This window comes from Lygodium microphyllum, chromosome 2 (assembly GCF_053477565.2).
Source record: "Lygodium microphyllum isolate KBCC chromosome 2, Lygodium_microphyllum_v1.1.10, whole genome shotgun sequence".
In the NCBI taxonomy this organism is placed as follows: domain Eukaryota; kingdom Viridiplantae; phylum Streptophyta; class Polypodiopsida; order Schizaeales; family Lygodiaceae; genus Lygodium; species Lygodium microphyllum.
This window is the reverse complement of record NC_141136.1, coordinates 156,022,487-156,166,665: the sequence shown is the minus strand read 5'-3', so window position 1 is coordinate 156,166,665 and position 144,179 is coordinate 156,022,487. Positions and strand designations below refer to the sequence as shown.

Genomic DNA, 144,179 nt, shown 5'->3' with positions numbered 1-144,179 from the left:
AATAACCCCCTATCAACACCGACAGCTCTGGCAAAGGGAGGGGGAGACAGCGTGAGGCTGACGGGGAAGTAGCTAACGACGTGGTGGAGCTACAAATGGAAACTGCAAGCTCAATCTCATAGATGACGTGAACAACAATGGGGGGGAGGGCACACGTGTGGCACCTCTCTCCCCCCTACTATCTCTTCTTTTCCCCGGATGCATGGCGGCAGCCTAAGTTGGCCACCTAGATAGGTGGTAAGAGGACGGGCCCCATGTCATGTCCCCCCCATCATAAAGGGGTAGAGGAAGTACCACCTTCTTTCCCCCCCTTGCTGCCGGCCTGAGTATAAGAGAGAGAGAGAGAGAGAGAGAGAGAGAGAGAGAGAGAGAGAGAGAGAGAGAGAGAGAGAGAGAGAGAGAGAGAGAGAGAGAGAGAGAGAGAGAGAGAGAGGAGAAGAAGAAGAGAAAGAAGACGAAGAAGAAAGAGAAGAAGAAGAAGAAGAAGAAGAAGAGAGAGAGAGAGAGGGAGAGGGAGGGAGAGAAAGAGAGAGGGAGAGAGAGAAGAAGAAGAAGAAGAGGGAGAGAGAGAGAGAGAGAGAGACTCTGTAGGATCTCATTCTTTTTCCCTCCTTAGAGGGTGTCCACACGCGTCCTTTCTTCCCCCCCGTTGGCCACGAACTTATACCATGTCTCACAAGATTATCCTCCACTCGCAAGCTCAATTCCCTCCCCAATTGGCCCTGCTAATCAAGGAAAAGGTGTGGAAGTCTTGTGCAATTCGCATTTATGGAAGACAAAGATCGAGAATGGCCCATGCAGAAAAAGGTCACATGCAGATGGAAATCCTGCAACGAAAGCCTCAAGCAAGAACTTCACTGCCCATCCAATTGCGATACCTGTCATAAGTAATGTATTTCCAAATTGATGAATGCTTTCTTTGATTCCCACATGAGATGCATTAGACCCGTATTTTTCCACATGAGAATAGGACATTAGAAAGGATAAACTACATCACAAGTATTCGAAGGATTGAATTCCCCAAATGCGTGTATCAAGAGAAGTTAATTGTATTTAGATGCTATACAATGAATTCATAAACAACATATAAGGCTTCAAGCATTGTCAACTTTCCGTCCTCGCAATAGTAGGTGTGTTTCTACCACACCAAAACTATGACATAGCTTGCACGCTTGACGAATGGCATGGTAAGAAATCTAGCCTAAAGGAAATTCATCCTAGAAACTCTAGGCTTTGTCCAAGTTCTTCTAATATCACGAATTGTTAGTTCATTGGGATCTTGAAGTTGTGCATAGCTAGTACAAACAACAATCGTTAAGATTAATAACACCTTGAGATCCATCTGATAGTGACCATGTTTATCAATCCTATTCATGTTTGGGCTAGATGCAAACAACATCTCTAAGCCTCAAAGGCAAGGGAAGAACTCAAGGGATTGGGAAACCCTAGGATCAAGTACAAACCAATACTTCTAAACTTGTAGGAAAAAAGGTCAGGTTTTTTATCAGTGTAAAAGTTCAATAGAATTTACACTCTTGCATAATTGTATGAGACCTTGGCATGTGTCTTAGCTGAAAGAGGGGAGTGTTAAGTAAATTCTACACAGAATCGCTCTTTGATCCCAAGGGGGAGAGCAAATAAGCAATGGAAAGGTTATTGCAACTATTCTTGCAATGTTTGGAAAAGGATACCATTGTTTTTGTTGATTGATCAAATAATGTCCTAAAGGCTTTTTCATTAAATTGATTATTGAGATGTGATTTAGATTATTATTTCAAGTGCTTGTGTTTGATGGTAAATGCATGGCAAAGGTCAATGATGACAAGTTGCCATGGGGAATAAAGGAATGTTTTCTTGGAAATTTGATATTAGGCTGATTGCCTTGATTGTGCTTGATTCTTAATGGGATTAATTAAGGAAGGATATTTTGTGTAGGTGGATCTTCTCCGAGGTCACGTTGTGTTTCAACCCAAGAGGGCACTGCTCAATTCACGGGACGAAGGTCAAGTGGTGAAAAGGCCAATCACAGAAATTGTGTCTCACTCCTAGGCCACTTGGGGTTAATGGAGCTCTGGACACCCCTTGTCAAGTCCGAAATGGAGTTGGAAGACTGTTGTGAGGCCAACGTCTATGGCATTGGAAGATCCTATTCTAGATCATGGATGGAAATTATGGTGCCATGTGATTTGGACCGGGAACTTCTACAAGGTAGAAGGCAAATATAATTTCTCATATATGGGTAGGAGACAAATATTAAATTGAAGATAAGTTAAGGAACTTGCTTGATAAAAGGACTGCTTGCTCTGTTTTCGTATCAATGCTGTAAATTACGCAAACAAGCCCTGTTCCCTAGAAGGCTTAATTAATGAAGCTGATTTTGAATGTCACACATAAATGTGATAGGAACTAATTAGAAAACTAAAGTTATCAAGGGAAGCGGGTGGGCAGATGTCCCAACAGATCTGTCCTATGGTAGGGTGGTCCCAGAGAACTGGGAGGCTTCTCACAAGGGTTTTATCGACGTTTGACCCTTAAGAATTGTTAGGCTAGAACCCCGATTCGTACCATTTTAAGGGAACGGAATGGGACTATGCCCTAAGAGTAGAGAGGTTGAGCGACACATCCCTCTCGTTTCCCATTCTCTTTGACCCAAGTGCGGCATGGGTTTGCTTTGGCTTGGGTATCTCTGCATAAAGTAGGATGTCCAAAACCCAATGCTAGAATGCTGTCGGGAGACCTTGGCCACTAGGAACCCAGATTTCAAGACGATCCTAGTGGGTTCGGCCATGAACGTTCTGTTGCGAGGCAGACTCAGGAAACCCTAGGTGACAAACCCTAGAATATTCCATGAGAGTACCGGGCAACGACACTTAGATTAGTTTCTCGATGGACCACTAAAATGTGCTTGGACAGGCACGTTACAGGTAAGTAGATAACTAAAACCGCCCAACCAAGAGAAGTAGGAGGGTGTGATTCCTAATGGATTTTCCCTAAGACAGGGTAGTCTTGGTAAGCTGAGAGCTTCTCACAATTTTGTTGCGTTAAGAGTATAGGAAAAATTGACCCGTAAATCAACAAGGTCCCTTGACTCTATGTCGTTTTCGAGGAACAAAGTGAGACTGTACATTATGGGAGAGGGGTTGATGTTTTCATACTCCCCCTCGTTTCTCACTCTCCTTGAACTAAGTGCAATACGAGTCAGCTTTGACTCGAGCAACCTAGTGCAAGCAGTTGCTCAAAGATCGATGCTAGTTAATCCCAATAAGAGACCTTAGCATACTTAGAAATCAAAATTTAGGTTGATTGTTGTGGGAATGGCCAGGACCTTTCGCTACAAAGTGGACTCAAGAGAGACTAGATAGCATACCTCATGTTATTCAAAAGAGTATCAGGTGGCGTTTTTAGGAAAAAATCATATCGATGAATTACTAAATCGTACCACCAAGGATGTCTAGAGTAGGAACCTCACAAAATCAAACTTAATAAGATTGAGAAAGGAAAAAAAGCTGAAGAAGAACTATGTTGGTTAAAGAAGTATGTAGATGTATTCCCAGAAGATCTGACAGAACTTCCCCCACCAAGATAAGTTGATCATCACATTAAGCTAACACCAAGAGCTACTCCGGTAGCAAAGCAACCCTATCGTATGTCTATTCCAGAAGCCATGGAGTTAAAGGAAAAACTCAAGCAATTCTTGGACCAAGGATACATCAAGCCAAGTATATTATTCACCATGGGGAGCCTCGGTGCTATTGCAAAAGAAGAAGGATAGAACCCTCTATCTCTACATTGACTATCATGGATCAAACCAGGTGATGATCAAGAATAAGTATCCAATTACAAGGATAGACGAACTACTTGACCATCTTCAAGGTGCAAAGATCTTCTTAAAAATTAACTTAAGATCACGTTATTATCAAATAAGAATCAAAGAAGAAGACATTCCAAAAACCACATTCAACACAAGTACGGCCATTACGAATTCATCAGGATATGTTTTGGATTAACCAATGCACTTGTAGCCTTTAACAAGTTAAGACAATACATTTTTTGGCCCTAGCTTAATGACTTTGTCGTAGTCTTTCTTGATGATATCCTCACCTACTCAAAGAAAGCTAAGGATCATGAACCATAACTCTGAGTTGTCCTTGAAACAATGAGGATGCACAAGCTTTATGCTAATAATAAGAAATGTGTCTTCTTCAAGAAGCAAATTGAGTATCTTGGATTTCTAGTCTCTGATTAAGGGATTGAGGTAGATCTTGCCAAGGTTAAAGATGTGCAAGAATGGCCACCCCCAACACGTTGTTAAGGAAGTCTAAAGTTTTTTGGGCTTAACAAGATGATACAAGATTTTTATCAAGGACTATGCCTTGATTTCCATACTCTTAACTGCTTTACTCAAGAAGCAAGTTGCTATTGTGTGGACTCCCACTCAAGAGTCTAGCTTTGAAAAGCTTAAACAAAGCTTGATCATAGCTTCTAGCTTAAGACTACCTGACTTGAGCCAAGAATTTGAAGTTATCACTAATACAATGTCTCTTACATTAGGTTATGTACTCATACAAAAAGGCCATCCAATAGCCTATTCTTCCAGGAAGCTAAAGACTCATGAGAATAATTATGCTTCCCATGATCTGGAGCTACTTGTTTTAATTCATGCTCTCAAATTATGGAGACACTATTTTCTTGGTAACAAGTTTACTTTGGTTTCACTAACCATAAAAGTCTCAAATGGATCTTCACTTAGCCATCCCTAAACATGAGGCAACAACAATGGATAGAAGTCTTGCAAGAGTATGACTTTGAGATCAAGTACAAACCACATAAGGAGAATGCCATTGTGGATGTGCTAAGCTACAAAGCATTTCTCAATGTCCTTATCTCATAGAAACCCTCTAAGGAAAGATCTTTAGCAGCAATGGTGTCAATACCTAGTAATCTAATCATAGAAATGGCCAAAGAAGAAGCAGGTAAAGATCCAAGGTGCTAACATATGATAAAAGAGATCCTATCTAAGGAGATAATCCCCAAGCAGAAACTCAACTATTTAAACTTCTCTACATAGGGAGGACTGTCTACTTCAAGACAAGATCGTGCATCCCAAGGAGTCAAGATCTCAAGAAAAATATACTTTGGGAGGCCCATGATTCCCCTTTCTCACGATATCCAAGCTATGCAAAGATTCTCAACACTATAAGAAGAAGCTTTCATTGGAAAAACCTCAAAGGAGATGTGCTTAAATATGTCATTGAATTCCTGAGCTACCGACGGGTAAAGGCTAAGCACATTAAGATACCATGTGAAAGCTCCAACCACTTGATATCCCGCAAATGAAGTGCAAATTTATCAGCATGGATTTTATAGTTGGATTACCCTATGTCCAAGTAGGATACAATTTAATCCTAGTGATTGTGGATATGCTAACTAAGGTTGCTCACCTTATGCTAGTTAAAATCAACTACAAATATTGCAAGGATCTTTATGAAGGAGATATTTAGGTTGCATGGATTGCCTTAAAGGATCATCAATGATCGTGATTGTCTTCTCACTTCTCACTTCTGGAAGAGCTTAGTTAAGGCCATTGGTAACTAACTTTGTTTCAACACTACCTATCATCCACAAATTGATGGGAAAATTGGGTGGGTTGACTAAGTCATTGAAGTATACTTAGAGCATACTACTACACGGATCCTAAGCGATGGATACAATTCCTACCTTTGGTGGAGTTTGCCGACAATGCATCCTATTATCAAAGCATTTAGATGGCACCATTCCAAGCTTTGTATGGACAAGGATTCCTAGCCCCATTGAACTTCTCTAACCTTACTCTAAAATTAGAAGCTTCCAAGAAGATGTTGGAAGAAATGGATGAACAGGTTAAGGCTATTAGACAAGATATTCAGGCTGCCAAGGATCGATAAAAAGCATATGCCGATCTAGAAAGACAAGAATGGATCTTCAAGGAGATATGGTTTATACATCCTAAAAATATTTCTTTGTCCTTTGGGCAATACAAGAAGCTAAGCCCAAGATAATGTTGACTATATAAGATTCTCGAATGTTTGGGACTCAATGCTTATAAGTTACAATTTCCTAAACACTTGAAAGTTCACAATGTATTTCATGTTAACCTACTAAAAGGTTATGTAGCCAACCCCGATCATGTTCTTGATTATCAATAAGTTGTAATGCCAAGCCAAGGAGTGAGCTTCAACCTAACAGAATACTTGATGTAAAAGAACACACCCTCTGAGACAAGCCTTAGAGAATATCTCATCCAATGAAAAGACTATCCTGCAGAGGATGCCACTTGGATGAATGAAGATACCCTATGTAAGAAACATCCCCGGTTTCTTTCGAGATGGGGATATCTCGATTCCTCTAAAGGGAAGAGGATGTAATGTCCTTGCCCTTTCAAAAGTCCCCATATGTGAAGGGAGATTGAAGGGAAATTTAATGAACATATTTAAAACCTTAATTTTTTTAAAAGATGATGTCAGACTATCATACTAATCAACTATCAAAAATATTCATCATCATCAATCAAAGTCCTTGATTTATGCGACTGGCATTTTCCTTCGAAATCATCACTGCTACACTCAATGATAATATCAAAAGTCCCCAAGCCCCACACGACAAACCCCATAAGTGACAAGAAGGAGACAAGTTCATATCGAAGCCTTAGTAACTAAGGCTATAAAGAGCCTTAGGAAAGGCTTAAACAAAGTCAATTTTCTTCCTTACCCCCTAAACACTAGGAGAGAGAGAGAGAGAGAGAGAGAGAGAGAGAGAGAGAGAGCGGAGAAGAAGATAGAAGAAATGAGAGGGAGAGAAAAAGAAGAAAGAGGTAGAAGAAGATAGGAGGAGCGAGAGGAAAAGAAAAAGAAGGAGAAGGTAGGAGAAAAGAAGAAGAGTAAGAGAGGAGAATAGTAGGAAGAGAGGAGAAGAAGGAGGGGATATGAAGAAGCAATAAAGAAGAGATAAGAGGGAGGAGGAATGGAAGGATAATAGAGGAAGGGGAGTAGGAGAAGAAGAAAGATAGAAGAGGAAGAGAGAGAGTAGTAAGGGAAGAGAAGAGCAAGCGAAGTCCATCATCACCAACAACCATTGCATAAGAGAGCATCACTCCAACTTTCAAAAACTTTGTCCACCCTCTTGGCTTTAGCATTCATGGAACAGGTCCTTCTTCTCTCTACAAAGTCTCCATCTCGCAAGGGATCCACCAAGCCACTCGAGGAATATTCTTCTTAGCATTTATGAATCATGTAAAATTAAAAAAAGTGAGATAAAGATAGTTAAAAGTAGGTCATTAAATTCATTCAATAGAAGTACCCTCTTTAATAGAGAAAATTCCACCATTATTAATTAATTTGAAATTATTGAATTGCACATGTAATGCTTTGAAATTATTGAATTATGTATGTAGCCATTAGAAATCTAGGATATTCCAATCAACTCGCTTTACCAACTTAAGAAATTAAAGTACAAACCCTAGCTCATGAAGTAATCAAAAAGCATATATGATCCTCCTTTTTAAAAAATAGAAGCCTAAATTTCCTAGGAAAAATACTCATCTTGTAAAATTTACGTAGCTTCCAAGGTATAAATCAAGATTCCAAGGTTGCAAGCTTAGTTTCCACAAGTTAAGGTGGATCTTAACCATATCCTATCACATAAAGTCTAGAAAAATATTCAAGACTTGTAATAAGGTCAATTGATCAACATTTAACAAAGGTTTAGTCGAAAAAGATTGCGAGCAAACGTCAAAACAAGTTGGAAAAGAAATTAATAATAACCAAGAAAATATCCAAAAAAAAGACATTAGAATCAAGACTACAAAGAGAACCTAGAAAAAATCCAAAAAAGAACAAGACCAAGTTGGAAAGAATTACCACTAGGTTAAAGCCTTACTCTAATTGCCTCCCTATTGTGTAGAAATATGTAGAAATATTGTTTGAAAAAGAATTACTTGTCCTTGCAAATGGTGCAAAGAAGTTTACTTAATGCACTTTGGAAGTTTGTCCTAATGTATCAAATTTACAATAAGATAAAAGGAAAGTACGTTAGACCTCCCCCAAGGCTAGCTATACAGATCCCTTCACCAAGGGGAATAGGTCTTTGCTGCCTCAAAGAGTTCAGATTGATCCCAATGGCAAGCAGTCGCTCCATAGGAGTTCAAATTGATCCCAATGGCAAGTGGTCGCTCCATAGGGGATCCTTGGGCAAGAGGAGTTGAAGTTGTCATATGGAGGCCTCTGGCCAATAAAATATTAGGCTCCTATGAACCCTTCAAACCCTTGCGTGACTCAAGATGGACTTCCTAAGGGCCCTTGTACTAGGGGCAAAAATATTGGAAAATCTTGGTAAAATAAAAGCATTCTTGTCGTTCTTCTGTATGGATGGAAGGTAAACACTTGTATAAGATTCTCTATAAATAAAGAAGTATTTCAAAGGATTATTTTCATTGTTTGTGTGTTGTGACTTGAGTTATGTAAATGAATGTTGTGACTAAAAGGACTAATTAAAAAATCAGATTTTATTTGTACAACTTAAATGTGTTAAGTAAGTAGATAATTAAAACTATCCAACCAAGGGAAGCAAGAGACTGTCCAACCAAGGGAAGCAAGAGGGCAAGATTCCTGACGAATCCACCCTAAGGTAGGATGGTCTTGGTAAGTCAAGAGTTTCTCTACATTTTGATGCATTTATAGTATAGAGGATATTGACCACATAAAATTAGTTAGAACCTTGTCTCCATATCATTTTAGGGGAACGGAGTGAGACTTTGCCCTATGGGCAAAGAGGCCAACATACCCATACTCCCCCTCATTTCTCACTCTCCTTGAACTAAGTTCAATTCAAGCTATCTAGCACAAGCAGATGCTAGAAGACCAATGCTAGTCAATCTAGATAGGTGACTTTAGTTTACTTAAAATCCCAAATTCAGGTCAATTCTCATGGGAACAACCAAGATCTTCCATTGCAAAGTGGACCTGAGAGAGTCTAGGCAGCAAATCTTATGTTATTCAAAAGAGTACTGAGCAGCGTCACCTAGAAAATCATCTTGATGGACCACTAAATCGTGCCACTGAGGATGTCTCAAAGTAGGCATATCTCACCTATGCAAGTTTCCCATGATAACATAGATGAGCCTATTTTTGATACAGATGTGAATGATGCAGTTCTTGATGAGAGAGTAGAGATTAAGCAATTTAGAATTATGCCAAAAGTGCAAGTGCAAACATTGCATGATAGTAAGTTGGATGCATTATTGGCTAGTCATACTCATTTAGACTCTCATATTGCCTTTTATGCATTGAATTGTTATGCATTGCCTATTTCTAGTCTGTATGATGTGGATGAACTTGTGTCTTTTGAAGAAACACAAGATGGCTGTTATGCAATTTGAGAATGATGCTATTATCAGAAATGGTACTTGGTTCCTATTTAACCCCTAGCAAGAAGGCCATTGGCACCAAGTGGGTTTATAATTCAAAGTGCAAACCAAATGGTAATATTGATCTATATAAATCTAGACTTGTAGCGAAAGGTTATGCTCAGCAAAAGGGCATTTATTTGATGAGACCTTTGCTCCCACTTGTTGTATGATAACTATTTTTAACATTTTTGCATTCACAACTCATAATGGTTTGAATGCACATTAGTAGGACATCAAATTGCATTTCTAAGTGGCAATTTACATGAGAAAGTGTATGTTTTTTAGCCTCGTGGTTTTGTGCAAAAAGGGAAAGGAAACAAAGTGTGTAATTGAAAAAGAGATTGTATGGTCTAAATCAAGCATCTCAAGCTTGGTATAAGAAGATTGTAACGTGCCCGCCTATCAGCTGTCCAAGCACGTTTTACCAGTTCATCAAGAAATGAATCTAAGCGTCATTGCGCAGCATTCCCAAGGAATGTTCTGGGGTTTGTCACCTAGGGTTTCTCGAGTCCGCCCTGCAATAGAATGTTCACGATCAAACCCACTAGGATCAACCTGAAATCTGGAGTCCTAGGGCCAAGGTCTCCTAACAACATTCTAGCATCGGGTTTTTGACATCCTACTTTACACAGAGATGCCCAATTTGAAGCAAATCCATACCGCACTTGGTTCAAAGAGAATGGAAAATGAGAGGGATGCGTTGCTCAACCTCTCTGCCCATAGGGCATAGTCCCATTCCAGTGCCCTAAAATGGCATGAATCATGTTCTAACTTAACAATACCTAAAGTCAAACAGTGATAAATCCTTGTGAAAAGCCTCCCAGTTCTCTGGGACCACCCTACCATAGGACGGCGGACCTGTCAGGGATTCCGCTCACCCACTTCCCTTGATAGCTTTAGTTTTCTAATTAGGTCCTACCACATTTATGTGCAACATTTAAAATCAAATTTATTAATTAATCCTTTTAGGGAACATGGTTCGTTCGCATAATTTACAGCACAAGCACGAAAACAAAACAAGCAATCCTTTTGACAAATAAGTTTCTTAACTTATCTTCAAGTTAATATTTGTTTCCTGCCCATACAGGAGAATTATGTATCCCTTCTGTCCAATAGAAGTACCCGGTCCAAATCACATGGCACCAAAATTTCCATCCTTTATCTAGAATAGGATCTTCCAACGTCTCCAGACATTGGGCTCACGGCAGTCTACAACTCCATTCCGGACTCAGCAAGGGGTGTCCAGAGCTCCACTAACCCCAAGCGACCTAGGAGTGAGACACACTTTCCATGGTTGGCCTTTTCACCACTTGACCTTCAACCCGTGAATCGAGCAGTACCCTCTTAGGGTAATCCGTGGTGCCATCTTGGAGATGATCCACCTGTGCAAATATCCTTCCTTAATTAACTAATTAAGAATCAAGCATAATCAAGACAATCAGGCCTAATATCATCTTCTAGAAAAACATTCCTTTATTCCCATGGCAACTTGTCATTACAAACCCCTGCCATGCATTTGCCATCAACACAAGCCTTGGAATATTTATCCAAATTACAATACAACAATAAGTTGATTGAAAGAAAAACATTTAGGGTGTTGTTCAATCAACCAATAAAACTAATTGTATTTTTCCCAAACAATACAAGAATAGATGTGATAATAATTCCATCGCATATTCACTCTCCCCCATGGGATCAAAGAGCAATTCTATGCAAAATTTACTTAATACTTGCATGCACAATTCCTAATGTTATTCTTTTTATGATTATGCTATTCATAACCACTAACCAATTGCTCTATCAACGAATAAGCCATACACAACTAAGTGCAATTAACTTCCCTTAATACATACACTTTGCAAACTCCATCTTTCGAATATGTGAGAAGAGGCCTATCCCTTCCCATGACCTATTCTCGTACATCATAGTATGGAGCCTAATTTATCTCATGCGAGAATCAAAGCAAGCATCTATCAATTTAGAAATACATTACTCACAACCGAAACTGCTGTTGGATTGACAGTGATGCATTCGCCCGAAGCCTCGTTTGCTAGTTGTAGGATTGCCATCCGCACGCGACATTCTTCGCTTGGATGCCATCCTCCACAAGTAGACTCAAGAGATTAAGAAGGCGGAATAGATTCGAGATGGGACAGGGTAGGAGAAGATGGCTAAGTCAAGGATCAAGATAGAGGGAATTGTTTAGTAACTATTCTCTCTCTCTCTCTCTCTCTCTCTCTCTCTCTCTCTCTCTCTCTCTCTCTCTCTCTCTCTCTCTCTCTCTCTCTCTCTCTCTCTCTCTCTCTCTCTCTCTCTCTCTCTCTCAATCTCAATCTCTTGGAGGGGTATCCTTCTCTCTATCTCTCTCTCGTAGCCTCTCGGGCTCTCCTTATGCTCTCTTCTTGTGCCTCCTCATGCCTCATAATTATAATGAATTAGAGAGCAGGGGATGAGACTGAGAACAAGAGTGGAGGGGCTCTTAGAAGAATCACTGATTTGATGCTCAGATCATAAATCTGATGGTTGCATTGGCTCCAAAAGGGGGGTAAAACCCCAAGACACTTGATTAGAAAGCTCTCAGCTCACTCCTTTTTTTTGTTCGAAGTGATGTCTACTGCTTGTAGACTCAACGCACATAATTTCGCCAATCACTTTCTTTATTTTTTCTTTTTATAAAATCTCCAAAACTTAACTAAAAATTTACTTGTCTTTTCTTTTAAATGACATCCAGTTCTATCTTTTTAGGATAATATCTAAAATATGCTAGTTTTGCCCAAAATCTAATATTTTTTTGACCATCCAAACTATACACATTAATACTAGTGATTAATATAGCTAATAAGTCTCGTTCACATTGTAACTTCTGTGAAGGGTGGCTACGGTCCTTGTCAATCCAAGAAAAATATCGGATTTACGAATCTCAATTTTTTAACACATATTTTTAATTAAATAAGTATCCTTAATATTAGTTAATTTTTTACTTTAGTTAGTCTTTAGTCAATGATCTTTCTTACTTATTAATTGACTAACTAACTTTCGAACTAACCAACTTTTATTGCATGGAAATATTACAAAGATACACGCATACTCAATTGCATGCGGTTTTTATAATAGTCCACAAATGAGAGCACCTTACATGTCAATCATGAGGGTGATGTGCCTTTGATCATTGAAGTTTATGTTAGTAACATGCTACTCGTTAGTCCAACTGAGACGTGTATTGTTGATTTTAAGGCTAACTTAAATTCAACTTTTGACATGTCAAATTTGAGCCTCTTGCATCATTATTTGGGCATCCACTTCAAGCAATGTGATGGAGGTATTGTTTTGTGTCAAAAAAGATAGAATGCATTAGTAGTTGCATGGAATCTAGTGTTGTGTGCACATACTAAGCACATTGAGATGCATTATCATTATATCAAGGAGACATTCTCTGCAACAAGAGAGCTCCAAGAGAGATCAGCTTGGCCTATGTGCCAACACATGACATCCTTGCAAATCTTTTCACAAAGGCTTTGCCTCATGAGAAGTTCAAAGCTTTCCACAAATATTTGGGCTTACTGCCCTTTGTGAATTAATCCAAACCATTGGGTTTGGCACTTCCCTATACATGAGTGCCTGATCTTGTTCACCGCATCACTCCCAAGGGGCATTTGTTACCATATTTTGGTAGTATGTGAATATACGTAGGACCATCAAGGCACTTTTTTCCCTATTTAGGAGGTTTTTTCCCCTAACCTTATGTATGTACCTACTGACTTTGGGGCATACTTAGTCTTGTAGACCTTCTTCTTCTATACTTTTGAATAGTTGTGCTTTCATTCCTCTTCTCCTAGTTGTGTACTTGCATTCTTGCAACCCTAAATCCAATGTTTGGGATTTAATCTTATTTCTCTTTTTTAAGAACACATCAATTGACTCTTATGGCCTCTTTGAAAACTACACTAATGTCTATGCACTCAAGTCTCTAGTTAGGCTTGGTACAAGTCCTCATCCTTAATGCTATTAATAAAGAACATTGTGGTGGCCTTCTAAGTTGGCCTTTGTATAGTTGGGATTCTCTTGTAGAGGCCTTGACACTCACTATTCTCATTCTCTCTTTGGCTTACATCATCAATTTGACTATGAGACCATCTATATAGCCAACCTTAAAGAGCTTCCTCTGATTACAAGTCTTTTAGGATTGAAAAGCTAGAATTTCCAACCATATCTAGACTTGTGAGCCAATTCTATTCTTTCTCACCTAAGTGTAACCCTAAATCTTAGGTGTTCTCCTTGCACATTATGAGGTTGTTAGCCTCACAAACTTGTTTAATTTGCTCAACAAAGTTATAGAATCATCACATGCACTATGTTGCTTTTGTACTTATTATGTTTCTAGATTGCTTTTTGATTGTTAAACCTATTATTAGGCCACTCATTAAGTTTTTCACAAGCAACTTACATATTTGTGTGACTAAGGAGTAACCAAGAAACCTTCATTTTGCAAAAGGCTAGTCAAATAATACATTGAAGTTTTTTGTTTCTTGCTGCTCTATAGTCTATTGCATATTCAACCATAACTACCTAGTTAATAGTCTCTAAATGTATGCTATGTGTGGACTTGAGGCCATCCTAGCAATGCTTTGAGAGAAGTTGAAGCAAGGTGCATGTGATCTATTCTTGGAAATGGGAAGGCAATAGTATCTACTCCTACGTCTTGGTACCACTTTGCCTCAATATTATCAAAATCTAAAAGTTCAATGGATCAAGAAAGGTCTTGAGATGTTCGCATAACAATATCTTGAGAGGGTTGATGTTCCCTCTTAGGCAATTGGTCCTCCAACATGGCCTTATAATTTGACATAAGGCTCAAGTTAATTTCAAGTTTAGTCCTTGCTAAAAGGATCTAGCTATGTGTCTTACCTACCCTCAATGTTCTTCTAGCAATACCTTAAGGGGTCTCTATGTTACGAGATTGTAGTGTTTTGGAGGTAATGTTCAAGGTTTCACAATCTTTACATAAGGTGTCCTTACTTCATGCAAGGCTAAGCCTAAGAATATTCTTGTAAAGTGATGGCCAGAAGGCTCCACAAGGTTGATTGCAATTCTCAAGGTATTATTTGGGACCATGTATCCAAACAATGGTTTCACAAGGATGATGGTTTTCTTTTCAAATAAGAAGATAGCTCAAAGGCTCTCAAGCAATATGAATGCATTCAAAGGTGCCAATGTAAGGATTAGGATTGTATTGGATTCAAGAAAATATTTAACTTGGTCCCAAGTATCTTTAAGGTATTCTTGAATAATAACCTTGAGAGGTTTTTGTTCGAAGTGCAAGGGGTTCTCTACAAGCCACATTGGGTTAAGGCTCTCCACACAAGGTCTTTGAGCTATGATTCCTTGTTGTGCACAAGTCTACAATGAAAGTCCTCGAGACGATTTTGGTTATGGGATCAAGGATCTTAGGATACACAATCTTAACATATCATTTAGACAATAGCTTGAGAGTCTCCTTTCAGTGCATACCATGGGGGATTCACTAGTAGTAATAAGGAGACATCACCTGCGTGCAAGAAATATATGAAAATACCCCTTATCTACCCCCTATTTATGGGACCTTACCTTATAAAATGTACCTTCCTTCCCTTAAATAACCCCCTCCCTTACACTCACGTGGTACCATATGGTAAACCCTAGTGGACCCCCCGAGGTGCATACAATCATATATTTCCAATCAACATTATTAATTATTTCCAATGCAAATATAAAGACCTTCTAGGGGATGAAGCAAGTGCAATGGATGGTTAGTAGAGCTCAATGGGAGTGCATGGTGTGAACCACAAACCCTTAAGGTATTCTTGCAAGAATACCCTGAGATTACTAAGTTAACTGAAGGTGGGTTCTCTCCAAGTGATAGTTGAGGTAGTATGCTTTTATGTCCCATTAAAACACTTAAAGGATCTTGATGTCCAAAGGACCCTAGAAAGGTGCAAGACAAGGTTGAGATGTTCTCAACATAATAGATGCTCGAGTATGTTGGGTCTTTTGTAACGGTTTACTCACGAGTTAAGTGCATACCTTCTAGGCCAAGGTTGTACAAGACTCCAAATGGGCAATGGTTTTACTCACTAGGTCTAAGCAGCTACTAGGTTGAGAATCCATGCCCTCAATGTATTATTTGGGAAATACCTTATGAGGGTGTTGCATATTAGCTAGTGGCTCGAGTCCAAAAAGACAGAGATTGCTGGAGATAAAATCTTCCAAGATAAGGGCTCAACTAGTTGCTAGATCTACAAATCAAGCCTTAGGGTATTTATTTCAATAATACCACTATTTTTGGCTTGTTTTAAGTGCCTTTAGGGTCTTTCAAGGCTCTTATAAGTGCAAAATCCAAGCAGTGGTAGTGGCCTTAAAAGCAAAGTATCACATGTTGGAGCAATAGGGTCATGTAGTGCTAGAGTCAAAGAAGCATAGGCAAGTTATCCTTCTCTTAAGGTGTTCCTGCTAAGTATACCTCAAGGGTATCATGGATGGGGTTTCACCAATATTAGCAGGGCATTGACTAGTCCTTGTATCTATATCCACTAGTTTGAAGGCTCAAAAAAAAACATTGAGTGGGATTGAAGGGTTATTTGAGATCAAGTTGGTCTTCAACCAACAAACAAACTACTCAAGTATTGTTATTTGAGATCAAGGTGGTCTTCAACCAACATGCAAACTACTTGAGCACTAAAATACCTCTAGGGTGTATAATGTAAGGCTCTAATAAAGTGGATGGCCACAACCGAGTATAGAGCACTCTAGGGATCGTAGTGTCAAATAGTGGAGTAGTGCATTGCTAGGGCTACAGTTGCTATATTGGATATCCTCAAAGTATGTTTCTCAAGAGAGCTAGCCCCTTACTTCAAGGTATGAGTTGATTACTAGGTAGCCTTGACTTTGGGTGATAGTGGGTTAGAGCATCAAGTAGCCTAAAGGTAAGATATGCTTGCCTAATGGGAATTAGTTTTACTTGTTTGTCAAGGTTTCTTGAGTGTATTCCAACATCTCAGTGTCCAACTAGTTGGCTACATAATGTAAAAAACTTTAGGATCAACAAAAATGAAGCAAGAAATGTAGGATTTGTCAAGAAATACCAAAAGGTTGAGAACTTTTTCCCTTAAGATATTCAGCCAAAATGCATCAAGAGCATTATTAGCCTATATATTTGGCAAAAATGGGAAGCTCTAATAACTATTGCCACTTCAAGATGTTTTAAAGTAGCTAGTTATGTTTTGTAGAACCTACGCAAACAATGGAAGATTGAATGGAATTTGTATAAGTAATGAAATGTGAGTGTGAAGCATGCTAAAATCAATCCAAGAGCTTAAAATACTATGGGAGTGTGCTCATGAAATGCAAGTTAAAAAATACTACTCCACTCCCTACCTGCTATTGGAATATGAGAAAGTTTAAGAATTAAGTGCTAGCAATGCTCTTGAAGCACATTGATAAATCTTTCGATGCCAAATCTCAACAATGAATAGCATCATAATTATATTCATTTCTTGATGTTGTTAGGAAGTATACTCGAGCAAGAATTCCGTGAATGTCACGCAATCAACACATAATATTTGTATGAATAGAATCTCTACCAATGCTCTACATTGGATTGTAGATTTTACTTTTGGTTTTTCCCATTTAGTTCAACCAAAAATAACATGAATGTATAAAATCTACTCAATCCTTTCTCTAATGTCCACGCTACCTATTGCATCGAATCAGTCTCTCTCGATTTAGCATTCCTCTTCTGACAACATGTGTATTTCAAAGTGACTATTCCACTCTAAGGAGAACATTTGATCACTCAATCCCCTTTAAGTAATCATGGCTTCCTATTCCTACACAATGGTGAGAATATGAACACTAAAAACATTAGATTTTGTATTGGTTCAAAAAATGACACCAAAATTTTTACCTCAACTCAACGCATGAAGAAAATAGACACAATGTTTGTTCCTTTAAACACTCTACTCTCAAAGATGAAAGCTGACTCTCACCTAGTCAATTTGTACTCTACGCTCCAAACCAAGTACAATTCCCACTATCACTTAAACTATGGAAGCACACAAGAAAGATCAATGAGCATGTTGTAGTAGACTCGCTCTTCTTTTCTCTTTCATTGTAGTTGTGGCCACCAACACCTCTAGGAATGGTCTCATAATTCTTGGATAAGCTCCTCAAATGTTGTGGCCTCCTTTTCAATCTTGTAGCTATTGTCCTCACAAGAAAAGATGCTAAGAGACTAAGAAGAAAGAAAGCAAGAAGAAGAGAAGGGAAGCTTCTCCCAAGCTCTCTCACACTCTCTCCCATTCTCACACATGCACACACCCACACCACACACACTCTTCCTTTCTCAATGTCATCATTTAGTACTCTTAGAGCCCTTCTTTGGCCCTTTTTCTATAAGATTTTGGCAAATGATACTTTTATTGTGTCTATTTTAGTTTCAAGCCCCTCTATCCATCACTTGAAAGTATTTCATAATGATGGGCTATACTTGTGCAAGGTTCTAATGGGAAAGGAGATAGTAATTGTGAAGCTATGGCTATAACCAAGGATAGGTTGGCATTCATGTATTACTCAATTGGTTTTCATAAGGGGCCTACCTCCCCCCTTACTACAAGTTGTTTTCATTCTTTTTTTAAGAGATATTTGAATACATCTATGTACTCAACAGTGTCATATGATGCCTCCATTTCCCTTCTAGTTTGCACAACCCAGTCCTTGATTTGTTGGGTGAGTCTTGTCTATTCCTTAGGATTGGGGTTTTTTCCTAATCCATATCATGTCTACTTGGAGTTGGGGAGATTACTTCATGTTGCTCCTATTGAGTGAGCTTTTCACTATTGAGTTGGTCAATTCCATTTACAACTCTAGTCTTCCTAACCTTTCTACCCCTTTACTTTTTTGTGTTCTTTCTCATGTGTGTATGCATTATATTTCAAAAAAATGGTGTATAAAGTGCAAAAATACATATGTGATCTATTAGCTAATTCTGCAGGGAAGGTGCATTCTTTCCTCCCCATTAATGGGCATTGGTGCATATTCTTCTTATCTCAATTTAAAAATGCACGTGTATATGTTCAAAAAATACAAAGTTAGTGGAGGTATCTCTTCTTTCTTGATTGACGTTTGGGTGCATGCATCTTTGTGTAAAAATAAGAATATACATAAACATGTTCAGATAACTCCAAATAATATACATGAGTATATGACAAGTTGGAAAATAACAAATATTTTGAAGATTGCAAGCATTAAGAACGAGGTAAAATAACCACCTCAAGAGGAAAAATTTGCACACCAATCCTAAGTGTGTTCACACACATCACTACCAAAATATGGTAACAAATTCCCCCTTTGTGTGATACGATAACACATTAATCCACAATGAGGAGTAGGCCCAAAGCTTTGTGGAAAGCTTCAAACTTCTCATGAGGCAAAGCCTTTGTGAAAAGATATGCAAGGTTGTCTTGTGTTGGCGCATAGGCCAAGCTAATCTCTCCTACAAAGAGTCCCTCTCCCTAACATAATGATAGGCCAAGCTAATCTCTCCTATAAAGAGTCCCTCTCCCTAACATAATGATAGTGCATCTAAAAGTGCTTACTATATGCATAGAACAATGGATTTGTTACAACTACCAATGCACTTTGATTATCAATGAAGATGATAGTGGCAGACGATTATCCGACACCCAAATCAATCAAAAGGCATATGAGCCAAACACATTCAACCATAGCTATGAAAGGTACCCTATACTCAACTTCGTAACTAGAAGTGGCCACAATGGCTGCTTCTTGCTCAACCACAATATGCATGAACTACCAAGCACAAAGCAAAAACCACTTTGAATACATGAGTGTCATAAAATAACTAGCCCAACCAAAATCTCAAAAAGCATGTAAATTTGGTGGTAATGATCCCCCCTTGGGATAAAATAGCCCAAGGTGCCAAATACCACTCAAGTAGCAAAAGATCCCCTTCACTCCATGCCAATGCTTAGCTCCCATTTGTAGGACTGCAAACCAAATATCAAGCCTCATGATGAAAAGATTGTTTTAACATACTTTGTTTGACACAAAGCAACACCTCCATCAAATTTCCTAAATCAAATGCCCAAATAATGATGCAATAGGCCTAAATCTAACATGTCAAAAGTTGAATTCAACTCAACTTTAAAATAAAAAATATGTATCTCATTGGAACCAATGAGTAGCATGTCATCAACATAAACCATAATGATGAGAGGCACATCACCCTCATGTCTATCATATAAGATGGTCTTGGTGGGATTATTCTAAAAACCTAATGTAGTCAAGTATGCATATATTTTCTCATACCAAGGCCAAGGTGCTTGGTTTAGACCATATAAAACCTTTTTCAATTTGCACATGTTGTTTTCTTGCCCTTTTTATGCAAAACCAGAAAGCTAAAAAACATGCACTTCCTCATGTAAATCACCATTCAAAAATGCATTTCTCATGTCTAGTTGATATACATTCCAATCATTATAAGCTGCTAATGCACAAATTCTACAAAACATTGTCATACAGTAAGTGGTAGTAAAGGTCTCATCAAAATCAATACCCTTTTGAGCATAACCCTTTGCCATGAGTCTAGCTTTGTAGTGACAACACTACCATTTGGCTTGCGCTTTAACTTGTAAACCCACTTGGTACCAATAGCCTTCTTACCAAGAGGAAAATTGTATAAAAACCAAAAATTATTTTTGATTAATAGCATCATACTCATATTGCACAACAACCATTCAATTTTTTGAATTTTGTGCCTCTTCAAAAGATACATGCTCATCCTCATCACACACACTAGAAACAACCAATGCATAACAATTTGATGCATACGAGGCATTATGAGCTCAAATGAGTATGATTGGCCAATAGTACATCCAACTTACTATCACATAATATTTGCATTAGCCACTTTGACATAGTCTTATACTAAATCTCTACTCTCTCATATCCAAGAACTATATCACTTACATTTGCATTAAAAAATTTTGATATGAGTTATCATGAAAAACCTACATAGACTAAAAAACAACCTCATTTGGTAGTCCATGTGATTGCACACCACTCAAAAGAGGAAACAAATTGTCATATATATATCCGATGAGAGTACATCTATCTCTTTTGTACATACAACATCTTCCATAAAGACACATCATGCTTGACCAGAACACATTTTTTATATGGATAATATAACTTATAACCATTGCTTTCATTATTGTACCCAAGAATGAATTTTACATCCTTGTCATCCAACTTCTTATGTTGTTGCACTAGTATCAAAGCATAAGCCAAGCAACCATAAACTACGTGAGTCAAATATGGATTTTTACCATGTTAAGCCTCATACGGAGTGATAAAATTCAAAGCCTTAGTGAAACACGTGTTAAGTACATATGCTACACATGAAACAATTTCAAGCCAAAAAGTATGTGGCAAAGCTTGACTCTTAATCATGCATCATGCCATCTCCATGAGCAATAGTACAAAGAAGGGCCAAAATGAGCCAAAATAAAAAGTCTATCAAAACCAACTCCTTAAAGGCTATTCCATAGTATATATTCGTGTGCATATGCTCATCAAATCTTGTCCCAAAGTAAGGAAATCAAGTGGAGGGTGTTGATGACTTTTCCCAAGAGATCGAAGCCCACCTTAATACCAATTGTTGGATTTAGAGTTGCAAAAAGGCAAGTACACAACTTGGAGAATAAGATGCTTGAGAGAGCACAACTCAAAGTCCATTAAGAAGTATCAATAGAGAATATCTACAAGACTATGCCTTAATAGGTGCACACACACACACACACACACACACACACACACACACACACACACACACACACACACACACACACACACACACACACACACACACACACACACACACACACACACACACACACACACACACACACACACACACACACACACACACACACACACACACACACACACACACACACACACACACACACATGTGCCTCCTAAAGAGGGAAAAATGTCCTAGTAGTCTTAAGTGTGAACACACAACACACATCACTATCGAAATATGGTAGCAAAGCAACTTGATTTCTCCCATTAACTCCTAGAATCTATTTTCCATCTAGTCTTTTAGACCTCCTTAACTCTATCATCTTGCCCTTGTCCTTTTGAACAAGTATTGAGATCCACCATTTTAGGTATCTATAGTCTAAATAAGGATTGCCTACCATTATGAAGGAGACAAATTCACCCTTGATTCCTCAAATGAATGATTTAGGTTGGGACCTTGTTGTCAATGATTCTTTTAATATGCTCTACAATCTCCTTGCATGGTATGTAAGGAGTTATATTAATCTCTAGTTGATATTCATTGACTTTATAAATAACAAAGTTTAGCTTTGTAGCCTCAAAGGATGAATATTCTAGTGAAAATTAGCTTTAGATAATTATAGTTTGATGTCATTGTACAATCAAAGGTGTTGAATGAAACTCAAGTTATGCTTGAGAGACATGGGCCTAGGGCCTTAGGCATGTGGAGACTTGATAGCACCCTTATGGTATCACAAGCTTGCTTGAATTGATCTATGAAATCATACAAGTCCTCAATCCCAAAAACCTTGTCAATTTTCTTTACTTCAAATAGGGATTTCTATTGAAATCTTATGTGGGTGGAATGTCAAACAATTGTGGATGGAGCTGCTGTGGTTTGAATCCATTCCCTTGGTTTTTGCTTGAACATTCTACTATTTTTTTGACTAATAGTGCATTAAGAGAGAAGATAGGGGCATTAGTATCTTCTTCCACTCCTACATTACATAGGGTTGTGCAAAACTCATCTTATTCTCCCTCATGGTTCTATTTTTCAATCACTCATTCATAGTCATACTTTGTAATAAGTAAATTTCCTTAGTTTCATTTTCAACCATGGCCTTGATCTCACTATAGCTTGCAAGCTCAAAAATAATATTTTGAAAAAAACAAAGATATCACCTTGAAGATGAGAATGGGTTTTGCATAAGACACTACTAGCCTTACAAATTTGTTGGGCTTAAGATGGAGATCCAATGATTAGGCATTGGCATGATGAAATGGTTATCTTAAAGGCAGCTCGGATAGGATTTCCAATGCAAGGTAACTAAAGGAGTGGTAAGTGGTGTTATGACCTTTCCAAAGTGAAGTTTCATATACAATTGGACCTCAAGGGGAACACTCATAAATATATATGTATCACCTATGTTCAAAAGAATGAAATTTTGAAATATCTTTTTTACAAATTTTTACATGAAGAAGGATGCCACACAAAGGGGTTACTCACAAATTGAATACAAAAGGGGGGGTATTTTAATTAGGAAAAATTTGCCAATAAATTATATTTTTATATAGGCCTTGAATTCATGTGATATAAAGGTTTATCTATAGTGAATCCCCTAAGAATTAGACTCCTTATTTAAATTAACTGCTTGGTGTAACTACCAAGAATTTTAAAATTTACTCAAATAGTAACTTTGAATTGAAATGGAATTTAGTTCAAATTCACATGATGTGATTAAGATTCTTGCAAAACAATGCAATTCACTAGGATATGATGCAATCTAGAGTGCAATGCAATTTAGATTTACATGATAGAAATTTGCACCATTTGCATGTGCAATTATCCCAACTATGCAACCATATTGTGCAATGGGACTAAAGAGGACAATCACACTTGTGATGTGTGTGAGAAAGTCCATCTTACAAGGGTGTGATCCCACCAAATCATGGATGTGATTCACTCGAGAATGTGATGCAACTAATTACATTAATAGTTGTGTGATATTATAACAGTGATAATTTAATTACACATAAAATACATTATGCAATTGGTAGCTTATGATTTCACAATGGCATAAGTGATACTTTTCCCTAGTATTCTTTGAGCATGTACTTAGTGTAGTTAGGTGGGATTGTATCCACTCCTACTTTCTATTAGGAATTGAATATCCTGCAATCTCAATGCAACTCTTGTGATAGCTTGTGATGCAATTGTTAGGACTTGCACGATAGTGTTGTATATGCATAGAGTGTAGAAGATACATGTTTTTCAAGCTATTTGATTTCTAGACCTTTCCATAATCAAGCAACGTGTTCTTGAAGCATTATGCAACAAAATCACACTTAGTAAGCATGGAATGTATTAAAATAAAGAAAGTTAAGAGAAGAATTATTTTTGCTACTTTTCACTCTACCATCCCTTTTACCATAGCAATTTGGAGGTTTCAATGTCCTTGTTCTCCACAAGCTCTACATATTCCACTCAACAATTGCCAATACAAATTGTTAGCACACTCTCCTTTCAAACACTATTGTCTCAGCAATAGAACCAAATGGAGGCAAGCTCAAGGCTCTTGCAATCATTATGCCCTTTGTGGGTGTTGTGACCTATGTTTTATGAGGTTAGGATAGTGACAATGAGACTAAGCTAAGCTCATACTTTCACTACAAGATCACCCTTGTACAACCTCACAAGATTCTTGCTTACAAAAACACCACAAAAAGAGAGGAAAACTCTTAGAACTTAATGTACCTCATTATCAAGATCCACACCTCTAACCACTCCTTTAATGCTACTTTAGGCATTGGTCTCAAAGGAGAAGGGAAGAGAATAGGACAAAGGAGAATAGCAATGGAAGTCTCGCACTCTCACTCCCTCTCTGACTCTTAAACAATAGAGCATGCATTACAAAAGGGTAGCAAGGGAGTTAAAGCTAATATTACTCGATGCTTCTAAAAGTGATGCACATGGTAGGATTAGTGGCTTTATTGCTTATATTAGTGATTTTCAAGGCCATTGAGCCTGATATTAGTAGCTTACAAGACCATTAATGGCCAATAATTAATTTGTTGAGGTGAGACTATTGTTAATTTTAAAAAAGCTCATGAAGTTTGATGTGTGGAGTGACATTGAGAATGTAAAGGAGTTTCCATTTGAGGGCTCGATTTTTTTATAGAAGTCTTGGTAGCAAGCTATATGGATCTCCATCCCATTAGGTAGGAAAAGCCATGTAGTTGTTATGCATGAAAGGCAAAAGAACAATGGATGAGGTTGTTATATTGTATGGTGAAGTGTACCCATGCTACAAAAATTGATGGATAAGACTTTAATGGAACTTGAATCCTATGCAACACATCTCAATGCTAAACATTTTGATTCATATGTTGTGTTGTAGGTGCCAACAACAACTATGTAAGAGCTCAATACTGCCAAAAAATATACATGACTAAGGCTTAAAAAGAAGGTGCATATGGAGTCTGTTAATCTTCATGGGACTCACTTTGTGCAAGTATTTTGATTTTGCTATTGTTGGTCTCTTTTTGACGTTATGGGCCAATTCCCCTTTGAGAAGGAGTTTCCAAAGTGGTTCTTAGTCACCTTTTAGGCTAACTGCAACCTATTGCATTATCCACAAGCCCTACTTATTCCACTCTTTGATTGCCAATGCAAATGGCTAGCTTACTCTCCTTTCACAACACCCTTGTCACAAAAATAGAACCAAAAGGAGGCATTTTGAGTTCAAGACTCTTGAACTCACTATGCCATTTGTGGTGGGTGTCACGATCTATGGCCTATGCAATCACTAAATGATGGTGAGAAGGAGGCTATACAAAGCTTGCACTCTCATTGCAAGTTCAACCACATACATCCGACACAAACACAAGAGACTTTCTTACCTAAATCGCCATTAAAAGAAAGTAAAACTCTTGAACCTCAATAAACCTTGTGATCATGGAAATTTATGTATAGAATGGCATAAAGTATCTACAAGATTTTTTTCTCATGGGCCGGAGTTTCGTGTGGAAGCTGTATGGATCCCTATCCCATCAAGTAGGCAAAGCCACGTGACCCTTGTGCATGCAAGGCAAAAGAATGGTGTATAAGGTTGCTATCTTGTAGGGGGTGTCTATCCATGGTGCGAAAACTAATAGATGAGAGTTTGATGTAACATGGTGCCTATGCATCACATCTCCATGGTAAGCAATCATATTCACATACTATGTCTATCCATGGTGCAAAAATTGATAGATGAGAGTTTGATGGAGCATGTTGCCTATGCATCACATCTCCATGGTAAGCAATTGAATTCACATGCCATGTTGTAGGAACTGGCAACACTATGCAAAATCTCAATGATGCCAAAATAGATACATTACTAGAGCTTCAAAAGAAGGTGCATAGGGCAAACTTTAATCTTTCTAAGAGTCACTTTGTGTGAGATATTTTGATTTTGCTATCATTGGCCTCTTTTTTTTGTTTATGGGCTTGAGCCATCTCCCCTTGGAGGAGGAGTTTCCAAACTAGTTCCTCAAAACCTTAGGCTATTTGCAATCTATTGCATTGTCTACTCATGGGCATTTACTATAGAAAATGTCGGATCTAGAGCATGGCTATGGAGGTTGAAAGAGGAAGAGTGAGCTCATGAGGTAAGAGACATCAAGACCAAATGTCACACAAGTGAATTAGGTTCCAAGATGGAAGCTTTGACTCATAAACACAATCTTGTGTAGTGGAGTGACAATGACACAAACACTTTGCTAGAAGTACAAAAGTACTATGAAATTGCATTCAAAATGAGAGCAAGTACAATGCTTTATAGGAATAGATTAGGCTACACTTTCCACCATTGTGCATATGGGATTCTACATCTTGAGCCCACACTGCTCCATAAAAAGAGGCTAAGCTAAGTGTGATTGCCAATATCTCAACACCCCTCCTCAATCACAACCAGAGAAGTGTGTAGAGACTTTAGTGAGCAACAAACATGGTAAACACCAAAGGCTATCGATTGCAGAAAAGGCTAAGTGTGGGTAATAAAGATGTGGTGGACATCCAAAGGCTGTAATAAGGGCCTCACAAAGTGTATAGAGGCTGTAGTACAAGGTTACATGAGGAGTTTACAAGCTTATGTCAGAAGCATTAGGGCTAGGCAATACAAGGCTAAAAAAGTCTATCATAATAGAAGGATTGATGAGGTTTGTCATTCTCCTGGTGGTCTTCTTCTTCTTCTTCTTCTTTTGATCCATGGTCTTCTTCTTCTCTAGATAGGCCTTTTGGGACCTCTTCCATGGCATGACAGAATTTCTCTGTATGCCCAATCCTTTTGCATAAGTCACATACCAGTTGATCTTTCTTCCCCTTGTACTCGGTACCTACATATAACATTTGTTCATATTTAGAGGTGCTTGGTTCTTCTTTGGATTTTATCTTCTTTTCTTCTTCTAGCAGGGAGGCCTTAATGTCAACCAGTTTAGGATTAGGCATGTTGATCAATGTAGTTGGCACATTATTATAATCAAGAGGTAGGCTTTTTAACAACACACCAATACAAATATATTTATCCATCTTGAGATCAATTCCTGCAAGCTGAGTTAAGAGAATTTCCTTTTAATTTAAGTGAGTTGCAAGAGATGTGTTTGATTTTATATCTAGCCTAAAAAATTCAATCACTAATCCATACTTAGATGACTTTGATTGTGCACCAAACAAAGTATCTAATCTCTTCAATATATCATTAGAGGTCTCACAGGTATCCACATGGTGGATGTGGCTATCATCCAATTCCATCTTAATGATGGCATGTGCTTTGTCATCATTCTTTTGCCAAGTAACTGCAAGTTCCGTATCCCAAGGCTTCTTCTCCTTGCCATTGGTAATGGCCCAAAGACCCTTCTTCATCATAATAAGCTTGATGCAGGTTTTCCAGATGTGAAACCCAATCCCTTTGAACCGAACAGTTGGAGTGTCTTTGCCCATGCTAGAACAGCAAATCAACACCAAAACACTCAGATTTGAGTAGCAGAAAATCTAATTATGTCAAGAGATACAAGGAATGTAGTGTCAAATAACACTTGATAAGTATCAATAGATACTATGCTTTCAGGCACTTGAGTTTGATGCTTTGATGCTTGGATTTCTCCCCTCCTTGAGCTGATTTGATGGGAAATGCTTGCTAGAAATAGCTTCAAAATGGCTTCACTTGATTCAGGTTGATCAGTAACCAAGTTGACTTGCATTGTGTTGAAAGACACAAGCAATGGTAGCATTAAATTTCACTATGCTTGATGCTTTTACTTCAATGAAAGCTTCAAATCTTCAAAAGCTTTCCAAGGCTTGCTTGTTGGATACTGAAATCTTACTAGAAAATTCAATTCTCAGTGGATCAAAGTGCCAAAGGTTTGGTTTAAGTGGCAAGATAGGAAATTTACTCCAGATTTGTGTTTTTAAACAATATCGGGTTGTATGTTGCACAATGTCACGTAATTTTGGGCTCGAAAGATGTGTCTTGATCTAAGGAACAGCTCTCAAGAAGAAAGCTTGAAAAGATGCGGGCTGATTGAAGAGATATGGCTGCTCAAAGAGAGGTAGGTAAGTGCTATCTATGGCAGCCAAGAGAGATAGAGTGAAGATGGAGGTGGAAGATGAAGGGTTTATGTCAAGCTAAGCTAACCAAAGATTGAGAGGAGTTGAAGGAGTGAGTTATAGAGCTAAGCCATGCCCAATTGGGCTCTGATACCATGTAGAAAATGTGGGATCTAATCCATGGCTATGGAGGTTAAAAGAGGAAGAGTGAGCTCATGAGGTAACAGACATGCAGACCAAATGTCACACAAGTGAATAAGGTTCCAAGATGGAAGCTTGGACTCATAAACACAATCTTGTGTAGTGGACCGACCATGACACAGACACTTTGCTAGAAGCACAAAAGTACTATTACATTGCATTCAAAATGAGAGCAGATGCAATGCTTTATAGGAATAGACTAGGCTGCACTTTCCACCACTGTGCATAAGGGATTCTACATCCTGAGCCCACACTACTCCATACAAAGAGGTTAAGCTGAGTGTGATTGCCAATATCTCAACATTTACTAGGTGTGATGGTTAGCTCACAAAGGGAGAAAGATGGGATCCTAGCATGTGCAGTTGGCTTTCTTGGCAATCTAGTGTTTACATTTTATTATGGGCATTAGGGTCCTCTCACTAGAAGCCAGTTTATTCTATCTATGGGGTGCCCTTCACCAAGATCCATTATATCTTCAATTTTGAAATGAAGATACTTGTTTGGTGCTCTTGAAAAGTGATTTATGCTCCTCCTTCCAAATAACCCAAAAGGTGGTAAGAATGCATGCATCTTGTGGGATACATGGATAGAACAAGCATACATCCTCCAAATTCAAGAAGTATGAGACTTTGACCTACAATGTGAAGTACTTTTCTCCTCTTTTTCTAATGCTTGCTACATCTCTTGGGACTCAAGGCAATATCTCAAGAAAGGCCTCAAGTATGATCAAGGGAAGAAAGTGGACTCTTGTTCTACCAATAGGTCTCCAACATGGACTTATGAATCAACCAAATAAGATATCATTTTAAAGCAAAATTATCACACTCAAAGGGCTACACCAACAAACCTTGAGAAAAAGGATACACATGGTAAAACCTCGTGGGTTCCACTGCAATCATGAAGGGACAATATAAATACTTGGAGAGAGCACATTCAAACAAAGATAACACCCCCAAATTATCACAAGGGGAAGGGGAAATAGAAGGAGAAAAGGAAATAATGAGCTAATAAGTAATCTCTTAAATAATTGGCTAGTTATAATTGTGTATGCAATCCTAAAGGGGATGGCTCAAGATAATTAACCTCTTCTTTGAGATCTCTAATTCATTAGTGTATCAATGTGACATTGTATATCTATAGCTGAAAGCAAAGTGTGGATCCAATTTTTACATGCATACCCTTGCTTTTTTTTTTCTCTTGCATTGATGCACCATTTAGAGGCAATGAGGATAACTTTAATCTTTCACAAAAATTGCTAAATCCCAACTTTTCATTGTGAGTCAAAAAGTCACCATAGCCTAAATGCACTTCTCAATCCTCTCAAAGAGATTGATGTGGCCTTTGCTCACCACCTTCCATTGCTCTTGGAGCTTCTTCTTATACTCATTGTCTTCCAATAATAAAACTTAAAGTTTGAATGGTGGTAGTTTGTGGTCAAATTGGTGATTGCCCATAATCATACCAATAATCTACATTGGTACATGATCCAAGCCACAAAAATATGCTAGTACCCTTACCTTGGAACCCATAGCTAGCCACCAAGAAGAATGATCGGTGTAACTATCGATCCTAACCTTACATCATACTAGTTGGAGCCTTTCTATTGATTGTGCTAGGCGAAGGACTTCTTTAGTTTATTTCCTAGTATGTGGCACATGTCTACTAAATCATGTGTTAGACATAGGGAATCTCATGTTGGCCTTTCATTAGAAGTGATGTGATCTATCACCTTTGCTAGTCATCGCTGCTCCTCTAGTTGAGTTGTTAGGGGCATACACTAACTACATCTTCTCTTTCTCAACTTGGTTGAATCCTATTATGTTGTAACCCTCATGGTCTTTTTTTCAACCATTATTGGCCTTCATGCCTCCTTCACAAGAATGGGAGTGCCCCCTTTCCCTCTTCTACATGCAATTATAATGCATGCATTGCTTGGAAATTCATCCCCTCTCAGTTTCACCTCCTCCACCTTGATTTATTGCAATGCCAGCATGTCCAAACTCCTCTTCCTTATAGTATCCACTTAGATTCCTTCCGCTTGGCTTCCAAGCATAGAGTGGCAATATTTTGTTTCCGATTGTGTGCTCCAAATTGAGTGACGAAGTAGGAGTTCGTCTCCGAATTGACACTTGGTCTAGGTAGGAAGTGAGTGAATCAGAGGATGTTCAATCTCTCTTGTGAATTACTTTAAGTTTAAAATTCTTTATGTGAATTGATTAAAGTAGGAGAAGTGTGTTTTGATTAGATTTGAGACATTAAGGTTTGGAAAATAAGGAAAAAGAAGGAAAAGATAAGTCTCTGTATAATTAGGAAACATGGGAACAAAGAAAGAAATGAAAAATACTTTTTATGTCTGGGAAGAAAAGTAGAGAGTAAGGGAAGAAAGAGAAAACACAAAAGGTTAAAAGGGGGGAGAGAGAGCTCATTTGCACATTGTGAGATTGAGAAAGAAACAAAGAGCTACATTGTTAACCTTAGCACAAGAAAAAGTGAAAAAAGTGGAAAAGCACAAGTCGGGAGCTGAAAGAGGCAGCCCAAAAGGAAATCGGACTTGGAAGAGCCCAAAAGCGTAGGCATGGCCACAAGAAGTCCAAGGCACAGGTAGCAGAGCCCAAAAAGTGCTAAAAAAATGAAGCCCACCTTTGAATGCAAAGTCGCAGCCAAAATCCTTGTAAAAGAGCGCCAGAGACTCCCTCCTGTGCAAATAGTAAGGGTAGACAGGCGGTAGAAAGGAAGCTAGGAAGATAGGAGGACAATACGAAAGAGGGCCTAGGCCACATGGCCCGCCTATAAAAAAAGGGGACCACCCAAAGGGATAAGGGTTTTGTATATAAAGTCAAAAAGTGAATAAAAAGCTCATTGGTGTGTGGCAAAAGTTCTTCTTCTTCTTCTTCTTGCATTCTTGCTTGCGCTTGAGGGAGTGAGGGAGTGTGAGTGAGTGTGTGAGGGCGAGGCATCTTGGAGAAGAGGCTCTCCATCATCTCCTCTCTTCTTCGTCTCTTCTCTTGTCTCATGCAGCTATGGAGGATGGAGCTTGAAGAAGAAGGATTGAGGTTACTCGAGCTCACATCACGAATCGTAAAGCTCCCAGTGTGCATGAGGAAGAAGGGTACTCAATTCGGCATCAAGGTAAGCTCACTACACTTGTAGAGAGGGATAGTGCATCGGCTATATGAGAGGTAGCCATTAGTGCACTCAGCTTGAAACACTTGAAGCAATAAGTCATATGCGGGTCTTGGCAATCGAGCGTGAGCTCCCACTACATTTTGGTTATGTTACCGGGACAACAGATTGGAGCCTTGAGTGCTTGCACACTTCAAATCGAGCATTGAAGTAGGGTTTCACCCCCAAACCAGCGCTTGATATAAGTAGGAGATTTAGACACTTTGATCTTCGAAACAAGTGTTTGGAGTTTTTTTATGACTAGACAAGTAGATTACTTCAGCCCAGGGATTACTTTGTGATTTTGGATTGCATTTAGGTAGATTAAGACCAAGAAGTTATTTCCACATGGAAAAAATAGGGTTTTGCTACTGTGAAACATGCAAAACATAAAGAAGAAAAGAGAAAAAATGAGTTTTTGGATTTAATGCATGCAAGACATGGAGTAGGAAGGTTAAGGATGGCTAGAAAGAACCCTAAAAGCCTAAAACCAATAGGGGAGATCTCATTTCTGCACTTTAGTGTGTGAGAGAGAGCTTGAGAGAGAGAGAGAGAGAGAGCTGCAGGTACAAAATGAATCGACTGTGTTGATTTCGAGTCCATCTTCCATTCCAAGTACCTCTAGGCCTTCCTTCTGCTCTATTTGCTTATTTTGGAAGGTTACAGGTTATGCCATAAACCCTAGGGGCCCCTGGCATTGATCGCGCTAGCATCTGCATTTGTGCTTGTCATCGTAATCGAACCACCTCGTCGATGTTTGACTCCTAGAGTTGGACCAGTTGGACAATCAAACAAATAGAATTGAACCAAGCCTAATCAGACTAGTCAGCAATCCAATCAGACCGGTGCTATTTAGATAACTTTTTGTTCAATCGGACACACCCAATTGGAATCAAACCATCTAACTCCTAGAGTCAGAGCATTTCCAAAATTGGACCATCCGATTCTAGGAATCGGACCAGCGGGGCAGAACATAAAAATAGTGACAAATCACCCAGCCTCTCTGAACAGGACCAGTTGAACCAGACCCCAAAACCCCCTTAGATAAACGACCTAGCTTACAAAAGCTGAGAACATGGAAAATTGTGACCTACGGCCTAGAGGCAACCTCTAGTAGCCTAGTCGAGAGTCCAACCCCACTTAGAGCCAAAACCAACTCATAGGCCCCAATTTCACCCTGACCCAATAGAGAAGAGTAGTAAAGACCTTAGACAATTCTTACGAATAGCCAAAGAACATGCTTAGAGCCACATTAGACTACGAATGAAAAGGGGAATAGTGCGAGCTACATCTTGCATTCTGCATTCGCACCCCACATTGATTTTATCACTTGAAGTGCACTGAAAAGCCCAAAGTCCGATTTTGCACAGTGCACGAAAAAGAGCGCCGCACACACTGGGTGAACTTAAATTGAGAATTTTCTGTAAATAACAAGGAAATCACTCAGACTTAAGAAACTCAACGAACCCACTAGTAGAAGAAGACCTTGAAACTTAGACGCGTAATCAAGAATCCCAAGTGGTAGGACCAAGAGGAAGACACGACACAGAAGCTAGACAAATCGAAGGTCTGACATCATTGTAGGCATGAATCTACCCGATTTAATCAACCTCATCGACACCCTTGTGGAACAAGAGACCACAAATATGGCAGAGACCAATAGGAACCACAAACGCAACAAAGAGCTTGATCTGGGGGATTTCTCAGATGAAATCCAATAGATGGTGACCAAATATGACTTGCAAACCCAGATGGACCACAATGGTAGGCCATTCAAGGATATCATAGCGGATCTCAAAGAGGAGAGGAAACTAGCACAGGAAGCTTTGCAAGGCATAGTGGCATACAATCAGGAACCACAAGCTAGAAGCTTGCGATAGGATGTAGAAATATGGGAGATCCAGAAGTGGTGTTAGCCTTAGCAAACAGAAATCAATCAAGTCTTGACGCAAAGAGAGAGAGAGAGAGAGAGAGAGAGAGAGAGAGAGAGAGAGAGAGAGAGAGAGAGAGAGAGAGAGAGAGAATGCTAGAAGGAGACCTTATGCTGAGTGAGCTTCTCATGAAGCAACTATTAGACAACACATACGCGCAGAACAGAGTGCATCAGCATTAGCGACCTCATTGCTTGCAGGACTAGGAGTTAGTTAGGGCTCCAAGAGCCAATCCAAGATCCATGTGGTAGCCAAGCAATTGGACAAGTACCAACCTACCAATGACCCGTATAGTTTTTTAGAGTAGTTCAAGCAGGTTTGCGAGGCCAATGGTCTCACGAACCTTGCCTAATACTCCCAAGCATTCGAGCCTTGATTAGGCGACAAGGGTAGAACCTAGTACACGAGCTTAGACGCCACAGAGCGCAACAATTTCAACCACCTCAAGGATCTCTTTATCAAGAGATTCTCTGAGGCAAGGTACTTGGACAACCTCATAGTCCGACTAATGAATGTCAATCAAAAGGAAAAAAAGGACATAAGGTACATGTTACCCATGTGCGGAGTCTCTTTAAGAGAATCCCATCTAATGAACGACCCAACAAATGAGCAATCTCCACGGTGTTCATCAATGGGATCCACAGCAAAAAGCTTTATAAGGCCTTAGCGAGCTAGTTCGACCTACAGAGAGACGTCCTAGCTAGGTTTTCGATGAAGCCATAAGAGTGGATAACCATCTCAAGGAGAGGAGCTCCAAGGGCTTAACTTGAGATAGCACTAGTTCTAGATGCTCGGAGAGAGCTACTACATCTAGTGAGTGATCAGCTCCTAGCACCCAAGGCAAGGGGAAGAGTGTAGACCAAAGCCAAGAGCTAACTGAGATGAAGATGGAGATAGCAAGGCTACAAGAAATGGTGAGGAGACCGATATGCCCACACATCCAATGTGTGTATTGTGGTGGAAACCACCTACCAGGTAAGTTTTAGGATCCTAGGTCCCGACCTTATGCCAATTGTGGTATATTCGGTCACGATGCCATGCATTGCAAACTACCGAGATGACTCCCATACTTGCAACCTTACAATCAGCCTTAGTTAGGGAATAGGCTGCCAAATTTCTTTGGGAGGGGAGCCCCATTAGCTCTCCTAGCACCTAATGATGTGAAACCAACCATTCCTTTGATGGAGATAAATCCCACAGGCATATCCCAGCCACCTAGACCTTTTGTAACCCATCCACCACGAGCGACACTCCAGTCCACTATGTGGAGAAGCTGAATGATGACAAGCCCTATGTGAACCTTTACATCTTGTACAACGAAGAGGGCAATCCAATCCTCATGGATTATCAACTAGTACTGGTGATGGCACTAGGTAGGGGTAGAGGAAGAGGCTTAGGAGGGCAGACCCAAGATCTCATGTTGGACTTGCGGTCACCTAGGACATATCTCCTCATGCTGCCCCAAACGGGAGCAAGTTAATTGGGGCTATTTAGATTTGGGACATATAATGAAGAGGACACACATATCCCGTTACACATCATGACTCATCCACAGACGAAGTAGGTTAGCATATCACTGCCTGAACCCAGCAATCTAGACGTAGCCTTAATAGGGAAAAAGAGCCGTATATAAAGGAAGAAGAGGACAGAGGACAGAGGCCAAGGTCATGCTTAAAACGAAGAGTGCTACAACCACCACCCCCACAGGAAAGAAGGTCACAAATGTAGAGGTAGAGACATCTGTTCCAAAGACTGTTGAGAAAGGGAGTGCTAAGGTAGGGGAGTACCCTAATCCAAAGCACCAACTAGAAGCCATAGAAAAAGTCAAGGAGTGGGTGAAGTATTAACCCTCAAACCAACAAAGGTGGAAAATCTGGAAAATCTGAAGCAGAAGAAAAGGCCAAGACAAAAGGGAAACGGAAGGTGAAGGCGCACCAAGAAGAATCCGAAAATGCAAGAAGTGCAAAAAAGTCCTAAATCAAGGAGAAAGGCGCACAAGAGAAGTGCAAGTTAATACTCGTGTAAAATAGCGCAAGGCACACCAGGATTTATTTTAAAGAGTGCTGTGCAAATTGTAAAGGTAGATGAGTGGTAGGGAGGAAGCTAGGAAGATAGGAGGACAATGGAAAAAAGGGCCTCCGACCATGTAAAAAAGGGGATAAGGGGATGGCCACCCAAAAGAGATTCGAGGTTTTGTATATAAAGTTGAAAAGTGAATGAGAAGCTCATTCTTGTGTATGGCCAAAAATGGCTCTCCTCTTCTTCTTCTTCTTCTTCTTCTTGCTGGCTTGAGCTTGTGCTTGAGAGAGGGAGTGTGAGAGTGTGAGGGAGTGAGTGTGTGAGGGAGTGAGTATGTGAGGCAGTGAGTGTGTGAGGGTGAGGGATAGGGGAGGAGAAGCTTTCCATCTTCTCCTCTCTTCTTCTCTTCTCTTCTCTTATCTTGCTCGCGGCAATGGAGCTTGGAGCGTGGAGCTTGAGGATGGAACTTGCTTGAAGCTTGCACTTGGATTGTGGAGCTATCGGAGTGCTTGGGAGAGGAGGTAACTCCATCGGGCATGAAGGTAAGCTCACTACACCCGTAGGTAGATAGCGTGTCGGCTATGTGAAAGGTAGCCATTAGTGCTCGGCTTGGAACGCTTGAAACAATAAGCGGTCTGTGGGTCTTGGCGATTGAGCAAGAGCTCCCACATTTTGGTTCCATTGCCAGGACCAATGGATACAAGCCTTGAGTGCTTGCGCACTTTGAATCGAGCATTGAAGTAGGGTTTTCCCCGAACCGGTGCTTGAGGTAGATAGGTAGGAAGCGAGGGAGTTTGAAGAGGTATTCGATCTCCTTAGCAAGTAGGTTTTTGGTTTTTTGGATTTGGAAAAGCATGTTGGAGTAGTGTGTATTTACTTTGTGATTTGGATGCATTAGGGTAGGAGAAAACAAAGAAAAATGAAGAAAAATGAGCATTTTGGAGTAACCTACCCATAGTGCCCCGATGCATGATGGCTAGGAGTTCCATCAACTGACCAACACCAATCACCTATCACATCCCAACTAACAAATTCAAACTCCATAATATCATCAAGTACCTATCAAGTGAGCTAGTTGGCAGCCCAACTACAAACCTAAAGCCCCTCAAGGATCTCATGGAAAGCAAGAAGTGGCGATGGGCTAAGGTGCATGACTTAAACCTGCCATATAATTGGACTCTCATGACAAGTGAGAAAAAGATTGGGAACAAGAGCCCTAAAAAAGGCGTACATTTTGAATATAAGGATTCTGAGGATGAGTATGAAGATTGTAGTTCCATCATAGAGGAAGCAAAGAGGAAGTGAAAACTATATAATATGACACGGATGAGAGTGATTAAGCAAATCAGGGCAGACACTAAACACTGAGAGGTCAACACATTTAGAGTGAACAAAGGAGTTGCTAAGGTAGATTGTGATTAAGCTTGGCTTGAATACTTAGAGGTAGTAGATTATGAGCAAGCAAGATTAGTTCAGTCTTGTACCACATCATTATTTAGAGCGGAGTCAACCTCAAAGTTGCAACCACCAAGGGAGATAGCCTCTTCCAGTGAGGATGGTGAGTCCAACTCCGAGTCAGAGGTGAGCTCTGATAGTGATCCCAAAATGCCTTGACCACTTGGGACCAAATGCACCAAGGGGGACCTCATAGTCCACCTAAGGTGCAAGAGGCTAAAGGAGGTGAGAGGGAAACAGTCGAAGTCTTTAGAAGCTGAACAACAAAAGAATCCCTAAGACCTACCCAAGCACTTCATGAAGTTCAAGAAGGGTGATTGAATAGTGGTGTCAGTAGGAGTCAAGTGAAAAGGGTAGACGAGTGAACCCCATAGCAAAACCAACCAAAGTTAAGGAAATCAATTTGGCAAGGAAAGGGGACAAACCTCGACTCATGTACATAGCAAACGACCTAACTAAGGAGGAGGAGAATTATCTCATTAATCTCTTAAGAGAATTCTTTGATGTGTTTGCATGGTCCTTAGATGAGTTGAAAGGAATAGATCTGTGTATCGCAACTCATAACATTCCTATGACCCCTGATGTAGTACCATTAAGCAATGAATCCTAAGCATGTGCATGCAGTGAAGGAAGAGATTGATAAGCTATTAAAGAGGTAGGATTCATTTATGAGATAGAGGACACAGGGACTGGGTATCACCCATAGTAATAGTCATGAAAAATAATGGGAAGATTGGAGTGTGCGTGAGCTATAAGAAGGTCAATGTAGGTGCAAAAAGAGACAACTACCCATTACCATACACTGAGCACATGCTAGAGAGAGTGGCAAGAGAGGAAGCCTACAATTTTCTAGATGGCTTCTCATACTATAACCAAGTGCAAGTCCATCCAAATGACAAGTACAAGATGGCATTTGCCACTGAATGGGGGGTTTGTCTACATAGTCATGCCATTTGGACGTATTTATGCCCCTATTACCTTCCAGCACCTCATGTGTGATATCTTCAAGGACATGCTCAAAAAATGATTGGAAATATTTATCGATGACTTGTGCATCCACACTACCTACAAAATGCACTTGGAAAATCTATAAATAGTCTTTGAATGTGTCGATAATACGATCTCTCACTGAACCCCTTAAAGTGCCAGTTTTCGGTGAAGCACTGGTGTATTTTAGGGCACATTGTGTTGAGAAATGGGATAGCTACACAAACTCCTCAAAAGTCAAAGTAATTGTAGACCTTTCCCCTCTAACCAACTTCAAGGGAGTTCAATGCTTATTAGGCCATACAAGATACTACTAGCAATTTGTGCTGAACTATGCATTGATTGCAAGACCTTTGTACAAGCTGTTGATAGTACTCGAGTGGACCGAAGAATGTCAACAAGCCTATGAAAGGCCTAAATAGACTCTAACTTCAGTCCACATCTTAAGAGTCCCAGATTGGTCCATTACCTTCCATGTGCACATTGACACATCAAAATTTGCCATGGGGATGTTGGGGTAAAAGGCCCTTGGACCTACCCATGTACAGTGACCACCCATATTCTTTATTCGTATATATATGAAAGTGTAATAAGGCAGTCATAACATTGTTGACAGCACCTACATTGTGTGTGCTCTTCTCTCCTGCGTCTCCTACATCCCTTTCAATTGATATCAAAGCAGGTCCTTCCTGAGTGCTTCCCAGCCTTCCCCGGCATCTACATGAGGTATGAGAGCTTGCTTCTCACTCAGTTCTCAGCCATTCTTTGACATGAACAGCAGGGTTTCATGAAGAGGCAGCCATAGCTTCCATCATTGAAGCTTGTTCTCTTCACCTTGCTTGGACTTGTCCTAGGCTTGTGTAGGCCTATTGTAGGACTTCATTGGGCTCTTGCTTATCCCCTACCCACTTTGATTTGGCCCCTCAAGTACAGCAGCATGCTCATGTTTTATTTGCGCATGTTTGCAAAAATGACTCAAAAATCACTCTTTTTGTCATATCTCGGGCATTCGGAACACGATTCAGGCAAGGTAAGAGTCTAAGTTGGGGTTTTGGCACATCCGTATGCGATGGTGATGTTGGATTTGCCAAGTTCTCATGACAGAATATTTTGCAACAAATTTCAGGTCTGAGACAACATGTATTTGTATGTCTATGGCTTATGTGATGCTTCTACTGATGTCTATTGATACCGAATCACTTGTGGATGTTATGCCTCTTATGTGAGACACATTTGGAGCTGATTTAGCTCAGCCATTGACTGTTTTGAACAGTCCCAAATTTGTCCAAAACAGGGCAGCCACCTATTACTTCAATTTTATGCTTACAAGTTTTGGCATTTGATGCCCAATTATGCCCGGTTGGTGCCTATACATACGGGAATGTATGCCTATGGTTTTCCTATGGATTTGAGCTTGGATTAAGCATTGATTTGCTCAGTTTATAGAGGTTATATGTTGCTGGAAACTTCAAGGCTGAAGCTATTTATGCTACAATTGGGTTATGCCTATTGGTTGGGGTGCTCCCGGCTACGTGGTATGATATCATGATGTATTTGGCCTATGCCGCATGTCTTATTTATGCTCCAGAATGCTTTTGAGTTGAGATTAGAGCTCAATTTGGGTTTTATTATCACTTCTTTGCAGCTTGCATTTTATCTATGACATGGTTTATGCCTAGGCTACCTAGTACGGGTTAGTCTTGGTGAATTCTTTATGCTTTGGCTGTGGATGACAGTTGTTTGAGCTCATCTCGACATTCATTTGAGTATTCCCTTGAGCAATTGGACATTGACTTGACTTTTTCCATTATGACTTGGTTTTTTCCATTACGACCTTGGATGCTATATGGGATTTGATGCTCTAATTATGGATCTTGGCTATTACTTGGATGCACTTACAGGTATTGAGCAGTGAACTGCTCCCTTATTTTGGCAGTTGTCTATTGAGCTGTGATTGCTCGTTTGCATTTGATATGTGGAATACTTACTGATTAGTGGACTTGGATAGTGCTTGGGATTTACAGTTATGGCAGTCCTGCTTCTCTATTTATGGCATCTATGCTATTTGGGCTACTATTGCCCGTGTATGTCAGGGAGCAGTTGATCTTTATAGCCACCCGTGTATACACATGGTCTGCTGCTATGTATTTTACAGAGCCTCTTACCTGGATGCTTTTACACAGATATTTGGGCTTTTATTGGAGCTTGATTCTTGTAGGTTTATTTGCCCCCTGTCGTTCTTGGCTGGACATGTATGTTAGTACATGGTATGAGACATTGCAAAGTTATGTATACTCCTATGTTTCGGGGATGCTTATGCATTTATGGCTTCGAGGCATGCTTATGATTTTATGGCTGCGAGCTACAATGGTTGGATATGTCATGCTTTTTTCTGCTAGGCTTATCCGTGTGGGAGCTTTTGCATTCATGGTTGATGCCTTTGTGTTCTCCCCTTCTGGTTCGGATGAGTCCCCTTTGCAGTATGCTATGACGACTTCCAGCTCTTCTAGCCATGCAGAGAGTCCTCTTGATGAGCATGTTCTCTCTTATGAGAGTTCGCCTAATTATTTGAGCTCCTTGGATGTATTGGACAACCCTACTCATGCTATACAAAGCAATTGTTCTCTTCTATAGGTTTTACAGGTTCTGTTTGCTTTCATTGTGGAAAGACATGGCATATGAAGCGTAAATGCTTCAAGTGGATTAGAGAGCAGAAAAGATTGCACTGCACTAGACATGAGAGCAGAGTCAGTGATACAATAGGTGAGACCACTATTGATAGTTTATGGTGCATGTAGTTACCCATGATGATGCAGCTGAGCCTAGACTCCTAGCATCGTGTTACCCTGCAGATTACTTGCTCAGTGATACGGTCTATACCTTTGATTGGCTTTTAGATAGTATGGCGTCTTGTCATGTTACTCCGCATAGAGCTTGGTTCTCTTCTTACAGGGAGGTTGATGGATGTATTTCTTTGGGCCTTGAGCAGGATTGTCATGTTATTGGTACAGGGGATATACACTTGGCTTTGCCAAATAGATTTTCTCTTATGCTCCGTGATGTCTTGCATATACCTACGCTTAGTAAGAGCCTGATCTTTGTCAATCAGTTGCATGGTACAAGATATTATGTCTCTCTTAGGGATACTTCATGGAAAATCCATCATGGTTGCTTGGTATTGGCCAGAGGTGCTAGATATGATAGTGATTATGTAGTGCATGTCTCTCATGTGGGAGATTCTATGGTTGCAGTTATGCAGATACCACATGCATTGTTATGGAATTGTCACCTAGGCCATGTACGACACATTGAGATGGATGCTTTATGTGATATGGGCTTATTGCATGCTCTTCCCCATGGTACTTGCCCTCATTGTACTTGTTAACCCCAAGTCGAGATGGCGGAAAAATGAAGGAAAAAGCAAAAGGAAGATGGAAAAAGAGCAAAGACACGCAGGCGGCCTCTAAATATGAACTGGGGCAAAAAGCTCAACTTTAAATGAAAATATGCCTCAAAAAACTCGGGAAACTGTTGTAAAAGAGCATCAGGCTCCCTCCCGTGCCAATTGTAAAATATTAGATGGGTGTAGGCTAGAGGCATAAGGCTAGAAGAGGGAAATGGAAAAAGGACCTTGCCACAATGGCCGGTCATGTAAAAAAGAGATGGGTGCCCATGGGATTTTAGGGTTTGTATATATAAAGTTCAAAAAGTGAATAAGAGCTCATTCTTTTGATGTGTGGCAACAAGAGTCTTCTTCTTCTCTCCTTCTCATCTTCTTGCTTGTGTGTGCTCTTGAGAGAGGGAGTGTGAGAGTGTGAGGGAGTGAGTGTGTGAGAGTGAGGGATCAAGAGGGTGAAGCTCTTCACCATCTCCTCTTCTCTTCTTCTCTTCTCTTCTCTCTTCTTGCGCACACGGCTATGGAGGATGGAGCTTGGAGGTGGAGGAGGCTTGAGGATGCTTGAGCTTGCATCTAGGATCGTGGAGCTACCAGCGTGTGTGAGAGAGGAGGCAACTCATATCGACATTAAGATAAGCTCACTACACTTGTAGGATCGACAGCGCGTCGACTAGGTGAGAGATAGCCATTAGAGCTCGCTTGGAACACTTGAAACAATAAGCGGTCCGTGGGTCTTGGCAGTTGAGCGAAAGCTCCCACATTTTGGTTCTGTTGTCGGGACCAACGGATTCAAGCTTGAGCACTTGCGCGCCTCATATCGAGCATCAAAGTAAGGGATTCATCCCCAAAATAGAGCTTGAGATAGGTAGGAAGTTTGGGTGTTTTTGATCTTCAAAACAAGTAAGTATTTTGGGTTGTTTTGTTTGTTTGATGATTGGGAAACATGGAGAAACCATTTCAGTGTTTTGCTTTCAATTCTTGTTGCATTTATAGTAGGTTAGGATTAGGAAATCGCACCGGAGAAGGGTAGGGTTTATTATTGCAAAACAGGGCAAACCGGACAAAAATCGTGCAAAAAATGGCAAAAAGCTTGCTTGTGATGCCTAAGATCGGCAAGTGAGTGATTGGGGGCACCAACACCATACCCGGGAAGGGTATAAGAGCCAAGAGGCCAAGGGAGAGCTCATTTGTAACCATTTCTGTGTGTGTGTGTGTGTGTGTGTGAGAGAGAGAGAGAGAGCTATTGCCTGATTCAATCCGATCGCACCAACGACGAGCCCACCACTCTATCCAGGTATATGAATCCATTTCCTTACCCCCTTAGGTAGGATCTGGAGGTTTTTGCCTGATACGATTGAGTAAATCACAAGGAACAATTGAAATCAAACTCGTGCTATTGACGTGCGCCACGCTCAACCCGTCCGAACGGTCACTTTTGGGCCGAGTCCCAGAATCGGCCTTCGGCCCTATTTCGCTTGGCCCACTCGGCCCAAACCCTAATCGGCCCACTCGGCCCAAACCTACTCAGCCCGTTCGAGTCTACCATTCAAACTGTGGACCAATTCGGCCCTCTACCACGTGTCAAACTCGAACCTCGGCCCACTTCCCTCGGCCAATTGCCTCGGCCCGTCCGAGAGACCTTGTTCGAATTGACCACTCGACCCATCCGAGCCAATCTGTCCGAGTGACTTCGTCCGAGTCTGCCCCTCAGCCCGTCCGAGCCCACCCTGTCCAAGTCCCAAATTCGGCCCTCGGCCCATGCACCTCGGCTCGTCCAAGCGACCCACTCGGACCCTACAATTCGGACCAGTTGGGCCAAGTGTAGATTTTTATCAAATTTTCAGAAATTTGACATGACCCGGCTAGAACTCAGCATCTCAAACTGTCGAAAGCCCTTAGGACTCTCAGAACTTGATTCTAGCACACGGAATAGGCAAAATTGTAGGGCGCAGCGGTGTAGCAGCTAGAAGTAGGTAGTTGCTAGACCCAGAGACCTAGATGAAAACCGCTAAGTTGTAAAACCTGATTGGAACAAGGCAACATATTAGGAAAACCCTAAACCCTGCCAAGACGGCCAGAAAATTAACCAACAATCCTATTAGGCCCGAAACAACGCAAGAGTGCGTAAGATGCCTAGAAATTGGTTGCTGCACTCACCCTGAATTTCCGCACTTGAAGTACACTTAAGGAAACTGAAAGCCTGATTGAGCACAAGTGCACAGGAAAAGACACACACATTGAGTGGCCATAAATTGAGGATTGTATTCAATAACTGAAGGAACTCACCCAGATAAACCACTCAAGGAACCCACCAGTAGGAGAGGACCCAAGACATAGACAAACCACCAACGCGCAAAAGTAGGACCAAGCAAGGGGCGCCAATGAAGTGGATTTGACAAGTCTACTGAACCTGATCGATAGCTTGGTGGAGCACGATAACTCGACAATGGTAGAAGAAAGTTCAGACCGCAGATCTAACGAGGAATTCGACTTAGGAGTCTTTCCAGATGCTATTCAATAGAGCTGGTCGGCAGTTACGATGCTCATGCCCGGTATGAGCACCGCAGTAGGACAACAGACGCTATCATCACAGATCTAGAAGAGGAGAGAAAGCTGGCCCGCAAAGCATTGCAAAGCATGGCTGAATACAATAGGGATCAGCAGGCTGGGAGCCAAAGGCAAAGCATGGAGTTGCGAGAGGTGCAGCGGGTGCTGAACCTGGCTGGCAAAAATCAAACGGAACATGAGAGAGCACTAGAAGGAGACTTAACGCTAAGTGAGCTTCTCATGAAGCGGCTGCTCGATAACACGGCTGCAAAGCAAAGTGCCACGGCTCTAGCGACATCGCTGTTCGCAGGATTAGGAGCAAACCAAGGCTCAAAGAGCTAGTCTAAAATCCCTATTATTGCCAAACAACTCGATAAGTACCAACCCCATGATGATCCATACAACTTTGTTGAGCAATTCGAGCAAGTCTGTGAAGCCAACGGCCTAACTCAACGCTCACAAGCGTTCGGGCTTTGCTTGGGCAACAAGGGTAGGATGTGGTATACGAGCTTAGATACCGCAGAGCGAGCCAACTTCAATGGCCTCAAGGATCTCTTCATTAAGAGGTTTGCCAAGCCTAGATACTCCGACAATCTGCTAGTGCGCTTGATGAACGTCAAGCAGAAAGAGAAGGAGGACATTCGCGACTACATAACCCATGTGAGGGGTCTCTTCACAAGAGAATCCCTATAGGCGAGCGACCAACTAAAAGAGTAGTTTTGACTGTATTCATCAGCGAAATTCGCAATGAGGAGTTATATAAGGCTTTAGCAGGCAATTCGGGCTTGCAGCGAGATGCACTAGCTAAAGTGTTTGAGGAAGCCATCAGAGTCGATGATCAGTTGAAGGAGCGGAGCTCCAGAAGCGCTAACCTAGAAGAGACCAACTCATGAAGCTCAGAGAGAGCGTCAACCTCGAGTGAGCGATCAGTCCCATCATCCCAGGATAAGGGGAAAACCACCGAGAGACGAACCAAGACTTGGCTAACGTTAAGATGGAACTAGCCAAGTTGCAAGACATGTTGAGACGACCAGCACGCCCACATGTCCAATGCGTGTACTGTGACGGAAACCACTTGCCAGCCGAGTGTCAAGACCCTAGGTCAAGACCTTGCGCTAATTGCGGTAGGTTTGGTCATGACGTCGCGCATTGTAGATTGCCAAGAAGACTTCCATACTCACAACCATATGGCCAGCCTTACCTAGTGAACAGGCCGCAGCCATTTTTCGAAAGGGGAGCCCCATTGGCCCTCCCTGCACCTAATGATGTTAAGCCGGCTGTTCCTAGGATGGAAATAAATCCTACAGGCATTCCTAGACCGCCTGGTCCTTACGTAACCCATCCACCGAGTGACACTCTTGTCCACTATGTGGAAGAACCAAACGAGGAAGAAGCTTACGTGTGCCTTTACGTCTCGCATGACGATGAGGGCAACGCTGTCCTCATGGATTATCGCTCCATACCAGTGATGGCGTTAGGAAGAGGATGAGGTAAAGGCCTAGGAGGGCAGACGCAGGATCCAATCACCCATTGGACTTGTGGTCACCCAGGTCATGTCTCGTCACGCTGCCCTGAAAGGGAGCAGCAAAACAGAGACAAGGCAAAAGCTGTCTTCTAGCTCAGCCAACGTGCTATCTATCCCATTGGGACTATTTGGTGTCGAGAACCTTGATGGGGAGGCCACGCCTATCCCATTGCGGGTCATGACCCGTGCCCAAACGAAGCAGATCGGCATCTCTCTGCCAAGACCTAGCAATCTCGATATAGCCTCGATAGGAAAGAAGAGCCGTAGACGGAGGAGGAAGAGGTCGGAAGCTAAAATCGCACTAAAGACGGAGAGTGCTACAACTCTGCTTGCTGGAAAGAAGGTCTTTGATGCAGAGGCAGAGACTTCAATCCCTAAGACGGCCGCAAAGGGAAGTGCTAAGGTAGGAAAATACCCGCATCCGAAGCGACAGTTAGAGGCCATAGAAAAGGTGAAGGAATGGGTGAAGGAAGCCTAAGAGCATCTAAAAGATGCTGAGCCCATCATAGAGGACGAGATTGATGACCTCTCCAGCATAAGTACGCCAACCTCACCTCCACAACCAAAGTCTGGAGAAGCAACTGCACCACAAGCAGTGCCGCTAAGGCCAAGCCTCGGTGCTACAGGGCCGCGGTCCAGTCACGACCACTAGTCAGGACGATCCAGGTTAGGAGAGAGACGAGCACCCAACGATCTCCTGACCACGTTGGTGACTACTCCCATAACACTTAGCCTGGGAGATCTGCTTAGGCAGCACCCCACCCTATGGCAAGATCTTAAGCAGTGGGTTGAAGGGTCACAAGAGCAGGTCACGGCAGACCCTCATGACCATGATGCAAAGACGCAAATACCGAGTTTGACGCTGCACTCTATGCCTAAATCCTTGCACGTCAATGCCTTTTGGGAAGGTTCTGAGATGCATGCGGTCTTACCGATTTTAGCCCTAAGCGATACAACAAGAAAGGGAATCGTGGACACGGGAGCTGGGGTTAGTGTGCTTAGCCACGCAGTGCTTCAGACTTGGGGAAACCCACCTGTTGAGACTGCTAGGTTTAATGTCACACTAGCAAACGGTATGAGAGTTAAGCCATTCGGGGTGCTTAAGAATTGGCCAATGAAGATCGCAGGTGTCCAGTTCTCCATTGACTTTATAGTCATGAAAGGAGTGGACTACGACATCCTATTAGACCAACCTTGGATGCGCAACGCTAGAGTCATCGAAGATTGGGGTAATGGCTTGATCTTCCTTGGCAATAGGACGGATGCCGTGAGAGTAGAGATGGACACCTCGAAGACCTCACCAATCGACTTAGATGCCATCTCTGCTATGCTCAAGGATAATGCTCAGGTCAATAAGTCCTATGGGCCCTTGACCAAGTATATCCCATGCCCAAAGGATGAGCAGGATTGGATGCATGTCCTTACTACAATCGACCTGTCGTTCTCTGATCACGAGGCGTATGAGCAAGCCATCAAAATAATCGACAAGGCTAACGACACACCCTCCATACCAGTCTACATGATGGCAGGAAGCCTTCGTGAGAAACCGAAGCCCGTCAATTTTCAAGTCCCAACCAACAAAAGGGAACTCCAGGAGATACTGGAATACCTAACAGACAAGCTAGCTGGCAACCCAGCTGCAAATTTCAAACCATTCCAGGATCTCTTAGATGAATCCAAGTGGCAATGGACCAAAGTGCATGACTTAAACCTCATGTATAACTGGGCCCTAGTTCTTGACCAACGACCAGAGATATACCAAGCCCTAGGAGACGACGGGCAGTCTGATGAAGAGAATTCTAACGACGAATACGAAGACTGCCAATCCTTCAGTGTGATGAAAGTAAGGGTGAGGTAGATACCGTGGAATACGACACTGAAGGACAAGAAATAGAGCAAATACGAGCAAACTCCAAGCCGCAGAAAAAGAGTATCTTCAAGATGGAGCGAGGAGTCATGCGCATGGAGTGTGATCGTACCAGGTTGGAGCACGTAGGAGCCATAGACCTTGAGCAAACATGCCTAGCCCAGCCAGGAATGACATCAGTACTTAGGACTAAATCACCATCTGAACTGCGCCCACCAAGGGAGACCACCTCTTCTAGCGCAGACGGAGGGTTCGACTCTGAATCGGAGGTTAGTTCGGATAGTGATCCAGAAATCCCTAGGTCGCCCACAACCAGACGCACCAAGGGGGACCTACCTGTCCGCCTGAGGCGTAGACGATTAAGGTAGGAAAAGGCAAAACAACCTAGGGATACACTAACAAAAGAATAGCGAAAACCGCAGGACCTCCCTAAACGATTTACGAAATTCAAAAAAGGGATAGGGTAGTAGTTTTGTTAGGTGCCAAACGTCAAGCAGAACCAATCGAGGGACCAACCAAGGTCAAGGAGGTGGACCTAGCCCAAGAAGGGGAAACACCCCGACCAGTCTTCATTGCCGACGACTTGACTGATGAAGAAGAAACAAGTCTTGTCACTCTCTTGCGAGAACACATAGACGCATTCGTCTGGTCCTTAGAAGAGTTTAAGGGGGTAGATCCGAGTGTCGTGACTCACGACATACCCATGATGCGAGACGCAACACCGATCAAGCAGCAACCGTACCCTATGAATCCAAAACATGCTCATGCTGTCAAAGAAGAGATTGATAAGCTGATGAGAGCGGAATTCATTTACGAAATTGAGCACATAGACTGGGTATCGCCCATAGTCATCGTAATGAAGAAGAATGAAAAAATCCGAGTGTGCGTCAATTACAAAAAGGTAAATGCTGCTACCAAGAGGGACAACTATCCGTTGCCGTACACCGAGCACATGCTTAAGAGAGTGGCAGGCAAGGAAGCCTACTGTTTTCTGGACAGCTTCTCAGGGTACAACTAGGTGCAAGTGCATCCAGCGAATAGCAGGCATAAGACGGCCTTCGCCACTGAGTGGGGCGTCTTTGCTTACATAGTCATGCCCTTCGGGTTAACTAATGCCCCTGCCACTTTTCAACGCCTCATGTGCACCATCTTTAAGGACATGCTTCGCAAGGAGTTAGAAGTCTTTGTCGATGACCTCTGTGTCCACTCGACCTGGATCGAACACCTAGACAAACTCCGATCAGTCTTCGAGCAGTGTCGCTTATATCATCTCTCCTTGAACCCCTTAAAGTGCCAATTTTGGGTGAAGTATGGATGCATCCTAGGGCATGTGATGTCGAAGAACGGCATTGCCACTGACTTCTCGAAGGTCAGGGTTATTGTTGACCTTCCACCCCCAAACAACTACAAGGGAGTTCAATGCTTCCTAAGCCATACTGGATACTATCGACAATTTATACTGAATTATGCGTTGATCGCCAGACCCTTATATAAGCCGCTTATTGTCTTCGAATGGACCGAAGCATGCCAACGGGCATACGAAGAGTTGAAGAAGGCTCTAACCATAGCACCAATCCTACGAGCCCCAGATTGGACCATTACTTTCCACGTGCATATCGATGCTTCTAAGTTTGCCGTGGGGGCAGTGTTGTGCCAACCCGGTGAACACAATTTAGACTATCCAGTGAGCTTTGCTAGCAAACAACTCACTAAGATAGAAATGAACTTCTCAACGATGGAAAGAGAGGGATTAGCCATGGTATTCGCTGTGAAGAAATTCCGGCATTATCTTTTGGCCACGCCCTTTACCTTCTTTATGGACCATCAAGCCTTGCTCTATCTAGTAAACAAACCTTGCACTACAGGACGCATAGCTCGATTGCTCCTTCTACCTTTAGAGTTCGACTTTTTCGTGGTGGTACGGAAGGGAAAACAACATTACATGGCTGATCACATGTCACGCATTCCCACCGGAGAAGCCGTTGGACAAGGTGTCGTTGATGAATTACCCGACGCCCATCTGTTTAACCTTTCCAGTGAAAGAGATCTATTTAAGGATGATCTAATGCCATATTGGGTAGATGACATAGTCCAAGTGCTTGAGCATGGACTGCCTGACCGACCGATAGAAAAAGCCCGACTTAGGTGATTAATCCTTAAGATCCAACCCTATCAGCTGATTGAGGCCAACTCTATAGGCTAGGGCAAGATGGATTGTTGCGTATATGTGTTTGCGAGCATGAGATGCACAATGTGCTCTCAGAGGCACATTGCGGCATTGCTGGAGGGCACTTTAGCAAGGATACGATAGCATGAAAGGTGCTGCAGTCTCAACTGTGGTGGCCCACGCTTTTCTACAACGCAGCATAATTTGTCAAGCACTGTGATAAGTGCCAGCAGAAGAAGGTTCCGATTCGCAAGAATCAAATGGAATTAACCCCAGTTATTGCTCGACGACCCTTTGAAAAATGGAAAATTGACTTCAATGGACCCATCAGTCCTACGACACAATATTCGCAGGCCAAGTACATCATTGTAGCCACGGACTACCTCACGAAATGGGCAGAAGCGAGAGCAATACGAAAAAATGACGCTAGAACGACTACTAAGTTTTTTTTTACCAGCACATCAAGCAGCGCGAGTTCGAACAGGGTGACTTGGTGCTCCTCTACTCAGTTAAGGGGCATAAGCAAAAAATGAAATTTAGAGGTCTTGGACCCTTCAAAGTTCATGCGATCAGCCGAACAGGCAATGTCGAACTTGAGACCCTAGACGGTGAAGGAATAGGCTTCTTCAATGGCAGTCATGTCAAGAAGTACTACCCTCCTACGCATCCCTTGCATGAGCCACCGATGTTAGAGCTGCCTATCAAAGTACGAGTAGCCACAATCACTGAAATTGACGATGAGGATGAGGAAGCCATAGAGCCCACATACCTCCATATCACGGTCACTGCCAACCAAACATGGGCTTTTAATGCCCTGATCGATGAGGGAGCAGACTGCAATGTCTTAACTCACGATCATTGGACCCAACTTAGCAAACCATGACTTCAACCCACCACTGCCAAATTAAGCCCATATGGGGCCCACTCATACGTACTTCTGGGCAATTGCAAAGCTGCCGTCTCTATCGAGTCTGCGACTATACCACTGATTTTTTACGTGTTGCCAGACACTAAAGACGCGGGCACGGAGTCAACTCTGCTGGGGTGAACTTTCAAAAAGCAGACTCACTGCAATGTTGATTATGTGTCGCAACGCATCCACCTCGCAATAGGCAACGTTCGCATTGTTATAGCTTTCAGCAAGGGCTGCGTGACCTCATCTCGAGCCACAAAGCCACCGATAGAAATATATGTAGTCAAGTCTAAGGAGGGGGGTAGTGTGTGGCCGCCACTCCCCGAATTTTATAGATCGCAACCCATAGCAGCCAAAGCTAAGGCCCCACAGCCTCTCCTTCAATGGATGCCTAAACAGCCGCAACAGCCGCCTAGGAGTCGACGCTCCTACCCTCATAAGACCAGAAACTCTACACCTAGGAGGCCCAGACGCAGTTACAGGAATAGACGCGTAATCAGTCAAAGATGGGTCCCCAAAGCCCTTTTGCACGCACAAGGCTACTATGAGGGCAATGCTTGGATATGGATACCTAAGGCCCACACGACCAAAGGCACCACTTGTATGCCAGCCTCAAGCTTGGTCATCCCAAAAACTGTAAAACTTCAAAACCATAAGCCGTAAAGCATCCCTAACCCACAACCATCAAGTTCATCCACGCGTGAACCCAAGAGAGTTGCTCAAGCCTATTGACCCAAGCAACAGCCATCATCACAAGAGTCATCACCCGCCAAAGTCGATCCAACTTCCCAAATCCATCCTGAAAGCAGCAGGCCGTCACTCAAGGCTGTTGCTAACCCAACCATAGTCCCAACGACCCAATGGCAAGCTCAAGAACACTCACAAGCGCAACTTTTCGTTGCCAAAAGGCTCAAGTCCTACCAAACCCCAACCACCTGTAGGCCTTAGACCCTCTTACGAGAGGAAATCCTTTCTCACACTAGCAGTTGATTTAGCTGAAGAAACAGAGAATGACGTGGTGGATTGCATTAAGCGACTGGACGCCACTTTTGTGTCGCTAGCTCTGAGCTACAATCGACTAGACTTAGGCCTATTGGACGAATCCTTCGCAACCGAAGTTCAAACGATGCCATGTTCTTAGGAAACGTTTGAATTTGCGTTCGCAAAAGCCACTACCTCCGCTGTTGAATTGCTCAGCAATGAGATCTCCAAAGAGCAAGCAATCAAACGAGGCCTCATCACATCGTATGATCAACGAACCACTTCTACCATCATTGACCAAGAAGTTACAGAGCTGTCAAGACTTGCTGAGACGGAATCCCAATTCTTAAAGCATTGGTACACTCTTAGGTTGCAATGGGAAGTTGAAGGATGCTGAATAATGACCAACGTTGAGCATCGCCGCACTATCAAAATAGCAAAGTACAACCCCACATATGTCACGCCAACCTCATATCGAGTGTTAACCACTCTTTGGGGCCGTCCTATAGAAGACCACATCAAAGGACACCCCTACCTCGATCGCTTGTTAATCGAGGAAGAGTTACACATTGCTAGCCGAGTCAACTCTGGTGACTTCCTAACAAATGTTCTCACATACATCACCCAGGTGGGGATTAAACCCTTTGATCTAGACCGCGAAGCTCATTTGGAATATAATCCCAATTTCTATACTTGGCTCCTTCACAAGTAACCCCTACACCTCCATGCCGAAAGCCCTTAACCTTCTGACCCTAAATCCTAGGAAGGATTCTTCTTAAGCTGGAAGGGGAGGGGGTAAGGTGAATCAAATCAGAATCAGTAAATCAAATCAAAGTCAGTGAAGCACATAGACATATATTATGGAAAACGGATGGGGTAGGAAAAGGGCATGAAAATTTTGAAGTAAAGGGCAAAAAGTCAAAGTCTGAAAAGGAGAATCTACATTGGATCTTAATGAATTCATTCAAAGGCATAAAGTTTTTCTTTTTCAGCAAATTATTATGTCACAAGCACTAATGAAATTTAGGGTTTATGACAGGAACAAAAGATGTCGCAGCAAGACCGCGCCCACCGACTCCCGTTCACAGACGAGAAAAGAGAGCAATATCGCATCTACCTAGAAAACTGCACCTTCAGCCAGCTTAAGTTTCGAACCATCCGCAACATAGAAGTTGTGGTGGCTATGGAGGAAGCAGCTAGGAGGGTGGTCAAGCAATGTAACCTCAGCAAGTACCTTGAAAAATTCTCACAAGAGCCGGACCACCTGAAGTGTGTAGAGTTCCTCAGATCATATGACCCAGACCAAGAATGCAGCACAGTGACAGTGGGTAGAGGAGAAAGTGCCAAGAAGGTGTAGGTCCGTCTAGACCTAGCCTTGGTGGAGAAGGCGTTGGGATTGGAGCCAAAGACGAAGAGAAAACAGAAGAGGGATGTCTATGCTATGCTGAAAATGAAAAAGGAGGAGGTGCTCACCAATGACGATATCAACATCCTAGACATCCTTGATGCAGAAGCTAGACTGCAAGCAAAGCTAGTACATGTGCTCTTCTCCAGTCAGCGCTACAACTCCCTGATGCATTGAATCAGTGTGCATGTGCTGGAGAACATAACGGCCCACACTCTGGACGAAGTTGACTGGAACAGGTATGTACAAAAAACTATCGACCAGGCAGCTGAAGCATTGGCTTTAGGAAGTGTGCAAGCAGGTGGAGGGTCTCCAGCCTCCAAAGCTACACAAAGGAAGAAAGCTTCATCCAAAGCCTCTTACATCGGGTATGGAGGTGTCTTGACTACGCTCATCCAAGAGGCAGTAAGAGAGACGCAGAATGCAGAGGAGGGAGAAGGAGAAACGCCCAATAGGACACCCCCTCACCAGAACAGAGAAGAATCTACCGATAGAACTGAAATAGATGAAGAAGGGAAAGAACAGGAAAGCAAGAAGGCAACCAAGAAACCCAAAAAGAAGACCACTCAAAGGAAGAAAAAGGATGACGAGGGCCGCAGAAAAGAGAAAGAGGACTTAGAGAAGGCCAAGAGAGAGTCCCTTAGGGAGGCCAAGGAGAGGGAGAAGAAGAAAAAATAGGAAGAAGAAAAGAAAAAGGAGCAATTACAGAAGGCTAAGAAGGCATCAAAGCAGGAGGTAGAGGAGAGAAAAAGAAAGGAAAAGGAAGAAAAAGAGAAAAAGAAGGAAGAGCAGAGGAAAGAAGAAGAAAGGCTGATGAAGAAGAGGAAGAACTAAGAAGGAAGGAGAAAGAGGACCTGGCTGAAGCTACACGCCGGTCCATAGAACAACAAAGCAGAGCATATGAACTGGGGAGTTTGAGCCCACATAGAGAAGAAAGGCATGGGTCAAGCACACAAGTGCCGGAGATTGTGCCACCCGCCGTCACTGAGGGCAAGGGCAAAGCCCCAATGCACCCAATTCCTACTCTATTGGTGCCTCCCATCGAGCCAACCACCATCACCCCCAGCATCCCCACCAGTACAGATGTATCAAATCTTGTGGTATGGATGCAGTACTTCATTAACAAGGAGATAGCCCAGGGGACGAGCACTAAAACTACGGCTACAGGGCAAAAGCGGCAGACCACAGACACAGAGTCTAGGCAAGATCCTAAACGACAAAAGGTGGAGGCCTCAACAACACCCATCCAAACAACGATGACGCCACCAGCTAATTACGATGAATACGTCGCCGAGCTACTCTCGCACTTGGAGAGAGCTAAGGAGGAATGAAAGATAGCTATGGCTGAGTTGGCAGAGCTGAGAAGGAATCAATAGCCACCTTCCAGCTTGACAAAACAAGGATGATAGCCATGCAGCAAAGGGAGATCGCGGATCTCAAGCAGGAAATAAAGGCTAAGGATAACAGAGAAGAGCACTAGAGGCAGCAGCTCGAGAATGAAACATAGGAGCTGGTGAAGATGCAAAGAGAACATAAGCTCCTGATAATGCAATATTAGGAGCTCATTGCAAAAATTGCTAAAGTTGAAGAGCTCATGGCTGAGCTCAACGCTAGGGATGAGAAAAGAAAGTAGGACATGGAGGAGCAGCAAAACGAGATTGAGCGCCTAACTGATCAATTGAACTCTGAGAAAGAAGAACAAGAGAAGCTGATCAGGGAATTGGAGGACCAAGAGCAAAGACTCATGATACTGACCCTAAAGCAAGGGGAGAGCATGGAGGAAATGAACAAGAAAGCAGAGGAGTGGGCGGTGCATAATGAAAAGAGGGTGAAGACACTAGCACGGCGCCTTGCTCTGGTAGAAAAGGAAAAGATCATTACAGAGAGCAAGGCAGAAGCTGCCCAAGTGACATTTAGTGCCCAACAAAAAGCCTTCCTCGACATCATCATGGACACTACCCGCCCAGAGAAGGGAGAGTTGTTGGAGGCGGCACAAAGGAAGCTCAGCATTGCACGCAGAGCCCTACATGTAGGACTTCAAATGCCACCCCAACCTACGGAGGTTAGGCTGAGCTTGGACGAGCAACGCAAATACCTATTACTGGCCGGCCTAACCCCCTAGGAAGTGGATGCCCTAGGATTTGAAGAGTGAGCACCACAGGAAAATCGGCAGGGGGAGGAAGACGAACTCGAATGACATGGGTAGATTCCGAGAAGATGTGATCCCACAACCCCCCTCGCCGCACATTTAGGAACAACAACCACTTGACCCACCCCTGGACAGACAAGCCACGCTCAAGGAGTGATGGAAAAATTTGGTGGAAGAAGCCAGAAAAAGATTGCAGACCAAGCCAGTCGTGTGGCCATCCGCATCCCTTCCACCATGCCCCGATGACCTCCCAACGCAATTCCATGCGGAGTTGGTGGTCTGGGAACGACAGGAAATCGAAAAGGACCCTTTCTCTTTCAGCTTCCTTATGCCTAACAACCTGAGAAGAGTCCTGTCAATCAAAGTAATGGAGGAGGTGATCACGACTGGCAGCAGACTGGGCCAAAAATGGTTGGACGACGAGGCAAAGACCCCCACTCTGTGGGGCACGGAGGAAGTAGAATTTTGGCAAGACAAAGTGTTCGAAGTGCCACACACCGTAAGGGGCTACAACCGCCAACCCCTCTGGAGAAGGCGAATATGCAATATTAACATGCTCGCCTGGATGGCATTTTGCAACACCCTACCCTACAAGAGGAACGACTCCACATTCATGGCGTATCCTCGTAGGGTAGGCGTAGATTTTGTCGCCACCCTCCATGGGAGGCATGACTTCCGCATCATCTACAATTCCAATGCCACCTCCTTCGAGGATGCCCTCCTTTTTTATTTAGGAAGCCTAACCGACTCCATGATGCGCTTCCTCGTGGAATTCTCCTCCTGTCCCGATCCCGCTTTCATAACTACGTGTAATTACCTTAGGCTTCTTAAGCTCCTACTCAATCAAGATCCGACACCGCAGGAGAATGGCTTACCTCCCCTCTTTTTTGATCCCAATGCTATTGATAGCTGCGCTATGGCACGCTTAATGATGAGAGCTAGCCTACTACCTTCCTTTTGCCTAGCTCTCCTAGAGGACATGAGTGACAGCCAATTCACTAGGTGTAATCACCCCTTCCTTTCCACCACCTCTCTCCACGTCTGCATAAACCTAAAAGGGTACATGCAAAGCCAACAAATTTTCCACAAATCCATCCGCCCTCCTTCCCCCCTCGTTCAGACGAAGAGGATTAGGCCTAGCTGTCATTCATTCCACCAAAAAAAAAAAAACTGACTGGTCAACATCACCCACTTGTAGAAGCACTTATCACCACAAAAAGCACAATCAGTGCACCTAGGGGTTCTTAAGTTAGGCGTGTCCGGTGGCTTCGGTCGACCGACTGGCTCCACTCCCAACCCCCTAGCCCTTTTTGCTCCCCCACTTCGCGCTTAGGGCCCATCAAGGGCAGGACACACCTAGGAAGGTAACACTCACCTCTCGTTAGACTTGTCACCCTAAGCCACTGGCACCGCACCCCCCTTGGCACAAATGGGGTCCTGAAGTGTGGGACATCACCCAGGCTCAAACCCACCTCCCCATTCCACTAGCACGAGCACAATGCACCAACACGCTGAGGAAAGCATCCCCCTTAGGTAGAGCACCGCACCTTCTCCTTCAGGCACCCCAAAAGCGCCAAACCACCAACTTCGGCGGCTCTCGTCAACCCATGACATCCAGTTAGCTGCTCCGACAAACATCATTCTTAAGCTTCCACAAGCACCTGAGTTTACATGTGGCCCTCACCCTTACACCAACCCAACGCCGAAGTGCCATGGGACTGGCAACCGTCTAGGAGGGGGGTAATGTTAACCCCAAGTCGAGATGGTGGAAAAATGAAGGAAAAAGCAAAAGGAAGGTAGAAAAAGAGCAAAGACATGCAAGCGGCCTCTAAAGATGAACCGGGGTAAAAAGCGCAACTTTAAATGAAAAGGTGCCTCAAAAAACTCGAAAAACTCTTGTAAAAGAGCGCCAAGCTCCCTCCCGTGCCAATTGTAAAATATTAGATGGATGTAGGCTAGAGGCATAAGGCTAGAAGAGGAAAATGGAAAAAGGACCTTGCCACAATGGCGGGTCATGTAAAAAAGGGATGGGTGCCCATGGGATTTTAGGGTTTGTATATATAAAGTTCAAAAAGTGAATAAGAGCTCATTCTTTTGATGTGTGGCAACAAGAGTCGTCTTCTTCTTCTCTCCTTCTCATCTTCTTGATTGTGTGTGCTCTTAAGAGAGGGAGTGTGAGAGTGTGAGGAAATGAGTATGTGAGAGTAAGGGATCAAGAGGGTGAAGCTCTTCACCATCTCCTCTTCTCTTCTTCTCTTCTCTTCTCTCTGCTTACGCACACGGCTATGGAGGATGGATCTTGGAGGTGGAGGAGGCTTGAGGATGCTTGAGCTTGCATCTAGGATCATGGAGCTACCGGCGTGTGTGAGAGAGGAGGCAACTCATATCGACATTAAGGTAAGCTCACTACACTCGTAGGATCGATGGTGCGTCGGCTAGGTGAGAGATAGCCATTAGAGCTCGCTTGGAACGCTTGAAATAATAAGTAGTCCATGGGTCTTAGCGGTTGAGCGAAAGCTCACACAGTACTCATGGTCCGTGCAGAGCCTCTTTGGCTTATGGCGATCATGTGAGGCATGCTCCTCTAGATCTAGTCCATGTTGTAGTATATGGACCTATGCCTTCCCTATCACTTGGTGGAGCATCGTATTTTGTGACCTTCATGGATCATGCTACCCACCGTGTTTGGGCTTATCCTTTGGTATGGATTGAGCATGTTGTTACTATGCTTGACAGGCTTATGGATTCTGTTGGTAGCAGGCCTAGATGCTTACAAATGGATTATGAGAGTCATGCTCTCTCTCCCAACTTAGGGATCTCTTATCAGCAATATGGCATTGATTTCTTATGCCCACGGTATTATGGGATTGCTCATGGCATGTGCCTAACTTTACAGGCAAAGGTTGGCTTCTATGCTTACCACAGTTAGGTTGTCTTATGGCTTTTGGGCTGAGGCCCTTATGACGGTAGTCTACTTGGTTAATCGAACGTCGTGTTTCTCTTTGGATGTTATTACTCTGCATGAGGCATGGAGTGGCATGAGACCCTCCTATGATCACTTGAGGATGTTTGGCTGCCAGGCATCTGTCAGTATGCCACATGAGCCTATGCCACGCAGATGCATACTCCTTGGCTATGGAGATGGTGACTTTACGGCTTACAGGTTTTGGGATTTAGATGCCCAGTAGGTTCTACGCAGCCATCATGCTATCTTTTATGAGACGCAGACACCTCTCAAGCCTCTTGATGCGCATTCAGTGCGCTTTATGGCTGATTCTACAGCCGTATGTCAGTCTTTCGCTTTGTTGAGGCTGCACATTGTCTTGAGACCCCGTCTGACTTGTATCCAGGATGCTGGCCCTCTTTCAGTGATTGACTCTAGAGAGTTTGGATACTCTCCATTTTCTTTTATGCACTGCGATGATGCTTTATAGTCGTGCACTTATGAGTTGTGTTGCTTGCTTCATGGGAAGCAATCATGGATTGCTCTATTGTCTAGAGCTATGGGATCGCTTGTCTCCTAGATGTCATGGACTCAGGGATGCTTGACTCTTCTTGTGAGGAGGTTCCCGCCACTTATTGCGCAGCTCGCTTTTCAATTGGGCGTTGGGTGAGATGTCATGATTCCTCACCCTATCTCTTTTCTTTTGTTTTGTTTTTTCACTCCCTAGCCCATTGGCCTTTTAGTGGGAGGTTGTTGGGGTAAAAGGCCCTTGGGCCTGCCCGTGTACAGTGACCGCCCATATTCTTTATTCATATATATATAATATATATGAAAGTGCAATAAGGCTGTCATAACATTGTTGACAGCACCTACATTGTGTGTGCTCTTCTCTCCCACATCTCCTGCATCCCTTTCAAGGGACAATGTTGTGCCAACGTGGTGAGCATAACCTTGACTATCCAATGAGCTTTGCTAGCAAACAACTCACTGATATGGAAATGAACTATTACACAATAGAGAGGGAAGGGTTAGCTATGGTGTTCGTCATCAAGAAGTTTAGACACTATCTTCTAGTGACACCCTTTACATTCTTTGTGGATCATCAATCATTTCTTTATCTTCTAAACAAACCCTGCGTAACAAGACACATTGCTTGATGGTTACTTTTGGAATTTGACGTCTCTATGGTAGTATGCAAAGACATAGCGACACTATACGGTAGATCACATGTCCTGCATAACCATAGGTGAAGTGGCTGATAGGGCATCAATGATGACCTACCAGATGCACACATTTTTAGAATGTCTAGCGAAAATGAGAATTATTTAGAGCAAACCTCATGCCATATTGGATGAATTATAAAGTCCACATGCTAGAGAATGGATTGCCTGAATGACCCATAGAATAAGTTGGGTTAAGGAGGCTAATCTTGAAGATCCAACCTATCAGTTGATCGTTGGTCAATTGTATCAGTTAGGACAGGATGGACTCTTAAGGAGATGTGTCTGCGAACATGAAATGCATGATGTGCTCACGGAAGCACATGGTGGGATTATTAGAGGACATTTTAGTAGAGACACCACATCATGCAAGGTGCTCTACTCTCAATTGTGGTGGCCAATATCTATTCTACAATGCAGCTAAGTTTGTGAAGCACTATGATAAGTGCCAATAGACCAAAGTCCCTATTCGTAGTAAGGACAAAATGGAGTTGACCCCAGTGATGATCGCATGATACCAACCATTTGAGAAGTGGAGAATGACTTCATTGATCAAATCAACCTTGCGGCATAGTACTCACAAGCCAAGTATATCATTGTTGCCATAGACTATCTCACCAAGTGGGTGGAAGATTGAGCATCTCATAAACATGATGCTAGGACCATGGCCAAGTTCCTTTGGGAGCAAATTATCTCACAGTTCAATTGTCCCATAGAGTTTGTCAATGAGACCTAGGCACACAATTCATCAATGAAGTGATTGCTCACTTGTTGTCCACCTTCTTGATAATCCACATGAAGTCCTCACCATATTATTCTCAAGCCAACATTCAAGTCGAATCCATGAACAAAATCTTAGTGAATGTCCTAACAAAGCTAGTCTCTGCTTCATGCAAGCACCGACTGAGACAACAAGCTCATGGCAGCTTTATGGGCATATAGGACGGCCTACAAAACAACCATAGGACAAAATCCATTCAAATTGACCTACAAAATCAAAGCGATTCTACCAATAGAGTTCTTTGTTCCAGGCTTGAGAATAGAAACCCAACAGAGATGGGAGGGCAAATAAGCATGGACAAATCAGTTGGTAGAGCTAGAATGCCTATTTGAGACTCGACTCATTGCAACTCGTTTCCTAATCTATGAGAAGGTGCGATGCAAGAGTTGGTTGTTTGACAAACACATCCAACAACGGGACTTCGACAAGGAGACCTAGTCTTACTATACTCTATTAAGGGACACAAGTAGAAGATGAAATTTAGGAGATTGGGACCTTTCAAGGTTCACAATATCAGTAGAATAGGCAATGTGAAACTTGAAACCCTAAAGAGGGAGGGCATAGGCTTTTTCAATGGAAGTTGCATAAAAAAGTATTATCCTTCGTCACATCCACTTCATGAACCTCCAATGATAAAACCACTAATGAATGTGAGGGTTGCAACCATCATTGTGTTGAGAAATAGACAAATGATGTATGCTCCAAGAATAGCTATCTGGAATCCCATATGCACAGCGAGGAGAGTGGAACAACTCAAAGTCTATAAAGCATTGTACTTGACTATGAAATGAATAAAATGTCATGATGCTTTATACTTTCAGTTAAGTGTCTTATCATTGTCAATTCTACACAAGATTGTGTCTATGAGTCCAAGCTAATCTATCTTGGAACCTAATTCACTTGTGTAACAGTTTGTCTCTACTTGTCCATGTCATTATGAGTTTGGTCTTCATCTTTCATCCACCATAGCTTGTGTCATGCTCTAGATCTGAATATTCTAACATGGTATCAGAGCTCAGTTGAGCATGGCTTAGATCATCTCCATCTCTTCCCAGCTCAAGTTGAGTGTTGGATCTCATCCCCAACTTCATTTGCAATTCTACCTTCAATAAAGCTTCCATGGTAGCCATAGCCAACAGTACCCTATTAGCTTGAAGCTTTTATATCTCTCTCCACATGCCAAATTTCTCTAGACTTCCTTTTAGAGAAGTGTTTTCCTACTTCCAGAGCTTCTCCCTTGCACCTCATTCATTGACATTGGGTCACTATTGCCTCAGCATTGCATGTTTTTGAAGTTGCTGCCATATCTGTGTATGTGGACAGCAGCACCCACCTGACTTGGAGGAGTTGCATCTCCACATAGAGGCCATATCTCTCCAAGGTCTCTTCTAGGAAAACCTTCGTGAACTCTAGGCGCTTCTACTTGGCACATGACAGTCAGAGATTGGCCCCCCAACCACTCAGCATTGCAAAAATTGGACGATGTTGTCTGATCTGGGCCTGGTTTCGTTCGAGCCATCTATTCTCCTTCCACGCAGCGCGATTTCCTCCGAGATCATAGGGCTTCTGTAGACTTGAAGAGAGCTACATTTCCATTAAAAAACTTTTGGAAATGATCCACTGTAGCTCATGAAATCAGTAAAAAAACCAGACCTGTGTCTAAACCCTAATCCAGGAAGCCATAGCCAAAGCTTCAAAATTTGGCATTCTTCACAGGTTCTTCTCACTGAAGTCATCAACAGCGATTTTAATCACTAAGCAATACTCTCTGAAGTTCATTACTATTTTGGAAGTGCCCAAGCAAGCTAAGAAGCCATCCAAGAAGTTTGTGAGAGAAAGCAGATCAATTACCGACTAGTATCCATTAACACTGAACTAGTGTTAATTTGACACCGATTCTCTTATGTCTCTTGACACATTAAAATACAAAAATTTGCTAGTTAACTGAAGTTTAGCAACATGACAGAGCTTTAGTAAATAGCTAAATTCAATGGTGAAGGATTTCATGCATGGAAGGAGAAGACCATGTATCACCTGATGTGAAAGGACTTGTGGGACATGTTTGAAGATGATGCAAATAGCAAGAGGGAAGATGATGAAGACGGGTTTATTGAAGAAGACCAGCTCAAAACCAAAGAATGGAAGAAAATGAATAACAAGGCACTAGGCATCATTGCCTGGGGACCAAGTGATGATGTACTACATCATATATTTGGCATTAAAAATGCTAGAACCACTTGGGAGGAACTTGACAGAATGTTTGGTACCCAAGCAAAGAATTCAAAGGTAAAACTCCTCATGCAGTTTTATAAACTAGATATCAAAGACAGTGCTTCTATGACCACGCACATTAACAAGTTCAAGAGCCTAAAAACCCAACTTGCAACTCTTAAGAAGAATATTGATGAAGATGAAGCAATATTCATACTGCTTGCAAGTGTAAACAAGGATCCATATTAGAACCTTGTGTCCACTCTAAGTAATGTTCCGAGTCTCTCACTCAAAGATATTGAGCACCCACTGCTTGATGGAGAAAGCAAATTTAAAAGCAAAGATGTAAAAGAGACCAGCTCAAGGGAAAACCTCTTATACACTAGAGGAGCTACTGGACCCAAGGGAAGAGGTCGAGGATTCAACATCGACAATAGGAGTCGGATGGCATGTCAGTATTGTGGTAAAATTGGCCATATTGTCAGTGAATGCTTCCACAAGAAAAGAGCACAACAGATGCAGAATGACCATCACCAAAGTCAATTTATGAATGAAGAAGAAGAAAAAGATACTTCCGCTACCATCAACAACTCTGACAGGTTGTTCTAAGGAATTTGTTACCTTAGTGGATTTGATTGTAAAACCCTTGCCAAAGATGTAAAGTCTCAAGATTTAACTTGACTAGGCTGCCTTTGAGCTAGTCTTCCGGGCCATGTTATCATGTAGGGGGCAAAAGCCAGCAAGTGTAGGGACTCATCATTTGAGGGGGGGTGTTGAGAAATAGACAAATGATGTATGCTCCAAGAATAGCTATCTGGAATCCCATATGCACACTGAGGAGAGTGAAACAACTCAAAGTCTATAAAGCATTGTACTTGACTATGAAATGAATACAATGTCATGATGCTTTGTACTTTCAGTTAAGTGTCTTGTCATTGTCAATTCTACACAAGATTGTGTTTATGAGTCCAAGCTAATCTACCTTAGAACCTAATTCACTTGTGTAACAGTTTGTCTCTACTTGTCCATGTCATTATGAGTTTGGTCTTTATCTTTCATCCACCATAGCTTGTGTCATGCTCTAGATCCGCACCTTCTAACACATTGCATTAGAGAAGAAGGATGAGGAAGGAGTAGCACCAACCTACCTACTTTGAACAACCGTGACCGCTCAAAAGGCATACACTTTTGATGTACTTATCAATGAGGAAGCTGACTCAAATATCTTAATGTATGATCAGTAGACCGCCATGGGTCAACCCCAATTGCAACCAACCAATGCAACACTCAGCCCATTCGGGGGGTAGTCCTATCCACTCTTGGGAAAATGCAAACTAATTGTTTCTATTGAGACCAAGAGCCTACCCAACATCTTTTATGTACTACCTAACAAGCAAATTATTGGGAATCACTGTTGGGTCGCATATTCAAAAAACAAGTTCACTGTAATATTGATTAGGACTTGCAACGCATCCACCTTGCCATCAGCAATGTTAGAATAGTAGCGACTTTCAGAAAAGGGCACCACAACCACCCATAGGCTTGGAGTGCCACCGATAGTTAAACCTAGTGTCAACCCTAAAGCTACAATCCAAACACTCAAATGGGTCCCCAAGCATAAACCACAGTCTCACAAACACCAATCATTTGGAACTCATAGTTTCCATGCCTCTCACTCTAGACCTAAACGGAGGAGTTAATTGGTGCTCCAATAGTTCACATGTGATTAGGCCATGCTAGGTTCCAAAAGCCCTATTGCAAGTCCAAGGCTACTATGAAGGTAACACATTAATGTGGCTGCCTAAAGTCACAAGTGGCATGTATGATCCTCAATCTTAAGCTCCAAAAACTAAGGCCCAAAAATGTAAATCAAAAGAGGGGAAGAGAGAAATCAAAAGGAAGGGTGCTCAATCCATGAGTGCTCCAATGGTCAATCGACCCAAAGCTCAACCAAGTGTCAATGAGCGACCACTCATGAATGAGCTCTCTCCTAATGACTTTGATGCGATCACCACTGCAAAAACTAACGATAAAGCGTCAAACCAAATTGCAAACTTCTCAAACTAATCTCACTAAACCCAATGAGAATCCCAAGGTGAAACTACCATGAGATGACTTAGCAACGTGCATTCGGCAATTGGATTCAACTTTCATATTGTTTGCTAGAAGTTACAAACATTTGGACCTAGGCCTACTTGACAAACCCATAGCAAACGAGGTATGTTCCTTGCCGTGTTCTTGGAAAGAATATGAATTCATCTTCATTGATGATTGGCTCTTGAAAAAGTAAGGCACACCACACAGACACACTGAAGACACTTACACATTTACTTCCACAATATTAGAAAGGATTTTCATCATTTTTAAGGGGAAGGGGCTAAAGTGGAAGAGGAGTAAAGTGAAAGGTGAAAGAAAAAAATCAAAAATAGGAGTTGAACTTCAAAGAAAAGGATGAATGGAATTTTCTTATTCGTTTAGTAAAAATGCTCCATGAAGTTCTTGTGTGAAATGTATGGATTGATTGATGTGAAAAAATTCTCATTTTGTGAGTTATACATTTCATCATCTGATAGTGTTTTTTCTAATCACTTTACCTTCCGTGCAAGAAATGTCCTTTAAGTAGAACTAATTGTGGGCTGTCATGTGGTGGAAAGAACCCAAATGGCAGGGCAATAGGATAAAACCAACATGCTCCCATTCTCTAAGGAGGAACATAGAAAATATGGCTTAGCTATGGAGATACACGCGTTCAACCAATTGAAATACCGCAGCATCCACAACCTGGGGGGTTGATGCCATCTGATGAGGTAGCTAGGTGGATAATAGAACAATGTAATCTTGCCAAGTACCTAGAGAAGGTGGTGTAGGATATCAACCATAGCAAATGTAGTGAGTTCCTAAAGACCTTTGATGCCCAAAACAATAGTGGCACAGTAACAATCAGACAAAGAGATGCCACTAGAAGGGTAGAAGTTGAACTTAGCCTAGAAATTATGGAAAAGGCCTTGGGACTAGTGGACAAGATGGAGAAGAGGCCTAAGAGAGATGTCTATGAGATGTTGGGAATGGACAAGAAGAAAGTCTACATGAACTATGAAATTAGCTTGCTTGATATCCCTGATCCTACCATCAAACTGCAAGCAAAGATGGTCCATACCCTTTTCTCAAGTCAAATGTATAACACCGTCATGAACGGAATAGGAGTGCCATTGCTTGAAAACCTTGTAGCAAATGCATTGGATGAGATCAACTGGAATGCCTATGTCCAAAAAACAATCCAGGCATCAGCACAAAGATGCCAAGAACAATGCTAAGGACAACATGGGGAGAGTCTATGGCTACTATAATAGTAGAGTCAGAAAGGAAAAAGCTAGCGTCCAAGGCATCAATCATAGGGTTTGGAGGGGTACTAACATCTATAATCCAAGAAGCCCTAGGGGAGGTGAAAAGAGAAGAAGTAGTAGAGGAAACCTCAGAACCATCACCAATCCAAGAGGAGCATCACTCCCCCACTTGAGTGATCCCTCCCACTTTGTTCTTAGCAGCAGAAGAGTAGGGGGAGGAAGAAGTCAACATAGATCATTAAGAGAAAGCAGAACAAGTTGCTAAGGAGAAAGAAGCCAATTGCACACTCAACAGTAATAGCAAGAAGCCTTAGGTGAAATAACAGTTAGTGAATAGCAGGGCTTAGAACCATCAAGCTAAGGAGGAATAAGAAAGATCACATTGAAAATCCCTATCAAGAGAACCCAGTCCACCACAAAGGAAAACAAAGAACCACAGAGTGTGGAAGAGAAATCTAGGAGACTTGAAGAGGAGCGTAGGAAGAAACAAGAGGAAGAGGGAGAAAGACTAAGATAAGAGGAGAAGGAGCACATAGTGTTGGCCATTAGAAGATCAATAGAGCAACCCTCTCGATCTCAAGAATTGGCTATGATGAGCCCCACATGGGAGAACGTGCCAAGCACAAGTCCAGTAGCAACAGAAGGGACGGAACAAAGACCCTCTACGTGCATTAATATCACATAGGTGGAATACTACTAAAATAAAAGCCTATTGTAGAGAAAGAGCGGTTATCACCCCTCTTTTTTTATATTAATGTAGGAATAGATAGCTGTGCAATGATCCACCTCATGATGAGATCCACCCTCTTGCTAGCATTTGTATAAGCCTATTAGAGGATATGAATGACAATAGGTTTACTAAGTGCAACCACTCGTTTTTGTCATCTACGCCCCTCAATGTAAGGGTTAACTTGAAGGGCTATATGCAAAGTAGGGTCTTCCTAAGCAAATCCCTGCAGCTTGGCCCTTGCCCATGAACGAAATGCCACTTAATGTGCTCCCTTTGTAATAAAATAAACAAAAAATGAGAAAAAGAAGAAGACAAAAAGAAAAGGAAAAGGAAAAGAAAAAGAAGAGAAAAAGAGAAGGAAAAAGAAAAAGAAAAAGAAAAAGAAAAGAAAAGAAGAGAAAGAAGCAAAAAAGGAAAGGAATACAAAAACAAAGTCCGCCGTCCATCTGTATTCTATGAGAATCACAATCACTCCACCTAGGGACCACACTAGCCCTCCCCCACTTCACAACTTAGGGCATATCAAGGGTAGGACATTTTGATATACCTATCTCCCTAAGTTACTCACATGGCCTAGGTATTGTGAGTGACTTAGGGGGGTTGTTTCTACCTTACCATGCAGTGCATTGTATAAGTGATGGTAGACACAACCCCTTAGGAAGTGCACTCTTTTTCTTTTCAAGCACATTATACGACTGCACGGCAAGCTAATAACTACAAAGGTCTTCTTCAACCAACCATCTATCTCCAACATCGGCAACCTTTAAAATACGCTTCACAGAGTGTCCCCATCATGACCTATCTCTCTAAAGGCATCATGAACCCTTCCACACTGACCCTTATTTTTATCCCATACCATCATGTGCCATAGGATTGACACATAACTAGGAGGGCGGTAATGTTAACCCTTAGAAGACCAAGACAAGAAATTCAAAAAATCGAAAATGAAAGACAGTCCCAAGGCAAGAGGAAGATGGAGAACAAAGGCATAATAAGAAAAATTTGAAGACACAAAGTGTATGAAAAGTCTAAATGTATAGAGGAAGGTGCACAACACAAATAAGTGCACTTTAATACTTTTGTAAAAAGAGCACCAGGCGCCTTGTAATTCATTTTGTAAAACAGCATCGGGCTCTCTCGCATGCAAGTTTTAAAGAATGAGAGGCACGGGTTAAGGCCAATGTTAATAGGAAGGAGGAGGAAAGAGAGTAGAGGAATGGAAAAAAGACAAAAAAGGGGATGGTTGCCCAAGGAGGGGATAGGGCATGTATAAAAGTCAAAAAGTGAATGAAGAAACTCATTCTTGGTGTGTGGCCAAACTTGTTCTCTTCTTGCTTCTTGCTCTTGCTTCCTTCTTATGCATGAGGGAGAGTGTGTGAGAGAGAGTGAGGGACCGTGGAGAAGCTTTTCTTCTTCTCTCTTCATATTCATCTTCTTCTCTTCTCCTTTCTCGCAATGGCTATGGAGGTTGAAGCTTGGAGCTTGGAGATGGAGCTTGCTTGTGAGCGCATCTTGAATCGTGGAGCTACCAGCGGATTTGTGGTGGGAGGAGGAAACTCAATCTGATGCAAAGGTAAGTTTACAACATCTATGTGGAAAAGTGTGCACAGCTATGTGAGAGGTAGTCATAGCTCTCGCTTGAAATGCTTGAAGCAATAAGCGGTCCATGGGTCTTGGTAGTTTGCTAGCAAGAGCAGCAACACATGTTATAATACTTATCTTAGTCAAGTTGCTCATAATATAAGTACTTATCATCCTCCATATCCTCATCATCATCTAGCAAAGGATATACATTGTGATCCACCAAAGGTCATCTTACCATTTGCTTTAGGGAGATATTATTCTTATTCTTACGATGTCCTTGATTCTTGCAATTGCCTGGTGGGATGTCCTCCTTTCCTTGATTTGATTCCTGCTGCTTTGGGGTAGGGTAGTCCTTCCCCTTCAATCACTTCTTTTCCCCTCCTTGAGGCAGTGATGCAGGTGTTTTGCTTATGCCCACTTGCACCTCCTACGCCTTCTTCTTGTCGCCCTCCTTTTGCATTTTATTAGTCTCTTCTTTACCTTTTTCTCCAACTTGTCCTTAAGTTTGATGCTATTGGGGTTGCAATTACATTGGATGTTTTTTCAACTATATTATGGTATTTGTGCCAAGGACTTGATTGCTCTGGTGATAAAGTTTGCAAATAAAGTCAACTTTTAGCTTGGGTTAATGCTTGTGTCACAAATCTTATATCCAAGAATTCATGGAGGTATTTTTGCAAAGATTGGAGACCGATTACATTACTCAACATCTCCCTGACAACATGATTCGAAGCTTTTTCTTTGTGTATTAAACTTTTGTTTGGGAAAGTAAATTATACCATGTAATTTGGTTCTTGTACACAATAGACAATTTCTTGGTGCTATCTTGAATTGGATTCTCTTTCTTGATTGTGCATTACTTCTGCTAGATCAAAAGTGTCTAGATTATTATGGATTTGGATAAGGACTATGGTTTTATAAGATACGATTTCATGTTTCTTATCATGACAAAAAAGAGATTTGGTTGTGTTTTTTGCAACACGATGAATGCCCTCTTCACTAGTGCATTGGCTACGGTGTAGATTACTAGGTATTTTCAAGAACCATTTATACTAAAGTAGCAAATTATGCAAGGTTGTCCACTTGCCCCCTCTACTATTTGTTTGGTCACAAATCCTTTATTCAAGCTACTTTATCACCTAGCAGTGCACAAGGTAATTACAGTGTTGTTGCTCTTGAATGGTCCAACCTTTAGTAGCTTGATGTTTGTGGATGATAATGCAAACATAATTCAAGAGGATGAGAGGAGCATTAGACCACTTCCAAGGGTCCATGAGCCATTTTGTGATGTTCTAGGATCTAAAGTGAGCATGGAAAAGTTAGAAATTCTAAAGTTACATCTTATGAAAGGCAAGAAGAATTGGATTTTCAATTTAAACATACTGGGCCAAATAGGACATTCAAGTACCAAGTTCATCTTATAATGAGGTAGATGTTTATTTGGTTGCAATATAAGATGAGGTTGAAGATGTCCCAATAGAAAGAAACCCAACTCAACTTCTTAGATAAATTGGTCGTTTCCAAAAATATCCTTAAATCAATATCTATTTTTAGTAGTGACATTTAGTGAGTTCATAGGACATGACTTCTCTAAAGAGGTTGGAGGTTTGGTATCAACCTTTGTGAGAAGGCTTTGGTGTTTAACTTTAAGTGGATTGACAATTTGTAGAAGCATCAACCTTGACCGTCTTGCTAAGACATTGATTACTACATGTTCTGTCTTAACATCTCATGTAACTAGATAGCACTCGATGTGATTGATTGCATGCTCACCCATTCACAATTATAAGGATAAAATCAAAAGTGGCTAATGCTACAATTAATGCTTGGAGAAGATTTTTGCCTAAGGCCATATGGACATTGAGCCTTGTGAAGGGGATGCTTCTCTTCTCGTTTCAATTTGTCTTAATTCCTCAGTGGATACTGAAGGTAGCTCTATGGTGCCATTGAGCAATAAACTTTTTCTTCCTCTTTGGAATAAGTGAATTCCTTTCTAGGCCAACATATGCAACCAAGCTAAGATGGACTAGATGGCTATAGATGACATCAAGCAGCACGATGGGTTTTCTTTCGAGGAGGCCCAATGGATTCAATGGGCTTTAGTTTGAACCAAAACTAAGTGACCATTTTCTTCTAGAGTCATTAGTGCTTTTAAAATTAGTCATCTTGCTATTGAAAGAACAAGCCCCTCAAAGTTCTTCATACAAGGGGTTGTGAATCAATATTGTTGGTTGTCCAGAACTATGAGCTTCTAGAGGAAAGTTGATACCAATATGTCAACAAAAGCTTTGTAGACTCTAGTCTTGAAGTTATGGAAGGCCACTCCTTTGAATTGGATAAACTTCATGCTATGGATGGTGGCTATGTGCAAGTTGCCAATAAGGGACTGAATTTGTAAATTGGTGTGGTTCCTCTTGTTTGTTCTCTTTGCCATTTAGAAGATGGATCATCTTTTCATTTTTAAGGGTTGCAAAAGAAATCAAAGAGATTTTGAAGAACCTTCAAGCTTGGTTATCAGGGTTGCTCCACATGATGAAATCACTTGGGGGAACAAGCTTTGCCAAGAGTTAAGGGAAAAAATGAGGGGCATTGTGCTATATGTAACTTGGGATGCCAGTAATCTATTACTTTTTAGATCAAGGCCTTGGATGTTGGTCAACCTTATTAATCAATTTCCAAAGATCTCTTAATGGATTCTACAAGTATGGAATTTTGTTTGTAAAGAGGATTTTACTAATGCGATAATCTACAAGTTGTCGAGCTTGGTTTGAGATGTATCTACCAATTCGAACGCTTTGAATATTATTACCTTAGTTTATCTCGATTAAAATATTTGATACGTGGGGAAACACTCAATAAACCTTTTTGGTGATACGTGGGGACCTTGCAAGATGCATAGACTGTAGGCTTTGAACCAACAAGTAGTTGCTATGTATTCAATGCACTTTCCAACTTGCTAGCCTAAAAACATGGCATGTGGATATATTGGCCATAGTTAAACAATTGGGCTAACAAGTTGGAAAGTGCACTGAATACATAATGTTTGCTCGTTGGTTCAAAGCCTATAGTTTGCACATCTTGCAATGCCCCATCTTGGCTAGAGGGTAAGGGTGGTTAAGTTTTTGTTTGGGTGGACACTTTTGAAATACTTGAGTGCATGCCAAATCAGCTGTATGCCCCTATATTCCTTCGGTATGTGGACAAATGTGAACTCTCCCTAATTGTCCTGAAATGTGTGTGAAAGCCCCACGGCCACTTACCATGGGTAGAGAGGGGCTGTGTGTCCGGACAATTAAGAATCCACCCTAAGGTCTTTTTGTTGTGCACGCCCTCAAGGGCCAAGTGGCAAGGCCGGTGTGCAAATTGCAATCAGGCAGTATAAGGGAGCATCCTCTTGCTTCCTTACCAAACGGTGTTGAGACGATAATTGGTAGCGTGTTGCGCCATCTTCGAATTGCGCGTTCCTTTGTAAATCTTTCTCAATCTAAAACATCTTCTCACTTTCATTCTCAAAACTCTCTCTCTCTTTTCTTGAAATCGTGTTGTGTCGTGCCATGACGTGTCGTGCCGTGTCGTGCCGCGCCGTGCCGTGCCGTTTCGTGCTGTGACGTGTTATGTTGTGCCAAAGTCAACTTGGGGATATTTACCTTACGCACTCTTAGTGTGTAACACTTGGTATCAGAGCCTCTCCTCACGTGAAGGCAGGACCTTCAACGGGCGTGGGAGTGATCATAGTGGAAATCTGGTTGTGTTTCATAAAAAATGGGTGGACGCAACAAAAATAAAAGTGCGGCTAGAGAGGAACGAGATGAAATCTCGGTAGCCCTCGGCATTGGGGCTAGTAAACCTCAAATGGAGGTTGGGGAAGAGTACCCAACAGAACATGAGGATGATTTGGATGTAGCACTGAAGGAAAGAGTGGCGCTTCATAGGGAGCCCAACTCTATTGACGCCATGCGGGGTATGATGCAAGATCTTTTGGCCACAATGTTGCCCAAAGCTATGGGAAAAATTCAGGCTGAAACAGATAATGAAGTGGAACCACATAGAAGACGCAGAAAGAAAGACAGAAGGGATCGGGATGATTCGTCTTCGGATGAGATGGGAAAATTTAAACCGCAACCACCGAACAAATACAAAGGAGAAAGAGACTCCGTCAGCTTAAATAGATGGATCCGTGAGGTGGACGGGTACCTGAAATCAATGCGGATTTCAAGCTGCCGCAAAGGTCTCGCAGTAGCTCAGTTATTAGATGGGGACGCGGCTAAATGGCTTATGTTTGAGGAGGAACAGCAGGGGGGCAAACTTTCTTGGGAGGATCTACAGAAAGCGATGATAGATTATTTTGTTCCCAAGAATGAGCCCTTCAAAGTCAGGGATGAATGGCGGTTCCTCAAGCAGTATACTGGAAGAATGAGGGACTACATTCAAAAATACCGATCTCTTATGCTTCAGCTTCACGACATGGATCCGACGACAAAACTACATGGTTTTCTCTATGGTTTGCAACGTTGGGCTCGTCAAGAAATAGAAAAACAGGAGCCAGCGACAGTTGCAGATGCTATGAATATGGCCGAAAGGCTCATGGATTTTGAAGGTAAGCAAGCCGGATCCATGCATAATGCGTTTTCGGGTGGCACATCATGGACTCCAAGAACAACTCAAGGGTTCAATCAAACCAATGCTAGTGCAAAAACTGGATGGTCAAGTCAACAACCCCTTCGAATTGAGTATACCGAAGGCACAAGGACCGACTCAAGCCCTGCCAGTACATCTACAACCTTTAGATCTACAGGTGCAGGAGCCGGTCGAAGTAATTTTTCGTCGCGGGGGGGTTATGCTAGTGGATATAGAGGAAGGGGAGGCCCCATAGCATGTAATTTATGTGGAGGGCCTCACTTCGCTTGAGATTGTTCCAAAGGGGCAACGGCATCAACAAGTGGATCTAGGGCAGCTTATGTTCAAGCTGGTACCGCGTTGCCCCCATCCTCAGTTCACATTACAGAAATTGAAGAAGATAGTAAGGATTGGGATCATCAAGCTAAAGTAGGCGCTGTCGGGGCTAACACCCCTCCTACTATGCCTGCTTTTATTCCTCGCATCAACAATATGTATGTGCAGGCAGCAGTGGAAGACGTTTCGCAAAATTTAATGGTGGACACAGGTGCCACATATAATTTTCTTTCACCGCAGGTAGCAGCGCGCCTGGGCATCAAGCCCTCGAAGGTAGCAGGTGTCGAAGTTTCATTCGTGCAAGGAAACTACAAAGCTTGTGAAATGGCAAAGGATGTTCTAGTGCAAATAGGGCAGTGGCGAGCAAAGTTAAACTTCATTGTTGTGCCCATGGATGGGTTTGAGGGCATTTTAGGAATGGATTGGGTAGATCATCATGTGGTGCAAATTTTGGGGATGAAAAGAAACAAGATTTATCTTCAAACCCCAACCACAGTGGTGTGGGTTCCATACTTTCACACTAGGTCTCAGGATCATGCTGTATCTTCATTGCCAATTCCAGTGACTACTTATCTCGACAATAAGCAGGTGAGTCACCCGATTTCCACTATTCATACTAACTACACACAGAAATGGGTTCCCAAACAGTCACCTCAAAAGCACACACCAGTTAAGCAAGTTCCATAAAGAGTTCTTCACACAATAGTGCAGCTAACAGATCTTAAAGTGAACACAGTTTCTCAACAACATCAGGAATCGACCTCTCCACCCCAACCCCTTCCCATCCCACTCTTCACAGGGGATGCATGTGCTCACCATCAGCATCATCAGGATCAAAATCAAGTCTCACCTATTTCAGAAATTACGGCTAAGCAGCTAGAAAAAGAATTGAAACATGGGGGGCAGTTACGTCTTTGCATTACATGCGTAATTGAAGAAGAGCCAGTGATTCAGCAGATCATCTGGACCATAGGTAACGACAAGGTGCAAGAGCTCCTTAATCAGTTTCAAGACGTCATGCCTGACCATTTGCCCGATGGGTTGCCGCCTCGCAGAAGTGTCGATCATAAGATTAATCTTGTGCCAGGAGTTCAACCCCCAGCTGGGCCGATTTACAGGATGACATGCACGGAACTGGTGGAGCTCAAGAAGCAGATCGGTCAAATGGAAGCCTCTGGGCACATGCGGCCAAGTAGATCCCCCTATGGAGCTCCAGTACTCTTTGTTAAGAAGAAGGACGGCTCACTCCGGTTATGTACAGATTACCGGGCTCTCAACAAATTCACAGTCAGAAATCGATATCCCGTGCCTGTCGTTGATGATTTATTGGATTGGGTTCAAGGTGCCAGGTTCTTCACGCGTCTCGACTTGAGGTCGGGATATCATCAGATCCGAATAGCAGAAGGGGACAAAGAAAAGACAGCTTTTAGGAGTCGTTATGGCAGTTATGAATGGCTGGTGATGCCTGAGGGACTCACTAATGCACCAGCAACCTTTTGTGAACTAATGGATAAAGTTTTTATTGATTTCCTAGATGATTTTGTAATCATCTATATTGATAATGTGTTGATTTACAGCAAAACTCTAGAGGAGCATTTGGAGCACTTGCACAAAGTCTTCTCCCGACTCCGCCACCATCAGCTATATGTTAAGCCGGAGAAGTGCAAGTTTGTAGTTGAGCAGATAGACTTTCTGGGCTTCTTGATCAAGCCGGATGGTATTGCAATTGACCCTAAGAAGGTGCAGGCGGTCACGAAGTGGCAACCCCCTACTAAGCTTGGACAACTCTGAGAATTTTTGGGGTTTACAGTGTTCTGTCGCCGTTTTATTCAAGACTACAGCAAGCTTACAGCACCATTAACAGATTTGACATCCCCCACAACTACTTTTCAGTGGACAGATAAGCAACAACAGGCCTTTGACCAACTCAAGCAAATGATGATACAGGCACCAGTACTTAAGATGGCAGATTTTTTCCGCCCATTCAGAGTCCATACCGATGCCTCAGCATACGCCATTGGGGGCGTCCTTATGCAAGATGGACACCCAGTTTGTTATGAATCTAAGAAATTAGATGCTACAGAAAGGATGTGGGCAACGCATGAGCAAGAGATGTTCGCAGTGGTTTATTGCTTAAGGAAGTGACGACACTATGTTCAAGACAAGCCCACAAAGGTCTATACAGATAATATCTCTCTTAAATATTTCCAAACCCAACCGAAGCTCTCTCCCAAGCAAGCTAGATGGCAGGATTTCCTAGCAGAGTTTGATATATAAATTTTACACAAGCCTGGGTCTTTGAACAAAATGCCAGATGCCCTGAGCAGTTAATCAAAGATATAGAGTTGGGCAAAACACCATGGGGTATGTATGAAATCAAAGATGGGCTCATTTATTATCAGTCAGCACTATATGTTCCAAAGGTGGTAGCTCTCCGCAACCAAATACTCTGGGAGTGTCACGACAGTCCTATTGGTGGCCATTCGGGTCAGATCCGAACCTTTGATCGGCTTAAAAGATTTTTCTACTGGCCAAAGATGCGCGATGATGTTACACAATATGTTCACACATGTCCTACCTGTCAGATGGTCAAAGCACAGTGCATGAAGCCACAAGGAGAGCTGCAAGAGATGCCCGTACCTTCCCGTCCTTGGGATGTGGTCAGTATGGACTTCATCACAGAGCTTCCAAAGTCTCATGGCTGTACAACGATTTTTGTGGTAGTTGATTATTTTTCAAAGCAAGCCCATTTCATTCCAATAGAACCTCCCATTATAGCTCCCAAGGTGGCAAAATTGTTCTTTTCAAGGGTTTTTAAATATCATGGTCTACCTTTGGCTATCATCTCAGATCGGGATCCCCGATTTCTAAGTAACATGTGGAGGGAGTTATTCAAGTTATTGGATACTCAATTAAGGTTTTCTTCAGCATATCATCCGCAAACAGATGGGCAGATAGAGAGGCTCAATTAGGGCATTCAAGACTACATTCGAAGTTATGTTCGAGCAGATCAGAAGGATTGGGCTCAATTTCTTGATATCCTTGAATTTCATTACAACGCCACACTCCACAGTTCTATCGGGTTTACTCCTTTTGAGGTGGCGACTGGGAAAGAAGTCATAACTCCCATGGCCTTAGCAGCAGGAAAGCAAATTATATCAGATCCAGATGCTGAAGAGTTTATGCTCAATTGGAAACAACGCATGCAAGTCGCTCAAGATACTCTTCGTCAAAACAAGATTCTGGTAGCCAAGAGATACAACATCAATCGCCGCAAACGTGTACAGTTCTTTCCAGGTGATTTGGTGTTGGTCAGTTCCAAAAACATAGATTTGCCCAAAAACCTAACTCTGAAGTTCAACAACAGATATTATGGCCCTTACAAGGTGGTGACCAGTATTAATAATGTGACCTACAAACTACAGTTGCCACCCAATGTTTTAATTCATGATGCCTTTCATGTACAACTACTTCGGAGGTTCCATGCCGATACCCGATTCGGTCACCAACGTCCTTTGCCAGATCAACTTCAACATCTACCCTTCGAACCTGAAATCATTTTGGCAACTCGCTTCACCGGCAAACATCCCGAATTCCACATCAAATGGAAGAATCGCCCAATCAAAGAAGCTTCATGGGTGATTGAACCCTTAGTCATCGAGCATGCCCGTGACTTACTCCTTCAGTTCTACAATGAAAGAGAAAATCCCGATCTGTATCATCCATCTTTACCTCCTGAGTGATTTTCTGTCTCACAAATTGTACAGTGAGAAGTGGGCAGACCCAAACTACTTCATCTTTTTGGCAAAGTCCTTTGTTCCACAAGTGTAATTGAGTCAGTGGGCAAGGCATACTACTTCCATCCTTCAACTATCTGTCTTATCTCACACTTGTATATTTCCGTGGATAAGACGTGGTTTGTACATACACCTATTGTAAATAGCGGGCTAAGACACTGATCTGCTCTCTAGGAGTGGATTAAGACCCCCGATCTTTTGAGTCAAAGATCCAGTCCCTCTCTCGCCCAATGAGGACATTGAGCTTTCTCGTGGGGGGGGAGTGTATAAGGGAGCATCCTCTTGCTTCCTTACCAAACGGTGTTGAGACGATAATTGGTAGCGTGTTGCGCCATCTTCGAATTGCCCGTTCCTTTGTAAATCTTTCTCAATCTAAAACATCTTCTCACTTTCATTCTCAAAACTCTCTCACTCTCTTTTCTTGCAATCGTGTTGTGTCATGCCGTGCCGTGTCGTGCTGTGACGTGACATGTTATGTTGTGCCAAAGTCAACTTGGGAATATTTACCTTACGCACTCTTAGTGTGTAACAGGCAGCCTTTTGGACAATTAAGAATCCACCCTAAGGTCTTTTTGTTGTGCACGCCCTCAAGGGCCAAGTGGCAAGGCCGGTGTGCAAATTGCAATCAGGCAGCCTTTTGGAGTGGCGTGTAACATACGGCTTTGGACGTGTGTTCTAGTAAAAATGGATGATCAATCAACTTTAATTGTTCGATTGTTTATTCTTTGTCGTTCCTCTCTCCTCTCCTCTCTCTACTCAATGGTGTTCACAGTCATGGCTTCTTCCTGCTATTTCGAGGTGCTTAATCTGGCGCATGTTTATAATGAACCATACCAGAGAAGTCAGAAGAGAAGGGCAATCTGCAACCACCACTTGCCGCCATCATCCATTCGTGGCTATTCGACTCTGAGGAGTCGGCGACGTGACCCAAGTAGCCGAGTCATGGCGATCGCTGCCCCCCCGACGAGGCCCGACGGGAGAGGGGCAGAAGACAGCACGGCGGAGAAGCAGGCACAGGAGGAAGAGGAGGAGGAGGATGTGGGAAAGAAGAAGTTCGTGTGGAAGGAGCATTGGTATCCCGTGTCTCTTGTCGAAGATCTTGATCCTCAAGTTGCGACACCTCTTCAGCTGTTGGGAATCGAGCTTGTGTTATGGAGGGACCGTGATGGGAATTGGAAGGCCTTCCTTGACAAATGCCCCCATAGACTTGCTCCTCTTTCGGTAAATCAATCGGTCTTCTCGTGTACTCCATGATAGTGGTATTCTTTGTTCTTTGAACGTTGTACGGCGCCTTTTGCTTGAACTTGAGAGGCTGAACCCGAGTCATTCTGAAGGGAGTAAATTTGTATCGGGGCATTAAAGCACGCTTCCTTAAATTAAAGCTTGGCAATTCTTTCGTTCTGTCATCTTCGCATGCAGTGCTCACTTCAGCGCCTACTACTTGTCGAAGGCGTATGAGAATAGTACTCAGTTTATATTATGTTAACGAGCCTAACTGAAAAGCACAAATTAGGGACCTGGAATGGTTTTTGCTTTCCTTATATCGCTTAATCCTTCTGGTTTTGTTGATTTCCCAGCTTGATTGACACTGCCTCTGGCTACTTGACAGGGCTCAGGCCTTGGTAGATGGTAGAAAAAGCATGAACTGCCTTGATACTTAGCTATCTCAAACCTTCATGTTCAGAGCAGCATGGTCCAGTACAAGCACACTGATTGGCCTTCTAACTCAAAGTCTATTTTATATGCTCCGTACACTCTATTCTGTGAGGCTTGCTGTTTGCATCCATTGAGAGAACCATATCTAGTAGGAACCAATAGAGGAAAGCAGTAATTCAATGAAAGGAATGGAATTGAACATATTCACTTTAGCCTCTTACGAGAGGCTCTGATCATTTAATAACAACAATATATGCTGTGATAAGTGGTGAAGGTAGGATGAGGATTATGTAAATACATGCCAGCCGCATGTTGTCTTTGTGTCAGATAGGTGGTGAGGATTATGTAAATGCGTTCCAACCACACATTTTGTTTGTGTCAGAGCATAATCAATATACACGCGGTGGACACATTGGATATCAAAAGGATGAGATACCCCTGTTTGCTTTTCGTGCACAATTACTTGCATGCCTGCATATAATGTTTTGTAGCTTGCAGTTTGCAGTTTGCTTTAATGACCTTGATGGTTGATTTCTGGTTACGTAACACTTGGTGAATAGAAGAGCTTATGAATTTTCAACAATATGCGCCTGTTGTTTCAGCCTAATGGGCACTTATGTGGCAATATCAAGTTGATATCCCTGGTATACCAATGAATTATTGTGTGGACATTCTATAATCCCCATTTAGGGAAGATAACACTTTGACCGTTTCCCATATTATACTCGGTGAAATGTGATGCATCATTGCCAGCTGTTGGTTCCTGGATACTATCACCTTCAGACAAGAGATTATGGACATTTTACCATAATGGTCAAACAATGTCCAGATCTAAACTTAGATTGATGGTATCTTGTTGAGCCTAATGCACAACCATCTTCTCCTTGTGTTTGGGTGGATTATGATGTGCATTAATAGATCATGCTTGAGTGGCTCATGCAGTGTGTGAGGGTAGATCATGTTTTGATAAGGCTTGGTCTTGTTCTAAACATGTGATTGGATCAGGGTCCCTTGTTGCCAATGTGGTTGCTGAGTACATGATAGTTGTCTTCAGTAAGGAATAGTAATTCACTTGCATTTAGGTAGAATTAAGTAGTGCTATTACAAATGTGTCAGAAAATTTTATGTTTGTTGAGATGAGCTGATGATATAGCAATCCTGGTCTGAAAATGTAGCAATGGAAGGCCTTTGGAGGGCAGCAACAATAGCATGGGAGGTGTGGTGGGTGGTGGGCAGCACAAGTTTATAACCATGAAAAGCAAGGTAGGATGTCATGAGATCACAATCGAGATTGATGTGTTGGGTTCAAACTCTTGCCATAGAGGGGTCGATGAGATGACTCCAACAAGGATATGCCAGGGGGGAAGCTGTAATTGAAAGTGAAAGGCCTTGCCTGAACTTGTCATTAGTTGTAGCATTTTGAGCTTTCCATTGACGGACAAGATTAGGTTGGGCAAATCGAGGATTGGGCATAGCCTTTAGACAAAATGACAAGTTGTGAGAGACAATGGGGCTCAAGCATTTGTTGCATGAGGTTTGACCAAGTCGTGAAGTTCGACTATCAAAACTAGTCGTATCACCAAATGCATCCCTGGTTGTCCTGACTAAAGAGTGAGTGCTGAGTGTAGGATAGGGAGGGTAGGGATAGGGTGTGGAGTACACTCGAGGACTTCCCCCAAAGTGGCCATCATGCATGGATGAAGTGTGCACAATGGATCGAATAGTGTAAATAGGTTAGACATAGGCATGGTCATTGTTTGAGTAGCCCAAGGAGGAGAAGTAGGTGGACCATAAGCATGGGATGGATATCATTGTATTCTAAGAGGTGCAAAGTGCATGAGGAAAATGTCCAACACAATAGCACCAAGAAGAACAAAGGTGCTCAATTGTGAGTATTGCATGTATGCCTTACGATGTTCTACTTGCATCTGTGTGAGATCATGATCCAGGTACATGGGTTCCCTTTCTTTTAAACCCCGTAGAATCACCCTTTTTTTCATAAAGGATGTCCTCACTATGCCATTCTGAATTGAAGCATAAGGGCCCTTTTTTTGCTCACCTTTTTTCCCACTCTCCATGCCTTGTTAAATGGAAGGGGTTCCTCCTTCTTGTATCCCAACAGCATACAAAGTTTTTTACCATCATCCTCAGGGGAGGTCTCATTTGTTTCTCCATACCTGTGATATGTACATTGAGGTGTGGAGCTTGCCTGAGCTTCTGCTCCCCAATGGTACTATTTATTATCAGACAATCTTCCTTTCATTTGTCTTCTTTTTCCTCCTTTTTCACATGTTTTTGAACCACCTCCACCTATTCTTGTCGCTTGGCTTCAAGCTGACCTTCCAAATTCTTGGTCATTTCTTCCTTCAATGCCACGATGACCCCCCCTGATATTCCCATCTCTTTGGGGCAGTTCTTAAGCATGGAGACTTCTTCTTTGAGTTCCTGAACATCTGCTGTGATTGCAGCCCCCATACTGTCCGTAATCTCCCCCTCCTCCTTTCTAAGGAGGTCAAGTTGATTTTTGTAGTTGGTGACCTCATTTTGAAACTCTTCAATTATCCTATTCCTTTCTTGGAAGCTAGACTCGATGTCCTCTTTCCAAGATATGAATTGTGCTCTTACCTCCTCATATATCTCATTTTTCCACTCTTGCACCTTGGTGATCGTCTCCTCTCTGATTTGCTGAATAGCTTCATCATACACGACTGTCATCATTTCTCTGACATTCTCCATGTTGTGGTCCTGAATTTTACATACATCTGGGAGTGCTTCCATACCCTTCTACGTGTGGGAGTCTTTAATCTTATCAATGCTGCTCCAAATGGTGGAATATTTCCTGCTCTTCTCCCCTCGCATGTGGCTTCTGGATGGTGGGGATATCTTGTTTCTTTTGGGTGATCCCATCATGTCCAATTCCAATATATTCTGGTCATACAGAGATCACAGGTCGTAGGGGCAGGGGCGGGGGTGGGTCAGCAGGGAGGGTGGGGGCAGTGTCTGCAGGTGGGGCAGGGCTGTGCGGAGAGAGAGAGAGAGAGAGAGAGAGAGAGAGAGAGAGAGAGAGAGAGTGTGGATTGATTGCCCAAGAGCCTAACATGATTGCAGAGGCGATGGATATCTTCTTTTGAGTAGCCCAAGTTAATGGGTCTTATGTTTTAAAAAAAGGTAAAAGGCAATAAATACACAATAGAAAAGTCACAATAAAGAGGGTGAGTTGCTAGTGGGACTATTCAATGTGGTTGTTGTGCCTGATATCCAAGTCACCTGTGCTTTGATGACGTAAAAGGGAGTATGCTTACATTACACAATGCAAGGGTTTTCATTTGAAGGGAGGCTACTCTCATTTGATATCCAAGTCACCTGTGCTTTGATGACGTAAAAGGGAGTATGCTTACATTACACAATACAAGGGTTTTCATTTGAAGGGAGCCTACTCTCATAAGGTTTCATTCCTTCCAAACACCCTATTTACACCTAAACAAATGCAATGCATGGGAGATGCAAGGGCCCTACGAAGCAAATGTGTAGAAATTTGGTAGGTATGCCTCTCAATAATGAGTACCTCGATGCTTGTAATCTATATGCTTATTACTAAATAATCATTATTAGAGAAAATTGTATTCCAAGGAGCATTATTGCCATACATGCAATGTGGTTTCCCAGTCCGAAATCTAAAGGGATGAACTGTATCTAGGGCTTGTGCAGATGAATCATCCATCCTTTGCCACAAAGGCTTATTGTGTCTCTCAATTACTATGTATGCTACCATCTTTGTAGATCATGAGACAATATGGAAAATCATTTTTTTGCTTTCTTTGTAAGCATTAGGATTTGGTTGTCCATTGTTTTTGATCTTTCAATCCTTTGTGATGTTTCTTCTTTCTCTTCCTTGCTTTGCAGGAAGGAAGAATTGATGAAAAGGGCTGGTTACAGTGTTCATATCATGGATGGTCTTTCAAACCTGACGGAACATGTGGGTGCATACCACAAGCTGCCTCTGAAGGGCCAGAAGCAAAGGCTGTTTTGTCTTCTCGAGCTTGCGTTACTAGTTTTCCAACATTAGTTAGCCAGGGGTTGCTTTTTGTTTGGCCGGATGCAAAAGCATGGAAGAAAGCATACGAGACTGATCCACCAAGGTATGCAGGCCCTGCAAATTTTGTCACAGTTTTAAACATATGATGACTTCAGCCAGCTAACACAGATGCAAGAATTTACCTTTGTTCGTGTCAGATTACCATCAGTTTTTGACGATCCCAACTACTCAACTGTTACAATTCAAAGAGATCTCTTCTATGGCTATGATACTCTGATGGAGAATGTTTCTGATCCTTCTCATATTGATTTTGCTCATCACAAGGTAGATCACTATTTCACATGTGTGCTTTACCCATCCACTTAAAGGTCTGCCCTATTAACTCCTGTGTCAATATAAGCAAATCTTCTTTTTGTTAAGATTTGTTATGGATATTGAGTTCACACATTGATTTCCGTCAATTGTTTATGAATTAGACATCAATTTATGCGTATTCGTACCCATTTGATGCGATCTATTGACTGTTAGGTTTTGTAGTGAGTTTTTTTGTGGTGCATTATGAAATATTCCTTGTCATCATGACTTTTGGAACTTGAAGGAGGCTGATCTGGGTACCCTTTCTTCTTTCATTTTCATAACAGGAGAGTTTGAGCTTTGCACTGACTATATGAAATGTCGCGCACTCTAATACATCCAATATCTGTGGATGACGTGGAGGCTTTAAGTCCTTACGAGGCGGAAGTCCTCTTGGAGACCACCACATTGCGTGGCAGTTTCCCCTACCCATTTTTGGGTCTAGTGGCTACCACGGCCCACCTCTCCTCCACAGTCCACTCCATTGAGAGCTTGTGACTGTTCCCCACCCTTGGTTCATACTGAGCCTTCTCCTTCTACCCCACCCTCTTCTCCTTAGGTTCGAGAAGACAATGGGTGCTCACCGGTTTCTACTCCTTCTGAGCCCCAAATACCTTCTTCAGCACGATCAATGATAATTCTTTCGTCCTCAGACACCTTAGAGTTTGTGATTCATGAGTTGGAGTCCTTATCTATCTTGGAGGGGGATCTTTTTCCTTTGCCCTCAGAGGGGGCATCTTCTTTTTCTTTGGCTTCAAAGAGGGCTCCTACTCCTCCAATTTCAAAGGGGGACCCTACTACTCTTGAAGTTCCTCATTCAATCTTTAGAGGATCTATCTTCGATTGGGGCCCTTGGATTTTTAGCTGCGACTTTGTGACTAGGCCTTCGTATTCCTTCTAGCATGGTGTAATGGAGCTTGCGGCTTCTCACCCAAGGTTGTGTTTCAGGTTCTACTACTCGTTTGGTTTCTTGACTATCTTCCAGGTCTCCTTTCAAGTGGCATCCTCGGATTATAGGATGGATCTTCTTCTCTTTACCTCACTCCTCTTTTGTGCTTCTTTTTGGGCCTGAGAGGGGGTGTTGAGAAACCACATTATTTCTACAATTTCCCTTCTTCATTTCCATTTTGGTTTCAGCTTCCAGTCTCAAAAAGGCTTTTTAGGGCCTTCTGAGAGAGTTGGAGCGTTGCTCGAGAAACTTTAGTGGGCGAGACTCGAGACAGGTTGTGCCTAGTATGGCACCTCTCATTCATTCTTCACCCACTTCATCACATTCACTTCTTCTGAGACTTTCGTCTCTCCTCTCTCCTTCCATCATCTTCTTTAGGCGCCCTGTCCACTTTGCATCAAGTTTCCGTTTGGAGTGGCATCGGCTTCTCCACCTTGGCGACATCACATCCTTAGTTGGCGACATCCCTACACAATGGGTGACAGCTCTTCTCCTCCTAGTCTTGGCTTTTGATAGTTGGTGATAGCTTCCTCCTTCTCTAGGCATCATCTCCACCTTGCGTTAGACTGTTTGGGCAGTTTTTCTCCATTAGGTGTCTTCATCCGCTAGCAGGTGTCATCACCAGGGCTAGTTGGATCGTGCATTCCGCAACTTGGCTGCTCCCTTCATCAGTAGTCACAATTCCTAGTTGGCATCATCAATCATCAGAGGCTGTTGACATTTGCGTTTTTAGTTTCTAACTCTTCTTTCACCTCCAACATCACATCTCAGCAATGGGCATCAATCCTTAGGTGGCCTATGTTTGTAGACTCAAAGGCTCCTCATCCTCTGATGGTAGTCTCTTTGCTCTATGCATCACCTCATCATCCTTGTGTTTGTAGACTCAGAGGCTTCTTTAGCAGTCTCCTTGCTCCAGGGCATCCTTTGTGCTACGACACCCTTGTATCATATTCAATTCATTATTTTATTTCATTCATCTGAGTTTCTCTTCTGTTCTCTTCTCAGTGTTTGCCATACACACACTATGTTTCTCCTTGCAAACCGTACTCTCTCTTTGGTTACTTAGTCATTTCTTGACATGCCCCTACTCGTAGCCAAAGTATTATCGAAATTCTTTGCATATTTGTAGACATCCTCCAACAAGTAAAACGGATTGCAGAACATCTTGTTTGGTAGTTTGGGCAGCAGTTCGAAGTGGCATCCCCTATAGGGCAATGCTTGGGGATCATCCAAGGCATTTGTTATGTGTAACAGGTCTTTGAACTCCTATGAATATGCATTTAAGCTCTTCTTCCTCATATCTAGCTTAAATAATTTTCGAAAAATTTCAATCTCATCATCGGCTATCATGAAATATTTTCGAAAAATGGATTGAAAATCAGCCTATGTCACTAGCTTGGGGCGTAGCCTTGCCCACCAAGCATATGCTTTCCCCTTATAACATAATTTGTATTTGCTCGATGCGCTAAGTGTCATCAAACTGATATAAATCGAAATACACCGTCCATTTGGCCAGCCATGAATCGATGTTTGTCTCACATCCTTTTTCTCCCTTTTAAAGGGATGGGGTTGGAACTGAAGAGGCAACGTCCTCATGGCTGCAAGCACAAAAAGAAAATGGAGAGTGCATAGTTTGGCCAATTGTTGTTGCATTTCCTTGACTTGAGCTTGGAGAAGCGCCACAAATAGAGAATCTCCTTCGAATTTGAAAGAAGCAGGAGCTTCGGGATGCTACTAGTGTGTGTTGGGTTCAGGAGTTGGACGGTGGGCATCCTCCATGTGTTGAAGTCCGGTAGGAGCGAGTGTATCAAAGGGAGATACTTTATGAGAAGCCATGGTAGTAAGAGAGAATAAATAAAGCGAGAGAGTAGGAAGATTGAGAGAAATTACTAAGTGTGTTGACTGGAGTCGAGAGAGAGATAGGGTGTTGTGAGAAATATGATAGTAAATGGAGTGCATTTAATGCAACTATGTTTAGTTGTCCCTTTTTGGGGAGTGTTGAGCTAATATAAGCATTACATGCTGAATTAGCCACTTAAATATCTCCAAAAATGCTTAATTAATCAAAACCCTAAAATGATGTGTAGTTTGAGAGAGTTTTAAAATGATGTGTAGTATGAGGTCCCAAAACTTAATATAAATAGGCATGTTGCCCTCCATTTAGGTTAATCTCGTTTTTGCAGGTTTCAAGCTCTCTAGCTTCATTGCTCACACCCTATTCGCGTTAGATTTGTTTATCCTCATGTGTGAACATATATTATTGTGTGTAAAAGTGCATGTTTAGGTGTGAACACCTTTTACACCACTTAGCATTAAATAAGGATCAAAGGTGTAGGTGGATACTTTAGCTTATATATTCAAGCCCTATCACTTGTACTATCATCTCTCATGTGTCACTTATTATTATCAATCTATCTTTTACTTTGTATGTATTTGCAAGAGCTCTCTCTCTCTCTCTCTCTCTCACACCCCCCCCCCCTCCCCCCCCCCCCATGGAGTTCCATCCACCATAGTCTGCTGGCCACACATGAATGCCATACCCAACAATGATATCAGAGCGGGTTCTACTTGTCATCTCAGCTTGTGTGCTTCAATCAACTCACATCAATGTTGTTGTAGCAACTTTGTTCTGTTCACTTGTTGAAGAAGAAGAAGAAGAAGAAAGAGGTATACACCCTGTCCTGCATAGTCGCTGCTTCTCCAGGCCTTTTGCCACATTTCCAATGTTGCCTGTCATTGTGCTGTGAGCCTTGCTTTGGAAGGCTGATGCTGTCTAAGCCCTAGTGCTATTGTTATGCCACGTGCGAGCTTGACTTGCACACAACTGTCTTGTTTAGGGTCCTGCCACGTGTCTTGGATTTGTCATCACTGCTCTTGCCCACACAGTTGTGCGCCAAATTGTGCGTGCTTTACGTCGGCTTCCCATTGTGGGTCTCGTCTATTGGTGCCTCATTAACTATGCGTATCATCATTGTCCACCATGGCTTGCATGTGCCGCTTCTATCTCTGCAGTTGTTGTAACCAGCCTTCCTTTTGTGGATGGGTGGTAATTCCCTAATTATAACTTGGTTACAGCAGCAACATTTAATACAAAACTGAGAAATGTAATTTAACTTACAATCTTGGACAATGGACACCTTGTTGGCCTCAAAATTGGCTCCCCTTTCGGTATTTCTTTAACTTAATTGAAGAAGAAGTTGATGTACAATGGGTTTCTCCCAATTCTTGTCGGTATTCCAACACCCCTTGTTGTCCAAAATGACCAGCAAGTCTTCAATTTGATTTGCCCCTTGATTCAGGCAGTCAATTGGCCTTCACCCGCTTTGATGAAGATGGAAAATGCCCCAAATTCATTGATTTGCTAGTCTCTCTGCTCGAATTTGACTAAAAAAGGCTTCAGCCCTGTTAAATTCAAGTCTTGGAGCTTCCAATTTCTGGCACACTTCTTAAGGCTGCTGCTAAGCCCTAATTTCTATTGTAGATTAGGGTTTACGATAGAGAAATCTGAAATTTCTCAGCCTTTGGTGATCTCAATACTGTAATCTTCAGAGCAAGGCTATAGAAATATTGTACAAAGGTTGGGATATGAGAGAGAATGTTGAGGAGAGAGAAAATTCAAACTTTCTTCATGAACTGCGGAAAATTTGTCATTTGCTGTTATTACTCTATCTCAATAGCTTGTAGATGCAAAGAATTGAATTAGTCATTTATTGCTCCTGCCCTGTCTCAACAGGCTGTAAATGCTGTCACCTGCTATTGACTGGTCTTTTCTTGCCCCTGGCTACCTCAGAAGGTCCTCCCTCCAATGGCTGCAAATTAGACTAGCAGCATCTCCTTCCTCTCTCTTGGAGGCTGAATACACTAAAATGTCTCTCTCCAGTCTCTAAAGACGTTTTTCAGTCTTGCATGGGTATTTTTGACAAGTGATAGTCTATCTAAAGGGTTTTTTCAACATTATCTATAATTAAATATTAAATTTTAATATTTAAATACTAAAAATAATCTAATAATTATTTCGGTACTATGAAAAATAATTTGACTGGGCAATAATTAAATTGGCTAGGCAGTGTCTTTGCGCCATCTTTGACCATCAGATTGGTGTTAGGTACCATTAAATGCCACTTCACTAGTGTCACAAACTGACACTTTTGACCAAATGAATGACCTAGGCCAACAATTGGCACCAAATACCACTAAGTACGTGTGCGGCATAACTTATAGTAACTTTTGCCTTTGATATCCTGTGATTTCCTTGGGTCCTGGGCTCATAAATTTACTTGAACTCCTAGTTACACCTCACATGTGCAACATTTACTTAACCATGTGATTAAAATTTAATCCACATGTTAAGTAAGGTTTTAAAAATACATGTCCTCATGACAATCGTCATGACCGTCACGTTTTAGCCGTCGTCCCACTAGAACCCAATAATACAAGAGGGATCAGGTTTACATTAAACCTTAATTAATTTAAGTCTAAAACCTTTGTCAGGCATTGTTCACATGAAAATTGGGGTGTTGCAATTTCACTCGAAATTTCTTCAAATTTCATGAACAAAATTTGGACCTTTTTTAATTTAAGCCCAAATCCTCAAAATTTCTTCTCTAAACTTTGGGGCTTTTCATGTTCGAGTCCTTATCCATTAAATTAGAGCTTCCATCAATATGTCAAAGACCACCGGAGTGCTCCTGTAACAGCCTTCCTTCCGCGGATGGGTGGTAAATCCGTGATTACAACTTAATTACAGCAGCAAATAATTAATGCAAATCTGAAAATACAAATTTATCTACTGATCTTGGACAATGCACACCCGATTGGCCCTAAAATTGGTGCCCCTTTCGGTATCTTTCGGTATTTCTTTAGCTTTATTGAAGAAGAAGTTGATTTACAATCGGATTCTCTCGATCCCCTTCGCAATCCAAACTCCCCTTGCTGTTCAAAGTGACCAGCAAGTCTTCAATCTATTTTACCCCTTGATTCGAGCACTTAATTGGCCTTCACCCGCTTTGATGGAGATGGAAAATGCCCCAAATTCAATGGCTGGTTAGTCCTTCAGAATTTAGCTGAAATTTACATTTAGCCTTGTTGAATCCAAGTTTTGGAGCTTCCAATTTTTGGCACGCTTCCCAAGGCTGTTGCCAAATCCTAATTTTTGCTGTAAATTAGGGTTTACAGCAGAGAAATTTGCAATTGCTTAGCCTCCAAGGGTCCAAATGCTGAGATCTTCGGAGCAAGGCTATCAAATGGCTGGGAGATGAGAGAGAAAGCTGTAGAGAGAGAAAATTCAGAGTTTTGTTGCGAAGAATGACTGAAAATCAGTCAAATGCAGTTGCTACCTTGCCACAACAGCTTGTAGATGCAAATAACTGAAGAAAATCAGTCATTTACAGCTGTTGCCATGTCTCAACAGCTTGTAGATGCTGTCACCTGTTGTTGATTGGTCTTCTCGTGCCCTTGGCTGCCTCAGAAGGTCCTCCAATGGTTGCAAATCAGACCAGCAGCATCTCCTCCCTCTCTCTTGCAGGATGAATACACTCAAAACGTCTCACTCCAGCCTCTAAAGACGTTTTTCAGTCTTGCATGGGCATTTTTGACAAGTGGTAGCCTTCCCAAATGGTTTTTCCAGCATTATCCATAATTAAATATTAATTTTCAATTTTTAAATACTGAAAAGTAATCTAATAATTATTTCAATGCCCAAAAAAATAATCTGACGGGCCAATAATTAAGTTGGATAGGCAACTTCCATTCGTGTCTTTGTGCCATCTTTGACTATCAGATTGGTGTTAGGTACCATTAAACACTACTTCTCTAGTGTCACCAACTGATACTTATGGCCAAATGAATGACCTAGGCCAATAACTGGCACTGGATACCACCAAGTACCCGTGCAGCATAACCTATAGTAACTTTGCCTTTGACATCCCGTGATTTTCTTGGGTCCCGGGCTCGTAAATTTACTCTTACCCCAGTTGTACCTCACATGTGCAACATTTATTTAATCATGTGATTAAAAATTAATCCATATGTTAAGTGAGGTTTTAAAAATACATGTCCTCATGACAACCTTTCCCCCCGGTTGAAATCCTTGCGATTGCACTGCCAAATGCATCAAAAGCAAAGTACTACATTGAAATTTCCATAGGGCATCATAGTCAACACAACATTGCACATTGCTGTTTAACCATTCTTTATGCCCAACATATGCTGAAAATTACCAGCCAACATAGCATAACATAAGACTCACAAAGAATCTCAAAAACATTGCCAGATTATCATGTGACATGTCCATTTCTCATGAGCTCAACTCATCTGGCAAAATCAAACCATAGTATAGCGAAAATTAAGCATAAATCATGGCATCATAACATATGCTATTGTCCATGGAACTAGATGTAAACCGTTGAAAATTGAGCATAAACTGATCATAAACTGAGCACTTACTGATCTTAGAACTGATCACAAACTGCTGCAAATGTGACCCCAAACTGATCACAAACTCATTGCAAAAATTGACCAGCAATCAGTGCAAAAGCTAATGCACAACTGATCCAAAAAGTGACCATAAACGGTTCTCAAGCTGATAAAAAACTAAGCTGAAACTGATAAGAATTTTTATCTCAAAATTGAGGCAAAATTCATGCTAAAGTGATCATAAGCTGATGCAAAAGTATAGTTCTAGTGCCCGGGTGAAACTCATACTCATCTGCATACATCTCACAGTGACTAGTACACTAAGTAGTGATCTCATGGAAAACATACTGTCAGCGCAGTACCTTGGATGCATACTGAATACATCCGAGATTCACTACATACGAGAGCTATCCATAATTGGAGGAGGGGAAGTGCTATCTCCCCCTTGAGCATCAGGCAATACTCCGGACCCTTGCTTTGCTGAAACCGACGGAGCCCGAACTAAAGTCGGCTCTAACTGAAAGGCATCTAGGTAAAGCTGCAACAACTGAGGATGATCTGCCAAGTCATTCTTTTCCATCCATTTGTCATCCATTGGTAATAATTCTGAAATTTCAGCAAGTATCTCTTGGAAACTTTACCTTTGACCTTTCTTTCCTTATGTGTCAAAATCTGCTCAGGTACCAAAATCTCATCTAGCTCCTCAACCTCAGGCTGAATTTCAGCAGACATATCCTCTGGCACATCACCATGAAAAGGCCTCAATAAACTGACATGAAAGGCATTGTGTATCCGCCAATGTGGAGGTAATTTCAGCCGACATGCCACATCGCTAATATTCTCCAACACCTGGAAGGGCCCATAGTATCTCATTCTTAACTTCGGATACAATCTTTCTCTTCCTTTTATCTTTTTCAGCCTTGCCTTCTCAAAATGCAGCAATACATAATCACCCTGTGCAAACTGCAAAGCACGTTTGTGACGATCAGCTGCCCTCTTTTTCTTTTCTTGTGATCTTTGAAGAGCATATTTTATCTTTGTATAGGCTACATCCAAGTTTTCCACATAACGATCAGCCTTAAAGATCTTATCCTTAGTTTGAGAATAGGTGATACCTTCTTGCCACCCTCAACCACCTCAAATGGAGCTTTGTCCGTAGAACTATGCACTATGTTGTTGTAAGCAAACTCAACCAAGGGCAAATAGTGCTCCCACTGTGTCTTGTGGTCTGAAACATTGCACCTCAAAAGATCCAACACTGTGGAATTTGCTTCCTCAAACTGACCATCTGTGTGCGGATGGAAGGATGATGAGAATTTCAACGTGGTACCTATATTCTCAAACAAGCCCTTAAAATAAATTGGTCATCCGGGGGTCTCGATTACTAATGATCGACTCTGGCATACCATGATACTAAAATATGTGCTACAAAAACAATCGTGCCATATGATCAACTTTTATTTTCTTCCTTATCGGAATGAAATGGACTTGTTTGCTACACCTGCAAATGATAGTCCATATCTCATCATTCCCTATAGGTGTCTTAGGAAGCTCAAAAATAAAGTCCATTGCAATGCTTTGCCAAGGCCTATTTGGAATAGGTAAGGGCTGTAACAAACCCGGCATCTTTTGCCTATCATGCTTTAACTTTTGGTATACGATGCATGTCTTAACAAACTGTTCTACATCATGCCTTAAAGCCGGCCAATAAAAGAAATGCTCCACTGCCTTGACCGTGGCATTAATACCTCTGTGTCCTGCATATGGAGGAGCATGACTTTTAGTGATAACTCTAGGCCTTAACTGCTTTGTGACACATAGTCGTCTATGCATCATCAGAAATCCATCTCTTAGCACAAAGTGTCTTTGACTTTGTCCATTGTAAAGCTGATCATAAACATTAGCAAAGTCCGAATCAGCAACATATTGCTCTTTCATGGCATCCAACTCAGTGTGATAAAACATGTCGAGAGCTGAAATTTGTGGCTTACGTGACAGTGCATCAGCCACAACATTCTTTTTACCATCAATATGTACAATCTGAAAATGAAACATAGAGAGAAAATTTGCCAATCTCATATGCTTCTCTGACAACTTTGCCTGCGTCATAAAGTACATCAAAGTTTGATGGTCTGTTTGCATTGTAAAATCAACCCCCAACAAATAATATTTCCACGTAGATAGTGCATGAATTACAGCTAAGAGCTCTTTCTCATAGATTTGCAAATTCTTTTCTGCACCGTGGAGAATTCGGCTCTCATAAGCCACAACTCGACTGTCTTGCATAAGAACAGCCCCAATGCTGTTACCACATGCATCACATTGAACTATGAATGACTTCCTTAGATCGGGCAACACAAGCACAAAATCTGAAGTCATATTTTTCTTTAACTTTTCAAATGTTGAAATTTCCATTGTTGTCCATCTAAATGGCATATCCTTCTTTTGCAAGGCATGCAATGGAGATGCAATTTCAGCAAACCTGCATACATACTTTCTGTAGTAAGAACATAAATCCAAGAAGTTGTGGATCTCATGCACATTCCTCAAAGGTGGCCATGATCGTATTGCTTCAACCTTTGTAGAGTCTATGCAAATACCATTAGCCGATACAATATTCCCCAAAAAGTGGATTTCATGCAAGAAGATTTCACTTTTCTTGTTATTGATAACCAGCCTATGGTCACGCAGTTCGTTGAACACAATGTCCAAGTGTTTTCTATGCTCTGCCTCGTACTTTGAATAGACAATCACGTCATTAAACAAAATGCCCACAAATCCTCTATGTGGCTTGAAGATACGATCCATCATCTGATTAAAAGTGGTAGGGGCATTCGTAAGTCCAAAAGGCATAACAAGAAACTCATACAATCCAAAAGATGTCCTAAAAGTTGTCTTAGGCACATCTTCTGGTCTAATGCGTATTTATGATACCCACTTTTCAAATCTATACGGCTAAATATGGCTGCCCCTTGCAATCTATCCATAACATCATCGATCCGAGGAATCAAAAAGCGATTCTTGTCGAATCTTGTTCAGAGCACGATAATCAATGTACATATGCCATGAACCATCCTTTTTCTACACCAAAAGCACTGGAGAACAAAAAGGAGACGAGCTGGGCTGAATCAACCCTTTTTCTAACAGCTCATTTACCTGACTCATAATCTCCTCCTGTTGGGCTGCACTCTCTGTAGGGTGGCTTATTAGGTGGGCTACTTCTAGGGATAAGATCTATGCCATGATCTTCTAGCCTTTCAGGCGGTAGCTTGAGAGAAGCAATGAGCATACATTTTCAGAAATGACATGCGATCCTTCTCTAACTTAGACATGTTCCCAACATTCTCACTATCATCTTTATCCTTAGTAAAAACCAAGTATGCTGAAAGATGATTTTTCATTACTTTGGAAATGGCAGTTGTAGATACAACAGGGACATATTCACCTTTTAACTTTACATCAAGTGTGAGTACCTTTCCCTTATGTTGAATAGTGATCTTTTTTGCACGAGAATCAATCATTGCATGCATACGGTGACACCATGGCATACCAAGCAATACATCACAACCCTCAAGTGGAGCAATGAAGATCAATTGTCTTGTACTTCATTTCAACAAGTTAGCCCAAGCTTGCTGCCATTTACATTTATTTTGAGAAAATTCTTCTATGGTTTTATACATATCCAAGGTGTATACCTATAAGACATAACCATATGTTTTGCATTAATGACTGCTGTAATTTTAGCCATAGCAAGAGCAACAATCAACCCATCAAATAGCTATGAAATGTAGTCAGTTGCAATCAAAACCACATTTTTTCTAAGCTCTTTTCTAAATTTATGTATATACGACATTTCAATCGCAGCATGTCTCAACCCTCTTGAATCTTCTCAAACTATTTATTGTCCATACATGAAAACTAGCAAAAAAAAAACCCCTTTAGTTCGCTGTCCACATATTGTTATATATGCAATCGGAAGTTTTCCAATGAGCAGTGTGACAGGCTCTGCATGGCCTTTACATGCCATTCCAACTTTCCCCATGGGTCGCATCTCATACTCTCTGATGCCTAGACGGGCGGCCATGTCAACAGAGATGAAGTTGGCTCGTGCACCATTATCAAAGAAAATCAATGCATGCTGATCCCTAATTTTTCCCCATGCTCTGCACAACTCAGTAGCATCATCATTGGGCTGATCACTAACAACATTGAGCACCAATCCCATTGATATTTTGGGCTTCTTTCCTTTAGAATCTCTTTGATTTTTTGATTTTCCAGCTTGCTGCCTATTGGGACAGTCCCTTGCAATGTGACTCTCCTGTTCACAAATAAAACATTTATTTGCAGCCATCAATTCGCTACGTCGTGCCAATGTTTTCAAGCTCTTTCTTTGTTGTTTTGGCCTCTTTTCAGGCTGATTTTCAGATCTGCCCCGTTTCTCAGCCTTAAACAACTTTTTATTCAGCTTCTCCCCACTCTCTAGGAAGTCCGATTCCTTCCCACACAGCAAAGCATCGGTTGTAGCAGCAGTCTCTATAAGCTGAGACATGCTAGACACGGTGGATTTAATGCAAAAATCCCTGATTTCTTTGGGCAGCCCACAAACATATTTTTCCACTTGCTCATGAAGGGATATGGGGGCGATAAGAAGTAATAGGCAGCAATGCATTCCAAGACTTCTTATTATATTGCTCCAAATTCTTACATTCCTTAGCATCCAGCTTATTCCAAGCTGTCATGATGTCCACCTCAAAGGTACTTGTCAACCAATTCGATGCAAACATTTGCTTGAATTGTACCCACGTTGACGATGAAACCAGCCTTCCTTCTTGGAATGGGTGGTGATAACCTGATTTAAGAGTTAATTACAACAATAAATAAATGCACATAGAATGAAATACACACTTTACCATAACATTCTTGGACAGTAGACTCCCTGTTGGCCCCAAAACTGGCGCCCCTTGTGGTATTTCTTTAGCTTCATTCAATTGGAAGGAGTACAACTTGAGATTCTTCAATCTCCTCTTGCTAACCAATTGCTCTTGTTGTCATAAATGACCAGCAAGCCTTTAGGGTCATTTGCCCCTTGATTCACCCAAGACTTCTTTTCCAATTTGACCCTTGGCTGGCCAAATGCTGCCCCAAATCAATTCGGGATGGGTTGGCTCCTGAAATCCCTTGATAAATTATCAGCTGCTGATTTCAGTCCTTTGAGCCTTCAATCTCTGGCACGGATCCCAAGGTGGTTGCTAAACCCTAATTTTTGCCCTAAATTAGGGTTTACTGCAGAAATTACAGATAAGCCCACCAAAAATGGCTGAGATCTCCTCCAAACGGCTAAGAATTGCTGAGAATGGCTGAGGATAGGTTGAAGGAGATGAGAGAATGCTGTAGAGAGAAAATTCTGAGATTTGTCACAAAGAACTGGTCAAAATCAGCTTCTGCCCTGCTGTACCAGCCCCAAACGGATGCACCAACAACAATAGGAGCATCAGAGACTGATCTTCAGGAGAAGGTGCATCAGCAGCAATTGCCAGCTTCCCAAGGTCAAGAATATGCAATGTCCATCACCAAAATGGTCTCCAATGGCTGGAAAATGGCCCCAAAAGCTGGCAGCAACAGTTCAACACCTCTTTCCAACAGTTCCAAAGTGAATAAACGAGGTTTCCCTCTCCCTTCAGCCCTATTTCGCCTTTCCCTCACTTGCACGGGAAAGTTTTGCCAAGTGGCAGCTTTCTTAATCCATTTTTAGCAATTTCCAGCCATTTAATTAATTTTCAGAATTAATTAATTCTGAAAAGTAATTCAGCCCTTAATCCATGCCCAAAAAATTGACCGTGCCCATCCAAAAATTAATTGGCTAGGCCATTTGTGTGAGAGTGGAGGTAGGATTGATGCTCAGCACAGAAAACAGTAGACAGTAGAGAGTGAAGCACGACGCCCAATGCAATAGATTGAAAGAGTGTAAACTGAAAGTACAAGGTACAACCCTTAAACCTTAGGGTTATAGGGGGGTATTCGCACCCGAACACGGTAAGTGCCCGTGAGTGTGTGTCATAAGCACATACGAAATAATACCATAAGTTTGGGGGAAAACCTCTCCTACCGAGAGTAAAAAGTGCCCCAGTGTCCTACTGATCACCGACACTCCGATGTGAGCGTAGGCGTAAGTGAGGCGTGAGCGAAATACCCAACAAGCCCCCCTGGAGTGAAAAGTGATCAAGTGTACAAGGATCATCCGCCACCAAAGGAGATCAAATTTAAAGCATGGCGAAATGCTTGAAATTTCTCACGAGGAAGAGCTTTGGTGAAGATGTCTGCCACATTATTGGTGGTAGGACAATAGACAAGATTGATTTCACCTGCATGTAGCCTCTCTCTGACAAAGTGATAATGTATCTCAATGTGTTTCGTGCGTGTATGAAACACTGGGCTCCGTGCCACTGCAATGGCACTCTGACTGTCAGTGAACAAAGGAGTAGGCTCTGTAACAGATACATCTAGATCAGCAAGCAACCGTCTAATCCATACGCATTCAATTGTGGTAGTGAAAGCTACCTTGTATTCAGCTTCACATGACGATGTGGCAACAGTGGACTGTTTCTTGCTAAGCCAAGATATGCAAGACGAGCCAAGAAAGAAACAATTGCCACTAGTGGAGTGACGTGAATCATAATCACCAGCCCAATCAGAATCACTGTAAGCATGTAACTGCAGTGGTCCTCCCTTGGCATAAAGCAATCCAAGAGATCTAGTACCTTGCAAGTAACGGAAGACATACTTAACAGCTTGCCAATGTGACATGTGTGGCTGATGCATATATTTGCTCAGGGCTGAAACTGCAAACTGTATGTCTGGCCTAGTGTTGCATAAGCAAATAAGACATCCAACTGCCAGAGCATGTGTGTATATCAAACAAATCACTGCCATCGTGTAATGACAGTTTAAGTCCAGGTTCCATTGGTGTACAAACTGGCTTGCAATCCTGTAAGCCAAACTTCTCAAGAAGTTTACGAATGTATCTTGACTGTGATAACCCAATACCTGTAGCATCATGTATGAACTGAATGCCCAAGTAATAATGCAAAGACCCCAAGTTTGACATGTCAAAAGTTTGCTGCAAATTTTGTTTAAATGCTGAAATCTGATCAGCATGTGTCCCTGTAAGAAAAAGATCATCAACGTAAAGATAAATGATCAGCATGGATCCCCCCTCTTTACATACGTAAAGGGTAGACTCAGATGAGCTGTTTATGAACCCTTGGTTAAGCAAGAAAGCATCTATCTTTGCATACCAAGCTCTAGGAGCTTGTTTCAAACCATACAAAGCTTTTTTCAGCTTGCATACCAAGTGTTCCAAGCCCTCAACTGCAAAACCAATGGGCTATTGTACATATACTTCCTCATGAAGTTCCCCATGTAAAAATGCAGTTTTAATATCCAACTGATGCACAGTCCATCCATAAAGCCAAAGCAACCATAGACCTGATGGTCGTCATACGGGAGGTAGGAGCAAATGTCTCCTCATAGTCAATGCCTTTTTTCTGTGCATAGCCTTTAGCTACAAGCCTTGCCTTGTATTTGTCAATGGATCCATTTGCATTCCGTTTCAGCTTGTAGACCCATTTTGTTCCAATGGCTTTCTTCCCAAATGGCAAAGACACCAAATTCCATGTTTGATTCTTAGTGATAGAATCCAATTCAGCTTTCATTGCTGCCATCCAGTGCACACTCTGTTGTGCATTCTCAAAACATTCAGGCTCCTCATCATCGAAGGTGCTTCCTGCCATAACAAACTCCATGGTATGTGCAGTATCATGCATACGAGTGCCTTCGAGTACGACCAGCCATGGGTGCATCCAAATGACTATCTTTCATAGTCTGTAAATACCATCTAGGCATTTGTCTTGCCTCCTGACTGTGCATAAGCTCTTGCTGAATTTCAGTTTCAGCACTTTGCTGAATATTCAGATCAGCCAATGGCTGATTTTCTGCATTTTCCAAAGGAGTAGCTGGCTGAACATTGAGTTCACTTACTAAAACTCCAGCTGAATCACCAAATATAATGGGCAGCAGCCCTTCAAATACATCACGGGCAGCCTGATATGTATCTAAACCAGCCAGGGACAATTCTGATTTTTCATCAAATAGTATATCCCTATTGACAAACACCTTTTTAGAAACAGGATCATAGAGTCTGTAGCCTTTGCTCTCACTGCTATATCCCATAAAAATGCATTTGACAGCCTTGTTATTCAACTTTTTCTTGAGTACCTTTGGAATATGTTCATATGCAAGGCACCCAAAGGTACGAAAGTGTCCAATAGAAGGTTTCTGGCTGTTCCAAGCCTCAAAAGGTGTAATTTTCTTCAATGCTTTGGTGGGGCATCTGTTCAAAACATGGCAAGCACACGTGACAGCTTCCATCCAGAAACTGTGAGGCAAGCTCTTTGCCTTCAGCATACATCTGGCCATCTCCATGAGTGACCGATTCTTTCTCTCTGCAACCCCATTTTGCTGTGGAGTATAAGCAATAGTGTACTGATGGACAATGCTCTTCTGCTTCAAAAAAGAATTCAGCATAGAGGATATGTATTCCCCCCCTCGGTCCGAATGGAGAGTCTTAATTTTACAACCAGACTGGTTTTCAACAAGTGCAAGAAAAGCCAAGAATGCATCATACACTTTTGACTTTTTGACCAAAGAGTAGACCCAGCAAAATCGAGTGAAGTCATCAATAAAAGTCACAAAATAGTAACATCCTCCCAATGACTTTGTCTGCATAGGTTCACATATACCTGAATGCACTAACTGCAACCTGGCTGTTGCTCTAAAAGCAACATCACGGGGAAACGAAAAACGATGCATTTTTCCCAAAATACATCCTTCGCATAAGTGCTCAGGAGGTCTCTCTAGTAGAGGTAATCCATCTAGCATTTGCGTACACTATAAGAGCATCAAGCTGCCAAAGTTCACATGCCCCATCCTAGCATAGCAGGAGTAAGAGTGGATGCCAAGTATGCTGACTGATCAATTGAAAGAGCATCCAACTCGTATAACCCATGACATAAAGTGCCTGCCAAGACCAAAGTCATGTGTTCTTTGTCTCTAACCATGCATCGGTCATCATCAAATGTGACATGCAATCCGCAACGTGCCAAAGAAGAGATAGAGAGCAAATTCTTCTTTATGCTTAGCACAAATAAAGCATCTTGTAGCGGAGGATAGAGCCATCAATGGCTGTGAGCACAATCTTCCCAATACCTCTAACAGGGTATGATGCATTGTTGGCACACTGTACAGACTTGCCAACTGGAGCTGCATGAACAGATGCAAATAAATCTCTGTGAGATGTAGTATGCCTAAAAGCACCACTGTTAAAAAACCAAGTGTCTGCATCCTCAGTAGAGCTAAATGCTCGGTCTGCCCAAGAGGTGTCATAAGTGCATGTGTAAAAACAATAGTCCCTGTCTGCAACAAAGGACGCGGACTCAGTAGCAGTGGAAGGAGCATCAGAAACAACCATTCCTGACTCCTTTTTCTTCTCTTTGGCGACGTGCTTTCTGCACTTAATGATGTAGTGGCTGGGCTTTTTGCAATAATGGCATTTTTCCTTTTTGGCTTGTGTCCCCCCTTGTTTTTTGTTTGCCTGGGATGTGCCAGAAGTCCCAGAACTCTGCGGAGCATTCTTCGCTTGGTTGCCTTTGCCCTTCCGTCTAGCTATAAAAGCCTGCTTAGAGGCTATAGCATCCACACCACTATTCCTCCGTGTTTGCTCCTCCTCTAGAAGCAAACTGACTAACTGAAGAAAAGTGATCGGCTGTGCGGCAATCCTCATTGTGAGGTTTAAGGCCGTATGAAAAGCCAAGTACGAAGGAGGTAATGAGTTCAAAGTGGTGGATATTATCTGTGCATCTGAATAGCACTCATCAACATTCACGAGTTGCTTTCGCAAGTCCTGAATTTTGTTCAAGTGATCCTGAATAGAATCACCTTCATCCATTTTCAATGTCTCTAGCTCTTTCTTTAGGAAAGAGATGCGAGTCTTGTTCTTGCCTGTAAACATCTGCTTCAAAGTTAGCCAAGCTTCTCGTGAAGAAGTTGCTGAATGAATGTGGGGGATAATTGACCGTTGAATTGCCAATGCAATCAGCGACAAAGCCTGTGCATCCCGTGTATCCCATGCTTTTTGAGCTACTGTTCTTTGGGAAAGTGGCTGAAGTGGAGTAGGCTAAGGTACTCGTGGTGCACGTCCTCCTGGAGGAGGAGTAGCTGGAGCCACAACTCTAGGTCGAGCTTCTTCTCCACTGACATAATCCCAAAGATTTTTGGCCACAAGTACATTCTTCATCATGAAGGACCAAAGTGAATAGTTATTTCCATCCAGTCTGTCCTCCTTGGATACATAGGTGAAAACATCTCCTCCCTGATTTGCCATGATTTTTCAATTATCGAAAATGCAAAAGAGCAATGTCGAAGTAGAACTTCACTGGAAATCTGAAAAATTTCAGAAATTGCAGGAAATAACTTTCTACAATTAGTGTACAAAGATGCACTCTTTCAAATCTGTCTGTTATGCACGCAGTCCAACGTGGAATCAGTGTTCAGCAACACTGTACCAGCAAAATCCCCAAATTTTACTTGCCTTGGGTTTGCCAAAACAGTCTGTCAGCGACTGTAACTGCAGTGCGTATGCCAATGTTCCCAGAAAACATAAAAGGCCCAAAAATTTTGATGACTGTGTCCTGAAATTGCATTTAATGTGTCCCAGACACATTTCTGGATGTTGTGCCTGTTGCGTAAGAACCCCTGTTTGCAGAAATTGCAAGAGATTAAAATTTTTAAAAAATACAAAAAAAAAACGCAAAGCCGTTAGACACGTTTTTGATGGGTACTGGTTGACTGGCGTCAGGCGTCGTAGGCAAGCTGACGCATAGCGCTGGCGACTGACGGGTTACGGATGGTGCAGCAGTGGCGTGTCGTAGCTGACGGCTGACGGGTGACGTGGCGAACAGCACAGGGTCGCAGTCGACGGGTGCTGGCGGCGCTTCAGACGCGAAATAGCTGATGGGCTGTCTGGCGGTGTCATGTCTGATGAGTGGCTGGTTGACGACTGAAGTTAATGGGCGGGGCAGATTGGACTGACGTGGCAGATGGCGAATGGGCGGCTCAGGGGCTGCGTTTGCCTCAGACGCAGGCAACTGAAGACTGGCAGGGCACTGGTGTTGGGCGTGACGAGCAGGGTACTGACGGTGCAGACAGAGGAGCAAGGCGTCTCCTGAAGGTTGAGGTTGGACCTGAGCAGAAAGTCCCGAATGCTGAACGGAGCTGAGCTAAACAGAGCCAGTGCTGCTCTGATACCAAATGTGAGAGTGGAGGTAGGATCAAAGCTCTGCACAGAAAACAGTAGACAGTAGAGAGTGAAGCACGACACTCAATGCAATAGATTGAAAGAGTGTAAACTGAAAGTACAAGGTGCAACCCTTAAACCTTGGGGTTGTAGGGGAGTGTTTACACCTGAATACGGTAAGTGCCCGTGAGTGTGTGTCATAAGCACATACGAAATAATACCATAAGTTTGGGGGAAAAAACCTCTCCTACTGAGAGTAAAAAGTGCCCCAGTGTCCTACTGATCACCGACACTCCGATGTGAGCGTAGGCGTAAGTGAGGTGTGAGTGAAATACCCAACAATTTGCAACCCAAAGTGGTCCCATGCATTAATTGACCCTTGGACAAGCATTAATCCATTAATTAATGCCTAGTCCCTAGTGTCACCACACTGACACTTAATGGCTAATTAATGGTTCTAGGGGCAAACTGACACAAAAATTCACCTAGAATCTAACAAGTGTTAACTTGTTACAACTTTTACCTTTGACATCCATATTTTTCACAAGGTCCTTCGGCCTTCAACTGTAAAAAAGTAGCTTGCACCTCACATGTGCAACACATGTGCATCTTTTAATTGCACATTTGATTAATCCTTTAATCAAATGTCAATTAAACATTTGATTAATCCTTTAATCAAATGTCAATTAAACATAAGCAAAGCATCAAATTTTCACGTCCTCGTGATAGACGGTGCTCTACCTTGCATCAAAAGAGTGGACCATCATTGTAATGCATTCCCTTTCAAGAAAGTGGCTGCCTTTCGAATCTTTAAGGACTCCTTGAAGTTCCCCCTTGAATAGGCTGCATCAAACTGCTGAATGAAAGTCAAAGCTTTCAGCCTATCTTGTACACCGTTGAAGGACTCAAACTTCACTCCTTTTCCACCCTCATCATAGTCTTTTGCTGCCCCTTTGGGTGTCAAGTTGTCATACATTGACTGCTGCAAAAAGGGTACTTTTGCTGAATTTACATCAAAACCAACGCCAAACGGAGCATTTGCATGACCAACATTCATTCCTTGAGTCCCATAAGCATTCGGGGGTGGAGATGTAGTACCAAATATGCTACTTTGTGCCCCAGGCATCAAGTCAATGCTACCATACATAGGGTTTTGCATATTTCCAGCCATACGCGAATACATTGGGCCTTGCACACCATGTATTGGTTGCTGTATACCATAGGGTACCATAGGGATTTGTGCCATACATTCCCATATGCGGTCCTTGTCCAACCATAGCATGAAAAATTGTGCTTCCACCAAAATATCCTGGCTGCCCTAGCATAGCATGCATGTCCGGCTGTCCAAAATCCATTGGATTGGCACTTTCATGATGGCCTTGCATTTGCATTCCTTGTCCCATAGGTACCAATTGTTTTATTTCATTAGCATCTTTGGGAGTTTCAAATGAAGGGTTTGGCATTAACTTTGGTGCATCTTGCTGTCCCGATGGTGTAGAAGACATCTTCTTCTTCTTGCCTTGCTGTCCTTCTTTGGAGCATTCAAAAATTGGGTAAATTGAGGATCCTTTGCCAATTCAACATAGAGATTTGCTGTTGTCCTCATCCGATTCTTGAATTGGTCATCCAATTCCTCTTCACTTTGCTGGTCATCAGCCTCCTTATGCCCTGAAGGCCGTGTATCTTGCCCAACAGCAACATTTTCAGCTTGCTGTCCATGGTCTGAGCCTTGTCCAAGGTCAGGCATTGCATTTCCTTCGTTCCCATGTGACCATGCATACTGAGAGGCATCATCATTGCTTGAATACATCTTACTGTATGAAGACATATTGCTGTAATTTCTCATCTGAGAGTAAAAATCAGCACTAGCACAAAGCTTTGGCTTGCAATTGGGTGCCTTGGGCCCACCTAATCAAGGGATTCAGTGGTATCCTGGCAATGGAACCAAGTAACCAGCCTTCCTTCTGTGGATGGGTGGTAAATCTGTGATTACAACTTAATTACAGCAGCAAACAATTAATGCAAATCTGAAAATACAAATTTACCTATTGATCTTGGACAATGCACACCCGATTGGCCCCAAAATTGGCGCCCCTTTCGGTATTTCTTTAGCTTTATTGAAGAAGAAGTTGATTTACAATGGGATTCTCCTGATCCCCTTTGCAATCCAAACTTCCCTTGTTGTCCAAAGTGACCAGCAAGTCTTCAATCTATTTTTCCCCTTGATTTGGGCACTTAATTTGCCTTCACCCGCTTTGTTGGAGATGGAAAATGCCCCAAATTCAATTGTTGGCTAGTCTTTCACTTGAATTTAGTTGAAATTTACATTCAGCCTTGTTGAATCCAAGTTTTGGAGCTTCCAATTTCTGGCACGCTTCCCAAGGTTGTTGCTAAACCCTAATTTTTGCTGTAAATTAGGGTTTACAGTAGAGAAATTTGCAATTGCTTAGCCTCCAAGGGTCCAAATGCTGAGATCTTCGGAGCAAGGCTGTGAAATGACTGGGAGATGAGAGAGAAAACTGTAGAGAGAAAATTCAGAGTTTTGTCGCGAAGAATGACTGAAAATCAGTCAAATGCAGCTGCTACCTTGCCACAACAGCTTGTAGATGCAAATAACTAAAGAAAATTAGTCATTTACTGCTGTTGCCATGTCTCAATAGCTTGTAGATGTTGTTATCTATTGTTAATTGGTCTTCTTGTGCCCTTGGCTACCTCAGAAGGTCCTCCAATGGTTGCAAATCAGACCAGCAGTATCTCCTTCCTTTCTCTTGCAGGCTGAATACACTCAAAATGCCTTTCTCCAACCTCTAAAGACGTTTTTCAGTCTTGCATGGGCATTTTTGACAAGTGGTAGCCTTCCCAAATGGTTTTTCCAGCATTATCCATAATTAAATATTAATTTTCAGTATTTAAATACTGAAAATTAATCTAATAATTATTTCGATGCCCTGAAAAATAATCTGACTGGCCAATAATTAAGTTGGCAAGGCAACTTCCATTCCCGAGTGTCTTTGCGCCATCTTTAACCATCAGATTGGCATTAGGTATTGGCGTTAGATACTATTAAACACCACTTCTCTAGTGTCACCAATTGATACTTATGGCCAAATGAATGACCTAGGCCAACAACTGGCATTGGATACCACCAAGTACCTGTGCAGCATAACCTTTAGTAACTTTTGCCTTTGACATCCCGTGATTTTCTTGGGTCTCGGGCACGTAAATTTACTCTAACCCCGGTTGTATCTCACATGTGCAACATTTACTTAATCATGTGATTAAAAATTAATCAACATGCTAAGTGAGGTTACAAAAATACATGTCCTCATGGTAGCTCGCCTTTGATATTAGTCAAAAAATGACATGCCAAGCATCTAGTGCTTGACGATGTTGTTACGAGTGATCAACATTGATCGCGATGTTCTTGATATCAACATCAAGGGGTGTTTTTTATCTCGATAATTTTTTAAAAATATATTTTAAAAAATTAATATAAAAATAAAAATTAAAATCATAATTAGGTGATTGGAATCAGATGCTAGTCATGCTCGCGTGAGGGCAAATAAAACAAGGACACGGCATGCAGGAGTGCGAGAGACCTGCTGATCTATCTTCTAGAGATCCAAATAAAGCTCCCTAAATATTTGCACCTCCTCGAAGTTTCACTTGTAGGTGTGCTAGTGGAGAGCTTCAGTGAATCCATATTCACCAATACATTTAAAGGGTGAAAAACTTAGATCAAACAAATGAAACTTCTCTAAATATATTTCATAATTCATGAATAAACTTTAAAGTTGTAAACTAAAAATTATAAAAATTGGATATAGGATACTTGTCTTGTCATAAACATCTCATGCATATTGTGTAGCATGTGTAAATTGGAGAGACAATAAATTAGTTGCTTCAATTGCCGCGTGCTAAGCTTATTACAAATTTTAGTGTTAACGAGGGAATAGATGGACCAATATCTCTCACGTGCACTCGACAAACAATCCTAAACCATATGAAGAGAAAATAAGTTTAAACTTCAAACTTGTAAGTTATAACTAGAATCAAATAAAACAAGAGAAGAGATTTTTAAACCTCTGTAAGAATGCATAAGGCCACTCTTTGGAGGTGGGGTAATTTGTAGCCAAATGACCTCTACCAAAAAGGGGCTTTACCAATGATTCCCGCTTCCAACAAATGGTAGATGCGAAAGCGGTGCCCCCTTGATTGTTATAATTAATGAGCTCTTGGAGGAAGACATCATGGTGCTCTTTTGCCAAAGCCTTTGGAAGCAAAATATTGTGATCAGCAAGGACATTGGCATCCATGAAGAGAGGGTTTTTTGAAGGCAAGATATAAGAGTGCCACGAATCTATGTATGGGTTGCTTCATCCACTCCCATCTCTTTTTTGTCAAAAAGAGAATATCATCTCTTTTAGGGGTGGTATCTAAGATGTCACTACAATAGGTGTAAAAGGATAGAGATTTAGAGGTGAAATTTGAAAAGAAAGAGAGTGAGACAATGTGAATTATAAATTCTAAAACTAAAAAGAAGTAGGAATCATTTAAAAAAAAAAGAAAATAAAAAGAATACCACAAAGAAAAGGCCACCCTATCCAAGATGGTCAATAATTGTATTTCCTCCATCGCATCCCTTGGATCTGCATCTTCTTCGGCATGTTGTCACATCTAGGGACATTAAGAGCTCTCACATGTTTGTTGTGTGTTTTGATGGGGGAGGCAGCTCTTCTAGAGCATGCATCTCATTTCTAGTTGGTTTTTAGGTGTTCACATTGGCTGAGGTTTATTTCCAGCCTACATTTCTTTTTCAATGGTTTTACAATACATTCACACCACACAAATTGTGGCAACCAGATTTATGATGGTGACAGCATTTTCCCATTATTTTATTGCTGTGGGCCAGCATTTATTGCACTTGTTTGACCAGGTTGGCCAATTTTTGGCATTTCTCCCTGGCTGGTCATTGTCGTTTGCAGGTTTTCAGCACTCTTCGACATCCGGGTGCTCCTCTGTCTTCTGGTGTTGCCATCTGTCATTAGCCTGATCTGGTGCCCTCATTAACGCCTTGGGCTGCATGTGGGGACTGATCAGTCCTCCCTATATTCAGCATTCCTTTAGAGTTCAGCACAGATTTTCTTCTTCCATTCTATTCTTCCATTACAGTCTTTCTCTTCCCTTTTCTCTCTGTGTTCACGTTTCCTCTTCCGTTGTGCACCCTCACAATAGCTTGGGTCATGGAAAGTCTCCGTGGTTATGGATATAAGGATTTTCAGGTCACAGACAGAGACTCTGTTCATGGAGAGAGTCCCTGGTTATGGATGTAAGAATTTTCAGGGGAGTCACTTATTTCTCATCGTTGGCAGACAATTAAGCAGGATTTCTACTCTTCTTGTGGAGCTGCAGCCATTGGAATCCTTGGATGTGCTTCAACACCATTTATATGACTGCTTTGCTAGGTTGATTTAATCAAGGGACTTGAATTGCATCATCTTTTTATGGATAATAGTCACCATTGAAGGAAAAAAGAAACGTCTCTGTCTTATTTTATTCTTCGGCCTAAAGTGCAAAGCGTATGTTTTTACTCTTGGAAATTTGTGGTTGGATTTTTCAGGTCACTGGAAGAAGAGACAGAGCAAAATCTTTACCCTTCAAAGTACAATCCTCAGGTGAATGGGGATATTCTGGTTCAAACTCTGATTTTCCAAAAATATCTGCACAGTTTCTTGCTCCCTGTTATGCAATAAACAAGTAAGCTGGTATTAAGATATATCTTTTCTTTTAGTTTTTGGGTGGGTGCATGAAATTCTCTACTTCCTGACTTGCATGTCAATACCATTATGCTGGATTGGCATTGTAGGATAGAGATTCCTGTGAATCTTCCTTTTCTTGGGGAGAAGATCTGGGAAGTTTGGATTTGCTCATTTAATGTTCCCTTGGCTCCTGGGAAGACTCGTTCTATTGTCTGCAGTGCACGGAACTTTTTTCGTTTCCTTATGCCTGGCTCCTCTTGGTGGCAGGTATTTTGCATTGTCCCCACTTTATCAGTCTTTTCTACATGAATGACTGTTTTGGCGTTGTTGAACTTTTGCATTTGTATGTAATTGATTATTTCTCACTTCCTAATAACTGTGTAGTAACATATTTTTGAAGTTATTCTCTGTTTGGTTCTTTTACATTAAATGCTAGTTTGTGTCATAAGTTAATAGTTTTTCATCTCAGTTTTTATGCACCCATTCTGGTGTGCCACTTGTGCTGTTAGACACTTGTTTTGAAAAGATCTTTTGCTCGTCATCTTTGACCATTACTAAGGGCTTCCAGTCTGCAATGTGCTTATGGTTTCATCTAAAGTGCATGAAGGTCGATTCAGTCAACCATGGGTAACCTGTGTGCATGAAACTCAGTTTTGCAACCATAAATTATCTAGTTAAGGGAGCTTCAACCACATTAGATGTGGGTCACCATTTAAAGAGTTGGTGCTTAGTCGATTTCTGCAAAGATTCAAGTGAAGCTCATCATTGTCGTTCCACTAAGCCTATATGTAAGATCCATGCTGTATGGACTGTGATGCCTCTGAAAATCCTTTTCGCTCTTAATCCCCTTCTTCTTTCACTAATGGTTCCCATGAAAATTGACACAGTTCATCCAGGATACAGGCCCTGCTTATTTGTTGTGACTAAACATACACCTATTTGTGGAGTAGTTTATTTCGTGGCCCATATGTGCATAGTTTCAGTGAAGCAGTGTCAATCCTGGTTAAATTCTTCTGTACAATTCGATTCGGCAGTTCTAATTCTTGGGTTGTATATGAGTGCTGCACAATATTGTCTGGTACCTTACAGTATACTATATAATTTATGATGCTAAGGTTACTGTTCAGTATTGCCCACCAGAAATTTTGGAAGTGTCAACCAGAATGATGATTGCAGAGTAATAAAGGATTACAACATAATTTGTTAATCCTTTTGTAAGACCCATCTTTCAATTATGTTTTGATGTGTATCGATACATAATTTTGTCATTTTGAGAAGTATTTTATGCATTGCACAAACCTTAAACTTTGGCTTTACACTGTTGGGTCAATCAACATTGTCACAGGCTATGTTATCATTTACAATTAGAGAGAGAGAGAGAGAGAGGTTGATAAATTTACAAAAAAAAGAGAGGCTGATAAAATAAGTGACATACTACCAGGGTAGCCACTCGATTGAGAGAGAGAGAGAGAGAGAGAGAGAGAGAGAGAGAGAGAGATGAAACGAAATGAAATGATATATTAACGTCTACAAAGGCCAAAATGACCTATGAGACCATGAGTTACAATCATGTGTATGATGGTACAACTGTCTGGGCAAAATATGTAGCACAAAGCAAAACAAGAAAGGAAACTAACTATGGCTATGTGTAAAACATAGAGCTCTATCTAGTAACAATGAGCCCCAAGTGGTACAATCTCATGTGGGTATGGAGGGCCTAGCTCTAGCCCAAGCAATAATCCCTATATCCGCCTATGAAGGTGTCGCCGGTGTCTGTGTCGAGGCCTAGGACGTTTGGATCAGCTAAGCTGAACGGCTCGATCAATTAGTACTCCTTGTTTGTGTGTGGATTGTGGCGGTGAGAGAGGCTCTTGTGTGGACTATGGCTGTAACTGTATTGAAGTCTTCTGAGTCTCCTTTGCAAAGAAGTCTGTGAGCTGCCTCTGTGGAGGGTCTCGGTGTCTTGGAGCAGCTGTACTCCTGAGGCGCATGTCATGAAGCCATCGTATCTCAAGAAGAAAGAGGCCAAGGCATTGCTGATCTGTAAAATCCATGATTTTGGATAGTGGTCCAAATCCATCTGTAAAAAGATAGTGGAAACGACCATGGACCTCATAATACGCTGGGCAACGCCAGATATAATACTCCTCTATCTCTGGCTCTAATTGTCATATCTGGCATATGCGCTCCTCTGATAGGATGGATCTATATCTGCCAGTCTCAATCTCTAGCTGATGTGAGGAGGTGTGCAACTGGCCAATAGTACATCTAATCCCATGGGAAAGGTGGGTGTCCATGTATCTCGGGCGAGCAATAAATCAATCATCTGTAGTATGAAGGAAATGCTCGCGGTAGAAAGCCGTCTTTGTCTTTAGCTCCTGCCTTGGCATTAACCATGTCCACCTGACATCCAACTGGGTAAGATCCATTTTGATGATCTTGCGAATCTCTAACCTGCTCAGATCAAGAGATGGTGCATGAAAGGAGTACTGGAAGGGGGGTAACTTGTCCATGCTAAAGCCACGCAGCTTAAACCAGGCCGACATTTGTGCATACCAACATGAAGTATCACCCTCTCTAGCAAGCTGCTTGGAGGACTTAAGGGCCAACCGTGCATACATGTGTGTGGGTGAGTCCCATAGGCTATGTATGTATGTGACCGATCGGGTGAGGGCCTCTACCACAATTGGTGTAGCTGCTAGCTCAGCTCTGATGATCTCATGTGGCATTGAGACCTTATATCTGATCATCCTGGATATCATGGACACTAGGGGTTTCTCCATCGACCTCCATCCGTCATAAGTGCGCCCTAATCTGCTACGGTGGTCAAGACTTGGCCCCCATATCTGTACTCCATAAAGTAGTGTGGATGTGACCAGTGTATCGAAGAGCCATAGCTTGGTGCGGGGTTCTTGGAATTGCACTTATGAGCACATCCTCTCCAAACCACCTAGTGCTGTGTATCCGCGAGTCAGTCTAGTGTCTGTTATCTCTCGCATAGAAAAGGTGGGCCTTGTGAATAAGACTCCCAGGTATGTATAAGAATCCACATACTCCAACTCCTCAGATCCATATGTGAATTTAGGTGCTGATCTCCTGACCCACTATGGTGTAGTATTAAATACCATCACCTTGGTTTTACCAAGGTTCACTGAAAGCCCATTGTCCAAAGTATAGGAGTGTAATGCATCCAAGTGTCTCTGTAGACCCTCTGGAGAGTCGGCTATCAATACAATGTCATCTGCATACAATAGGTAGGAGAGAGAGAGAGAGAGAGAGAGAGAGAGAGAGAGAGAGAGAGAGAGAGAGAAGGGGGGGTGAGGGAGGGGGGATGTGGCAAGCTGGCAATTGAGCCTTTGGGTTCATAATTTCAGAGATTCCTCAGCCAGGAGGAGGCTCTCGTCCTCCTCAAGAGGAGAGAAATGAGCAGTTTCAGTATACACTTTCTCAGGCTAATAGCCTGATGAGTGATTATATTCATGCAAATGAAGGGAAAGCAACTAGTTTGTAGAGGGTGAACATGCCATGGAAGTTTTGGGGGATAGGCATAGTGTTACAGCTAATTGTAGCCTTTCATGAGAGGGCTGTCATATTCTATATCATAAGCTGAACTCCCCTCATTGCCTGCATTTGGGCATTATCAAGGTTCTTTCTCACACCTCGGAAGTTGGTGTCTACATCATGCATCACATTCTTTTTGTTCTTGGATGGACAACTGGTTCATATTGAGGAGTAAAGGAAGGCTCATCATGGAAGGCATCAAAATCTTCTCACCATTATTTAGCTCTTTAGATTTCTTTTATCATTTTATGTTTTAGATGTATTCAGAGATGCTGCTGAACTTGAGGGAAGGTGTTAAAGTATATACAAGCTCACAGCTCTTCATTAAGGTGTGAAGGACGGTTTTTGTTTATCAAAGGTCAAGGATAATATTAAAAGATAACATGATGTAAACCTATGTGCATAAGGTCACACATTTGACTTATGAATACACTCTTGATGGTGCACAACACATGGTATGGTAATTGAAAAAGTCTCCTTCAATCAAGGAAAAATTTTTGATTACCACTTTTGTAGGATGCAGTTTTGCACTTACCCACACCTATTCTATTTGGATGGAAGTGATAAACTTTTCGTTGCATCTTTGGTGCCTTCTTCCTTTAGTCTTGCACTCATCGTCGCTGCAAGTCTTTGTGGAGTCTTACTCAGCATCTCAAAATAGAAATAAAAATTTCCATTTTTCACCATTATCCAACTTATTAAATTAATTTTGAGAATATTACTTTTGAAAATTAATTTAATAATTATTCTAGTGCTCAAAAAATTAATTTCACCATTAAATAATTAAATTAATTAATAATGCCTAGTCTCTAATGTCACCTCCGACATTAGTGGCTAATAAATTAGTCTAGGCCCGAATTTGACACTAGATACAACCTAGTGCTTGTCAGATATAGCTTTCTACAACTTTGTCTTTGGCACCAAATGATATCTCAAGCTCCTAGGTTTCATGCTATGAAATTATTGACGTGCACCTCACATGTGCAAGTCAACTTTGCACATTTGAATAACTTTTAATCAAATGCTAAGCAAATGAATAAAATTTCACGTCCTCGTGATAGACCGCTCTCTTGGAATCCTTGCAATTGTCCTTGATTGCACTGCAATGTGCCAAAGCAAAACATACCGACTGAAATTTTCCAAAAGGTGTCATAGTAAAAACAACATTGGTCACTATTGTTGAACCATGCTAATGCCAAACACTAGCTGAAAAATTCCAAGTAGCATAGATAAAACACGAGACTCTTAAACAATCCAATGCTTTTTGCTAGAAACCCATAGAATGCATTTCCATGTAGCATATCTCAATTGTTGTGGCCAAACAACCATAGCAAAGCATAAACTAAGCATAAACCATGGATGAATAGTCAATGGCATTCATAAAATATGCTGCTGTCAACAAAACCAGCTGAATACCATTGGAAATTGATGATCATTCATTGAAAACCGGCAACCGATAATCAATCTTTGATGATCATAGATTGATGCAAACTAATGCATATTGATGCAAATATATAGTTTCAAAGCTGCAATGAGAACCATACCCATCTGCATACCAACTCCAATGACTAGTATACTGAATAGTAACCTCATGGTAGACATATTGTTCGCACAATACCTTGGATGCATGCTGAATATATCTCAGATCCACTGTACACGAGAGCTGTCCATTATTGGAGGAGTGGAAGTGCTATCTTCCTCGTGAGCATTAGAAAATGCTTTGGACCCTTGCTCTATTGAACTTGACTGAGCCCAATCAAAGTTGGCTCTAATTGAAAAGCCTTGAGGTAAAGCTGCAACAACTAAGGATGGTCTGCCAAGTCATCTACTTTCATCCAGTTAGCATCCATTGGCAAATAGTTTTGAAAATTTACAAAATTGAAATACGTTCTAGAAACTTTACCTCTAATTTTTCTCTCTTTATGTGCCAAAATTTACCTGGGTACCAAAATTTGATCTAGCTCCTCAACCTCTGGCTGAATTTCGGTAGATACATCCTTAGGCACATCACCATGAAAAGGTCTTAACAAGCTTACATGAAAGGCATTGTGTATCTGTCTATGTGGAGCTTATTCCAGCCTATAAGCAACATGATTGATTCTCTCCAACACCTAAAAAGATCCATAGTATCTCATACTCAACTTTGGATATAATCTTTGTACCTTTCATATTTTTCAGCCTTGCCTTTTCAAAATGCATCAACACATAATCGCCCTTTGCAAATTGCAAAGCATATCTATGGCAATCAATTGCATTTTTTTGTTTCTCTTGAGACCTTTGAAGAGTATACTTAACCTTTGCATAGGTTGCATCCATGTTTTCTACATATCGATCAGCCTCATCTTGTTCTTTGTGTGCAGAATAGGGGGACACTTTCTTGCTACCTTCCACAATCTTAAATGGAGCTTTGCCATTATATGCAAACTTTACCAAAGGCAAATATTGCTTCTACTATGACTTATGCTCAGATATATAGCATCTCAAGAGATCAAGCTTTGTAGAATTTGCCTCTTCTGATTGACTAAGTATTTGCAGATGGAAGAACAAAGAAGATTTTAGCATGATACCCGTATTTTTAGATAGACCCTTCCAAAATAAATTGGACATCTGAGGATCTCGATTACTTATGATTAACTTTGGTATGCCATGATACTTAAACACATATTATTAAAATAAGCATACCATATGATCGGTCTTATTTTTTTCCTTACCATTGGAATGAAATGGGACTGCTTAATGAACTTGCAAGTAATGGTCCATATCCCATCATTTGCTGTAGGTGTCCTAGAAGATCAAAGAAATCCAAAGCAATGCTCTGCAAGGCCCATTTTGGAATAGACAAGGGTTGCAATAAACCTGACATCTTTTGCCTATCATACTTCAATTTTTGATATACAATGCATGTCCTGACAAATAGCTCAATATTGTGTCTCAAGGCCTCAAGAGCTTTATGACACACAATTGTGCATGCATCATTAGAAAACCATCTCTAAGCATAAAGTGCTCATGCCTTTGGCCATTACAAAGCTGATCATATACTTTCACAAAGTCGAAATCAACAGTATAGTAATCTTTCATGGCATCCAACTCAATGTGATATATCATAGTGACAGTTGAAATGTGAGGCTCATGTGACAATGCATCAACCACTACGTTTTTCTTCCCATCTATGGTTTTGAGTTAAGAAATAGCGCAATGTGTGATAGCTGGTCTTCACTATGAGATTAGCCTCTAAAAGATGGTGTTTTCATATTGAAAGTGCATGAATTACAACAAGAAATTTTTTTTCATAAATTTGCAAATTCCTTTTTGCACCATGGAGAACACAACTCCCATATGCCACAACTTGGCCATCTTGCATTAAAATAGCCTCTGTAATTTTTCCATGTGCATGACACTGAACAACAAATGACTTCCTTAGATCAGGCAACACAAGCACAGGATCTGAAGCCATATTTTCCTTTAACTTCTCAAATGCTGAAATTTCCATTTCTGTCCACTTAAAAGGCACATCTTTCTTTTGCAAAACATACAATGGAGATGTAATTTCAGCAAAACTGTATATATACTTCTTGTAATAGGAGCATAGACCCAGAAAGTGGTGGATCTCATGTACGTTTCTCAAAGGTGGCTATGAACGTATTACCTTAATCTTTGGAGGGTCCATATGAATACCATTAGCCAATACACTGTGTCCCAAAAAGTGGATCTCATGCAGGAAAAATTTACTCTTCTTGTCATTAATGACTAGCCTATGCTGTCCAAATCCTTTCTAGCTTCATTCTTTGAGTAGCTAATCACATCATCAAAGAATGTGCCCACAAGTCCCCTATGTGGCTTGAAGATGCATCTGCCATCCATCATTTGATTAAAAGTGACAGGAGCATACGTAAGTCCAAAAGACATGACAAGAAACTCATACAACCCAAAAGATGTCCTCAAAGTTGTCTCAAACACATCCTCCAATCTAATGCGAATTTGATGATACACACTTTTCAAATCTATACAGTTGAATATGGCTGCCCCATGTAATCTATCCATAACATCATTGATCCAAGGGATTGAAAACTGATTCTTTATTGTGATTTTATTTAAATCATAATAGTCAATGCACATATGCCATGAACCATCCTTTTTTTACACCAAAAGCACTAGAGAACAAAAGGGAGATGAGCTGTGCTAAATCAAATCCTTTTCCAATAGCTCATTTACCTAACTCATTCTCTTCTCTTGTTGGGCTGCACTTATTGTGTAGGGTGGCTTATCAGGTGGGCTACTTCCAAGGATAAGATCTATACCATGATTTTCTGGCCTATTAGGCAGTAGCCACCATGGAAGTGACTAAGAGAAGTAATCAACATACATTTTCAGAAATGAAATGCGATCCTTGTGTAACTTTGACATGTTTCCAACATTTATATTATCAACCTTATTCTTAGTAAAAACCAAGTATGCTGAAAGGTGATTTTTCATTACTTTGGAAATGGCAGAGCTGATACAATAGGGACAGATTGCCCTTTCAACTTTACATTCAAAGTATGGGCCTTATCCTTATGTTGAATAGTGATCACTTAAGCATGTGAATCAATCATTGTGTTGAATAGTGATCACTTAAGCATGTGAATCAATCATTGCATTCACATGATGGCACCAAAGCATACCAAGTAAGATATTATAATCCTCAAGTGGAGCAATAAAGAACTCTTCACTATCCACATATCCTTGAATGCGCAAATGAAGCTTTCCAATTAGATGGGCCACCATGTCTATAGAGATAAAATTGGCTCGTGCTCCATTATCAAAGAAAATCAAAGCATGCTTATCTTTGATTTTGCCCCATGCTCTGCATGACCTAGTAGTATCATCATTGGGTTGATCAGTAACAATAGCATCAATCCAATTGATGTGTTGGGCTTTTTACCCTTGGGATCTCCTTGATTTTCTTATTTTCCAGCTTTCTGTCTATTGGGATAGTCCTTAGCTATGTGACCCTCCTATTCTCAAACAAAGCATTTATTTGCAGCCCTTAATTCCCCTACATTGTGCAATTGATTTCCAGCCCTTGCTGTTTTGACCTCTTTTTAGGTTGACTTTCAGATTTGCCCCCTTTTCTCAATCTTTGACAACTTCTTATTCGGGTTCTCCCCACTTTCTTGGAAGCTTGAATCTTTCCCGTGTAGCAATGCATCAACTGTAGTAGGAGTCTCTATGCGATAAGACATGCTAGACACGGTGGATGAGATTAGATATGCTAGACACTATGCGTTTGGTTGCTGCATACCATAAGGAGTTGTGTTATACATTCCCGTATGTGGTTCTTGACCCCCATTATAGCATGAAAAATATTGCCACCACCAAAGTATCCTAGCTACCCCATCATTGCATGCATGCTTGGCTGTCCAAAATCCAGTGGATTGGCACTACCAAGATGGCCTCGCATTTGGGTATCCAATCCCACTAGTACCATTTTCTTTTGCTCATCCCTGACCTTGGGTGCATCTTTAGGCTGTGGTGACTGTCCCTTGGAAGCTTCTTGCTGCCCAAAGGCCTTTGAAGATGATATCTTCTTCTTGCCCTTGCTGTCCATTTTGGGAGAATTCAAACATCTCTCAAACTGTGGATCTTTGTCCAATTGAACATAGATGTCAGTTGCTGTTGCCTTCAACTAAGCCTTGAATCGGTCATCATATTTTTCATCTCCTTGCTAATCATTAGCATTTTGTAGCCTTGAAGGAGCAATATCTTGGTCAACAACCACATTTTCTCCTTGCTGTCCATGTTTTAAGCCTATTCCAATATAAGGCATTGCATTTTCCCCTCATTATGTGCATTTTCAGAATGACATGCATCATTATTGCTTGATCCCATCTCACTGTAAGATGACATACTTGCTGTAAATGCTCAGCTGAACACAATTTCAGCACGTGAGAAAAACTTCTAACCTTCAATCAGGTGCCTCCCGCGTGCCAAGTCAAGGGATTTGATGGTGTCCTAGCAATGGAAACTTGAAACCGGCCTTTCTCCTTGGATAGGGTGGTAATAACCTAATTTAACAATTATCACAAGAAGTAAGTGTTTCACATAAATTAAAATGCATACTTTACCTTTTGTAATTAACAATAATTAGCACTTGCCTTGGAAGCACAAGTATTAGTATCATAATCTTTTGTAGTTGGGCAATTCTAAGGTAGCCCCTGTACACCACTCATAACGTTGAGAGGAAGGAACTTTTGGACGCATCACTAAACAACTACCAAGACTACTACCTTGAAACACCACAAGGATTGTTGATGAGACTCTTGGAGCTTGAGCGTTAGTGCGATCATATAGGGCAACTTGTTAGGCAGAGTGAATAAGTCTATCATGGATCAATTAGGTTGAAGCAAAAAAAACCCTCAATTGGATGAACCACTAGACATAACGCCAAGTGTGTACGAGGTAACAATAGATTGTAAAGTGTGTTGCACTAATTTTTTGCAGCTTAATACTTGCTTTTATACATCATCTTTGGATTGGAAAGTAAACAACCTACTTGAGCACCATCACTATGAAAGTACTTGCATTGCATTGGATCATCAAAAAGCTTGATTACACAGTGTAGTTGCACTCACTTGCATTAATTGGTAAAAATATTAATTGCTTCTAAAAGGAGCACGCAACACACAAGTGGATAAATTTGAAAAAGGAACCGCAATGAAACAACTAAACGAACCTAAGAAAAACATCTAAGTGAGACCTAAGCAAGGAAGGAAAAACCAAGGAAATTGAGAAATATAGAGATTGAATACCAATTGGCATCAAATTGTATAACCATAGCCTAGATGAGGAAAATGTGCCTTTAAAAATAAATCTTATAAGGGGGAATACCCTAGAGTCCACACACAACAGAAACCACAATGCTTAGAGCGCCTTGCTAGCTGATGAGGACGAATTAAGTGATGATCATTTTAGCACCTAGCGTGTAGCGCATTGATTATACGACAACTTCCAGAGTGAGAAGCCTCTTCCATCGGAGCCATTGTCCCCCTATTTGAATTGATCAGCCTTATCGAGACCCTAGTCACACAAAAAGAGTTAGGGACTATGTTTACCTTGAGCTTAAACACGAATAACTTAGGTTTTGACCCAAGCAAAATTTCAATAGTGATTTAGCAGCTACTAGTGCAATACAACTAGCAAATAAGGATAGTGCATGTAGGAAGGACAACACAAGAGATACTAGTAGACTTAGAAGAGGAAAAGAGACAGGGGAATATCTGTTGCAACAAGTCACTAGGTTCACGCAAGCGAAGATGATTGAACTAGGTTCAATGTATTTTGGCATTATTAATTCGAGAACACCTAGCCTACTTGTACCCATGGTCACTCACCCACCTAGCAACGCAACCGAACACTTTGTGAAGGAGCCATTGGAAGAAAAACGTTATGTAATTTCTTACGTCATTTACGATGAGAAAGGGTATCCTATTCTCATGGGTTTTAGACTAGTTCCGCTGATGGCTTTGGGTAGAGGAAGAGGTCGAGGGATGGGGGTGAAGCTGAGGAACCTCTTACTTGTTAGACTCACTGCCACCCATGTCATATTTCATAAAGATGTCCTGAGAAAGGACAAGCTAACAGAGACAAGATGGATTTAAGATGTCTAGAGTGTGGCGTCACGCATCTATATGCCGATTCTCCTAGTAGAAACCCTCCATTAGCTTGGCAATCGTGCCTTTAGTGCCACTCAAACCTTTCGGTGTGGAAGCACGAGATGAATGATGCCACTTCACTACCTTTGAATGTAATGACTAGAGCTTGAGTGAAGCAAATTGGTATCTCAATGCTAGGACCTAGTAACCTAGATGTATCATCGATAGAGAAAAAGAATGGAAAGTAGAGAGCTGAAGCAAAATTCACCTTGAAAATAGATAACACTACAACGTTAACTAAGGGGTAACAAGTCCTTGACGTGGAGGCAAAAAATATCTACTTTGAAGATGAAAGAAAAGGGGATTGTGGAAGTTGAAGAGTACCTTGACTGGAAAAAAGAATTGGGAATAGCAGAAAAGGTTAGAATTTGGGTGAGAGAAGTGCAGGCACATCTCCCATATGTAGAACCCATAGTGGAAAATGAATTGCATGACCTCTCAAGCATGAGCTTGCCTTCATCCCCCACATATATTGGATCAGAGGAAAATCGAATGCCCAAAGAACTTGACCGAGAGCCAAGTGGTGATTTGGCTTGGATTTTAGATAGTGGAGATAGAGCATTAGAAGGGGTAAGCAGAAACAACTAATGCAAATTTTCTTGCCACACTAACCTCAATATCTATCTTCCTACCACTCGGATAGCCGTTGAAACAAAGCCTTGCTCTTTGGGAAGTGTTGAAGAAATGGATAGAAGCACTAATACAACGAGAAGTAGGAATCATGTGAGGACACAATGTTGAAATACATATACCGAGCCTGACCCTAAACCTTGTGTCAAGAACTCTGCAAGTCAATACCTTCTGGAAAGGAACGAAAATGCATGCGATTCTCCTAGTTGTAGCATTGAGCGACACAATCAGGAAGGGAATTATTGACAGTGGGGCAAGAGTTAGCATCCTTAACCATATGGTTTTGCAAGCATGGGCAATCCACTTGTGGAAATGGCTCACTTTAATGTCATATTGGCCAATGGAATGAAAGTCTGACCTCGCTAATTAATATCGCATGTATCCAATTCTTAGTGAACTTTATAGTCATGAAGAGAGAGGCACTTAGAATCAAGATGGACACATGAAAGACCTCACCTGTTGACCTAGATGCCATCTCGGCTATACTGAAAGGTGATTCTAAGACCATGCCAAATTACAGCCCACTCAAAGTACATCCCTTATCTAGATGACGAGTGAGATTGGATGCATATCCTTGCAACCATCGACTTGCCCTTCTCAGATTATGAAAATGACTACAAATAAGCAACCAATCAGTAGCAACATAGGAAAGAAGAGAGGGTGGCAAACACCTCAAATATTGCCTTGCCTCGCCCTGCTTGAGTACTTGGACTACAAACGGGTAGGGCTCAACCAACCAAAATCAGTTGCACTATGTGAATTTGGAGTTGAATCTGAGGTGTGATTGCCGAGAGAGATGTCATTCTCCAATGAGAAAAGTGATTACAACTTTGATTCAAAGGTCAACTTTGTCAAGAATTGACCGAGAAACCAAAGAGACGGTAGGTTTTGTAGGGAGAATCATAGTGTATATGGCAAAGATTGAGGGGAGAAGAGAAGAGGAGAAACTCAGATGAATGAATGAAATAATGAAGTGAACTTGATACAAGGGGTGCCGTAGCACGAAGGATGCTGTGGAGCAGGGAGACTATTGTTGAAGAGGAGCCTTGAATCGTCAACGTAGGGATGATGATTGGTGATGCTTGGAGCAAGGAGACTATCGTTGGAGGATGAGCAGCCTCTGGGTCTACAAACACAAGCTTGAAGGTTGACGCCAATTGTTGGGGAGTGATGCCAAAGGCGACAGAAGAGCTAGAAACTAAAAATGCAAATTATCAACAGCCTCAGATAACGAGGACTCCAGCTAGGAAGTGTGATGTTTGATGAAGGGAGCGGCCATGATGCAAAACGCAAGATCTAGCTAATCCTGATGATGACGCCTGTAGTGGATGAAGACACTTGATGAAGAAAAGCCGCCTAGACAGTCAAACACAAGGTGGAGATGACACTTAGAGGAGGAGGAAGCTATTACCAGCTGTGAGAAGCCAACGCTAGGAGGGGAAGAGTTGTCGTCCAGTTTGTAGGGATATCGCTAGTTGAGGATGTGTTGTTACCAGAGTGGAGAAGTTGGCGATAAACCCCAAATGCAAAACCTGATGCAGAGTAGATAGGGTGCTTGAAGAAGATGATGGAAGGAGAGGGGAGAGACGGAAGTCTTAGGAGAAGTGAGTGTGGTAAAGTGGGTAAAGAATGAATGGGAGGTGCTGTATATATAGACACAACATGTCTTGAGTCTTGCCCACTGAAGTCTCTTGAGCAGCGCTTTGACTCTCTCAGAAGGCCCTAGAAAGTCTTTTTGGGGCTGAAAATTGAAACCAAACAATGGTAATGAAGAAGGGAAACTGTACAAAGTGATGTGGTTTCTCAACGAACTCTGATAGTGATCTAGAAATTCCATCGTCGCCTAAGACCTGATGCACCAAGGGGGACCTTTCAATCCACCTATGCTGAAAGAAGAAAGGAAGAAGACATCCAAGAATTCAAACATTGAACAATAGACAAAACCGTAGGATCTCCCTAAATGCTTCACCAAATTTAAGAAATGAGATTGAATTGTGGTGTTGCTAGGTGCAAAGCATCGTGATAGACTAGTGAACCAACAGAGGGAGCCGCTAAGGTAAAGGACTAGCTGGTGGAGGGAAAAAGCCTCCGTCTGTGTCCATAGGCCTACATTGAGCACATGCTAGAAAGGGTTGCCGGGAACGAGCCTTATAACTTCGTTGATTGATTTTCAACCTACAATCAAGTGCAAGTTCATCCGAATGATAGGCACAAGATAACATTCCTTGATAGATTTTCGACCTACAATCAAGTGCAAGCTCATCCGAATGACAGGCACAAGATAACATTCGTCACTGAGTGGAAAAAGTGTGTGTATATATAGTAATATGTCCTTCAATTTGATTGGTGCCCTTGTTACCTTCCAACAAATCATGAGTACCATCTTTAAGAATATGCTTTGTAAATGGTTGGAAGTGTTTGTAGACAATCTTTGCATATACACTGACTTGGTAGAGTATTTGGAAAAGCTTCAAGGAGTCTTTGAATGTTATAGACATAGTTGAAGGAAACGGGAAAACAAAGACAGAAACAGAAACAGAAACAACAGTTTTTGAGGAGGGGGAAACAAAAACACATCATCAAGGGGGTGTATGAGAGAGAGAGAGAGAGAGAGAGAGAGAGAGAGAGAGAGAGAGAGAGAGAGAGAGAGAGAGAGCGAGCAAGCTTAGAGCTTAGGTGCTTAGAAGTTGCAACATAGATTACAAGTTTCATACTCAAAATCAAAGCTTTCTAATTTCCAAGTTTTGAAAGAGTTATACAAAAGGCAGATTATTGGTCAATCAGATTATTTTTCAGGGCATCGAAATAATTATTAGATTAATTTTCAGTACATAAAAAGCGGCACTTGTTAAAAATGCCCATGCAAGACTGAAAGACATCTTTAGAGGTTGGAGGGAGGCATTTTGGTGCATTTAGCCTGCAAGAGAGGGAGGAGATGCTGTTGGTTTGATTTGCAGCCATTGGAGGACGTTCTGAGGTAGCTAGGGACAGGAGAAGACCAATCAACAATAGATGATAGTATCTACAAGCTGTTGAGACAAGGCAACAGCAATAAATGACTAATTTTCTTCATTTCTTTGTGAAGAAAGTCTGAAATTTCTCTCTCCTCAGCATTCTCTCTCATCTCCCAACCTTTCTACAGCCTTGCTTTGAAGATTACAGCATTGAGATCACCAACGGTTGAGAAATTTCAGATTTCTCTATTGTAAACTCTAATTTGTAGCAGAAATGAGGGTTTAGCAGCAACCTTGGGAAGGGTGCCAGGAATTGGATGCTCCAAGACTTGGATTCAATAGGGCTGAGGTTGTTTTCAATCTAATTCGAGTCAAGGAACCAGGAAATCAATGAATTTGGGGCATTTTCCATCTCCATCAAAGCGGGTGAAGTCCAATTGATTGCCCGAATCAAGGGGCAAATCGGACTGAAGACTTGCTGGTCAAATCGGGTTGAAGACTTGTTGTCATTTTGGACAGCGAGTGGAGTTGGAATATTGAAAGGGATTGGGAGAATCCCATTGTACATCAACTTCTTCTTCAATTAAGTTAAAGAAATACCGAAAGGGGCGCTAGTTTTGGGGCCAATAGGGTGTCCATTGTCCAAGATTGTAAGTTAATCTGCATTTCTCAATTTTGTATTAAATGTTGCTACTGTAACTAAGTTGTAATTAGGGAATTATCACCCATCCACGGAAGGAAGACTGGTTTCATGGTTCCATTGTTGGGATACCACTCAATCCCTTGATTTGATGGGCCCGAGGCACCTAATTGCAAGCCAAAGCTTGTGCTAGTGCTGATTTTTACTCTCAGCTAAGAAAATACAGCAATATGTCTTCACACAGTGAGATGGACTCAAGAAGTAATGATGCCTCTTAGCATGAACATTCACATGGGAATGAAGAAAATGCAATGCTTGACCTTGGACAAAAGGTTCAGACCATGGACAACAAGCTGAAAATGTTGTTGTTGGGCAAGATGCATGGCGTTCAGGGCGTAAGGAGGCTGATGAACAGCAAAGTGAAGAGGAATTTGATGACCACTTCAAGAATCGGATGAGGACAGCAGCAAATCTCTTTGCTGAATTGGCAAAGGATCCTCAATTTACCCGATTTTTGAATGCTCCGAAGAAGGACAAGAAAGGTAAGAAGAAGAAGATGTCTTCTACACCTTCAGGGCAGCAATATGCACCAAAGATAATGCCAAACCCTTCATTTGAAGCTCCCAAACATGCTAATGAAACAAAACAATTGATACCTACGGGGCAAGGAATGCAAATGCAAGGCCATTACAGAAGTGCCAATCCAGTGGATTTTGGACAGCTGGGTATGCATGCTACGATGGGGCAGCCAAGATATTTTGGTGGAAGCATGATTTTTCATGCTATGCTTGGATAAGGATTACATACGGGAATATATGGCACAAATCCCTATGGTATGCAACAACCAATGCATGGCGTGCAAGGCCCAATGTATTCGCGTATGGCTGGAAATATGCAAAACCCTATGTATGGCAGCATTGGCTTGATGCTTGGGGCACAAAGTAGCACGTTTGGTACTGCATTTGCACCCCAGAATGCTTATGGGGCTCAAGGAATGAATGCCAGTCATGCAAATGCTCCGTTTGGCATTGGTTTTGATGAAAATTCAGCAAATGCACTCTTTTTGCAGTGTATGACAACTTGACATCCAAAGGAACAGCAAAAGACTACAATGAGGGTGGAAAAGTAGTGAATTTTGAGTCCTTCAGTAGTGCACAAGATAGGTTGAAAGCTTTGACTTTCATTTAGCAATTTGATGTAGCCTATTTAGGGGGCAAGTTCACGGAGTTCTCGAAGATTCGAAAGGTAGCCACTTTTTTGAAAGGGAATGTATTACAGTGGTGGTTCACTCTTTTGATGCAAGGTAGAGTATCATCGACGTTGATACAATTCAAGCAAATGTTTGCATCGAATGGATTGACAAGTACCTTTGAGGTGGACATCACAAGAGCTTGGGATAAGCTGGATGGTAAGGAATGTAAGAATTTGGAGCAATATAATAGGAAGTTTCGGGATGCATTGTTGCCTATTATCTCTTATCGCTCCATACCCCTTCATGAGCAAGTTGAAAATATGTTTGTGGGCTGCCCACAGGAATTAGGGATTTTTGCACTAAATCCATTGTGTCTAGCATGTCTAAGCTCATAGAGGCTGTTGCCACAACAAATGCTTTGCTGCATAGGAAGGATTCGGGCTTCCTAGAGAGTGGGGAGAAGCCAAATAATAAGTTGTTTAAGGCTGAGAAAACTGGTAGATCTGAAAATCAGCTTGAAAAAAGCCAAACAACAAAGAAAGGGCTTGAAAACATTGGCATAACGTAGGGGATTGATGGCTGCAAATAAATGTTTTATTTGTGAATACGAGGGTCACATTGCAAGGGACTGTCTCAATAGGCAGCAAGCTGGAAAATCGGAAAATCAGGGACATTATAAAGGAAAGAAGTCCAAAACATCAGTGGAATTGGTGCTCGATATTGTTAATGATTAGCCCAATGATGATATTATTGAGTTGTGGAGATCATGGGGCAAAATTAGAAATTAGAATGCATTGAATTTCTTTGTTAATGGTGCACAAGACAACTTCATCTTTGTTGACATGGCAGACCATCTAGGTATCAAAGAGGATGAGATGAGACCCATGGGGGAAGTTGGAATGGCATGTAAAGGCCATGCAAAGTTCGTCACACCACTCATTGGAAAGCTTCAGTTGCATATACATATCAAAAGATAATGTACCAGCGAGATAGTAGGGTTTGCGGGGAGGAACACGGAGTGAACTCGGCAAACATGGAGAAGAGAAGAGAACAAAGAAGAAACTCTGATGAATGGAATGATGAAGTTATGAATCATGGAGTGAATGTAATATAAGGGAACAAGGGTGCCGTAGCACAAGGAAGATGATGAAGATAGCTACGAACCAGAAATTGCAATGTCCTCCTGAAGGGGTGTGAGGGTAGTAGAGAGGTTGGAGAGAAGAGGTGATGGCGGACTGAATGAATCAGCCGTGAGGAATGAATGAGAGAGTGGCCTATAAATAGGCACAGTCAGTCTAGGATGACACCCCTTTTTGGGGCTGCAAACCCTAAACGCAAACCCTAAACACAAAACGTAGAAATGCAAGAATGCAAATTGTGGGTGAAGGGTGAAGGGTTTCTCAATACCCTCTCTTAGCCCAAAAAGGGGAACAAGGAAAGAGTGAGGTGGAGATGCAATGCTACATGCTGAAGAATGCTCATTCAGCAGGTGCCACTTGGATAGTGTCCCTCGTGGGAAAATTGTTCGCTTGCCCAAGCGCCCTAGTACAAAGATGATGAAAACATGCGATGCATAGGAGGAATATCGGACTTTGTGTGGTGCCGAGAACCATAAGGATATATATGCCTGTATTCGATCTCGGGGGGTAGCTCCGTGCTGACTAAGTGACCAAGGCAAGAAGAGAAGAGGAGAAGGAAGATGTAGAGGATCCCTAAGATCCAAGATTTCCATCGGAAAGGGAACCTACAATAAAGAATAGTAGACAGAGTGAACTGGAGAATCTGAAACTCAACCTCGGGAGAGAAGCCACTAGCTCTGTGCATCTATGCTGGAAGGAATACGAAGGCCTCGTCACCAAGTCGCGTTGAACCTTCGAGGTCTTGATCTAGGTGGTACCAGAAGATCTTGGGTATCAGTAGAAGAGATGACTGGTCGAAGACAGCCACCCCAAGAAAGTAGAAGTTAGGTGAAGAACATGTGGAGTAGGTTCCCCCTCTGAGGTGGGAGGTGGAAGGGCCCCCGCTGAAGTCGAAGAAGAAGTAGATGTCCCCTTTGAGGGCAAAGAAATAACATCCCCCTCTGAATCCCCCTCTAAAGTAGATAGGGAATCCAAAAACTCATGGATCACGAACTCCGAAATGTCTGATGATGGAGGAAGTGACGCCGGTCGTGTCGAAGAGCGCCTAGAGGTAGCCTCTTGAACCTAAGTAGTCGAGGGTGGGGAAGGTTGGGGCTCAAAATGAGCAAGAGGTGGGCAACAGTTGTTGTCTCTCAGTGGAGTAGACTGGGTAGCCGAAGAAGAGGAAGGAGTTGAGTAGCCATTGTCTCTCGAAGGAGTGGACTGACGAGGAGACGGTATCAAACAATTGTTGTCTCTTGATGAAGCGGACTGGAGATCCGTAGATCGTGGAAACTACTGTACCTGAAAATAAGTGGGAGAAGACTGCCGCTAGCATTGCGACAATCTCTAGGAGGTGGTAGCGTCAATCGATCCTCCATGTGCTCGAAAGGACTTAGTGCGCATCGGATGCATCTTATTGCCTTGAGCATAGTACTTTGATAGCCAATGCAGAACTATCTCCGTGGCACAGAAAGGAGAGGTGGCACAAGGAATGCTTGGTGGAAGATGCATATACTCTGGGGGGGTGGGGAGCAAAGGTCGAAGTCGGCAATCTTCGGTGGTGTATCCGGTGATGCCACAGTAGGAGCACCGAGTAGTCTGGTCATTTGTTGGTAAAGAAGCCATGGGTACCAGTGTGCCTTGCTGAAGAAGGAAGAGGTGGAAGAGGTCAGCCATGAACCATGAACCATGAACCGCAATGTTCGCCTTAAGGGGTGTGAGGGCAGTGTGAAGCATGAACCGCAATGTTCGTCGCAAGGGATCGAAGGGCTGAAAGTGAGTTGCTAGTGGGAGGAGGATGCTACCAGCAGTAAGAGGTTGCAACCAGTAGAAAAACGTGTGTGAGGAGAGAGAAAGACTAATAACGTAGGCTGAAAGAGAGAGAGACAACGCAGGCTGCAGGAGAGAGAGAGACTAAAAACGCAGGGAAAAATAGCAACAACAGTCAATATGCTGAAATCAGCTCCGAACAGTGTGTGATAGGCTGGAAATAGGTGCTAGATGGTTGTAGACAGCAATGGCCAGCTTGGACCGCGATGTCCTCCATGTCCGAGGTGTGGGCAGCAAGCCGAAACACCTGACATCTGTAAAAAAACGAGATTTTTTTAAAAATGGAGAGTGATCAGCAACAGTTGCTTTGCTGTAAACAGCTGCAAACTGCGGGTGGAAGGCTGGAAATAGGTGCTAGACTGTAGATGACAGCAAGGGACAGCTGAGATTGCGATGTCCTCTGCGAAAGGGGTGTGGGCAACAAGCTGAAAACACCTAAAACTTGCAAAAACGAGATTTTGATGTAGCGGAAGAAGAAGAGAAGTGGATGCCGAACTTGCCATCGGTCTTTGCCTTCACTGGAGTGGAGGATCTTTGTCGTTGTTTGAGCAGATCCAGCTTTGATACCATATCAAAAGATAACATACCAGCGAGACAGTAGGGTTTGCGGAGAGGAACACGGAGTGAACTCGGCAAACATGGAGAAGAGAAGAGAAGAGAGAAGAAACTCTGATGAATGGAATGATGAAGTTATGAATCATGGAGTGAATGTGATACAAGGGAACAAGGGTGCCGTAGCACAAGGAAGATGATGAAGACAACCATGAACCACAAACCACAATGTCCTCCTGAAGGGGTGTGAGGGTAGTGGAGAGGTTGGAGAGAAGAGGTGACAGACTGAATGAATCAATCGTGAGGAATGAATGAGAGAGTGGCCTATAAATAGGCACAGTCAGTCTAGGATGACACCCCTTTTTGGGGCTGCAAACCCTAAACGCAAAACGTAGAAATGCAAGAATAAAAACTGCGGGTGAAGTGTTTCTCAACAATACAAGGATATATGGACAGTGAAGAGTTCTTTATTGCTCCACTTGAGGGCGGTAATCTATTGCTTGGTATGCTAGTGTCACCATATGCATGCAGTGATTGATTCTCGTGCAAAAAAGATCACTATTCAGCATAAGTAAAAGGTACTCACACTTGATGTAAAGTTGAAAGGTGAATTTGTTCTTGTTGTATCTGCAATTGCCATTTCTAAAGTAATGAAAAATCATCTTTCAGCGTACTTGGTTTTTACTAAGGATAAAGATGATAGTGAGAATATTGGGAACATGTCTAAGTTAGAGAAGAATCGCATGTCATTTTTGAAAATGTATGGTGATTGCTCCTCTCAATCACTTCCATGGAAGCCACCACCTGAAAGGCCAGAAGATCATGGCATAGTTGTTATCCTTGGAAGTAGCCCATCTTATAAGCCACACTACAGAGTCAATGCAGTCTAATAAGAGGAGATTATTAGTTCGGTGAATGAGCTGTTAGAGAAAGGGATGATTTTGTCCAGCTTATCTTCTTTTTGTTCTCCAGTGCTTTTGTGCAGACAAAGGATGGTTCATGGCATATGTGCATTGATTATCGTGCTTTGAACAAGATGATAATAAAAATCGCTTTCCGATTCCTTAGATCTACGATGTTATGGATAGATTGCAAGGGGCAGGCATAATCAGCCGTATAGTTTTGAAAAGTGGGTATCATTAGATATGCATTAGATCGGAAGATGCGCCTAAGATAGCTTTCAGGACATCTCTTGGATTGTATGAGTTTCTTGTTATGCCTTTTGAACTTACGAATGCCTTTAATCAGACGATGGATTGCATCTTTAGACCACGTAGAGGATTTGTGGGTACTTTCTTTGATGCCGTGATTGTCTATTCAAAGAACGAGGCAAAGCATAGAAGACACTTGGACATTGCGTTCAATGAAATGTGTGATCATAGGCTGGTTATCAATGATAAGAAAAGTTAATTCTTTTTGCATGAAATCCACTTTTTGGGGCATATTGTATTAGGTGATGGTATTCGCGTGGACCTTGCAAAGGTTGAGGTAATACGATCATGGCAACCTTTGAGAAATTTGCAAGAGATTTGCAACTTTTTAGGTTTATCTTCTTACTATAGGAAGAATGTATGCGGGTTTGCTGAAATTGCATCTCCATTGCATGCCTTGCAGAAGAAGGATGTGCCATTTAGATGTTAGCTTCCTAAGACACCTATAGGGAATGATGTGATATGGACTATCATTTGCAGGTTTAGCAAACAAGTCCATTTTATTTGGATGGGGAAGAAAATAAAGGTTGATTATATGGCACGATTGTTTTTGCAGCACATCTTTAAGTATCATGGTATGCTAGAGTCGATCATTAGTGATTGAGGCCTTCGGATGATCAATTTATTTTGAATTTATTTTGAATGGGGTTGTTTGTTATATCAGTACCACTGTGAAATTCTCATCATCCTTCCATCCGTAGATAGATGGTTAGTTTGAGAAAGCAAATTCCATAATGTTAGATCTTTTGAGGTGCTATGTTTCAGATCACAAGACACAGTGGGAGCAGTATTTGCCCTTGGTTGAGTTTGCTTACAACAACAATGTGCATAGTTCCACGTGCAAAGCTCCATTTGAGGTGGTTGAGGGTGGCAAGAAGGTATCACCTATTCTCCAAACTAAGGATAAGATCTTTGAGATTGATCATTATGTGGAAAACTTGGATGTAGCCTATGCAAAGATAAAATATGCACTTTAGAGATCGCAAGATAAGCAAAAGAGGACAATTGATCTCCATAGAGATGCTTTGCAGTTTACAGAGGGTGATTATGTATTATTGCGCTCTGAAAAGGCAAGGCTGAAAAATATAAAAGGAAGGGAGAGATTGTACTTGAAGTTAAGTATGAGATATTATGGGTCCTTGCGGGTGTTGGAGAAGATGACGTTGAGGTTTTTGAGGTGCAATACCTCTTGGTCACAATAAATTACATGTGACATAGTCCCACAAGTCCTTCACAACAAGAAGGTTGTGGATAATAATACTCTACAACGGGTAGTTCGTGCCATCAAGTTTGTTCTCTCAAGTGAGGACACCAAGAATGCTACTCTGATCATTATTTCCCTGACATGCCATGTTGTCAGTAATGGATAAAAGTGTGCAGCCAAATACTTTAGTGCTGAAGTATGATGTGTACTCAAGAGTCCTAAAATTCCCCACACGATTAATAAACAAGTACCAAATTGTCACACAAATGCCAAAGTGTGCACAATTTACCCAAATCAGCACTCAGCCACGAAATAGCAAGCAATACACTGCTATAGACTGTTGTACCATAACTGCCTCAAAATGCATGCCCTTAAAAGTACAAATCACAGTAACTCAATGCTGATTCTTAGCAAAATTTATTGAATTTTCTCAAAAATTTCTCCTCCATCTGATTGTAGCAGCAATTAAATGCCATTGTACCACTTATTTCTTGCCTTGGAGTGTGTGTCAAGCAAAAGCCCCAAATTTCTTCGCAAAATTTCAAAGAAATTGAAGAAATTTGTACCTTATAGTTTGAATTTCTACACAAATGTCACATTGGGATGCGTGCCAACAGTAACCAACAGCTGGAATCCACCTTGTGATGTATATCAAAGCGAAAAAATTGAAAAGCCCCAAATTTCTTGTACCAATGTCTGTCCAAGAAATTGCGCAATTTGGCAATTTTAGTGGAAATTTACGCATGGGAACTCGAATCAGGTAAAAGCCCCAACTTTCCTTGAAGAAATTTTGAGAAATTTAAAAATTAGGAAAGTTGGCTGAAAATCCCCATATTTCTTGGCATAGAGTGTGAGAAATTGAAATTTTCTCCGAAATTACGTATGAGATAAGCAAGACGGATAAGAAATTGCAGAAATTTTCGAAAACCCCCAAATTTGGAAAAGTAGGTTTTCTGCGTTTTTTCTCAGATCTGCAGAAAATGATGGGCAGGGCTAGAAAAATGGCAAGTGCAAGGCTGAGGAAATGATGGGCACAATAGAATATTATGAAGAGGGCTTAGAGAGGTTGTGTATGCAGAGTTGTGCGCAAGACTACGTGTGAGACTACGTGCAAGCTGGAAATAGCAGTAGCACCTTGTCCAAAACAGCAGCCTCTCTTCCAAAATAGCAGCTCCTCCCTCCAAAATAGCAACTCTTGTTCCTTTGTCGATTGAGTGGAGTCCATGTGGGTGGCAGTGGTTGAGCGTTGGAGAGACAGAACTCACTTGTCTAGCTTTGATACTAAATGTTGGAAATGGAGAGAGAGAGAGAGAGAGAGAGTGTGTGTGTGTGTGTGTGTGTGTGTGTGAACACAAGACAATGAGCATGAGTGGGCAGCAGTTCCACACTCAAAAGATGCAAGTGCTAGAATGATAGAATGAAAGTACAATAGGTCCTAAGTTACTTAGACCTATCCCTAACTCAACTAGAGTTAATTTAACTCTCGAACTAACTCCAGAAGTGGTAACACAACTTATTAATGTAGTTCTAGAGCAACTAGAAATAGAGTTAACTTAACTAGTTGAATGCATCCTTTCGGGAAGGATATGACAACTAACAGCAGAGCGGATAGGGGTGAAAACCTACACAGGGAGGTTAGAAAGAGATATCCGATCGATGAAGACAATGTCAGGTAGTGTTGGTTGAGATGTCCTCTATGAATGGGTTGTGGATAGTGAAGCGATAGATTGAATAGGAGGGCAGGCTCTCTATTCATAGAAAGTTTGGGACCTCCAAATCAGGGTTTACATGTGGGACATTGAAACTTTCTCGAACAGCTTCCGGTTTAAAAGAATGGTCAAAATTCATTAATCAACTTGAGTTTTGGGGCTATTTAACAAAAGCTAAGCAAGCAAGGGAGACTGGCTTGGAGATTGCCATGTACAATGCCACGAATATGGTGGATTTAGAGCCAACCACTCCAAAGATTGGAAAGGGATAAAGGCGCACGGATGCATGTTAATAAGAACAGAATGCCATTGCATTGGAGTTATCAAAGGAATCAAGCTCATGCAAAATGCTATGCAATGGTACTACTTAGACAGTGCCCTTGCAGGTGAATTGTTCACTTGCCTAAGCACTCTTTTACAATCATGGTCATCTTGATGATGCGGTTGAAGACACAAAGTACAATATACATAATGTCTGAATCAAATAACTGTAAAGAACACCTTGTCACCATCAAGAGAAGAAAGCTGCTCCCTCTCAAACTAGAAAGAAGAGTTGGAGGGAAGCGCTCTCTTCTCGTCAATGTGAAGAAGTAGAGGAGGAAGCACCCAATCCAATCCTGGATAGTAAATACTAAAGCATCGGCCGATTGACTGCCTTGGTCAATATGTTTGTAAAATTATCCGATGAATGCACAAACTCTAGGCGAATTGATCCTAGCTACAACATGCTCTCTAGGAAAGGGAAAATGTACCTCAACACGATAATGGGGTACTAGCTTGTGCAATCCCACTCTGGTTGTTGTAGTAGAGGATAGTCAATGCAACACATAGAAACTGTAGCGCTGCTAGGAAGCTTCTCAGGTAGATGGACTTCTTGGTATCATCAAAGATAGTCCTATACTTTGCCTCAGCAATGGAAGCCGACATTGTCTCTTGCTTATAGCTGGTAAGAAATGGGAGTCATACCCAAGGTAAAAATGTAGCTGCCATGGGAACGTCGGGTGTCAGAATCTGCCTAATTAGAATTAGTTACCCTTCCAAACATAAACTATGGCCTAGTATGAATCAACCATAGGGATTTTTCTACTACAAATCTATAGGTCTGCTGGTCGAAGGGCTGCCCTAGGGTAGGCTTAGATAAGTGGACAATTGGATTGAGAGGTTCAGCCACAAGCCGTGTTTGATCCTAGCAATATTGATCCACCAAATGAAGAGTGTATGCATGCGGTGACACAAAAATACATCCTCGAGATCGAATCACCTCCATCCCTAAGAAGTAAGACAATAAATTGAAGTCTGTCATCTCAAATATAGCACAAAGCTTGGCCTTACTTTTTACTATGGCAGGAGAATCTGAACCAATGATAAGTAAGTTGTCTATATACAACAGGATATAGTTGATCCCCTCTTAAATGATATGATATATAAGTTCAGGTCATAACAAGTAGAATAGTATCCGTGAATTCAAAGAAACTCATCCATTTTTTGGAACCAAGGCTAGGGTGTTTGCTTCAATACATAAAGAGATTTCCGAAGCGAACGACCTTTTCGAGTTAATAGAAGAAAACTTGGGCGTTGCTCCACATAGATTTCCTCCTCTAGATAACTGTTCAAAAAGACACTTTTGATATCCATCTAGTAGATTGGCCAATCATGGTGAGCGGCTAGCGCAACCAACAAACTCAATGATGTCAACCGCACAATAGGAGCAAAAATTTCTTCATTGTCAATGTCTTATTTCTATTGAAATCCTTACACTACAAGGTGAGCCTTATATTTGTCTAAAGTCCCATAATCTTTTAGCTTGGTTGTAAAGGTCCACTTCGTCCCAATGACATTCTTATGACTTTGACGATCCGCCAAGGTCCAAGTCTCATTTCTGTCAATACTATCTAGCTCCTCCTTCATGGCCCCTTGCCATTGGGATGCTAAAAAGCCTCATGCCAACTATCTAGCTTAGAATGTGCTTTGTAATTAGCTATAAACAATGACACAAATGAAGCTCGAGATGCAAGATGGGGGTAAATCTTCTAGGTTCCTTTGGAGTGAAATTTGGTGGAAGGATCCTTGAATGCCATATGATCTATTGGTACCAATGAGGTAATGGGTCTTGTGGAGGGGTTTTGGGAGCTGAAGAATCTACCAGAAGATTAGGAGCGGACAGTAGATTCGGCTTAGGAGGCACCATCTCTAATAGAATAATTTGAGGAAATGATGCAGAATCGTGTGTAGAAGATTGCACAATAGCCCTCTCATAAAAATCTACATCTCTTCTAACAATCATCTTATTTGTCTAAGGATCGAACAAACGATAGGCCTTTGCTTCAAAGAAGTAACCTACAAAAATCAGGAGATCAACTCGGGGAGTGAGCCTTTCTATCATCAGGGGTGTGTGTATGCATGACTCCCAAAGACTTTAAAGTGGAAAATGATATGCCAATTGCCAAAAAATTGCCCTATATGGAGTCCTCTAAGGGGCAACCTCGCAGTCGCGGACATTGATCAAGGATCTACACCAAAGTGTTAACAGCCTCGACCGAAAGGCGCTTAGGGAGCTTTGCTGCAACAATATAAACCATGCCATGTTCATGATGGTCTAGTTCTTACACTCTATGACTCCATTGTGAGAGGAGAAGTTGGTAGAGGTAACTTGGTGAGAGATATTGTGCTCCTGTAGAAACTCACAGAACTCGTGGGAGGTAAACACGCCATATATACATGACAACCATTTGATTATGAACCAGCCCAAGTTGCATCGGACTTACGCCTGAGAAGTATATCCATATGTATTTAGAATGATCATCCACAATAAAAAAGAAGTACAATGCACCATTCAAGGTGGCAATGGATATCGGCCCACAAAGAACAATATGAATCAATAAGAGGTGCCTCAACTCTATGTGGGGATTGTCGAGGGAATGGGTTATGTTGTTATTTCTCGAGTTGACATGCTTTATTGATATTTTGAGATAGCTTCAGCTAGGGAAGGCTCTCAACCATCTGTCAAGGCAACAACTGATAAAGAGAGCTGTATCCAAGATGTTCTAAGTGAAAATGCCATAGATGCTCTGTGTCCATATGCTCCCATGTAGTAGCTAAAGCTTGGAAGTGGTGGAACTTAGAGCCCTTAGTTGTCGGCTCAGAAAGAAACTAGGTCATGCGATGCAGGTTACTATGTTGTTCGCATCGCGAGCAATTACTAAACTAGCCTAAGTGTTAGGACCTCAATTGTGTTCACTGAAAAGAAGAGTGCTCGCCCCAATCAACAAAGTTGCTAAAAAAATAGCAAGTTCACTCCAAGCAGGGTGACATAGTATACATAATCCAACATAGTGAGATCTGGCCCTGGGTCAATAGCAAAACTAGCGTAACCGTGAGCTTGAATCTTGACTAAGGAGTTGTTCCCAACACAGACTATCTTGGCTACAAGGATTGTGGAGATGAAAATGCCCAAGATGGGGGGTCATATGATAAGTAGCTTCACTATCCAAAATCTAAGTAGCTGAAGTACTCGGCTGTGACAAGTGGGCCTCTACAATCACATCATTGGGAGGCAACTTGTAGATGTGAACAAGACTCGTATCCTCAAATGTCTCTATAGAGATGATGTGGGCCTCTACAGAGCAATTTGACATGCCCTCTGGCATTGAGAACGATGTAGAATGTGATGGTGGCTGACCAGTGGCTTATGGGTTTGGCCTTGTCAATCCTTCCATTGGGGGTTGCCACCACCTTGTCTCCCCTATTGGGGGTTGGCTAACTAAGGAGCCGGGGGTCAGAGTCTTAGATTTTGGTGTTGTGCTTGCTATGTTTGAATGACACTCATCGTCAAAGTGGGCAATAATTTGACAATGTTGACAATACCTATTCTTTTTGGATAGATTCTGTCACTCGGATTTAAGGGAAGACTAGGTGTTCCCTTGGGTCTTACTAGCATGGCTTTGAGTTTGATTTTACTTTTGATTCTGATTTGAGTTTTGATTTTTCTTACCCTTCCCTTGCTGCCTCTTCTAAGAAGACAAGGAGAGCTCCTTTTGTGAAGGTCATACTATGAAATTGATTAAAAAGCCGAACGTAACATAGTAGTTGACACTCAAATTCATAGAATGTGGGCATGGTGGGCTATGAGATCACCTGCTGCACAAAATGGAAGTATTTCCGTGGCGGCTTGGTAAGGAACAATGTGCCCTAATTGTATGAGGACTTAGAAGCCCCCGAGATAGAGAACTTGGTGAGGGTATCGAGACTCAGTGAACTTGACTTCCAAGTCATCCTAGTTAGTGATTTTAAAGTTTTGAAGCTCATGGTCAAGATTGATGTGATGCGTCCTATCTTGAGCTATATAGCGGTCAGTCAATTGTGCCCTATGCTAAGGCGCTAAATCTAAATGCTAAAGCTAAGAATGAAATTCAGACAATAAGCCTTGCATCAACTCAACAATAGTAGAGGCATTCCTAGCCTTCCATGAGTAGACGACCTCGTATGGAGCAAGTGCGGAATCATATTGGGTTTCCAACCCGTATAGAATACCATAGGTTTTGGGAGTCTAAAACATGTCTCATCAAATTAGACCAAGTAGTGAAGTTCGACCCGTTAAAACGAGTCTTGTTTTAGTAAAGGCATGTTTGGCTGATGAGAAAGAAGGACCATGAGGTGTTTGATAGGTGGGATAAGATGGATAAGGAGATGGTGGTGGAGGGGGATAAATAGGAGAAAGAGGAGGTGGGTAGACAAAAATAGAATGAAAGTGTCCAATGGGTGCCGATTGATGTAGAGGCACTAGAACATGGATGTTTTTATAGGGTCTCGGTGAAGGTGGAGGCACTGGGATATGTGAGCCCTTTCCAAATGTCATCTAAAGCATAGAAAAATGACTAGAAGGCCCACTAGGCAATGCCATGGTGGCAAACCGTGGAACCAAGTGATCCACACTCGATAATGGTTGAGTGGCATTCCAAGGCCATGAAAATTCCAAAAATGTGTGGATGGGAGGATGAGCCGCCGTCATGGGTATACCACCTAGTCGAGGAAAAGATGAGATCCTAAAGGTTGTGTCTAAGGGTGAAGGACCCTCAGTGTAATGTGTGATGACATGTAAGGCTTAATGGAGATGGAAAGAAAGGTGCAGTGGAAGTAGAGGAAGGGATGGGTGGAAGATTAAATGGATTAGTTGATGCAATTGTTGGAAATGATTTTGGTTCCTTTTATCCATTAAATGCATTGAATGATAATGAAGATGGTTCAGCTACTTCAAAATGACCTTGAGAAGGAAAAGTGGAAGGAAAAGAAGGGAGAGAACGCTTAGGTGGTTGAATTAATATTTTGTACTCATCAACGTTTTCACAGTCTCTCGGAACTTCTTCATGAGGAAGTAAACTCAAAAGATGGGGAAGTGTAGTTTTGCATACCTAACATAGGAGTAAATGAAGGTGGAGATGAAATTGGCATAGATGGAATGTAGAGGTGGACATGAAAGTGGTAGAGAGATGAAGGGTTTGTATTCCATGCCCGTTTCCACGTGAGGATGGCTAGTCCTTTGTGGAGCTTCCGTTCTTCTTGCAAAATCATTAGATTGGTACACCGAATCTAAAGGAGAAAACTCAAATTTATCTTCAATTTGTTGTTGAGCCCAATACATGAGAATGAGGTTATATTCAGGTTTTGAAATCTTGTAGGGTCTTTGGACTCCTGGTAGTCCGTTGTCTCTCCAGCCATGTCAAAAGTTGGTGAAGCAAGGGTGCCACTTGGACAATGCCCTCATAGTGGAATTGTTCACTTGCCCAAGCATCCTTTTACAATCATGTAATCTTGACTGTGCGGATAAAGTTATAAATGTCCACAATGTACAATACAAAGTAAATAGCATCTAAGAGTGAAAAACTATAAGCATTATCACTATCACTATCAAGATAAGGAAATTGGCTCCTCTCAAACTGGAAGGAAAAGCAAGAGGGAAGCACCCTCTCCTCATCAAGCTAAAGAAGTAAAGGAGGGTGTACCCAAGCTAATCCATGACAGAAGGTACTGTAGAACCAACCTGTTGACTGCTTTGGTCAAAATATTTGCAAAATTGTCACTGGACGCTACAAACTCTAGACGAATGGTGCCTAGCTCAACCTATTCTCTAAAGGGCTTTTGGGTCAAACACTAAGGTTTCTTCGAAGAGATCCTAGCTTTGTTACCATGTAAGGAAATACCCTAATGTAAAAACACAAATACAATCATACGACAAAGCACAATTTGAACAGAACATAGTTAGGGTCAGGGTAACTCAAAGACAATGAACATAGTGAAGAGTTTGAAATGAATGAATCTGAATAATACAATGCTCATGTGGTGAATGAATATTGTACCGTGAACTCTCATGTCTCAAGGATCGAGGCAGAGGTAATGAGCTGTAGAGAGTGTCGTACTTTGGCAGATCCCAAAACTGAGCAAGGCAGCCCTTGAAGATTTCAGGCAATAGTAAACGCAGCAGTATGGATGCTGGAATAGTGATGATAGATAGGCAGAGGAGAGAGAAAACTGCAAAACATAGGGTTTTGATGATGGCGACAGCTTGGGCGTGGATGGACCAAACCTAGCAATCAGATGATAGAAAAGTGTCAGATGGCTGCAGATTGGGCCAAACGCAGCCAATAGGCGAACATAGGGTGGAAAGGCAGCAAATGCAGCCTAGAAACAGGTTGCCAAGCTGAACGCAGCCTTTTGGGAAGGAGGTGACAACTGGCGACAGCTGATAGGGGTGAAAACTTGCATGGGGAGGCTGGAAAAAGGTGCTGGATGGATGAAGACAATATCTAACAGCTTTGGCTGAGATGTCCTCCATGAACGGGGTGTGGGCAGTGAAACTAGATCACCCAAAACCTGCAAAAACGAGATTAACTGAATGGGAAGGTAGGCTGTCTTTATAGAAAGTTTGGGGTTTCCCAAATGAGGGTTTACATGTGGGACACTTAAACTCTCTCGAACCACTCCTGGTTTAAAAGAATGGTTAAAATTCACTAATTAACTTGTGTTTTGGGGCTGTTTAGTGAAAGCTAATGGTAATTTAGCTCAATCTTTTTGTTTTGGGTTTTGGGGGGGGGGGGGGGGGGAGAGAGAGCTCTTGCAAGTGCACAAAAACATTGTGATAATATTCTATATGGCCAACATGTTTCCTTAACCTAGTTGAAACTTCTAATAAGACTCATCAAAACATGATCGATAGCATATAATAAGCTGACAACAAGTTCTGCTGTAACATGTACGTGAATAGAATTTGTATAGTATTAGGTGCTTTAGAAAGCATATGAAGCCAGTTATAGGAGGCCCTGAAATATATCTTACTTGCACCTCCCAACAGAAAGGTCAAAAGTTAAAACAAAGACAGAAGCATTACTTATAAGAGAATGGGTAGTTGTGTAGTTCACCAACCAAATTCGAATGTGTCCAACCCACCAACTTACCAATTCAACCATATAGCTGATGCCATATTCAGCAGCACCGTTTAGGTATTTCAAGAGCCCTTATGCAGTTTACTAGGATGGCTAAACTGACTTAACTTGGTCAATGCCACTAAAAAATCAACAACTTAATAAAGATATGGCCTACTTGTAAAGGGTGGTATTGAAGAATCTATCATATAGCTTCTTATGGAAATACCACCATTAATTCTCATACTGGTCTCAAGAAAGTTGTGAACTCAAGATAAAAAATGCACACAAGTTTGAGCTCAGATGATTACTTTGCCTCTAAGACCATGAGCAAGAAATAGTAATGCAGTCTTCTTGTGCAGAGCACTAGAGCTTTTGTTAAGACCATGCAAAGCCCGAGTAATTTGCATTGGTTACTTTCAGCACCTCCAACAACCAAGCCTAAAGTTGGCAAATGTCCAAGTAGGTCTCCAGGTCTCAAGACAGGTCTTGCCTTTAAAAGGTGATCTTAATCAAGGTCTGAGGATGTGGAGAATGGTGGCTGCAGCTTTCACCTTCTGAGTTAGCTAGGGCTAGTCCAAGGGTGCTGGCTCACAGCTCATTGGTTTGTATTCAATGGGGTAATGCTATTGGCCATGGCCTGACTTCTTATACACCAACTGTTTTGGTGAATCAAGATGAACTAGGAAATAGTGTCAGATTTTACATTAATCATATCCCAGAAAAATACTATAGATTAGTAGGTGACGTATTCAAGCCTGTCCACAAGTGTGTGTCTCTTTACACTACTCTTACCATCTATTGCCATGCCTACATCTTTTGTGTCCAATAATCCTGCTGACTTTACATACTGGATGGCGTCTATCCCTTTGAGTGGTAGTTTGACATTTATCTTTGTGGTGATTTTAACACTGCTGCATCTCATTGGCTTATTGACTAGGAATTTGGAGTGTTGTATTTAGTGAAGCTCAAAGTTATGTTATCTTAGATGTGATTGATAGCTATGATTCCGATCTTTTGGTAGGTTGTTCCGCGGTGGCATGAGCATTGGACATCAAACAAGGTGTATGATGGAGATATGATTGTGCTTCAAGGACAGGAGAAGTTATTATATGCGAGCAGCAATGATGCTGCAGAAATAAACAAGCAATACACAAAGATTACCTTTACGCCTACTCAGGCAGACCGTTTTGTCCTTGCTTTTCGAAACTGGCTGCGCCACTATGGTAATGGGCAACCTGATTGGGCTCCTGGTAGCACAAATGGGCCGCTGCCATCTACGGTCTTGTCCAGGAAACAGGTGTTTGTAGTGAATTTGCTTTACATAGCTTTGCATGTTCACAGTGTGGTCTTCTATCTCATGTTGGTGACGTGGTGTTGTGTACTTATCACAGATGCTTGATCGGTACGAGCAGCATACATTGAAGTGCTCTTCTTGCAAAAATGCATATGAAACCTTTAAGATTCTGCAGAAAGTACTGGCTGGCATGACTGTATTGCTAGCAGCTACAGCAGGGATACCAGCTGATTTGAACATTCAAATTCTGTTGGCAATAGCAGCAGTAGTTAGTGCAGCATTGGCATTTAGTCTGAAAGATTTAGAGAAGAACTTTGTGTTTGTTGATTATGTTCATGCAAAGATTGACTAGATTTCACTGTACAGTCCACATGCTTGTAACTTGACACCCCCTGTGCTTGTACATAATCTGTTGTATAATTGATAACATCATTAGAGACACTTGACACCCCCTGTGCTTGTAAATAATCTGTTGTATAATTGATAATGTCATTAGAGACTTTGGCACCTCCTGTTAGGTTGGTTGTGAATTTGCACCTTTGGCATGTAGATTTGACTCAGTGGCTTGTGGAGTAGCTCAATGAATTGTTGTAACAGGAATATGGAGGAAAGGTTGATCCGGCTCTTATCACAGAGAATGGAAATATTGTTACCACAATTTACTCTTGCAGATGTCAAGGTCATTTTAAAAATAAGCCATGGGAGCTGTATATATTTCTATTCAGGCAAAAATGCCTCTACCACATGATGTTAGGCAGCTGCATGCTGTTTTAGTTGCAGAGTTTGCTATGATTAAAAGAGAGGATATTTTCACTTAACTAGGCTGGCAACTTCCAAATTAACTCCAATGTGTAAAGATAAGCATATATATGGCTAGCAAGTCCGGCGTCCCTGCTCGGATTGCAATGGGTTGCACCATAGTAAAAACGGGATTTGCTAAAGGAGTTTGAACAATTGAAACTATTACTCCACTCAAAGTGGACAGACTAACTAGAAGAGGAGAAGTGCTAGAGCTTCCTCCTCTGCCAATAAGTTCATCTGATCAATATTAGGCATTGCTTGGGTGGTAAGAGTTTCACGAAACAGTGTTTGCATAAAGGATGTGGTTGTTGCTCTAGCCTGAATCATATCAGGTGTATTTATAAAGGTAACAACTTTTCAATATTCATGTGATCCACCACAATGGTTGTGAAATGGTCTCCTAGTTGTACAAAGATCCAACATTGCTAGAGCCATTCCTACTAGAATAGTGCATATTCATGATAGTTTCAGTGGGAAGCACTATAGAAATAGGCAGTAAGTCTCTTAGCAAGGTTGGTTCTTCAATCACCTAAGCTATAGCTGAAGTACAACACTTCTCTGTTGTTTCATAATTGCTAGGGATGAAAATGAGCAGCTAGAGTTTGATCCTTCTCGAAGATAGTGAAGGGTCTCTACATAGCTTTGTTGGTTAACCAACATTAAACTTGAGCAGCTTGGGCTACTTTCATGAGATAATTGCATCAATTCTTTGTTGGGGGTAAAGACGCCTCCGTCTAGTCGCTGGTGTATTACTACACTGATAGTCACCGCCACTGCACATTGCAGGTGGCAAGCGCTCGTCACCGTCACTTTATTCCTTATTCTTTTAGTGACAGTTTGAATAAAGGAAGGCCCGGTCACACATTGTGACTGTTGGAGTTTCCATTTCTTGTCTCTCTCTTTCTTGCTCTTGCTCTCCCGCCATAGCTCTCGAGTGCAAGCTTTGATCCTTCTCACCTTTCAACTGGTATCAGAGCACGGCTTCCCGACTCTTGAGCTTGACTCGTGGCATTCTCAGCTTCCCATCGACTCCCCACTCGCATTGGGTCTCCTTTCGGCTAGCCATAGCTCATTCTCTTGAGCTTTCGTTACTCCCCGGCTTCTCGAGCTTCTTTCCGGGGCATTGACATTGAGGTATTACTTCATTATTTCAGAGATTTATCTCAGTCCATAGGTCTAGGTAAACAGGGTTTTCACAGGTTGTGGGCAGCCATAGCTCACACCTCTTGGAGCTTCTTTCACCTGGATCTTGCTTCTAGCCTATCAAGGCTTGCTGATGCTTGGTGTAGGCCTTCTTTAGCCCCATTTGTGCACACTTTGGGCCCCATTGTTGACACGTGGGACAACAGACTCCCCTAGCTAGCTCACGTTTTTTTTGCGCCTGTTTTAAAATCTGGCCCAAAAATCACTCTTTTTGTCATATCTCGGGCATTCAGAACCCGATTTAGGCAAGGTAAGAGTCTAAGTTGAGGTTTTGGCATGCTCCGCACGCGATGGTGGTGTCGGATTTGCCAAATTCTAATGACACAATATTCTGCAACAGATTTCAAGTTTGAGACAACATGTATTTGTATGCCTACGGTTTATGTGATGCTTCTACTGATGTCGATTGATATCGGATCACTTGTGGATGTTATGCCTCTTATGTGAGACATTTGGAGCTGATTTAGCTCAGCCATTGACTGTTTAGAACAATCCCAGATCTGTCCAAAACAGGGCAGTCACCTATTATTTCAATTTTATGCTTACAAATCTTGGCATTTGATGTCCGATTATGTCCAGTTGGTGCCTATACATACGGGAATGTATGCCTATGGTTTGCCTATGGATTTGAGCTTGGATTGAGCACTGATTTGCTCAATTTACAGAGGTTATATGTTGCTGGAAACTTCAGGGCTGAAGCTATTTATGCTACAGTTGGGTTATGTCTATTAGTCACAGGGTGCTCCCGACTACTCGGTATGATGTCATGATGTATTTGGACTATGTCACACGTCTTTATGCTCCGGAATGCTTTTGAGCTGAGATTAGAGCTCGATTTGGGTTTGACTGTCACTTCTTTGTAGTTGGCATTTCATCTATAACATGGTTTATGCCTAGGCTATCTAGTACGGGTTATGATGTCTTGATGAATGCTTTATGCTTTGGCTGTGGATGGCAGTTGTTTGAGCTCGTCTCGGCATTCATTTGAGTATTCCCTTGAGTAGTTAGACATTGACTTGGATTTTTTCGTTACGACTTGGCTTTTTCCATTACGACCTTGGATGCTATTGAGGCATTGTCTTGGTTACTTGTCTTTGGTACTTTAACTTGGTTTGCTTGAGCTGTTGAGCTTGTTTATTCGCCTTTTGTGCCAGTGGGAGCATCTTGTATGCTTGACCAACATTGAGCAGGAGGTTTATGCTATTTGAGCATTTTGCAAATACTTGAGACTTTGAGATCTCTTACACTTACATGTTGCATGGTTCATGCACTGATATCTTGGAGTTGCTTTTGACCTGAGCTTGGGCTTTGTACTCTTGTGAGCATACATCTACTGGTATCAGGTCTTGCCAGTGTTATGTATACTTTGTCCTATTGTCTAGGGGGTATGCCTACTCACTGATGGATGCTTTGGTGACATGTTTGCGTGTTTGCTCAGGGTCTTGATGACTGTTTGGTGCTGATTTATGCCCGTTAATGGCTGGTCATGTCTTGGTTGTCATTTATTGACTTGGTGTAGTGATTTGGTCAGAAATTGACTCTCACAGTACCCTGCTATGATTTATTACAGCAACCATATAACTCCGGACTGATATGGATTTTTCATGTTGAAATATTCTGTAATGATGTACTTTTACTAGTACTTGGTGGTCAGCAGCTTTGGTTACACTTTTCTCATCACTCTCTCGATTTTGGTGATTTTTTTGTCATTTTCTGCAGTAAACAGCAAGCAATTTTGAACTGTCTGCAGTCTTCTAGTCTGCATTATGGCGAGTTCGTCTACTGATCGTGCTATTTTCAACATTACTAAGCTTGATGGTACGATTTACTCTTATTGGAAGAGCCAGATTTGGTAGGTATTGGTGTAAAAATCGCAGATCAAACCATTGAGGTTGAGCGGGCATCCGCCTGCAACTATGCTAGATGAGAAATGGCTTGAGCTTGATGAGTTATGCAAGTCCACTATTGTATTATCTCTCACAGAACATGTTCATTACAATGTATTTGAGGAAGAACAGAGTGCATGGCAGTTGTGGGATAAAATTAAGAATCTCTATGACAAAAAAAGTCCAGTAAGTCGGATGTATTGATTGAAGCAGCTTATGGATCTGCGCATGAATGAGAATGTGACTATGTCTGCTCACTTGAGCCAGTTCCATGGTATACTCAAGAACTTGACTTTGCAGGACATCACTTTTGCAGAGGATGTAACTCCTTTTTTTTTACTTGGTACTCTTAATGAGTCATGGGATGTATTCCGCACTGCATTATGTGCCTCTATTGCTACCTTAAAATTATCTGATGTTGAGTGCTCTTCTGCAGGAAGAGGTTAGCTGTAAGAATTTGGATGCCTCTTATGTGTCGCATGCTATGACAGATAGAGGCAGGAATGATGGATATGGAAAGTATGACAGTGGTAGTGGCCGTGGAGGGGTTTCTCAAAAATCTCAGTCCAAGTCTCGTGGGAAGTCACGTAGCAAATCCCGTGGAAGGAATGCAGATGTTACTTGTCAC

At 41.8% G+C, this 144,179-nt stretch overlaps 3 protein-coding genes across 3 annotated transcripts; all 3 read left to right on the top strand.

Moving 5' to 3' along the window:
• Positions 1-71,148: 71,148 nt before the first annotated feature.
• LOC148040514 (uncharacterized) lies at positions 71,149-75,311 on the top strand. Its single transcript, XM_087664127.1, has 5 exons — positions 71,149-71,983; positions 72,308-72,927; positions 73,051-74,056; positions 74,150-74,453; positions 74,654-75,311. Exons 1-5 carry the CDS (start codon positions 71,149-71,151, stop codon positions 75,309-75,311), a joined length of 3,423 nt encoding a protein of 1,140 aa, XP_087520253.1.
• A 156-nt stretch (positions 75,312-75,467) lies between these two features.
• On the top strand, positions 75,468-76,082 carry LOC148040513 (uncharacterized). The gene has a single exon (XM_087664115.1). The coding sequence runs from the start codon at positions 75,468-75,470 to the stop codon at positions 76,080-76,082; it is 615 nt and encodes a 204-aa protein (XP_087520241.1).
• A 760-nt stretch (positions 76,083-76,842) lies between these two features.
• Positions 76,843-140,112, top strand: ACD1 (Pheophorbide a oxygenase family protein with Rieske 2Fe-2S domain-containing protein). The gene is made up of 7 exons (XM_087700154.1): positions 76,843-77,357; positions 81,696-81,931; positions 82,026-82,152; positions 106,516-106,652; positions 106,762-106,921; positions 139,389-139,664; positions 139,759-140,112. Exons 1-7 carry the CDS (start codon positions 76,896-76,898, stop codon positions 140,011-140,013), a joined length of 1,653 nt encoding a protein of 550 aa, XP_087556280.1. The 5' UTR covers positions 76,843-76,895; the 3' UTR covers positions 140,014-140,112.
• The last annotated feature ends 4,067 nt before the right edge of the window (positions 140,113-144,179 follow it).

Coding starts and splice junctions, on each gene's coding strand:
- LOC148040513 (XM_087664115.1), top strand. CDS start 75,468: ATGGCCTTAGCAGCAGGAAAGCAAATTATATCAGATCCAGATGCTGAA.
- ACD1 (XM_087700154.1), top strand. CDS start 76,896: ATGGTGTTCACAGTCATGGCTTCTTCCTGCTATTTCGAGGTGCTTAAT. Junction 82,153..106,515: donor TTGATTTTGCTCATCACAAG/GTAGATCACTAT, acceptor TGGATTTTTCAG/GTCACTGGAAGAAGAGACAG. Junction 139,665..139,758: donor CGGTCTTGTCCAGGAAACAG/GTGTTTGTAGTG, acceptor TACTTATCACAG/ATGCTTGATCGGTACGAGCA.
- LOC148040514 (XM_087664127.1), top strand. CDS start 71,149: ATGGGTGGACGCAACAAAAATAAAAGTGCGGCTAGAGAGGAACGAGAT. Junction 71,984..72,307: donor AAGGCTCATGGATTTTGAAG/GTAAGCAAGCCG, acceptor ATTGTTCCAAAG/GGGCAACGGCATCAACAAGT. Junction 74,057..74,149: donor CTTCTTGATCAAGCCGGATG/GTATTGCAATTG, acceptor TGGGGTTTACAG/TGTTCTGTCGCCGTTTTATT.